General features: G+C 36.1%; 4 protein-coding genes across 6 annotated transcripts; 1 reads left to right on the forward strand and 3 right to left on the reverse strand.

Moving 5' to 3' along the window:
- Positions 1-8,800: 8,800 nt before the first annotated feature.
- Positions 8,801-30,594, reverse strand: LOC115630988 (rho guanine nucleotide exchange factor 7). Of its 3 annotated transcripts, XM_030527571.1 has the most exons (9): positions 30,285-30,587; positions 22,931-23,350; positions 22,675-22,875; positions 21,574-21,994; positions 21,260-21,508; positions 16,653-17,067; positions 15,953-16,189; positions 13,061-13,930; positions 8,801-9,811 (listed from the first exon to the last, which is right to left on the reverse strand). In XM_030527571.1, exons 2-9 carry the CDS (start codon positions 23,269-23,271, stop codon positions 9,621-9,623), a joined length of 2,925 nt encoding a protein of 974 aa, XP_030383431.1. In that variant the 5' UTR covers positions 23,272-23,350; positions 30,285-30,587; the 3' UTR covers positions 8,801-9,620. The 3 variants fall into 3 exon arrangements, with proteins under 3 accessions (XP_030383431.1, XP_030383432.1, XP_030383433.1); XM_030527572.1 differs by lacking the exon at positions 13,061-13,930 and having other exon boundaries at positions 30,285-30,583; XM_030527573.1 differs by lacking the exons at positions 8,801-9,811; positions 13,061-13,930; positions 15,953-16,189 and adding exons at positions 18,490-18,612; positions 18,679-21,169 and having other exon boundaries at positions 16,649-17,067; positions 30,285-30,594.
- Positions 30,595-31,181: 587 nt separating this feature from the next.
- Positions 31,182-32,635, forward strand: LOC115631165 (la protein homolog). Its single transcript, XM_030527854.1, has 2 exons — positions 31,182-32,340; positions 32,407-32,635. Exons 1-2 carry the CDS (start codon positions 31,306-31,308, stop codon positions 32,593-32,595), a joined length of 1,224 nt encoding a protein of 407 aa, XP_030383714.1. The 5' UTR covers positions 31,182-31,305; the 3' UTR covers positions 32,596-32,635.
- Positions 32,636-33,651: 1,016 nt separating this feature from the next.
- On the reverse strand, positions 33,652-46,425 carry LOC115630971 (protein spire). Its single transcript, XM_030527551.1, has 8 exons — positions 45,497-46,425; positions 42,487-42,560; positions 42,242-42,413; positions 39,278-39,441; positions 37,039-37,431; positions 36,779-36,985; positions 35,130-35,440; positions 33,652-35,061 (listed from the first exon to the last, which is right to left on the reverse strand). Exons 1-8 carry the CDS (start codon positions 45,873-45,875, stop codon positions 34,845-34,847), a joined length of 1,917 nt encoding a protein of 638 aa, XP_030383411.1. The 5' UTR covers positions 45,876-46,425; the 3' UTR covers positions 33,652-34,844.
- A 3,225-nt stretch (positions 46,426-49,650) lies between these two features.
- LOC115630972 (protein spire-like) lies at positions 49,651-108,843 on the reverse strand. The gene is made up of 10 exons (XM_030527552.1): positions 107,350-108,843; positions 87,135-87,175; positions 64,314-64,431; positions 62,725-62,834; positions 58,762-58,879; positions 58,001-58,080; positions 50,533-50,663; positions 50,325-50,436; positions 49,916-50,048; positions 49,651-49,860 (listed from the first exon to the last, which is right to left on the reverse strand). The coding sequence occupies exons 1-10, from the start codon at positions 108,074-108,076 to the stop codon at positions 49,769-49,771; spliced, it is 1,662 nt and encodes a 553-aa protein (XP_030383412.1). The 5' UTR covers positions 108,077-108,843; the 3' UTR covers positions 49,651-49,768.
- Positions 108,844-118,723: the final 9,880 nt, after the last annotated feature.

The raw sequence follows: 118,723 nt of genomic DNA on the forward strand, positions 1-118,723 counted from the left end.
GCGATTTATCGCGTAATCTAATCTACCAAGTGGTCAACGACTCGAGCTGGCCAGAAGTTCATTCTTGGTATTTCACGGAGATGATCTGATAATTTGACCATATTAATTTTGCGATATACATTACAATCAATCAAGCAACTAGATTAATAGGGAACACATTGTTATACCAATACTTAACTTTCGCAAACGCCGTTCGTATAATCACCCATATTCTAAGATAGTAGTAATTACTTACACAGCAAGAAAAATGTGAAAATTGTGATTGAAATTAAATATATTAATATTTTTTATTGATTTGTTAATATTTATGCCACTTTGAAAATAAGTCACCCATCAATGTGAACTCCAAAAGGACGTCCAGTTGTATTAAATGGAAATTGTTGTTATTATTAATTTGTTAGAATTTCTCTTAGTTAGCTTAAAGGTAACACTTGAAATGAATAAAACATGTGCTTGATATTTTAATTCCGGCTTAGGTCTGACTAACTGAACGACATTGCCTGTGTCTAGTCTAGAGAAGAAGATTGGCTTAGCAGCCGGGGTGTATGGGAGGGAGGGGGGTGGCATGAATAATGCCTTACTTTGCATATCACGAATTCTACACATTTACATATTCCACAGAAAACTTTTACCTTCCTTCGGTTTAACAATTCCACAGTCCAAATGCCAGGCATAATAATTCTTTTGTAAAGACAATTCCTACGTTTCACTGTCAAATTTTAGGAGCGTAACCAACTGCCCAGAAAAAGCTCGGGCATATAAAGAAACAAAGCCATCTGAACGCACTAGACTTGGCTTAGAGCGCGAACGCTCATAAAAAGACCATTTCCCAGGCAGTGGTGATAAAAATATAAATACTTCAACAACAACAACAATAACAACCGAGGAAAGATGGAGAAGCAAACAATGCAAACGCTTTACTAACTTAATTCTATGCCTGCACAATAATCAACAACAGCAACTTAATTACTTGATTAATAAGAGGCATTGTACTTGTGTCCATGTGTGTGTGTGTGTGTGTGTGTGTGTGTGTGTGTGAGCATGAAAATGAAAGTGCTTTTGGTCATGCGTTAAAGTTGATGTGGCTTTGGCTTTGGCATTAGCCGTAACTGCAACATTGCTTTTGCCTTATGGTAGTTGCTGTTGTTGCTTCTGCTTCTGCCTCTGCTTTTGCGCATGCGCGTGGCAAGTTGCCGTTGCACTTTAATTTTGTTGCTGCCTGCCTGCCTGCCAACAGAGCCGTTATGTTTAGCGTGCGAGCTTCGACTTCGCCTGCTTCTTCTTTATAACGATCTATAAAATGCCCATATAACTGAGCTCTTCAGTTGCAGTTGCAATGGCCCATGGTTGTTGCTACGATTATTGTTGTTGCCCGATTTTCCATTGTTTGCTTTTAATTTTTGACGTGCTGACGACTCCACGAGGCCTCAGCAAATCATTTCATACAGCTAGCGGGGCAAGCTAGAGATGGGCGAGTTAATGCAATCCATAAATCAAATCGTGCTTCTGAAATGTGTACTAATTAATTCCCCTAATCTGCAGAAGAATTAGAGCTTTGACTGTACACCAAAATGGTCCTCAAACTGCAATTATAAAGAGGTGTAGGTCTAGCATTTAATAGCCAATTATACTTAGTTCTGTTTTAACGCTGTCTTTTTTTACACGGTTTTGATTTAACACGGCTTGAAAATTAAAAATTTTATATATGGTTACACGATATTATTATCACGATTTCAAATAACACGGTTTTTACAAGACTTTTTCTGGAACTAAGCACGATTTAAAATAACATATGTTCAATGTATTTTTTTACAAGGTTTTTTTACACGACTTTTTCTGGAACCAATCTACCATGTAAAAGCAGAATTATGTGTATCTTAAAACTCTGTATAGTTATTTAAAAAGATTTGCAATTCTTTCCTCAGTAGCGATGTTTTCCAAACACACTTCACAATATGGCTGACAAGTCGAGAAATGTTAAAAATTTTCAGAGACGTTGAGTTTGTTGGATTGAGGGCTGTTCTTGATTCAGGCATTTTACGAAATCCCCTGCATAATCTTTGTACTCTGCGGCTCTTTGGTTTTCTCAATTTATATTAAATCGAATTCTGTAACAATTCTTTGGATTGTGCTTCAAAAGCTCGACCAAACGTCTGCAGGTCTTCTAATATTTCTTAGATATACGAGTATTTTATCCTTATAAGATAATAATTCTAAAACTATTACAAAAACATATTCGTGACTGCTGGCCCCTTATGGCCGTCTCCATTGGCTGTTGCAGTTACTGATGACTGATTGCTTTACATATTGTTCATGATAATGCATATAATTTCGCATCTTGCGCTGAAAGTTTAAAGTTTTGCCAAAGGCGTAGAAGGTGTCAACTGTACTTTCCTTGCACATTAATATCTAGTCCATAATAGAGAAACACACACACACCCATACACTCAGATTGTAATGTGTCACGGCGCATTTAAAGCGCTATTTAAAGCTACTTGTACTCGGTCTGTCTCAGTGTCTATCTCTGCCTCTGCCTATTCAAATGTAATTAAGGTCAACGCTGGACCACTGCCTCTAACCCATTAGCAAAGGGGCAGGCCAAGAAAGATAGATCTCTTGACAATTAACGAGTGTGTGGCTTGGCGCGCTCGGTGGTTTGTCTGCAGGGCACAAGTTCCGGCAAAATGTCAAGCGATATTAGCCAGCAAGATGGCCTATATACATACATACATACATATGTATATATCTACAAATAAGCTGCAAATAACAAATCTTGGCGCATCAATCACATCTCACATCAGACATCAGACATCGGGCATGAGACATCGGTGATGATTGCTTTTCTACTTCAATCAACGCGCGTCACATTTTGCATATCGAATGCTCTGAATAGCGAAATTGGGTTACGCGCATCGCATTGCAGACTGTGAAATTGAGAAATACATACACATACATACATATACTTACTATACCTACATATGTACGCGAGTATATAGATACATATCGATTACTGCTAATGTGCACACAAATGAAGAAGTAAAAATAAAACGGGTTAATACAGATAGTGCAGAATTTCTTCTTCTGTGCCGCTTCTACCACTCATTTATTTTTCTGTCTTCCTGGGCGAATAGCTATCTGCAGAAGCGAACATCTTATAAATTAATTAATTCATTTAACAATAAAATTAGCTTTAAACAGAGTAAAGGTTTAAGCTCTCCTGGAGTGGTCGATTAGTGGTTATGTCACTTACTAAGTCTGTTTGTTGTTGGACTCTTCTAAGAACGAAACTAAAATAAATCATGTGTATTTATGTTCTTGCTTTATTTATTGAATATGCCTAGAGAATTGCCAGAACTCACTAGAAGACTAGAATAAACTACTATAAATACATTCACGGGTCAAAATATTATTATAACGTAATTTATAATTATGTATATGTAAAACACAAATTATAAAACATAAATAAAACAAATATATATTTCAGCATATATCACATTCATACGAGTCATACGAGTAACTTTCAAAGAGGGCAAAAAAATAACATACATAAATTAATGCGTATTTACTTGCTTACTTGGCAGCAATATACTAATTAATATGTTAATCTTCTTATAATTAGTTTAATAAGAAAACATTTCTAATCACTTAAACATCACAACTTGAAAAAAATGCATTAAAAAAATCGCGTCTGAACACACACACACACACATTCTGGCGCCAAAACGATATCAATAAACGCACTTTGATATTTGTACATACTTGTATGTACAAACATGTACATATGTATGTAAATATTTACAACGCCTTCATTAAATTGATATTTGAATTAAGAATTATAATATTTACTTTAACGCGACGCGCTTAACAGTTTAAAGAAAACTAATCTGCCTATCATTGTCGCTGCACACACACGCACTCACGAATGCTCCCTTTTGAGACGAAAGTAAAAGGAAAGAAATAAAAAAGACAAATCAAATTAGATAAATGAGAGCAAATCAACATGGGTGTAGAATGGATAGCAATAGGGGTTTATACATATAAACGCAATCCCCTTGCTGAGATCCTTGCTACGCCCACTACGCGTGCAGGCGCGAGAGCTGATTTACAGTTATGGTTTTAGCTCTTTCCCTTCACTTTTGCTTTCTTAGAGAGAGAGCATTGTGTAAGAAGCTGCAGCAAGGCTTAGTTTTTCTTTACCTGTTGAATCGTCGCGCCATTTGTCGTTGCAATTGCCGATTAATATTAGAAAATGTTGTGTTTCAAGTTAAATTATTAGTTAAATAATGTGCTTATATGTACATACATGTATACATATGTATGTATGTATTTATGTGTAATGTGAATATGAGTTGTGAACATTAAAACGTGCAAAGTGTGTGCTTTATATTGGGTAATTGCGGCGTGATTTATCTGCTATACGCATTTTTTTGTTCTTTTTTTTAAGTGGTTGTGTAATGTGCAATTTTCAAATAAATGGAATCAAAATTTATATGCATGTGTAAGTACTTATTTATATATTTTAACACTTCCATTTTATACGCTTAAATTACTGTTTATTGCGTGCATTAACATATGTACATATGTACATAACATGAATGTATGTATTTGCATAATCTTATATACATACATATTTACATATGTTAGCGCTTGCTATCTCTTTCTTTAACATTTTAACAGTTGGGTTGAGATTCGCAGACAAAATGTCGCCTTAGGACAAAACAAAGAGGCACAAAATAAACAACTACGTTGTTGCCGCGAGTTTTGTAGCAGTTATCTTTTTTGCCGACAATTGTGCAGTGTGTGCCGCGAGTTTTGTAGCAGTTATCTTTTTTGTCGACAATTGTGTAGTGTGGAGAGAGTTGTATGAAGTTGTGTGGATGGTGTGAGAGAGCAGATAGATCAATTGTAGGAGCAAGACAAACTGCTCCTGAACATTTGTTAGATAAAATAAAACAAGGGAGCATGGAAGAAAAAATTATAATAATTAATAAATAAGTAGAGACGATGCCGATTGTTTGGTCTTTGCGAAATAAAAAAACCCACGTTTAAGATTTATAATCATAAATATAATATACATATGTATGTGGTGTGGTTGTTATTGTTTCTCATTTGGCTCAATTATCTTATGTACACATGCACACACATAGAAACCCCTCGACCCCTGTCCATTTCAAACCGCTTAGAAATGCTTAGTAGCCCTGATCGCCAAACAACAAGAGAATCACAAACCGTTAAGTGATTCCGAAATGCGCGTTTTTCTTCTATAGTGTCGTCTGGGTCATTATATCTATTCATTATAGTAGAGGTTCTATGCAGTCGTCATGTAGACTCAAGAGCTTTAAGCTTAACTCACAGCACATGGCCCCAGTTGAAGGGATTAAAGTATAATTTCTTCATGAATTGCGATTTTTGTATTTTTATCTCAATTCAACAGAGTGTTGCTAATAATAGTATCAAGTTCTTCCAAGTCATTTTCCGTTATAGATTCTGAAGAAGATGTTATTTGTAAAAATTCCATCCATAGCCTGTATTTCATTTCCTTTTCATTAATTTTGAAAGCACCCTATTAGTCATCGAAATAAAGTAATTGCAGAAAAGCTGAACGCCATTTAATGCAATTAATGTTCTTAAAGTGTATACGATGGAGATACTGAATAACAAATAGGCGAGTATTAATATTAATGCTGTAAGGTACGGGTCTGCATCTGCTTAGCCGCCAGGCCACTAATCATAATAATTAAATCAAATTAGAAATGTAACGAGCTGCGGTTTGTGTGCCACATCCACAGCCACAGCTGAAACATTTTACAAAGACATTAGAAATTATAATTTCATTTTCAAACAACGAGCTGGAAAAACAACTAACCGCACAAAACTTGAGCTGAGCTGGCACTTGTGGTGGCAGGCAATGTAAGTAAATGGGTTAACCGACACACACACACACACACACCACTGAGTGTAGACCTCTATTGAGGCTGTAAGACAGAACCTAACAAATTCAAAAAGTAAAGAAAAAGTTGAGCAACGCATTTTCAAATGTTTGGCCAAAACTGTCGTAGAATGTTGCTGGCCGTTAAGAGGGGCTTAGGTAATATGGAAGGCAAATGCTGTTGCTTCTAGCCAAGGCAGCTGCAGCGTTCAACAACCTGACTAAACGGGCCAAGTGGATGCCGCTGGGCAGCTAATCACGATAATGCTGGATGCTGCTGGAGCGCGGGCTTGCTGTTCATTTTCTTAGCCTCTCACACATTTTCCGCTGCGCTGATAAATTACCAACTAGAAATAATTGGTAATTATTAATAATTTAATAGTTTTAGGGGTAAAAAAAATTATGGTTAACAAAGATGTAGAGACGAAGAGCAACTCGCTAATGATTGTCTTTAGACTCAACCGAAGGCGAAGGTGCCACAATCCGAGGCCATTTAGCTAAGAGCTGTAATAAGTTTTGCTAATACACAACCACAACAACAACATAAATAGCAATAGCAGTAGACCAAACAAAGACAGGACTAGTCCTACGACTGTGGAATACTCTGTCAAATTGCTAGGTCTGAACATGTTCTTGAGCTAAGAAATATATAAATGGTTGCAAGTTAAGAAGCTTAAGCAAGAAATACTCAGAGAACTTACATATATGAAAAGGTTTTAACCGTTTAGGAGGCTTTCCAATCTTGAAATTGAAGTGATTTAGGGATAGGCCTTGCCCTAACAATGAACTCTATTAATACTTGTATATGCAGTAATATATGTATGTATACATTTATTAACAGCTCTCTATTTAATGCTAATTTTAAATAGATCTACAGTATCAGAAAAAAATACTTTTACATACACTTACATCGGATTCAGTAGCCTCTCTGATAATAATAAATATAATTATTTATCTATAAACATGTCTTTAACGAAAATTTTGATTGTCTCCCTTCAAATATATATGTATACTTTTTTAAAAGTTTTTTCTATTGTAAAATCGTAATTTCCAACTAATTCTTTCTATAGCAACTATATAATGCAATAGCTTACACCAACTTTATTCAGTGTCTTCGAAATGCTTGCACTTGTTTGTTCTTTACTCTAAGCCCTCAGCTCTTATAATGATCCAGAAGAAGTGTTCTGACTGTCAAACTATAATTGAAATTATATCTGATGTGACTTTTGTGGATTAAGTTACATGCAGTCCTGAAAAGCTGATGTTCCCTAGCGTCGGACCCTTTTAGTTGCAGTGTGGAAAATGGTGGCTTCCGTCAGCGTGCATCCGCTGAATGCAATTGTTTTTCTTGTAGTAGTTGTTGTTGTTTTTGCTGCTGATGTCGGACACTTTTAAAGCTAACAAATGCGAGATTTATATTGTCAGACAGAAGCGCGAGCAGAAAACAAACCAAGTTCATAGTTTTCTCGTCGTGGTCCCCCCCGTTTCACACCCGACATGTATGTGCATGTCCATGCTCAAGTCCAAGCGTGACAGCGTCGACATCAGGAAGTGGCACATTCCAAGAAAACTAACAGACGGATAGACATTCAGTCAGTCTGGCTGGTATTATTCCTTCTTTCTTCTCTCCTTGCCACTGTAACTTTGACATACTGAAATCATTTTCCAGCAACTGTGGCAACAACAACAACTGTTGCAACAACAACAACAACACAAGTTAGTAAGGCGTCCAGCGTTTGTCGCTCATTTGTCGCCGACTGCTTGATTGCAATCTCATTATGTTCACCATGTCGGCGGCACGCCAGAGCCAGTGCTTCAAGGCTTGACAACTAGATAAGTATATACTTTAATAAATATGTACATACATACATATATACATACGTATGAATGTATTGTAGTATGGGAGTGTGTATTTGGATTGTTTTTGCTGTTCTGTGAAGCAGAGCAGAAAAACTAGAGGCACTACAAACTATGCTGAAACATTGTCAAACGAGCAATTGCGGTTATAAATTGTTTTACACTTGTTTAAATAATTTAGAACTGATGTCAATCTTCATAAGCAGTTAATGTAAACCGTAAGCCTGTCTATTAATTTATAAGACTTGCTAAACCAAATGGGAATATAATAATTCTTTATTAAATTATAGCCAGCCGACTATAATATGGTGACGGACAGATGTCCACTATGCTTTCAGGAGCGGGTGAGAGACTCATCTGATGGCTATCCCAGCACAATGGATTATGATTTGGTGTTCAATGTAACTTAAAATATACATAACTCCCACCATATCGTGATTCTGGGAATCATTTGGAATTGGGGAATTTGTTGATGAAATATTTTTCAATAACGAATATGAAAAGCTTTTTATCTTAAACATCAAACGTATAGAATTAAAGGTAATGCAAATTTTAGTCAGTTACTTGCATTCACTTAGGACAACTACATATACATATTGTACATGCGAAATTTGTCTATTTTATTAAATTTATTAAAATGCAGTCAAATAATAATAAATACTTTGTTAAAAGTAGAATACAAATGAAATACTTGATTATTGTATAACTAACTGTCTGACTTGAGTCAAAAAGGAAGCTATGGGAAATAACTAATAGCGCGGGTGAGTGGGGGAAAGAACAATTTTGAAATACACTTGTACTCATATAAGGCATTGGACGGACATATATGCTGCCCAAGAATATATTTATATACATACTTTGTGGGGTCTGCCTGTGAAATTTTGCAAAACCTAATAGACTCTTGAACCTTTTAGGTACAGACTAGAAAAAGAGAGACTGAGGAGGGACTATAACGTGTTCTTCTATCAAATATTGCTGAAAGTTTTTAATTCAAATATTGAAAACAAGTGTGTGTTTGTCGTTTCAAATATGTATATTTTTGTAAACATAATGAAGTTTTTGTATATTTTATTTAAATGTATTACACAATAAATACAACTTGTTGAGCGTTGTTCCGTTTCACTTAATACATTTCTAAAATATTGGCACATTTAAGGATTTGTTTTATCAAATTTTCAATACTACTACTACTTACTTTTCTCCTAGCCGCCTAAAAGTGATCTTACAAATTGCCAGACTATGTGCGAAAATCAAGCTTTCGTTTGATAGCAGCTGCAGGTTTGTCGTTACGCCTAAATATTACAATTACAATAAATGTAAAGTTTATTAAATACTACATAGAGTCCTATATGTATGTGTAAAACGCCAAAGGGCGCACAACATTGTTTGTGACGTGTTACAGTGCTAATTGTTGCAAACGATTTGCCTAATCAATAAATAAATAAATTGCATTGCTAAAAATCTAAACTACATATTTCCAAGGTGCAGGTGCCAATCAGAATTTGCTTAACTAACGACATAAACTTACACTAAACAAACAATTGTACAAATGTTGGCGTATTGTCCGCATTGTCACACACAAAAATAAATATACATAACATTAGGGTTATTATGATTTATAAGCATAGTTGGCAAATTTTTGACCGGCCCTTGACAATTGTTGCGAAATGAAGACAAAAACTCACGATTCCTTACCAATGTAAAGCTACAAGCTGCGGCGGGTTGTTCTGTTGTTGTCGTTGTTGTTGTAATTGTTATTATAATTATTATATCTAATGGTTGCTTTTAGTTGCTAGGAGTTGGGGAATTGCTCATTCGCTAATCATTTGCATAGTCAGCATTTGGGCGTGTTGGCGCTGTTCACACTGCTGGCCTCCAAATGTTGCATCAGCAGTTGCTGCAAATCAGCTCGCAGGGCTCGCTCCTCGTTTATCTGCAGCTTGATCTGCGACATATCCTGCTGCATCTGACGTATGGCGGTCCAGAGTTGTCGCAATGTGGGCGTCATATCCTCGTTCTCGAGACCTGCGGCATTATGTTAAAATAAAATAAAAATTGAACAAAAGAAAATTGGTTGTTAGAATTTTAGTTGTGTGTGTGTGTGTGTAAATGTATATGTATGTGTGCGTGTAAATGAGGACTCTATAGTCCCTATTAAACACTATGGCAAATGGATAATAAGATTATGGGGCACAAGATCTTTGAAAAGAAAGTGCTTCTAAGTATTATTGACAACATAATGGAAAATTTGTGTGTATATACAAAATCTGTACTCTATATGAAGGAAGGAGATATGTAAAGTAAAAAAGTAAGAAGTGGCTAAGTAATAACTTTAGTTGCTGGTATATCTACTTGTATGTAATATCTGTAAAGTAAAATCTCTTAAGACCTAGATTAATTTTATTTAACTGCATTAGTTCACTTTTATAACTTCAGAAAGCCACTGAATTAGAAACGGAAAAAAATACTCCAGAGTGAAGATAGTTTAGAATTCTGATTTGAAAACCTTTTCGAGTTTTTTGACAATCAATGTAAAATGAAGTCAGTTTGAATCTCTGCAAATAAATAATTTTTCAAAATGTATTTTAAAAAAATATGAGAACAGAGTTCCAAACTAACTTCGCTATAATGTGTTCTTTTCCAATTAAAATTCAATAATTTTCATTTTCAAATTTTAATTTTACTTTTAAAAGTTTATTGTTTTTTATTTCGAAGTAAAACTGAAACTCCCCAATTTTGATTTAAATTCCTTTCAATTAACACTAACTACTTATATTAAAATGCCTTTTTTTATTGTAAATTTTAATTTTTTTTTGAAAATAGTTGAACTTCTTTCCAATTCTAATTTCATGTTCTGAATAATTCGGAATCACTTATCAATTTCGCTTTTGACAAGCGGAATCGGTTTAAAAAAGTTTCACACATTTTTGTTAGACAATAGGCTTCTCTTTTTACAAATTTTCTATTCCAAATAATATGCTATATAGTATCTAGTAAAATGTACTAATATTAAATTAATATATATGTATGTATATGTATGAGCTAAGACAACAAACAATAACACTAAGAAATCATATGTGTACTCCAATTTATTGTTATAAAATGTTCAAATATTAGAAAAAAGAAAAGTAATGCCACAGACACAATACACTTTTGCTCATCGATGTAAATGATTTTATTGAAATTTCGTTTCATTTTGATGAAATATCAGTAGAAATAAATTTAGTTAAATATAAAGTATATATAGATATATGTATTTGGTTAGACAACATTTCACAAAAACACTTACAACTTAATCGTAATAATGCACAACAAGTATGTAATTATGTATTTTGATTTTAGTTTCTAGTTGCTTTTATTATTGTTACGTATGCATTCTTTCAAAACACATATTGTATACGAGTATATGTTTACACTTAGCATACCAATAATTGGAACAACACTAACATTTAAAGCGTTCAACTCTTTGCATTTTGATTACACATTGCACAATCGTTTTTGATTTATGTATGTTCTTCACATGGGAAGTACAATTTAGACTATAAAGCCGATCCACTGGGCCTTTCAAACATCGAACGTCACACAGTTTCATCAATTATTTAGTTTAGTGCAAACAAACAGATATGATAGTTAGGCATAGATATATACTTGTATGTATATATGTATATCTGGCTATGGCTGTGGCAAATGATGAGGTACACAACAATGTAAAATTTGTCACAAATATATCCGTTATAGAGCAAATATAAGTAGTATACTAGTATATGGCATTAAATTGCATGCCTATAAAGCCGTGGACGGAAATTTAAAGCCTTCTGTGCGTTGCTTCTCTAGCTGTGAATGAAAAAACAACGAACTAAGCCCGCCAGTAACTGCATTTTAAAAGTACAAATCTGGCATATTTCCAAAACTCTAGCTAGTAGTTATCAAAATATTCCATTAACATATCTAAAACGCATCAAAACTTTATAGTCTACAGTTATATATTAGTTGTTAATACAGAGCATAAGTTGGCAAAGCTAAGACACCAATAGACAAACAGAGTCTCACAATTTTCAAAGTCAACTGGGCTAAGGCTAAAAGATTATGCAGCTCAAATAAAATAAATTATAAAAGATTCCATGACTGCCTACTTTGTTTTTAGAATCATCTTATATTCGAATCGCCGAATCACGTACATAAATTATTGTTGGGCAAGCACTGAGCGCTATAATTATAATGGTCCTATGTATTTGGTCTAAAATACAGGTATAGATTTATAAATTCTATATTTTAAGTTGTATTTTACTATTCCATATTTCTAGCATAAATATTTGTTCTTTGTTAATCAATAAACAAATAGAACCATTCCAATATTTAAGGGACATTTCTTGGCAAATCCTTGAAAGTGGTTTAATTTATTACAACTTCGAATAAATATTTGTTCTTTATTAATCAATAAACAAATAGAACCATTCCAATATTTAAGGGACATTTCTTGGCAAATCCTTGAAAGTGGTTTAATTTATTAGAACTTGGTTGAAAGTAAATTAAAAATGGAAACATAACTGGAACTTTATGGAACACTATAAAAGATTGTAAATGTCATTTCTGCTAAATATTGTTCATAGCTCAAGAGACACGATTTCAAATCGCACAAACACAGACAAATATTTCTAGTCTTTTTAAATGGGAATCAGTTTTAAGTTCATTCACGATAGACTGATGAAATGCTTAACTGCTTAATTATTACATTTTTCTCACTCACACATTTGTTGTGTGAAAAAAGAAAAGCCTACTTACAAAATTTGATTTAGAATTCATTCACTGGAAACTCATCATTGAGCAGTTAAGCAATTAATCATTCTTTCGTTCAACTTGCACATACTATATTAAATCTCATGCCCTGCTTAAACAAGCTTTTGAAATGCAATTTCATACAAAAGAGGACATTCGCATTCAAGGCGGGCGAGCAGCGCTGCGAAAGCAAAGCGAGAGAGCAGGCGGAGCGGGCATCCTGGCGAGCGGGTGTTTGTAGCGTCTGAGCTAAGCTGTACTGGCGCTTAATGCTTCGGTTCTGACTGAATTATTTAGCACACACGGAATTATGTACACATGTATTGCAGATGTATATACTAAGAAGATATATGTATGTGTGTGTTTGAATGCATTTTATGGCTGATATGGCAAGTATACGAGTATATCTATATATATGAACGCATGCTGCCCCCCACAAACGAACGTGAAGCACTCAAAGATTGTTGATTTTGCGCCACTGTTTCATGACAAAATTACCGCAACACCAGCTGCCCGATTGTCGCTTCGTGCCATCCGGATTAAGCTCGATGGCGGGAGCTCCATTGTTGGCCGCTCCGCCAGCAGCGGCGCCATTGCGAAGCAGCGCAGCCGTACATCCATGCTCGCCGCGTTCCACATCGCTGTCATCGGATCTCTCGCCACCGGCCGCCAGCTGGGGAGTGCTGCGCTGGAGGGTGCTGTTCCGCAAGGCGCCGCCACAGTTCATCAGATAACCGGCTCCGTAGCCCGCATAACGATGCGAAGTGGATGTCTCGAAGGAGCGGTTCAAACGACGATCATAGAGTCCGGGATGTCCTGGATTTGGCTTCACTATGGTCGTGGTGGGGCTGCCCGTGGGCGTAGCTGCCCGTTGATAGCCCTGCTGAGGCATCAGCTTGGGTGTCGGTTTGTTCTTGCGTGGCAAAAGCGGGGAGGTGCAAACATTATCATAGCCGGAGCCAAAGCCGCTCTTCAAGCGATTCAGGGACTTGCGTGTGGCCGTTGCGCGCTCCTCCGACAAGGCGCGCTGATACTCCTTGATGTTGCCAGCGGGCCCTCCCGACACCGAATACCGCTGACCGGCGGCATTGTGGGTGTTGAGCGAAGCCACCGAGCTCGAGTACAGATTGAAGTAATTGGGACTGGCCTCGCGCCAAATAAACGAGGAGTTCAGGCTACCAGCCGAGTTTTGGCGTCCAACAGCCGCTTGTTGCTGCTGCTGTTGTTGTTGTTGTTGCTGTTGCGTGAGGTAAGTAGTGCCGCCGGCATTTGCTATAAAAGGCAGCTGCGGATTGGAGGTCGAGAAGGTTTTGCTCGTTTTCAGTTTACCGCCACGTATGGGCAGACAAGGAGTCCAAGGTTGTAGCGCTATAGACGATAGACGTTCAAGAGTCGTAGGTTGGTAGTTTGTTGTTGTTGTTGGTTGGTTGGTTGGTTGTTTGATTGAAGTAGGCGTGAAAGACAAAGAGAGAAAATGAAGAAATTTGAAGAACGAAAAACGAAACGAGTACCAACAACAACAAGGACAGGCCTAAATTAAAACCCACAAAACAATAGCACAACAACATAAATATAAAACCAAAATTGGAAATTTGGTGGCAACGACAATTATGGACAACATTATGAAAAGCATGGATGTGATTGTGTGTGTTTTATGTGCATGTGACCAAAACCAAAGCAAGTGAGGGGGCAGAGAGAGAGAGAGAGAGAGAAAGACTTGTATGCGAAGCAGTCTCAAGTGATACTGGAAGGGGTCTACATAGCACTTGGATAAGAAAAAGATGAGTGAGTATACGAATTATGGACGAGTGCTTATTAGTTTCAAATTGTGGGTACTGATGGTTTTACAAATCAGATATGTGAGTTGTCGGAGCAACTAAATGGGAATTGTGTTTCCGATTTAGTGTGTCAGTAGAGCTGTTGTCTGTTGATACTGAGTGGTTCTAAGGGCTTACTTGACAGGAATAGAAAATAGAGAAATATATAGATCATAGTTTGTTTCAGTGTTCTTTGTAGAATTCATAGTTGAACAAATATTTTGTATTAAGCATTTACTACAGTGACGAAATGGACGGATTGTACAAGTATTTTGACACTTAAAGAGGTTTATAATGGCTTCAGCAATGCTAGCTGTCTTCAATTGTGTCAGATTATCTCAAATATTCTTCGTAATACCAGTAAAATCCGCCCTTTTTCGACTTTTTTGCAAATATATGATGATGATCATGTTAAAAAGCTTATATCAAAGATATTGCGAAGCAAATCAAAACTACTGAAACATTTAATAACAACATTTAACTGTTTTCTTAACAGTTTCAAATTAAAACATTAAGCTAACGTTTATACATTGATTATGAAGGCGCGTTTGATGCTTATGATATAAATAATAATAAATAAAAATAACACTTTTCGATGGTTTCTTGGATCTCCAGTTGATTTCGAAGTTCCATTTACATCAGTTTTATAAACTAATTAACTGAATTTTAAATAAAATGATAATGATTATGAACGATATCTTTATTAGAAAATCTCAAGGACTCGTTGTTGAACAAGTATTGTAGACTGGAACCCATTGTTTCAACCCAATTACTTCAGCTATTAACACAACTTGATGATCAAATTAAATGAATGGCCTTTAATTCCACAATAATGGTCAGTATGTTTTTAATAATTAATATATATTAGGGCTAAACAAACAGAGAATGTAAAGGAATTAACATTTTCATTATTAAAACATAGTTAGGTTTTTGTTTTTCTTTCTTGCTGAGCACCAACTAAAAATGTATAGACAATTGTTTTTAGCTTTTTTACAAAATTAGAAACTAATTCATAAAAAATAAAATATATTTAATGTTGCATTTTACCAATTTTATTTTACAAATTGTATTTGTTGTTAGCCTACAAATAATTTTGTATGTACAGTTAAACAATTTTGTTTCTTGCTTAAAATTAAATATTCATTTTTTCGTTTGTCAATTATTTCTAATTTGGCGCTAAAACAGTTTTGATTTAATTAGTGATTATAAATTGGTTTTTGAAATAATTTGAATTTGGAAAAGGTGTTGAATTTTTCTGAAATTTTGCATGTTTAGTGAAGCGACCGAAATTATTTGAAAATTATGAAACCAAACCAAATAAAAAGTAGTTCCTATGCCGGAGTATGTTTTTAGCAGCATTTAACATTTAATAATGTGTTGGTGGGGTTTACATATGTATGTGTATGTGTGTATTGTGTGTGTATGGTACATAAAAACGCATTTGGACCAACAATATGGTGTGCTTATTAGAAATCAAAAATAAATTCTCCAACACATTTCAAGCAACAGCAAACACAGAAATGTGTGTGTGGCAGTAATAGGGAACATTTCTAGAGATATGCCAAACACTTACCCGAGTGGATGGTATTCCTGGCACTGTTCTGATAGGCGGCACAGTACGCTTCGAACACACGTAACACTAGAGCATCTTCCTCGAATGTGGGCTGATTTTTCCGTCCGCTGCAATAACTCGCCAAAGTATTGGAACTGCTGCCCACACCACCTCCGCTGCTACCCGAACCACTCGAGGCATTTAACAATGTGGGTCGCAATGGCGGCGTGGGACGCAGACAGCTAATGGTCCAATTAGCTGTAAGCGAAACAGGTGTAAATTAATTATAATTCTTATTTAAAAACTGTTTTACAATTCATATTAAAGTATAAATTGTGCGGATCTGTGTTTTCTAATTGAACAAATTGACTTTAAATAAAAATATATATTTAAAAATTGAAGAACTAAATGCATAAGAAAAATGTCTACAAATTTGTTTGTTTAACAAATTTAACATGAACTTGATTTGCAAAGACATAAGACGATTGCTCACTTCAAGTCTGTAAGCTCTAGCTATTATGGGGTCTAAGGGCGAGGGGTTCATACAAGCAGACGTGCGAAAGGGAAACAAATATTATCTACAATTTCGCATATAAGTATTGAGTGTAATAACATACGGGCAGTTCAATTTTAGTTCCCTAAACAAACTGATACTAAGTAGACAAATATCCACTGGAATTTTAAGGGCAATTGCCCTATACATAACAGCTGATGGCCTTACCCTTTGTGCTTCCTTTCCTTGCGCTTGGCGCCCCCATTGCTGCCCCCAGAATTGCTGCCGGATTGCTTTCCATAGACGTTGCTGCCGTTCCCGCCACTGTTGCTGCTGTCTTGCTGCTTGGTGTCGGGACTAAACTTGATTTGTGGCTTGTTGCCCCCAGATGACTTGGTAGACTTGGTGGTTGTTGTGGATGCAGAAGATGTGGTGGAGGCTGAGTGTGCGTGTATTGACTGTAGCTGAGGTGATGATTGAACGACAGGCTCCGTTTGTGTTGTGACATCGAGGTAGCTGCATTCGCCGCTGCCGCTGCCGCTTGTTGTTGGCTGCTGGCGGATGGTGGCACTGGCGGCGGGATTTGCGTGTTGCTGCGGCTGCCGGGCGCCAACAACAGACTGTGGCTCGATGGCGGAGACATCTGCAAGAGAAACAAGGCCTGGATTTAGCATTAAAGTCTTTCAATGATTGAATGCGCAACTGGTTAGGCAAAATTATTAACTTTACTGAAATGTGTTGGCAGCTGTCAGCACTATGCAGACATTATCATCAACTATAATAATAACATCAACAACAACAACAATTGCAATAACTAAACAACGTACAGAGCAATAGTTTCAGATTTAATGTTTGCACGCAAAGCGCAGCGAGAAAAGCGCAGCAAGCAAATCGAATCGAATGCGTTTGTTTGTTTGAGTTTTCTTTTCTTTTTTCTTCTTTTTTTTTGTGTTTCTGAGCGTTAGATAAATGTTTTGTAATTCGTTCAGCTTCCAAATCAAATTTCAAAAAATACAACGCCAATCAAAATCAAAATTATGGATATTAGTGTGGGGCGCTTGCAATGGGCATGAATGGGGTATATGTTTGCATGAATAATTTTCAATAAAACGTTAATGTGTGCCATATGTATGTGCAGTGAATGGTCGATATAAACAAATAATTGTTTAAATGCATTACAGCTTTGATTGTAAAACGTAAATTGAGCCGAATAAAAAATGTACCAAATGCTTTTTACTTTTAGTTTGTATTTCCACAAAGTTTTTCAACGATCTTTCATATGTTCTCTGTTTTCTAACTACCTAAGATTTTACTAAAATAAAAACTATATAAGATCTTATATATAGATAAATAACACTGAAATATTGAAAACTTCTATGTGATTGCCAACTTGAGAATAAGAAATTCATTAAATGTCATGTGATATTGAGTTTTAAATTGTTTCCCAAACATATTTCAATTCCACAGGGGAAGTCGTTTTCTGAGTATTATACGACATCTATTCACATTGTTGTGGAATAAGAAACCAATATTGGAAATACATCTTTAAATTGTGTTTACAGGTGTTACAATAAGTTTCTTAGCGCCGAAAAAATTAACATAAAAATAAATTCTGGTAGGCGTATAAACAATTCTGACACCTTTTTTTAAATGAAAACAGTTCTACAAGCTTTTAAAACTTCTCAACGAATTTGCCCTTATTAGGAGAAAATGTTGCCTATTAATATTTTCTGTTTTAGTTTCCTAAATAAACACAATTTTCCTCTTCATGTTGCAATGTTCAGTTTACTGAGTGCTCTTTAAATATATCGAACGTAAATGTCTAAACATGTGCTTGAATGGTTGAATTGATATTAAAAGCATGTCTGAGTACAAGAATTAAGTACAATTAGAAAAAGTTTTTGGGCGTGCTGCATTTTCCAAATGGTTTCTCGGATGATAAATTAGAGAGAAATAATGAAATCGAACGTGAGCAAAACGAATTTACAAAACAATCAAGAACAGGAACACGTGCACAAACGCACGCCATGCACCTAGCCCCGCTCCAATATCTGCGGATCTTAGCCAGGGCTGCGTGCATGGCGTCTCACTTCGTTTCGCTTGCCTTCTTCAGTTGCCAGGGCAACGTTGCTAGCGCTGGCTATGCGCGCCGCACAAATCGGACAGTCAAGCGATGAGGAGTACGAGGGTTGGGCGGCAAAGACGCCACGTGCGGCAGCGGCAGCCGTAGCGACTGCCTCATGATTTCCAGCATTCTGGGAGATCAGTGCGTTGGCGCCTTCGCTGTCGCTGCACAAAGGACAATTCGATGAGGCGGTGGTCGTGGTCGTATCCGTATTGGTGGTGCCTGTGTCCGCCGAGACATTGTTGTAGAAATCGACGCAATTCTGGCAGATGGAACAGTAGATGGCTCCCTCGCTGAAGCCGCTAGCGCCCAGGGCACAAAAGCAACTAGAACACACCGAGCCATTGGAATCCTTGCTGCTGCTGGTGCGTCCCATGGACGGCAAACTCTTGTTGTACGCATAGGCAATGCCTCGCACCACTTCGGGCGGAAGTTTCTCTTTTTTCCACCAGTGTGCGTACATGCCGGAGCGAAACACAGCTCTAGGCTCAGTGTCTAGCTGATCTGCCGAGCTGGAGCTCAGAGGTAACTCGTTGTTGTTCTCACTTAATTCCGTACAGCGGGCCGTCTCGTCAACGGAGGCAGAGCTGAGGAAAATGTTTTTCGAATTGACTTGGAATTGTGCATTAGAGCTGACAACGGCAGTAGATGCAGCTTCAGTAGTAGTTGGCTTCCTATTGGTGGGCGTGACAGGTTCCTGCTCCTCATCGCTCCTATCATCCGGCGGCAAATCCTGCGTGGCTTCAGGCGTCAGAAACTTCTCACGAAACATGCCACACACATCGAACCTCTCCACATTATCTGGCACATCTAGGCTAGGCGACTCCAGAGGCTGTCCGCCAGTCAACTGAAAATTGGGCTCGGGATAGTAACACTCCGGATTGGGTGGATCTGGCGAGGCTATGGTGCAGCTGCCAGCCATGCCGCTATCGCTGGAGCGGGGACTGGGACACTGCGAGTTCTCACAGCAGCGACATTTGAGGTGCGTGCTTAGATCATCTCCATGGAACTGATTACGACGCAGCGGCATATGTTGCGAGGATGCTGGCGGCGGTTGCGATGCTGGAATGTCTTCTTCGGGTAGCCTGTTGGACATCTGCAGAAACTGATAGCTAATGCAACGACGTATGGAATCACGGGAGCGTTCGGCAGGCGGCTCACGCTTCCTCGAGCTGGCTTCTATGCAAAGTTCGGTGGTGGAGCTGCTGAGCACTTTTGAGTTTCTCGAGTCGTGCTTAACATTTCCCGTGCTGGGACTGTCACTTTTATGTGAGACACGCTTGTCTGAGTTCAGTGCATGCCTCTTGAAAGGGGAAACCTCACGTTGCAGGCGCAGCACAGGCGCTGTGGTTGGATTCTGATCCAGCACGTTCGCTTCATAGTTGTAGAGCAGCTCGGCTTGCAGTGTGTCGGGCGCTGTACGACAGGCTGCTGGTAAATCCATGGTACTTGAGTGCATCCCTTCCTCCTGGTTGTTCTGTGCTTGTCCGTCTTTTTGCTCCCCATCCAACTGCATGTCCACACTCTGATTTTGCGTGACCTTGCGTTCACGCCAGTTGGGCACATAGACCTCGGTATTCTCACAACGATTAAAGCGATTTCCCACAAATATGCATGGCATACTATGACGTTCCGTGGGTGAATCTAATGGCGCGACTGCTTCCTCTTTTGTATCGCGCTTTAAGCTGAGATCATCGGGCATGTTGGCTAAATTTTCACAAGCCGTGAAAGCGCCTCCCAGACGCGCGCCGTAAGCCGAGGAAGCATCAGAGCTTTGTTGCTGTAGCGATAACACAGGCTTTGTGGACTCACTGCTGCTGCCTAACAAAGATTCACACTCCAAATCCTCCTCCTGCTCCTCTTCCATGCAATTGGTTATGCTCGCCCCTCCAATTTCTAATGTTGCCGTCGAGGTGTGCACACTGGAGTTGCGTTGTGTGGATCTACGGGCTAGCGCGCGTAAAGCCGTCGAACCAATAACCAAGGACTCTTTCTTGAGCTCATTTTGTGCCTGCACTGCATCCGCATCCAAGCTTTCTGAATCGAGTTTGATTAAATTGATTGAAGAGCAATGTCTTTGGGCCGGGCCATGATCCACAAAAGTGCCCGTTGAGTTGTAAATGGAATCGTGTTTGTTTTGATAGAATTTAATGTACTCTAAGGGATCGGAATCACAGGAACCGCAGGCCTCCACATCTATATCTTCGTCATCGTCGAAGTCATCCTCTATACTTTCTGAGTCAGTGGGAAATTCAAAGGCATCCTGGCGCTCCAGCTCCGATTGTGCGGAGTCCGCATTGGCATTGAGATCCTTAAGAGCTTTGGAAGCCTTGTGGCAGCGCTTCTTGCGTAACGCAATCCGCTTGAGATCAATGCTCTGACGTGCCTGCGGATAGAGCAGCATCTTCACAATCGCTCCCCGCAACTTGCCGGCCTTCACAAGTCGAGCAAAATGTGCACTGAGGTTGGCGTAGGGCGCTGTTGGTGGGTAATTGCTAGGCGGCAGTGTTATGCGGTAGTTCCTCATGGTGGTGGAATTGGAGTTTGTTTCGGGTGTGGCATAATAGGCGCAGAGCGAGAAGCGCGTGCAATAGCCGCGCGAGTCCAAATGCTGATTTAGCTGCTCAATGGAACGCGATTTTCAAAGGGTGGGCAAACATTTGAAATAATAATATATATTTGATGCTAAAATAAAAATTTCTACACTTACATGCGCCGCATTCAGTTGATTGACACCGCCCAGCGAGGAGTTGCTTAGGTTGCTCAGTTGACGCTTGATGCCCATCGGCAGACTGGGATTGTTGGCTGTAAGTAACTCCACCCATTTGTTGGCCTCATTGGGCCCCTGACAAACGGCGACAATGCGCTCGATCAGTGGACTGCTGATCTCAAAGGCATTCTTTAGTGCATCCGTATCCTCCAGACGACTCACTATTATGCCCGTAAGCGGCAGCTTACCCTGGAAAGATCACACATTCATTATCCCTTATTTAATTTTCTCTATTTGCCTTGTAAGGGACTCACCTCGTATATAAAGGCACTCATGCGCTGACTAACACTCAGTATTAGCAACGTTTGTGGAAACAACACAAAGTAACGATCACGATGATCCGGACCCACAGCTACGCTGCCCATGTGAATGATGTCTCCGAGCGTGCTAAGCTCTTGGCCCTGCCAACCACGAACTGGCCCAGTAAGCACTTGCAACTCGAGCTCTTTCTGACGTCGCGTAGCCGAACAAGTGGCTGCTATATCCTTATAGACTGCCACGCTGCGTTGTGTATCGCCACGATCTGGATGACTACTCTCCATGTGCCTTTCCAGTTCTTGCAGCATCGCCGAATATTTGTCCAAACGGCGAAAGGGCTTAGAAAGGCCTGTGGTTAGGACAAGCAGCCCCGGCGTGGCAGCACCCTGTCGTTCCATATACTTCTCCAGCTCATCTCTGTGAATAGATAAGTGTTAGTGATGGTTCCACAAGCAGATTTTTAAAAGCAAACAAATTAAAAACTTTTTTGTGGCATCACTGCCTTGTATAGCATTAATTTGTTAGTTAGTTAGTGTCTTTACTAAATGGGTAACTACAGCCCCCTACTGCGATTAAGAAATCTAAGAAGGATCTAAGTTGATGCGTTCTGACGAATTTCACTTTCTATCTCTATTTTTCTTAGTCTGCAAGTCTCTTCTAATTTATTTATTTCTGCCAGTGTTTTCGATTCATTTATATAGTTCGTAATAGCTCTCTATCTTTCTTAGTCTGTAAGTCTCTCCTAATTTATTTAAATCTCTCAGTCTTTCCGATTCATTTATATAGTTCGTAATAGCTTTCTATCTTTCTTAGTCTATAAGTCTCTCCTAATTTATGTCTCTCCCAGCCTACATGGCTTTCCGATTCATTTATATAGTTCGTAATAGCTCTCTATCTTTCTTAGTCGTAAGTCTCTCCTCATTTATTTATCTCTTCCAGCCCTCATGTCTTTCCGATTCATTTATATAGTCGTAATAGCTTATTTTTTATAACAAGAGAAAATATTGTTGATCATCCTCTTTTGAATGCATGTCTTGAGTAGCAATTTAATTTGTGCTTGGGCGCATTTTTTTGAATTTTATATTTCGCTTACTCACTTATACTTATCCAATATGACTATGGCCTTCGGATGTGCCGCACAATATGCCTGATGGACCTTCTTCATAAGCGGCGCGCTTGTCAAAAAGAGCTTGCCTACGCGATCGTTGCAGTCCTCGATTTGTTGCAGCAGCTCCTCATGTGTCTTCACAATTTCCACAAAGTTGCACATCAGCTGCGCGTACTCATCCTGACTGAGTCTACAGAGCATATTTCAATTAGTATATCTTTATAAATCTGAAGTGTTGCACTTACATTTGTGTCTGTTGCATAGGCTCCAGAAAGTTTTCCAGCAGGCCCTGCAGTTCAGCGACATGCGCACGCTCCGAATCCAGCAAGTCCTTGAGCACCACCGAACGATATTCCTGTATCTCCTCCGGCGGTCTGATGGTCTCCACAATCGGCAGCTGCGACTTGTATTCATTCACATAGTTGCTGGGAAACCAGCCAGTCTTATCGTTGAGGGTGCCCTCCCACCAGCCGCCATCCTCGCGCTGTGTCACTGTGATGAGGTCGCCCTTCTTGAAGCACAACTCGTCGTTGTTGCTGCCCATGAAGGAGTACTCAGCCTGCACTACCAATGGTTGCTCCATCATGTCGCTGCTGTCCTTTTATCCGCTGCTCTAGCTGTTCCACAACTCACGGCCTTTCACAATTGCGTTCGATTTGCTTCAACTGCAAGTGGGTCAAGAAAGTGAGACAAGAACGCAGAGCGATGAGCATTGAACTTGAAAAATCAGCAATAGCGTGCAAAATCTGATGACAACAAAATATTATGTGAAAACTCGACATTGTACGATTTCAGGAGAGCACATGTCGTCTCTCTACTCTGTTGGGCACACTTTTCAGCTCTTAATATAGATTTTTCTTGCATTTTCTTTTTCCACCCGGCAGTTGCCACCCACACATTATTCCTTCAACACCGATAAAAATTCCATTGCTTTTTAGCGATCGCCAAAAAGTATTATGATCCAAACATTTAGGCAACATCTGTTTTCTAAGCTAAAATACTCTCGGTGCACGACATTTTTTCCTGCTAGCATTATTTCATGGGGTCTGTGGAAGTGCTGCCTGGACACGCTTCGTGGTCGTAAAATGGCGCTGGCTGTCGATGGCCAAGGTCAGCGAAAAGAAAATAATAACAGAAAGCCATTAAGGAATAAACACTATTTGGGGGAGAAGACAGCAAATAAATTTTAAAATTGTCCGATTACGAAATGTGCCGATAGAGACGTCAGATTTATGTACAAAACTATAAAAAATAACACATTTTTGTATCTACTTGTACATTTCTATAAGTTTTATGCTCTCAGCAGTTATAAATCAAGCACAACGGGCCGCGAGCAAATTTATGGGGCGATACAAATATAATACTCAAAAATCACTCAAGAGTTTTAAGAATTCGAAATCTTGTAAAACACCTCGTGTAGCAAATCACCATGAAACCAAAATCTTATTACAGTACTCGTATATTTCTCAATAGAAAAATGTGTTAAGCATTTTCTGAGAGGAATATGTGCAGAAAACTGAACATAAAATAGCTATTTTCAGTCTTCCCTTCCTTTTAATATATTGCGGTTTGTACAAAATGTTTTTATAATATCTCAGCCACAAAACGTCAATGAACTTTTAGGGTATATATCTTAATATAGCAACAGAAAAATTTAAATGCAACAATGGATACAGTTAAAAGGATGTTCTGCACTTAAAATGCAAAGAAGCTGTTTCTTTTTTAGTGGTTTTATGGATTCCAAATATAAGTGAAATCGAAAATGGTTTGCAATTCCGCAAATCCCTTGAGTTTTTACAAGAACTCTGGAAATCATGTATTCCCTCTCTACTGTTTGACTTTGAAGTAATCCTAGTATTTCAGTAGCCACTCAAGTATTATTTTACATGATACCCGTAAGATCGAATTCGAGAATGTGAATAGGTTTGATAGTTGAAGATGCACTGAAAATTGCTAAAAAGTTCAAATTTCTGAAACATAAACGCTATTCGATTGTCAAGAATCTATTATATTACATATTATTATTTTTTTAGAGCTAAGGGCGTACCTATTGTGTGCCATTCTAAAGGTATGTGGTTCTAGAATTATCGAAAGCAATGCAAATTAGAAACGTAGGCAGCATGTTCACATTACAGTTCGTATAAATGAATACATTGCGTATTTCTAAAAACTGGCTGGATAGTCGAGCACTCAAAGATATTTCTCATCACTTAATATTTTATAGAACTATAATATCTTAGAGCTATAATTTGTGGTATAGTTAAAGTTACTTTAAGAAGCACAAGTCACATTTTATGCTACTCGTAAACATTCTTTACTAATCGGTAGTGTAAACATGTCTATCTCAGCATCTTTTATCTTTTTAAGTATGTCTATGTCGGAGCATTAATCATACTTTTCCTGCAATGAATAAGCGCTAAAATATGAAAAACATGATTTTTTTGCCCACAAATTCTCATCCGAAAATAAGAATCTGACAAAAATATAAATTTTGACGTGTTTTTGCGCTTTATACTCGGGCTATACTTGTAGACGACTATATAGTATATATGTACAACTTTGTATTTAGGGACAGACTTGCCAAAGAACAAGTTCCATTACGCTGTCGAAGTGTGTTGACAATTTGGCAGACCAATAATTATTGTAAATATTCGTATTCCTGCAGTTGCTTTCTCGGAATTTTATTACACAAAAATTATAACAGTATATTTTAGAAATATTTGTATTCCCGCAGTTGGCTTACTAGGAATATAATTAAACAAAAACTTAATTTGCTAGGCAAGGTCACGTTTTGTTGCAAAATTTAGATGCTTTTATCATTTTCACATATATATTCCGTTTTTCAAAAGCACAAATACTATACTCATAAAAATTCCTTGGCTTTTTAGCCACAAAAACAAACACACATGCATCTATTCGTATATATGTACATATTTCTAAGTTATATGGCTATATATTATTTGTATAGCTCGGCGGATTATATACTTTTCCAACAAAAAATTGTCGTACGAAAATTTGCCGTTTTTCGCCGCTGCTCTCAAAAGATGCACCGCACGCGTTCATTGCTTTCACGAAACTGCGATGGCGATGGCGACGGCTTTGGGGACACAGAACAGACAAATGGCTGCCGGATTTTTGGCCGCCATAGCTATAGACGCTCCCTCAGTCGCTGACCAGTGGGGGCAGGCAAGGTGCTCAGCATTTTCTGTGAGAGCGCAGATTGCTTTATACTTAGTACCTACATATATTTATGAACGGATTCATCTCTCATATAGGTAGATGGAATCTTTAAAAAAATCGCATGACAAACGCCCGATTTAATTTCAAAAAATTCGATGAAGCACGCTCGTTCTTAAAAACTTTTAACTGCGGGGGTGTATGGATTGGAACGTTTTTATTTCTGCCAGAAATTCATTGAGAAATATTGTCACTAGCTCGTGCGTTTGTGGCATTTATTTGCCTTCAGATACCTAGATATATCAACATATACGAGTACATATGTTTTCTCAAAAAAGGTGTAAACATTTTATGACCAAGAAACATATATTTTCTGTTTTTATTGTTGTTGTTTGCAAAACGCTCTTTTTATGGGCTTAGTAATCGATTTAAAATACCTATATTGATAGAAAAGAATACACATGTAAAATATATTTGTGAGAGCTCTTTAAATAGTTCTCTGTTGCGAAAATGATTAGAAAAGAAATAGCCACAAAGTTCTGATTAAGAATGTCTTTCATGACAACTTTATTTAAAAGTTATAGAGGACTAACTTATTTAAATTAACAAATTTTGTACTTTACATGAAAGTGGAAGAGGAGTCCAGTTGTTACAGACTTGACTGTTTGTTTGTCTAACTGTCTGTCTGTATGAACGCTGTTATCTTAAAAAGTTTAAGGAGTACAGCAACCACACTTGGTATGCAGATTCTCCTAATCATAATAGAGGTCCATTTATATGTTAAAGAAATTTCGTTTTAATATTAAACAATTTATAACAAAATTCTATATTAAAGGTAAGCTAAACGGGAAGACAAATTATTACATAAGGCAAACTATATCGATTCAACACTGTATAACTACATAATTTCTACAAAACTACATTGTAATGTTCAAATTCAAATAAGTAGTTTCATAGAATACATGACTTTCACATTGATCTTCATCTATTACGTGGTATTTAACGAGTATGTAGTATGTGTGTGCAAACAGTGACATGTTTGCGGGCTTTGTTCCGATCTCATTTATCTAACTCACTAATTGTCACAACCCCAAAATGTAACCCTGAGATCGCTCAGCACAGCGAACACAATAATTTTCTGTAGGTGGTTCTTCATTCATTGTGTCGTTCAGCACTCGGAATAACGCTTGCTGAGGTCATGCCATGGCACTCATCACAAAAAAAAACCACACACACACCCATTAACAAAGCCAAAGTCGCAGCCATGCCACAGAAATTTTAATTAATTCATTAAACTTGCATATGTCGGCGCCGGCAACAGATGGAAAAGATTGAAGAACTGCAGCAGAAACGACACACACACAAATTATACACACATATGTGTTATAGAGAGAGCGCTATGTTTTAAGGTCTGTCATTCGAAATCTGTTTTTATGGCAAATGATGCTGTGCTTCCGGAAGTGCGCAATTTGACGAGAAAAACCGAAACGGAAAATCGGTTTTGCTTTTTCAAAATGCACGCCGTCTGTTTTGTGGCAAAGACGTCGGCGACTTTCGCGTTGGCGACAAAGCCACAAAATCAAATCAACTAAAAATGTAAACAAATGCACGCGAGGGTGCCACAGTGGGACAGTTTTCAACTTTCAGAGATGAAAAAGTAGTTGCACTTTTCTAGCCGATTTAGGCGAATATTTTTAATTTTGTTGAAAGACCTGTTGATATTTTTAGGATGGCTTTATATTTCCTCTCTCCTAACAGCAAGCAGCTGCAACTAAATGCATAGCGGTTTGGCGCCAGATTCGAACTTCACCAAGCGCCCTACCTTTCCAGGGCTCAAAAGCATGAATCAACGTGTCCATTACTTGTCAAATTTTATAATTTACGTGCTTATATTTAAGTGGACTAATCAAGGAGATGGATTTAACCCAACCTCATAGAAATAGTCAAATCGAAGTATCTAATCAAATACTTTAAAAAAAAGATAAAATGCATTATAAAAACAAGAAAATTTTATAACTGAAGCTAAACCACGAGTATTAAGAACATTCCATTTTCAAAATCAAGATTTAAAAGAATTAAAAGTTTTAAAAGCGGCTTTCATTTTTTTCATAATGAAACATAAAGGGAACGTCTTCTTTGAATCTATGAATTTCATCCTAAAGTGTGCATTTATACATCGTTTTTTGCACCACTGTGCAGCGTTTCCTCAAATGCAGTCTGAGAGGTGTATGTTAAAAGATGCGACGTTGTCGAAAAACTAACACTACAAAATGAAAAGTATACAAAAAATTTGTTTTGTTTGCAAAGAACAACAACAATAATGGCATGAAGCAGGGGAGCAAAGAAGAAGTGAGAAGGGAGAAGATAAACCAAATTTATGCAGTTCTATGGCGGTAATATCTTGTCATGGCCGGTGCGCAACGATTTGGGTTTCAATACTTGAGATGCATTTCGTGTGGCAGAAGATATATGGCTATAATATAATTTGATTGCATGACTATTTATAGCGACTGACATGTGCGAGTTGTCGAGTTGTAAGTGGAAGAAGTTGTTGTTGCTATCACTGTGATTGAAAGAGGTGGGCGGCCAACAGATGCTGTGATGCCGTGTTTGTGTGTTTATTGAGACACGCGCGCACTTCATAATTTAATATGATTGGCAGCCCAGTATATTGAGGGTTCTTTGAAGTTGTTTCTGTTGCTGTTGTTGCTTCTCTTGGTTCGTGTGGCATATGAAAATACATAGAATATTCAAATATTGGATTGCTAACAAATTGCGGCATATATCGTTTCACGAAATGAGGTCAACAGTGAAATGAAATGTGTTTTAGTTAGCCGTTGAGCGCATGACTTTGCGATGTGTTCGAGTTTGTTTTGTTTGCTTTTAGGGAAATATATATTGGTAATGCTAAATGGTTTCATTAAAACGCAAAAACATAAAGCAACGCAAAAATGTGCACAAAAAATAAACAACGATTAAAAATAAATAATATGGATAGCTGCCAAGCTGTTGAAATCATTAAAGAGTGATGCCGAAATCATGAAAATGGATTTTAAAGAATGCCTAAATATAGCAAATGGGAAATCCGTGAATTTTAATTACTAAATAAATTGAATTGCAAATATATGTACATATTTACTAAAAATTCGTAAAAATAAATTTTGAAGAATTTATTGTAATAAGTTCAAATATACTTCATCAATATTTAATTAAAATTGTTAAACAACGCAAGAACTTTCGACATTAACAATAGAATGGAGAAATTCATTTATTTATGTTCTAATATATATAAAAATATACCGATTTTAAAACTAATTTTTTATGATTAAAAAAATATTTGATTATTTCCGACAATACACATAAGTCAAGTAATTATTCGATATTTACAACAACGTAGAGGGAACTTTTTTAAAATGATAGCCTTTTTTGGTTTGTTAGACTGATCCTCTAGGACTTATAGAACCCAGATTTTAATTACATTCTGATAGTTTATGTGAATGATACAAACAAGCAAATCGGCATATAGTCTGATTATAAGTGTGAATATACGTGTGTGCACACAATTCTTTTTTGGCAATGATTCAAAATTGTTGGCGACATTGTGCTGGGGTTGGGGAAACGTGCCGGGCGCTTCGATGGGGGGTGACAAAGAGCAAAAAAAAAGGCCAGCTAGCAGGCAAACAAATACTTGCACCTAGACACACGTTTCGGGCAGAGTACATCCACTTGCAGTACATACTTACGTATATATGTACATGTATGTATATACTTAGTATTTACTCGTGGATATGTTTGAGAGTTTTTATGTCTGCCTGGCAGTGCGAAAGACTGGAACTTCGACAGAGACAGCTGCCTGTTATTGACCCTATGGATTATGCAGCATAAGTGCGGCACTTCAACCTTTACAACCTTTTGCCTTTGCCATTGCAATCGCCTCGGGCTGCAACTTCAAGTGGCGAGCACTGTAAGTGTACAAAGGAGACTCCTGCGCGGTTGCTGGCTATAAATTACAATTGCTGGTGCATGTTGCATGCATGCCCCGAGAGTAGAGAGCAGAAAAGCAGGCAAGAAATGTGTTGAAATTACTTCTTTTTCCATTGCACCAACAATACAAAACCACAGGGGAGGGATGAAGGTCGGCGGCATGCAGACACTGAAGCGCCAGCCGATGCCGATGTCGGTATCGCGTCTCCAACAACCGACTGCTCTATTTGTCATAGAATTTTCATTTGGAGCTGCAGTTGCGGGACGAAGTGTTGCATTACGTTTGGGTGACGCATCGAGAAGGGCGACATAGACGGCGGGTGCAGCGTTGGGGGGACTGCAATGCCACTGAACTTTGCCTAACTATGAACTCTTTCTGAGTCATCGTTGTCATCTTGTTCTGGGGCGCTGCCAGGCCGTCTGGCGCTATTAACTCACCTTCAACTCTGGCCACCGCGGCGTCGCGGTTTAGCAAACATTTGTTGCGCCTCTGCCTACTGCTTGCTGGTCGTTCGTTGTCGTTTTGGCTCGCAGAAATAGACGGATGAGTAATGTGGCGCTCCCGCTTCGACCGACCGCTGCTGCTGCTGCTCTACCTTGCTTATATATAGCGAGGCTGCATGCTAGCAATACGCAATCGTATATTTTTCGGTTATATTCGCTCGCACACACATAGAAGTATTAACAAAACACGCGACTTCACTAAATTTAACATAGAAACTGCCGTTTTGTACTCTGTTTTTCGCTGTTTTGCTTTTTTCTAGTGATGCAGCAACTATAAACATCGATCTATCGAACACATCGATAAGCAGGACCAGTGTAGCCTTATTTGTTAAATACATATTTTGAAGTGATGCCAATGCCGTTGCAACAGTGCTATGAATTGCGTTGATGCTGAACGAGTTATCATTTATCACATTTTATTCTTCTTTTTAACAGTCAGACAATTTTCTGCCACCCAATATCTTCCTTTTAGATTGTCTTCATATATTTAATATATCGAGGATAGTTTGGAAATGTTGTATGTTAGTGTAATAAATCAATAACTAGTGTTTTTTAATAAACTTACTTCTGTGCCAATTATCAAGTTTACCAAATAAAGGTTTTTGGTTAATTGAGTGATCAGGTTTTCTAATCTCAAGCTCTTTTATATTCCTTGGAATATATTACTTGTAAATTAACAAGGACGTAGTTAAACTACTAACCATACAATCTATGTTGTCATTTTCGACAGCACCTTGACAAATTCAAACTTAAGGCGCCATATTAGTGTTGGTCAACGTGCAGCGTAGTCGACTATCGAGTAATGTTGGTCACACCGATTGGGTCTCACTGTCCATCCGCGTGTATCGGCAAGCATTGCTCATCTCTCAACTACGCGCACACGTGTTTGACCACGGTCGCTTTTACTCTTAAAATCCAACGCTAATTGGACACCTTGAAGCATTATATTACGAAAATGGCCGCCGTTGCAGAAGCTGTAAATATCGACGCTCCAGCTGAGAAAAAGAGAAAGATCGAGGAACCCACTGTGCCGGAAGCGGAAGTAAAGGACAAGCCAGAGGCTGAAACCGGTAAAACAGATGCTGAAGCCGGTAAAAAAGATGCTGAAGCCGATGCGGCGCCCGCTGCAGGGGAGGACAAGGAGCCAGAGCTGGTTGGTGAAAAGAAGGAGCGCGCCATCATTCGACAGGTCGAGTATTACTTTGGCGACGCCAATCTCAATCGCGACAAGTTCTTGCGCGAGCAAATCTCGAAAAACGAGGACGGCTGGGTTCCGCTCACCGTGCTTGTCACTTTTAAGCGTTTGGCCGCACTCACCACAGACTTTGAGGAAATCATTAATGCGCTGGTCAAATCTGATGAGGGACTGCTGGAGATTAGCGATGACAAGCAGAGCTTGCGTCGCCATCCGGAGCGCCCCATTCCCGAACACAACGAGGAGCGACGCAAGGAGATACAAGAGCGCACAGCTTACGCCAAAGGCTTTCCGCTAGACTCGCAGATAGCAGACATTCTAGATTATTTTAGTGTCTACGAAAAGGTGTGCAACATCACCATGCGCAAGTATTTGGACAAGACGACCAAGTCGTACAAGTTCAAGGGCAGCATTTTTGTTACATTCGAGACCCTGGATCAGGCCAAGGCCTTCATGGCTAAGGACAAGGTTGTGTATAAGGAGCGCGAACTGTTGCGCAAATGGCAGAAGGAATATTTGCAGGAGAAACAGGAGGAGTATCAGCGCAAAAATGAGAAGCGCAAGAACAAGAAAGAATCGAAGCCAGAGCCCGAAATCGAACTGCCCAAGAATGCCATTGTTATGTTTTCGGGGGCTCTGGACACCACAACACGTGAAGAGCTGCGTGAGGTCTTTGGCAAGACAGAGGGCTTCGATGTCGCTTTTATCGAGTTCAACAAGGGCCAGACCGAGGGCGCTGTGCGTCTCACCGAGGCCGATTCAGCCGACAAGTTCATTGAAAAGGTTGAAAACAAGGTGAGTTACATAGCTAGTAAAAATGCAAGAGAGCCTTTTCTATTATATATCTCCTTCCAATTGCAGATCAAGCTAAACGACGATGTCTCACTGACGCTTCGCAAAGCCACCGAAGAGGAGGAAAAAGAGTTCCTGGATAAGGCCATTGAATTCATGAAGAAGCGTCGTGATTTCTCGCGAAATAAGAACAAGCGCTTTGGGCGCAAACGCGGAAACGACAACAATTATAAAAATAAAAAGGCACGTGGGGACTAGACTCACATTTCTACGCTTATACGAAGCATCAAAATCACAATTTTAAATGGTTGATTGATTCTAAAAGTGTACTGTGAAAGGCGAAAATTATCTAGCTTTGTGGGTTTTATCCACAGCACGTGGATATTTTCAATATATTAATATTACAAGATTTTCAATGTTCGCATAAGCCTAGTTATAATGGTCTTCCCAGAGTAGACTATGCAAAAAAGAAAAAGAAAACTAGATCTAGTAGTGTTAGCATTAGGCATTCAGATTTCATTATATGGCCATCGGAAGGCGCTGTAAATGGACATTCTTTTGTTTTAGTTTTGAAATAACCTTAAGCGTTGCGTGCTCTACGCCTACATATAGAGATACTTACCATGGCTAGTGCGCCTACGAGAGATAGATATGCATATTCGAGGAAAATATGTGTAAGTTTTTGTTTAAAATACATAACGAAACGAGAGGAACTCTATTTATTTTATATACTGAAGCAAACATTGTAAATTTTGTTTCAAATTGATATAAATTTAAAAATAAATAAATGTCTTAACTAAAAACAAAATGTTTTGGGCATTACTCTGACGTCGCAATTCAAATTTCCAAAAAAAGAACTTGGTGTTTAGAGGGGAATATATTATTTCAGCAGAAAATGGAGACGGTTTTGAATCGTAGTATTAATGTAGTGCTGTTCAGAATTATATTTATATGGAAAATTTGAAGAGATCTTTTGACGCATGGAGTATTATAAGCTTGAGAATAAAGTACATACACTGGTCGGCACAATTATTTTGAAGAGAAGAAAATCATACATCAAAGGAAAGTTTTTTCTATAGAAATAAACAATCATAACAAATTTAAAAATAATGTAAAGGAAATATTTTTTCAAGAGCTTTTAAAAATATAAATCAAGCAAATTTCCATAGATATTAACAAAAACAAAGCTTCATACTAAAGAAAACATAATAAGTTCATGGTAGATTAATATCTAGTATAAGGTTAGATATTTAGATTAAAGCTTGAGGGGGCATAGAAATCGCCACACAATAATAATAATAAAACAGAGAAGTGTTTATACTTTTAGTAGTTTTTATTTGATTTTTTATTGCTGTTCTGTGTTTCTGTGTAGCTTCGTTTTCATTGTGTTTTGTGTGTTTCTGTGTGTATGTGTTTCTTTTAGTTATATGAAAATCAGCTTAGAAATAATAAAAAAATTAAATTTAACTTCAATAATTACAATTAATAAATGCTTTACAAATAACAAATTTTCCAAATAGTTATTCCAAAACACTTGAACAATTCGCATACTTATAAATATTTATTTTGGATGCAATTAAGTTCAGTATTCAGTGTCGCGGAAGAAAACTTAATCGCATCCAAAATAATTTTACAATAATTGGATAGTTTGCGTTGAAATTAGAGTTAAGTGTAAATGCTATAAATAAATACCAACAGTGTAAGCCTAAACATAATTGATCAAGTAAGCAACAAAGTTTGTTTTAGTAGGGTTGTGCAAGAATTGCTTTAAGCTATGTTAGTTGTTATTCAAATTATCGTGAGTTGAATTGAACAAAACTTACATTCAACATTAAACGAAGACGAGGAATACAAAAAATAATGCAAGCACTATTATCTTCACAACAATTTGGTTTTAGATTGATTTTCAGAACAACCCAAAGAGAGAGAGGCTTTAAAAATGCAATTAAAATTTATATAAATACCGAACATGGAATGTTTTTCCAAACATAAACTATACTCGTATATAGATAGCTGGGGGTGTTTTGAATACGAGTATATAACGAATACTCTACATATATGGGTACATACTTGTAGTTCGTGTTTGCGTTCTCTGTGTGTGTGTGTGTACGTTTTAGTTGTTGTTCTGGGTGCTTGTCAGATACTTATTATAACATTTATACATAAATTAAACAAATTACAAACAACATAGCCTGCCATCGTATTTAATATTATATCGTATCCGTATTGGGTATGTGGTGGGGTGCGCTTAAGCTGTTTGTTTTTTTGTTTTTGTTTTTAGATAGAAGAAGAATTTACAGCGCTGCTTTTTCTCGGCTAATATCAATTTCGCGTACTTAATATCCTAGGTGTGTATAGTATATAGTATGTATAGGTATATATATATATATAGGTTTTGCTTTCAACACGATATACAACATTCCCTATGCTTTCTAATGTTTACAACAGTCATTCCAAAATATGTATAGATTTATTATTTTCATTCCTTTTCCATGGATAACGCCTATTTACTTCCAAACGGGCGTCAGATCCAATGTGAGATTCTGTAGCGTGCGATTGCGCGCCGAGGAGCGCTTCTGCTTCGCCGAGCTGGTAATTTCGTTAACCAGGCCCTGACAGTCCCGACAAACGGTCACCTCCTCCCCACGCATATTCTCCTTCTGCTCCCCAGCCAGTTGTTGGCTGCCCGAGGAGAAGAATGTAAAGCCGCGCGAAAAACGAGATCTGCAAACAATGAGGATATACAGAGTTTAGTTTTGTGGTAAAGAAATAGATTGAAGGCCGCCACTTACTTGCGCTCCAAGGTACTGCTATTGGAGAGCGGTCTGTGCGCCGGACTGTGCACCGGCAGACTACGCGGTCCCTCCATGCTGCGCGACATAATGTTGTAGTGCTTCGACTGATGCTGTTGCATGGCCGTGGGTCGCATCGGCGCCGTATATGAGGCAGACATCGATGTCTGATCGTGCAGAGCCTCAACTGCCTGGCCAGCAGCAGCAGCGGCTGCCGCAGCAGCGCCCGGTCCCATCGTGATGCCCGGCGTGCTCATATTTGATCTTTGGTGCTTCGGTGATGATGGTGCGCTGCCCACTGTACAGCGAGTCTGAAAGAATCCAAATATTTACGATAAGTACGATATGGAAATCGTAGCTTCGAAAGTTGCCTCTTTTACAGTTTCTATCCTTAATCAATAACTGTAACTAATATTACATGGAAAAGCTTTTAAAACTGTAAAAACTGAAACTCTTAAGACGTTCTGGGACATGGATTGCAATCATAACCGATAATTGAGACGCCGTTGCTTCAAACCTTTTCCAGATGCTTTAAAACACTTTGAAACTTTAAACGAATTTAGTTAAAGATTGAAATTCAGGAGTTTTTGAGCGCTGATTTGTAGTCACATTTTCAAAATTCATAATGGCACTATAAAGAACTGCGCACATACACTAATTGTTGAAATTTGATAGCAGAGTCAATGTGTTAATACAAGTATATTTCGAAATTTAAAGGTGCTTAGTTGAAAGGTTATAATCGTAAGCGATAATTGGAATTACTGTTACATTTAACAGAAAACCCTCCTTTAGATTTCGAATACAGAAAAGTTTCTAGAACTGAGATTGTTTATTGTCGGATTTTCACGGAACTCAAAAAAATGTTTTTGAAACTAAAATATGGTTTTACAAATTTAAAATGGAGGATCTTTTAAAAAAAAACCTTAAGTATAAAAAGTGTGTAAAACGAAGACAATTCCAAATCTTTTTTCGAAATACAGTTTGCATGTCTGAATTGTTTTATATTTCGACTCGAAAACTATATTTAAACGCACAAAGCAGCTAGTAGTAGAAAATTATTCACAAATTGTGCTTTAATTGATTGCCAAAGTTCTTTGAAATTTCGAATAGTTCTAGCTTTTGAAAATCCAGATATTTTATTTTATTTTGAATATCGCTTTTAAGTTTAAGTGAAATCCGAAATGAGGCAAAATTTTCCTTAAGTTTCGTTTTGGTTCACTGATTTGCATTCAAAGAAGAAATAAAGTATTGTTTAATTGCGAAAGTTCTTTAAAATTTTGACTAGTTCTATTTAATCTACTTTGAAAAAAAAGCTCTTACTTATTTCAATATCGCTTTTAAGTTTAAGTTAAGAAGAAAGAAGAAATAAAAATTGTTTAATTGCCCAAGTTCTTTAAAATTTCGAATCGTTCTAGCTTTTGAGAATTAAGACATTTTATTAAATCTACTTTGGAAATCAAGCTCTTACTTATTTCAATATCGCTTTCAAGTTAAAGTGAAATTCGAAACGATTCCAAATATTCGTAATAGGTTTCGGTTTGGTTCACTGATTTGCATTCAAAGAAGAATTCACATATTGTTTAATTGCCAAAGTTCTTTAATATTTCGAATAGTCGTCAAACAATTCAACTTCTAGCTTTTGAGCTCACCTTACGATCTGACTCGGAACGCAGCAGACGCTCAATCAGGGACTTGGGGAACTGATCGTCCATAATGTTGCCCGTCGATGATGAGTGTGGTTGGTGAGCGGCGTGGTGTGATGGCGATGGTGTGCTCGAGCTGGCCGGACTGGACAGCAGCGATGGTGATATGAGCACCAGGGGTACGTTGCGGAAATGTTCCGAGGGTATGCGCATCTGTAAATCGATATTAGTACGGTTGCCAACTCATTTTTTGGATTCTCACTCACCTTTGTGTAGCATTTGGCGCACACAGTACGCTGGCATAGCTTGCATTGTATGCCCCAGGGGCCAAAGAATGAGAAACGTGTGCGCAGGCACAGAAAGCAGACCTTACGCTTTTCAACATCCTCCTTGACGCACACGTCCACGGGCAAACCCTCCAGCTCGGCCTTGGTCATGACGGAACGTATGTGGACGATCTCCTCTAGGGTGACCGAGAGTCGATCATCACCACGTTCCATCCAGGTTTGTTTGTCCAGAAACGATTTATTCCATGGTCCAAGCGAGGATGCTGAATCGCTTTGTGAGTCCGTTTGCTCATTATTGTTGCCCAAAGGACTTTTGCTGCGCTTCTGTGGCTGCTGCTGCTGCTGGCTATGGTTGTTGCTGATATGAAGCTGCTGTCGAATAAAAACAAATGCGATTGTTCAGAAAAACTCTTTTAGGAGCTACTCTAGAGAAGGTACATTTAGATATAACTATAAAATCGCGTTTTCAGTCGAGGCATAGCTTTATTCTACCTGAGTATATAGTACTAGGGTCCTGTATTTTACAAACATTTAAAATATTATAAATTTTATAACACACACACATATACCCTTCTTTTCGCTATGAGTAACTAAAAAAGAGTAAAATTATAAGCATAGTTTGGATAGTATTATTTTAATGATTTGTTGTTCTTTTTTATAATTTTTTTAATCTTTATTGAGTCAGAGCTTCTCTGTAAACGATATTTGAGGGTTTTTTTTTTGTGGCAGCAAAACACATTAGGTTTTAGCGATTTGTCATTATCGATTGTCGATTTGCCTCTGCCGACCGCTTGTGCTGACTGTTTTAATAAAAAATGATCTCATTTCTTTTTTAATACATCTTTGTTCATCTTGTTAAATTTTATGGTAGCATTGGATTTGTTTAATCATGCATTCTGTCATGATGGTGAAGAATAAAATATTCTGATTTTAGTATTTTTGGTAAAAAAAAGTCTCTGCTTACTGGGATGAATTTTGCCATTTTATATATTTCCGCAAAGGTCACGACAAAATTCTGACTATATAGTAGTGTAAAAATCGAAAAATCTAAAACATTATATTTATTTGATTTTTGTTTTGTGATTTTGATTGACATTTTTACTTATCCGAATCATAAATCACAGGTGAATTCAGTAATGCTCGATCACAAATCGCCCATTGATTTACAGGAAATCTGTCCCATGATAGGTCAACATACAGTTGGCCATGAGTAAAACATTCCTTTCGTAGGTCGATCTCTACTAATTCGAAGGTTTGGACTAGGGACTTGTAAATACATTGTTAACACGAAAACTGTTTTTACTGGAAATTAAATGGGTCGATCAAATGAGATCATCGATAATCTCGGTGTATGAGCTAGTTGACCAGCTGCTGGGTCGTTGAAAATGGTTACTATACCTAAATTGTTCTGCAATTCCTTAATAAGCAGCCTCAGCGTTTATTTTGCTTGCTCGGAGGGCTTAAATTTCTTAAAAGCTAATTGGAATTCCAACTTGTAGAGTCAGAAGGGTTTAGTGAATTTCAAAATTCCTGTGGATAATGGACTATGTCTTCGATATTATTCACAGTGTCGCTCGATTTGTAATTTTTTATAATTTATTTTGAATAATATTCCCCATCATCATGTTTCGATGATGATTCTGAAATAACAGCATGCTGTTCAGGAATTTTTCAGCTAATTTTTTTAGACCTTGAACTACATTATTGGCGTTTTAGTAAGCATCCCTATATTTTTTGCAAATATAATACACCTAATTCTTTTTTTACACGGTAGATTGGTTCCAGAAAAAGTCGTGTAAACAACAAAACGTGTAAAAAAAGTTATTTTGGTCGTGCTAAATGGAATAAAATCATGCAGCCATAAATACAATTTTTAATTCTCAAGTCGTGTTAAATCAAAACCGTGTAAAAACAGAATTAGATGTATAGCCTATGTTAACCGGGGATAGTGTAGCTTCTCAACAGTGACAGTGAAAATGATAGAATCCTTTAAATCGGTCTAGTAATTTCAGAGCGATTTCAATTCAAATAAACAAACAAACAATCAAATCTTTGCTCTTTATAATATTAGCATATAGTAGATAGTATGTGTATCTAAAAAGTCGTATTTCAGCCTCAATATGAATGCATTTATCGTATGCAAAAATCGTTTATGTTCAGTTTTAAAGCTGCACTTTAGTTAACCTACTTTCCTGTTCGCATGTTTTGTTTGTCTTACCTTCTCCGTAGCGCTGACATCATCGCTGTTGTTCTGACCCTGTCGCGATTCAGGACGTGTAGGCGGCATCGAGTGCGTCTCATCCAAGTTGCTCTGACAACCGACAATCGTGTGACGTCTCAGGGATGCGCGACGCGATTCGCATTGAGTGGCCAGGTCGTAAGCTACGAACAAAACAGAACAGAGCGGAGAAATGGAGAAATTATTGAGTGCTTCGTCATTGGGATATTGCGACATCTACATTTACGTATATGAGCTGTACATATATACATTTGTATGTATGTACGAGTATTATATATAGTATATGTGAACAACCGACGCATTCAAGATTTTGTTTAAAGCTAAATGTCAGTAACAGTTGTGGGTGGCAGCGGCATTAGGAGGCTTTCGATTCAAGTATATATTGAATGCGACGAGCAAGCAGGCAAGCAGTAGCGATATGCAAATGTTTATATAGGCATGTATATATGTACGTATGTGTGTGTGGGTTCTTTGAATGTAAATCTATATGCACAATGAAGTCATTTTGCAGTTGATATAAACGGTTTCTGAATTGCATGTCTAATGAAGAAAGCAACACAATGAAGCATTGAAACAATTTTAAGCAATTTTCTGAGCGCATATTTACATTCCAGGGCGTTATCGAAGAATCTGTGATATTCATCCTGCGTATAGTCGCTATGTTGTTGCTGTGGTTCTTGTTGTTGTTGTTGTTGCTGTGGCTTCTTCAATTGTGCTGGCGGCGGCGGCGGCGGCTCCACCACTGTTAGCCGCATACAAATATTTTTGTTGCATATTTTCAGGCGGCATTTATTTATGTATTTATATTTGTTTATCGCATTTTGTTCATTTTGTGCATTTTTTGAATTATTTGTTTTTAAGCGTAATGGTTTGCATTTAAGAATTGAAAATACAATATATTTTTTTGATTAGCTCAACAACCAAAGAGTATTAGAGAGAAAGCAAAACATTTTGTATTATTGCTTAGTTTCTTGCATGCAGCACCAAAAATATAAACAAAATTGTATATTAAGTAAATAATTTATTCTTAAAACTTGCAGTTTTTCTTTTGTGTTGTTTAACAAAAGGTTCGAGATTGTTTTTTTTAGTTTATGGTTGGTTGTGTAGTGTTGTGTTTGCTTTGCTTGTGTTGTTGTGTGCTTTCATAACCGGCGCCCCAAAAATTGTCGCCCACAATTTTGGCCAACACCATCCAACATTCACAGTTTTTGCTCAAAAGTCTTGGACTTTTTCGTTTTTTTGTTCATAGTGCGTTTTTTTTTTTGGCAATATAATACAATTGAATTTGTGGCGTTACTTGCACAAAATCATCATTAATTAATTAGCTTGTGGTATCAAAAATAAGGCACAGTAAACAATTAAATACCTTGATTTTTGTGATTGTTGCGAAAAAGGTAAGAAATAAAAATTAAAAAATTAAAATTAATCAACTAAAACCGTTCGAAGTTAGAGAGAATTTAAATAAATGTGGTTAAGACTTAATAAAAAGTAAAGGCCGCATGTTCAATAAATTGCACAAAGTATGGAAGATAAGGAACTGAAGAGGAAGCATAACAGAAGCTTATAGATATAAAAAAATAAATTAATTTAAAGCATAAATATAAGTATACAAATAAGCGTATTTAATTGGAGAAAATTTACTAATAGAACTAAGGAATTCCAAAGAAAAAGAAAGAGTTATACAAATATTTGAAAAATGACATTTTAAAAATGGTACCGTTCATAAATACTTAATTACAATCTTTTTCGATGTTTACTAGCGTTTCTGCCACAGCTGGTATATTCGAAATAACTTTGTCGTTAATTTCTTAGCCCATTTTGCATTTAATAGGCCTCTGAAAGTATTGGACTCGGACAATCGTAAACAATTGCTATTACTTCTCAAAATATAAGCTTTTTCGGCATGTTAGCTATTTGAAGAAAATAATAAAAACAGAACGCTTTCAAATGTTGTACACATTTGTCAAAATGAATCAGAATTTCGACTTCTGCCGTATACACAAGCTTTCAAGTAACTCTAGTGAAGAAAAATAATCGAAAATGGACACAAATGTCGAAAAAAATTAGTTTCAACAAAGATGAAGAAATGCAGAAAGCTTGTCCATTTTTTTAAGAAAGTCCTTCTTTTTTTTCATTCATATTTAAAGACGATATGTATTAAGGTAATATTTGAGATTTGTAGTTGCAAAATATCGAAATAGCAAAATATGTATATTTAATGGAAAACTCTAACAATGCTAGCATTCTTAGGAAAAAATAATTTCTTAACAGTTTCAACAAACAATAGAAAGTGTTAGAATTAAGAGTTAATTCTTTTAAATTAAGAAAAAAAAAGGTGGATTCTCTCTCAAGTTTTGTTCAAGTATTTATATAAAAAATTGTATTGTCAACCGAAATGATTATGATTATTGATCTGATTAATCTGTGTTTAAATCAATACCTGAATTCGAAGTTAATTGTTGCAAAATAATATATATATATATAAATAAAATAAAATAAAAAAATAATATAAAATAAAAATAAAATATATTTATGAATTATATTGAAAGAAAAAGAAAAATTAAAGTAATTAACTTAATAACTCTCCCTTATCTCAGATACTACATTAATAAAGTAAATTTCATTTATAAATTGCAAATTAAAAAATTGAAGCTATAGAGGAAATTTTAGCTTTCAACGTTCAAAGTCTGCTGACTGAAGACTTCAACAATCGTGGCTGTAAACAACCTTAGTTGCGACTTTAAACTAACATTAAAGATATGTGTAATATAATAATAATAAACTAAATCCAACAGTAAAACCACTTTTCAAACAAAACAAGAAAAACAGAAAAATTAAGTTGGCAAAAGTAGCTTCAGTGCGTGTTAAGTTCTATACTTTGTGCAGCTTCGTACCGAGTGGCTAGTTGGCGATAGGAAATGATGTCAATATGTCAATACTTACTTGTGCGTCTGGGTCGCGTGGCAGATGCCGGACCATCTGCTCTCACTGTGCTGCCCAGTATATAGCCGCCAATGGGATATGGCGGCATTTTGAGCTGTGAACAGCGATGTGGTTCGACGTAATGCGTGGATGCGCTGCTGGTGCTGCTTTCATCATAGATGTGTTCGTCGTCCTGCAAATGCCAGATGAGATGATAATAAAAATGTAGCTGCCACTGTGGTGCAACTTGTGGCTGCGACGCTTACCTGCAACTTTGAGAAATCCACTTTGATGAGACGTTGCTTGGAGCGGGACAGCGTGGTTGTCGTTGTTGGAAGCACTGCAAATATATGAGCAGTCACAAAACTTGGTTAGTCAGTCGGTGGGCGAAAGTGAGCGCGCTCTGGGAAATGGGTTACACCTACTACTATATACTCGCAGTACGTCTGCTGCAAAGATTGTTGCATGGCGGCATGCTTGATTGGATTATGTAAGGCAGCAGGCTGCAGACTAGTCGAGTCAGCCCGTTTCGCAATTAGGCGACAATTCTCAGCACACAGCACACTGCCTGCCACAAGTGACAAGACTTTGGTTTAATGACCCCATGTCGCCCTACAAGTACTATATGTGTATGAATATAAGCGTCAAGCTTTTTTTTTTAGCGCTTCGCTTCAGCTGCAACGTGACGCACTTAATGGTTCTACTTCAGAGGTGTGAGGAGGCAGTCGGGACTTGTTGTGGGCTAAGAAATGGAGTTGCTTATGTTGTGTGACTTGTTTTTTTTTTGTAATGGCAATGGTTTCGTAATGTGCCTGGGAAATGGGCATGAAAGACTTACAACCTAAGGGGTTAAGTTGGTCATAAACTGAGCATTAAAGTTGTTGCTGCATTATAGGAAAACAAGCATTCGTACAAATGTTGTGGATGCAGCTTTAACGAGCCTTTGACTTGATTGTTTGTTTGCGTTCATTTGAAGGAAAGTGTTGTGGACTGCTCTTCAAGGAAATGTCGTTAGTGAGAAAATTAGCATTTTATGAATCACTATTATACGAGTTATGTATAAGTTTTTTAGGAAAACCTAATGGAAAGTTGGTCAGAGAGAATTGAAGTCGGGGTCACCAATTATTTGAATTAGTTTTAAAAACATGCATCTAGCTATAAAGGCAAGGTGCTGCTTTAATTTGTTCTGAGCAGGAAATGTTATTATTATTTTTTTTTTATATTAATAAAAATATGCATACAGAGAAAGAAACTCATTTCGTATAAGGTGGAAATATATTTGTATTTTCCTTGCTTTTATCAAACCACTCTTTTATCAAATTAAGCAATTAGATATTTCAATATTTACTTGAACGCAATTACTAGTTCTATGGCTTTTATATTGTATATTTTTTAGTGTTTACTCATAAACTGTTTATCCTTTTAAAACTTAAAGCCAATTTGAATTTTCAGCGCGTTTTCACTCCACAAATATGAACATAAGTATATCTACAATGTATCTACAATGTATCTACATTTAATGCAGCAGCACTTGAGTTCATGCTGTTGAACTTTGACTTTCTCTCTGCGCCTTTGAGCTATGTTGTTTGGCAGCAAGTTTTCAACTTGAGGTGGCTAGCTAATAGCTTTTTGCTATAATGACTTGAAAATCATGCTGCAATTACCACTTCCGTACACCACCCATCAACCTGATGGCTTAGAGCGTAAAAACCAGCCAAACCAATGCAGCATAACTCACAGGCTGCTCCTTGCCCGACCAAGACTAGCCAGCAAGCTTAACTAACGCTTTGCCTTAAGGCTTGTTGTTGTTGCCGTTGGCCAAACCGAAAGTAAATGAACGCAGAATGCAGCAGCTATTGAAACCAGGTCAGAACAGCGGAGCAGCAGCCTCACTGGCTGGCAAAGGCAAACATTTTCCATACACCTCAACTTTGTGAATTTGCCTGCGGCGCATACAATTACTTCGATTACACTGAGAAAAACGAGTGAATAAATGTGAAGCCTAAAGTGCAGATTAATGTTTGGGAATACTAAGAATTCATTAAGAATGCAGCTTGGCAAGGCGAGTCATTGTTTATAAAAACACTTTCCACAATTGTGAATTAAAAATAATATGGTAACAGTTTTTAATTTAAATTATCAGGCGTAGAATTTGCATTTTACAAGCAATATATATTTCCAAAATCGACCAAATTATATGTTTTCCAATTCTCAATCAGTTCTTCATTAAAATAACAAATTTTTCAACACTCTTTACAGCAAGCCCTGTAGCTGAGTGCTCATCAAGCATTTAAATTCTTTCACATCATTGAAGTTTTGATCAAAAGTTCTAATTTCTATACGTCATTGATGATTGTTGTTTTTGAAAATTTATTGATGTCTACCACTTGCTAACTTTTAATCAGATTTAAGAAGTCTTTTTTGCATAAATAAATAGTTTTCCACGCTCTTAACAGCTTGTCTTTTTGCTGAGTTTCCATTAAGGTTTGAAAAACATCTGATATGTGTTTATCGCTCGATTTCACCAATTTCTGTAATAAAATATTTAATTTGTGGCTAATGCAACGAAATTGAAGGGGAATCACTTTTGAAATTTAAATAGTCACAAAAATTTAGTGGATACGAAAATCAGTTAATTACAGCTTGAATTGAATGCATATTTTCATAAATTTGAATAATCTCATATTTTTTGAATACTTTTAAAGCAATATCAGAATAAAAACATAAGAATCAATAAAAAACTGTATTGGAATTTCTCTGAATTCAACTGCATTCTAATTGCTGTTTTCATAAATTTTAATACTCTCATATTTTTGGAATAATTTTTAAGCAATATAAGAATAAAATAAAAATATAATAATTAATTGGAATTTTTGTGAATTCAAATGCATTCTAATTGATATTGAATTTTGTATATTTCATAGGTCTATTTTAAATAAGTAAGTAAGTATATTTGTAAGTATTCCAATCTTTATGTTTACTTTTTAACGTTTAATAAATTGTCTTTTGATTCTCAATTTCATTTAATTTTAAGAGCTGTTCGATTTCAAAAACTTTCAGCTTATTTGAGGCACATTCTTAATCTCAAAGACTAGGTAGTCCCTGCTTTCTCTGAGTGCATGCTGGATTACAAGAACCGTAAACCGGCAATGGGTGGGTTCATGTTGCCTTGCCGTACAGCCGCCACCCAACGTCCGGTTGCCATAGCCTCGTTTCTGGGCTAATGCACGATATTATGCCTTTGGCTACAACTACTATACTATGTACGGGTACTACCTTTTGGTTTAACCGCCTGCCTGGGCTTGGGTGTTGGCGGATTAGTCGCACTCCCAGTCGAGGCGGCGGCGACGCGGGGCGCTGCACGTGGCGTCGGTTGTGGCTGTGCATGTGACTGGGTCGTTGGCTCCCCCTCCTCGGTGGCAATCAGAGCATCGGCACTGGCATCCGCTCCACAATAGAGTGAAGCATCGCTGGCAACATCCACAATGTCCGATTCGCGCACAATGTGATGCGATTTGAAAACTGAGGCGGCTGTCACGCTTTTCTTGCGCGCCGTTGTTGTTGTTGATACTGCAGTTGTTGTTGTTGTTGTTGTTGCTGCTGCTAATGTTGTTGTTGTCACATTTGGCGCTGTCGTTTGTTGTTTGGCATCCATTTGGGTTTAAATAGAAATTTGTGTGCGTTTTAGGGGAAATTGATTGGCAAAAGTTGTATTTTCTATTATTCAGTTTTCAGTTTTCAGTTTCTTGGCACCACATGATGATGTATTTAGTTGTTGTAACTGTTGTTGTATTTGTTGTGTTCCACTTCCACGCCACTTGGCTGTTGTTTGTTGTAATTCACTTTTTGTTGTTGTTGTTGCTGTTGCTGCTGCTCGTTTTATTCACGTCATATTGCGCACGGTTGCATTTGTTTTATCGATCCGTTTCAACGCACGAGGAAAAATGGTGCACGGCATAACTTGGGGGTGTTTGATAATGTGTGTGTGTGTGTGTGTGTGTGTGTGTGTGTGTGTGTGTGGAAGTGGGTGTGTGTGTGCTTTTGGGGTTGGCCATATAAATGTCAGACTGCCTGAATGATTGACGGGCTGACTTGCAACTGAGACCTGAGGATATTACTGTTTCTGTTCGAATTTGTGGAAGCAACAAGGCCAAGCCTTCTTTTTTTAATAATTTATGTTTAAGGCCTCAAAATGTTTGCACGTGCGCTGTCATCGAACCCTTAATAACTATTAATCAACAGCCAAAAATTTTCACATTTTCCACACTGGTCACATTTTCATTTCAGTTTCTTTGTTCGAAGAGTCCTGCAGGCTGCCGCGCCACGCGTCGCTGCTGTCAACAAATTAGCACCACACGTTGAGGCAACCACCGCCGCCGCTTTTCATGCAGAGTAGCTGAACACCGCTCTGTCTGCCACACACGCTCGACTGACAGTTAGCTTGTGTTTCTGTACACATGACACTGCCACACACATGGTCGCCAGTGTTCCAACTTCCATTTTGTTTCGCGCATGCGTCGCTGAGTGAGTGAGTGAGTGAGAGAGCGAGAGAGGGAGTTGGTAGAGAGTCAGAGCTTCACATGCTTCGCGCTGCTAATTGTTTTTGTTTGTTGCCATTGTTTCTGTTGCTTTTTTGACGTCATTCTTAGATGAGGCATTGATGACGTACATATCTACTCATATCTATGTATGACCGTCCCTCCTCACCACATGTGCGTGCCACAGCAACAACAACAAGAAAGGGAGTTTCGATTGCATGAAGAGTTGGTTTGTTGTTGTTCGTTTGATTGTTTGCAACTAATTGAAAAAGTTCTTAAGTGCAGTGAAAAATGCCCGGAGAGTGTCTGAAATGTAGGTTACTAGGTTGGCCGTATATTACAATTATTTGTTCGCGATTTTTGCCAAATTTCGCATGAAATGCGCTTACTTTGGACAAATTTGGTGAAATATATTTAAGAGATTATTTAGATTTTTAAACACATTTTTTTGCATGTTCCAGATTAAATACATTTTTATATATTTGTTGAAATTCATAGGTTTTATGGGATTGATGAATTTTTATAATATTTTATAGCTTTTACATAATTTATTAACGAGTTTTATTTTTTGTTTTTCATAAAAAAAATGTATTTATAATTTATTAAGCCAGCTACCAGTACGACAGCTTAAGCTAGTTGAAATTTATACGAGTTTTATAGCAAGATTTTATAGTCGGTTTATAGATTTTCCACATTTAACAACTTTTATGAAATAATATTGGCAAAACAATGTTGAAACAGCTGGTATATGTATGAAGTAATGTTGTACATTTCAACTTCTTACAGAACCAGTAATAAAAAACTTTTATATTAACCAATTGTTTCAATTCAATTGTCCTTCAAGTTTAGTTATAGAACTACGTTTTTAATACGTCAAAAGTAAAATGTTCCTTTTGTATTTATACTGAGTAAGATAACATTACAAGTATTATAAATTCCAAGTTGTGCTTAAGTATGTGCTCTTTTACTAAATTCTAGGGCCCCATACATTAAACTCCTTGAAATAATTTCAATTTCGTTAGTATTATGGAAAAATGTTTAGACAATTGTAATGACGTTGCGCATACGCAGACTGTTACGGAAAGGCAATCAACAATAAATTGCAGCATGCTTGCAGGCGTTTCATAAAAACTCAACTTTAATGCTCAGCACACGTTGGTATGCTATACTTTTTTACGACTTTCTTGGCATCCATAAAACCCGGCTAGATTATGATTCCTAATGCATATTTCGACTGCAATCAAATAAGTTTACATATTTCTGCAGCTGAAGCTGGGGAAAAAGCTTCCCAGGGCCTACAAAAATATGTGTATATAGAAGAAGAAAAGCAGTTCGGCACGAGAGTTGCATGCAAACCACAACCACAAAAATCGATGGCGCTGAATGCACGACAACAATGAAGCACGTCAGGCAGGCAGGCAGGCAAGAAAATAACAACAAATAAAGAGCCAAACAAACATAGCGCCGGCAACGTTGGCAACGTCATCATCATCATCATCACCAGTTGTGGCTGTTGTTGTCAACGGCAGCGGCGTCTTCGTGCGGGCTGCTGATGGTCCGCCTGTCTGTCTGGCTGCCTGCTTCTGTCTCTGCCTCTGTGTCTCTGTTTATGCGCCTGCCTTGTCTGCTTGTTCGGTGGTTTGTTTGTTTGCCAGCCCGCCAGCCAACCAACCTAACTCAGTAAGGTGCACCACACTATGCGGTTTTTTCTCTCTTTATCTTTGTGTGTCACAATTTTGCACGCTTCCTTCAACAGTTCGGATTGGAAAATGTTGCCGTTTTTGATCAATGTTGGCATGCGCGCCAGCAATGGCAATTGGCGAGGCAAACACTAACAAAGCAGACAGCATAAGAGATAGATAAATGGCCAGACAGACAGACGGACACTCAGGCAGGTGGACAGTGGGGCAGCAGACAGTGGACTGGGACAGAGAGTGTGGTGAGTGCAGTGAAAATTTTCGCAAGATAACATGTTTGGCTTGTCTTTACATTTTTAAATACTGCTGACAATATAAATTTATTGAACGGCTACATTTGATATTGATCTGGTATGAAGAAATTATGGAAAATGTTGGCTATTGTTATTCAATTTATTTATTGTTTGCAGAGATTACTTGTATTTCAGTCACATTTCCATGAAAATATTTCCGGCTTTATTGAAATTTTTCTAAAGTATATGATAAGTCAGTAACTAAAAAGCGCGCTAATGTAAGTAATTTAAATATTTTTCTTCGGCTCTGGGAAATTATTTGTAAAACATTTTTGTCTTGGCATGTTTACACAAGAATTTTTGAAACAGCTGTTTTAGTCGCAACAGTGTAAAACAGTTATGTACACACTTATGTACAAATGATCAATCAGGCCTAAATCCAAGCAGTGCAGGCATAAAGAGTTGGCAAGCAGTTGATTTTGGACATTAGTTACCAATCGTTATTATTATTGTTATTATCAATTGTTAAACTCAATGCATTTGTTAAGTTCACATAAAAGATTTATTAGAAATTTTTAATTTTCTGCTAATACTTATTTGTGACACATTTTACCTCATTCTAGATACACTTTTTACTATAAGTATTTAGAATAGAAGTTGCTTTTGTAGTATTAAAAGCTCAGAAGTTTATAGATTGGAATATTTCTGTGCAGTCCCATTTGTGTTTAGTGTTAGCGGACATTATGCAAATGAATTATTTTGAACGGCAGCTATAAACCTATTAAATATTACTCGTCTTTCAGAGTTAAGCTGTAACTATTCTGCTCAAGTCTACTAACATAGGTGTAATTGGTGTTGTTTTGCTTGCAAATTTTTTGCCTACCTGTATTGTCGAAATAGGCTCTAATTCCTGTTAGTTAAGGAATATACAAAACAATACAATAGGAAAGATTTCTTTGGGATTTCTGGACGGGGAGAGAGTTTTTTTAATTTCCATTTCATAATTTTTTAATTAAATGAACATAGCCGGACCAAAATATTTGATTTTCTTCAAATTTAAATTCAGTTTGTTTTGTCAAATCAGGCAGATTTCTCTAAAGATTTGCGGCAACAGCTCATAACATTTAGCTTGCTTAAAAAATGGAGCTTTCCTCTAAATGATTTCCATATGCCTGAAATGTAGGCTGTTTGGGGGACCCATGGATTTCTTAAATGCCTATTACTTACAGCGATCCTTAAGTCTGGGCTGGGGCGGGGGCGTGATTTGCTTCAGTTCCTTGCCCTTACGTATCGACTCCATGAGCTGTTCACGTGGGGAGGGAGTGGCCTTCAATGGCGGACCTAATTGGCGTTCCGAGGCCTGTTCGAAACAAGAAACGAGAAGTCGAATAGACAATCATCAAATAAAATGCATTACAAGCTGTTCAATTTATTTGGTGAAAAGTGCAATTACATTACAAGAAACGGAACACAAAAAGATGAAGAGAAGATACAGAAATAATACATAGAAACCACAACAAACAATTTGGCCAAACAGAAAGTACATTTGTACACAAACAGTACTGTGTCGGGTATACACACACAGCTAGTTGTTAAGTGCGAGTATGTGGGTCTACGACACAAACAAGTTACACACCTTCTTCAATGGCGGCCGTGACCTGATGAACTCCAAGATCAGAGCGTGGGCATCTTTCTTGACGCGCGGCGGAATATCTCCATTCACCATCACCTTGCGCAATTGGTATTTTCTGTTTGCGATTGAGAAAAAAAGGAGAACACGAGTGGGGGAGAAAATACTCGTTAGGCAAATGACTTTGCGGTTTTGGGCTCACACTTTCACTTACTTGGAGCGTATGTCCTCCATGAGTATCTCGTAGGGTGTCAGTTCGTATTCGATGGGTGTGCGCTCATAATTGCTTTTCTTCAAGCGCACGCCGCGCCGCAGCTCATCGATAACTTGCACCCAGAAGCGTGCCTGAAATTAAAATACAACAATATAACTTATTAGCAATTGAGATCGAAATGAAGACTTCATAGATATGTGAGTATAGATAGATAGATAGATAGATAGATAGATAGATAGATAGATAGATAGATAGATAGATAGATAGATGGATGGATAAATAGATAGATAGATAGATACATAGATAGATAGATATAGATATGTAAGTAAGAGAAATGGATAGATACATAGATAAATAAATAGATAGATAGATATAGATATGTAAGTATGTGAACTAGTTGGGAAAACTTTTAACAGAAATGGATAGATACATAGATAAATAAATAAATAGATAGATACATAGATAGATAGATAGATAGATAGATAGATAGATAGATAGATAGATAGATAGATAGATAGATAGATAGATAGATAGATAGATAGATAGATAGATAGATTGATAGATAGATAGATATAGATATGTAAGTATTATAACTAGCAGGGAAAACTTTTAACAGAAATGATTCTGATTCTTGATTCCAAAACAAATAAAACATTCTTAAGAAAAGAAAGCACAACTGCAGTATAAATATTGAATCGAAACTTAAATTTTAAACAAATATGAAGCCATGTAAGTTGTCACTTAATAAAAGGCTTAATAATTGCTTAAACAAAAAGCAACTCAATTGATAAAAGCTATCATAGAAATATTTATTATTAAATTGTATTTAAATATATATTTGAAAAGTTTCAATAATCAGAAAATTGGTTTTAATATAGTATATTAATGCTAATATTTTCTATTCATATATTTTTGTTGTTATTGAAAATGATTTTCAATGGCGAAAATAAGTTCCGAGAACATGCGATTCGGCTTGGCCCTCACATACTTGCAATGTTCTCCACAGCTCCAGTTCGTGCTTTTGCATTAGCAAAGAGGCGGAAAAAAACATGGTGAGAAATAGAGAAAGAAGACAGGTGTGTGGAGTGAAGCGAATAAAAACAACAGAGTTAGTGGCTGATTGGCGGAAACGCTGCTGCTGGCGCTCACTTCAATCATAATTTCTAATACGTTTTCCCATTGAAAAGCAGAAACAGCCGATTGCCGACAGGCGGCCACTTTTCACTTTTCAACGCTGCTGCTGCTGTCGTTACGAATATTTTAATTTAATTAATAATAATTTTGTATGTATGTATGTATATCTGATGCTGTCAGTATTGTTGTTGTTGTTGTTGCTGTTGATGTTGCCTGCCTGCTGAGCGGCATTTCACTCATCACTTAAAACCAATCGGCAAATTATTACGAGTCCACATGCACTTATAACTGTTGCTGCTGCTGTTGTTGTTGTTGTTGTTGTTGCATATGTTGGTAATGCTTTTGTTGTTGTTGTTGCTGGTGTTGCAATCAAATGCATAAAACGAAGACAATCAACTTAAGAGCTGGTCCATGACATGTTAACTGTGCGTATGAGTAATGTGATGTGATGGGATATACATATGCGGCAGGAAGCGACAGTTTGCACAGTGGAACCTGATTATAACGGTACTTTCATTGTACTATTACTTCTTTATAAGCGTAAAATTCAACTTCAAACATTTTAATAAGCAATAATTTTGTATTCTTTTATTTGAATCAAAAGTAACATCGTTTTAAAAAATTTATTTAAATGCGATCAATTTTGTTTTTAAATGGTTAATTTTTTTTGTTGGTTCATTTATCTCTTCGTTATTCCTAATGAAGTCGTGACTAGCAAAACAATTCATAAGTGGTAGGAAGAAATAAAACTCGAGCGACTTCAAACTCAGAATAATAAAGAATTGGCAAATAGAATCGAAAATAGAGCTGCCCCCATTTCCATAAAATTTCTGGTTTGACTTGATTTTGTATTGCTTTTAACTGCAAGTATTAATTGTTCGTTATTTCAATTAAATGTTTACGAAGATTGAACAATTTAAGGAACAGAACTTTTGATTGAACTTATCGTTCAATTTGAATTTTAAAGTACGCCTAAACTATTCGTATGTTTGTTGAAACTAATATAAAATATACGCCACATGTTTGAACCAATGGTTTCTAATATTTTAACTTGTGTTTATTTTTTATTCTCTCTTTTAATTTAATGTATTTTTATACCCTTTATTAAATGGGTAACCCCAAATTTTATCTTGAAAATGTCGTCTTACTTGATTAATTATTAAAAAAAAAAATTATTTTGCTCTCCATAGAAAACTTTTCAAAAAGCTGGAAATAAAACTTAAATACGAGTCTCCTACTGTCCCATCTACTATCAACCACGAACCCATCTACGAATCCACAGTCAAAGAAACGAGCTTGGAATAATAAGAACGGCAAGAATACCCTTTCAAAACTGCACTCTGATCAGGCAATGTAGGAAGACGATATTAGTGGGAGATATTAAGTGTTGGCTTAGTATCGCAAATTAAAAATCACTGCTCTACTGTCTTACTTACTTAATGAAATGGAACGTAAATTATTTGCTAGCCATTGCAGGTACTTATATTTATTATATTTCTTATGGTATTGGGTTTTAATGCGAGCTAACTTAGTTACTAGTACTTTAATTTATAAGATAAACAATAAACAAATAAACAAATAAATAAATAACTACAAACATAATTACAAATATGTTCCATTAATGTTGCTGAACATTTCTTCCCTTGACAATTTTTATGTTATCTTCGGCGATGAACAATTTCGATGCTTAAGTATTAAAAAGTCTGTTTTCGCTATCAATTGGCAGCAAATATTCCCAAATTTATTGCCCAAAATCAATTAGGAATTATTCTTGTTGTAAAAACCTCCTAAGTTAGTTTTGACTGTAAAAATCTATGCTATACCTATACTCTATATTCACGTACGACTTGAACTTTCTGCGGCAGTGAAGCGCAACGCATTGTTGTTGGCATCGATGCGCCATTTTCACTTTTCATGCCTTAGTTATGCGGTTTTCCTGTTCCTGTCAACAGCGTCGATTTGCAGCAATAAGTTTTTGGAAGACAACTCATTAAACATGCAGAAAAACAACAACATCGACAATTGTTTTGTTGTTGCTGTTGTTTTAACTAATTTGAACAACATTCGCCGTGTAGCCGTATGTGTGGGGGTGGAAGGCACCGTTGACATGGCACATGTTTTGACACAATCGCACAATCAAAGCTACACACCACATACCGCCATGCGGCAGACAACAACATGCAACAAGAAAAACAATAATAATAACAATAGCAACAACAACAGCCGACAAATGTTGCTATTCAACGGCCACGCTTCAATTAATGTTGCTGGAGGGGCAGCAGACAGAGCCCCATAGAGCACACAGCAACCACAACAACCATAACAACAGCCACATGTTGGCCCACCTTCGGCCATGTTGCAGCTTCCGGAAGCACATGCAACAAAAATTCGCTGCCGCGGTTGTCGCTTTGGTTGCATGATATATCGCACACACATGTGCGTACAACACTTTGCGAAATTGTTTTTGTGTTTTGCACATTTTTTTGGGCTTTTTGCTGACATGGTCTTTTGTTGGGGGCATCACGATCAGCCATCAACCATCCTCATCATCATCATCATCATCATTAACAACAACAATGTGGGTTCATCTTTGCAGGCAACAAAGCGAATCTAAGAGCCGTCTAATTTATGGAATTTTACTTTAAAGCCGGAAAAGTAACGCCACTTATGTACGAGTATATTAGGTACGCCTGGTTTATCTCTTCAAGGGCTAACGATCTAGTTGACATTAGTTAGGCAATAAATCTGATATCAGCTACACTAACTATCTGCGAATAAGAAGCGATTGTTAATAAAATAACTTCGTAGCTACACAAAAGTCTAAGTTGAACAAGAAGATCCTATTTTTGAGCAAATATTTTCATTTTAATAATTTAATTTATATATGTATTGGACATAGATTGATTTATAAATCTAGATCAAGAACAGAGCCGATAATACTATGAGAAAACAAACAAATATAAGTATAAGAAATAGCAAAATAATGTCAACAATGTGAATACTTTTATATGGAGAAGAAAATATTGATATTTTAAAAAGTATTAAAGCAATACAGGCCCATATTCCACAACTAAAAAATCACATCTTTAAAGCTGCAGATAATGAAAGTATTAAATTTGAAAGTTGGAAATAAAACTATGGTTCGATATGCAAGAAGTTTGAATACAAAATTTTAAATTTGAAAGTTGGAAATAAAGCTATGAATACAAAATAATTAACATTTGCGAGCATATCAGAAACTCAGAAGAATTCTATTCAACAAAATATTACAGAATTCGCCTTTACTTTTCAAAGTCTTCTTTCTTCTTGTATAATAGCACCAATTCGAGTGTAAATTATTTGTATACCTGGGGATATTTTTCCAGGTTGTCAAATCATTATGATACAAGTTTATTTTTCTAGTTCTAGGAACCTATTCTAACAATTTGAAACTGCTTATGCTTTTGCAATTCACAGTCTTAAGAAAGAGATCTTTGTTAATATATCGTTATTATAAATAGATCGTTATATGAATGCTTTGATATTATCAAAATACAATTGAATTCAACCACAATAAATAGTTGAAAAACTACTATAATGCTTAAAACTGGCAGCTGGATAACTAATATACCTAATTCTGTTTTTACACGGTAGATTGGTTCCAGAAACAATCGTGTAAAAGAAGACATTGCTCGTATGCAAAAAAAAAGTGATTCTAAAGAAATATATTTGAAATTTTTCATTTTTCAACCGTGTTATATCAAAATCGTGTTAAAAAAAGACCGTGTAAAAACAGAATTAGGTGTATAGTGTTATTATATTAGGCTTCAATTTTTTAGATCGCATTGGAATCGATTGTGGCCATAATTTGGACATCAACAGTCTCTTCTGAAGTTAAGATTAACATTCTGAGCCTCTCTTTTTTGCACCACCTCAGAACTAGCGCTTGGGCGTTCTTAGAAGCGCACCTGCACTAAATAGATTCAATCAGACACCTGCACCCTCTTTGGGGGAGGGGCGCCTTAAACGAACCATGCTATGCCCCGCTAGCCAGGTTTCCAAACCGCAGCCACTTCCAGTTAAATGCAACAAAGCATGAAGAGGCGCAAAAAGCAAAACAAAGAATTTCAACAATTCAAATAGCAATGTTTTTTTTATGCCAAACGCAAAACAAACAAAAAATGGAGCAAAAGCAAACTGTATTGGATTGAAACCGTTTCTTTCGTCTGCCTCTATCGTGCGGGTCGTTGTTCCGCTCTGCACTTCAAAAGAGGGGGTAGCGGGCCCAGAGACTAGGCAGTGACATTCTGAAGGCTGTTGGCTTCTCAGAAAACGATAAAGTGCTGACTATTCATAAAAAAAAATCAGTTAACTAGAAATAAAAACAATTCGACTACCGAAAATACGAAGAAAAATCAGCTGAGTATAAACAAAAAAAAGACAACAATACCTAAAGCGTACGCTTCGTTCATAAAATTCGTAAACTTCTATATAGACCTTATCAACTGATAGGCAGAAAACTGTCTGCCTAGATAAGAGCATTTTTAATCAAGCCCTACAATAAAGCATTGCAAGCGACTGTCAACAAAGTATGTACAGTAAGAGCTCTCTAAGAGCAGAAAGATTGGAGAACTATGGGGGTTACTTTAATTTTCTTTTCAAGTTGCTTCAAGTATGCTTCCCGACGTAAATTTTTTTCAATCGCAAAGCGTCATATTTTATGAAGGGAGGCACAGTACTTCATCATCACTTGCATGCCTCATTAATTGGGTAACAACGCGAATTTCCACACATCTGCCCGGTACTATAAATATTTATGATATATTTATTTAATTATATTGTACATATGAAGAGCAGGGCTTGAATTGGATTGCGCACGCAAGCCTTTGCTTCTTCTTCTTGTTTTTTGTGTTTTATGGCTTTTTATCAGCGTGCAAATTTTTTTTGAGGGGTGTACGAAACCGAGCCCAAGGTTATGAGGAAGGCAGGGCGGTACAGAAACTTATTTGCGCTACAGATGAAGATTTTATTTAGCTTTAATTTCAATTAGAAAACCAGGCGTTTATACTAAAGATAATAGGGACTGAAGTAAACTATGCTATTGAGGTGTACAGAAACTTATTTGCGCTACAGATGAAGATTTTATTTAGCTTTAATTTCAATTAGAAAACCAGGCGTTTATACTAAAGATAATAGGGACTGAAGTAAACTATGCTATTGAGGTGTTTAGGGCCAGCATTTTGATGTTGGGTGGAATTTTAGGCAACTGGTAATAGCAATCTATAGGCATGGGATTCTTAAAAAGGAGTTGAAAGGGATAAGTCCTGTTAGATAGAGTTTTAAATTGTAAAGAGATGTTAATGCATTTCAGCGTTATGTAATCCCATTTTAGACTTCCTGAGCTGAGTTAAATTTAAAGAAAAAACTGGCATTTTTTCCGATATGTGATTATGTGATGGACTCTGAAGTTAATGCAGCGCACCCATGAAAATCAGTTGGCATTATTTCGATTCAGTTCACATTTTTTATGCTCTTTTTTTTGTTGTTTTTGTTTTAACAAATGTGGCTTGCGTGTTCGACTAATTTGCGTGTGTATCTCAATGAATTCACAAACATATCCAAGTTCCTTTGCCGGCCTCGACATTTCAGAGAAGGTCGTCGCTCACGCATACACTAAGCGTTAACTATTTCGCACACTAAAAGCTGTAACACATAATAGAAAAAGTTGCCATAGGCCGACGACGAGTCCAACTCATTAGGATGATGACCCAATACCAAAAATATCTAGCAAGACAGAGAGATACTTGTATATAAACGTGCTTGGGGGAAATCGGAAACAGGCGCCTGCCAATTATTGAAATTAAAAGACTAATTTAATTTGGACTTAGTTTTCGCGCCCATTTTTAGTTTGATTATCGCAGATGTGTGTAATTTCTTGAACGCGTAGCGGAAAAGCCGAAAAATTGAGGCGCGTGATCTTTATGATCGTAATTATGATGATGATGATGGCTGTCTCATGGACTGTATATTCAAAGAGGTGTGCCAAGACAGAGCAAGTAGCGACGAATGTTGGTGTTATTGTTGTGAATTGCGACAGGCAATTGGTTCGTTGGTTATTCGGTTATTTGGTTATTTGGCTGGTCGGGCGGCTAAGAGAGTGGCTGTGTGTAGGCCACTTTAAAGTCCATTAGCGGTTTTTCGTTAGGTGTCTATGTGTTTCCTATAATTTGTGTTAGACTCGTAGTGTTGGCGTCTAGTCTGTTATGTTTTTGTTACGCTCGAGTTATGCTCGCAGCCACCAATTGCATAATAATAATCGCTGGCAAATATGTAAGTTTTTATAAAGAAAACTTACCCAGTCGTTGAAGCCCAGCTTCGCCAGTTCTTGCTGTGTGGCTTGAGATGATTCTGATGCTTTGATTAGTTTCTCAGCGCCTGTGGAATAATAAATGGAAAATAAATATCAGTGAGTGTATTTAATGTTGCTAATCAACTAATCAGATCTTAAGTGGATTAACTTTAATGGATAAGCATAGTTTTTGCAAAGAAAAAGAGATTATTAAATTAATTTCATTTAAAACTCTATCTAACTAATTGAAAGAGTGAAGATAAGAAACATAAAAGAAATATATATAAAATACATAATATTTGTTTATTGCTGCTTCTTTTAAGCGCCAGAAGAGGTCCTTCTGGGAGTTGACTTTAATTTTAAATTCTTTAAATTTGTTTTTCATTTGATGAATAGCTAATGGCATCTTAATTGAATTAAATTTTATGGTTAAGCTGGGATAAGCATAGTTTTTGCAAAGAAAAAGAGATTATTAAATTATTTTAATTTAAAACTATCGAACTAATTAAAAGAGTGAAGATAAGAAACATAAAAGAAATATATATAAAATACATAATATTTGTTTATCGCTGCTTCTTTTAAGCGCCAGAAGAGGTCCTTCTGGGAGTTGACTTTAATTTAAAATTCTTTAAATTTGTTTTTCATTTGATGATTAGCTGCCAGATTCGATCTGAATATAATTACTTGAAAAAAAAAAAAACAATGTACTTATGTTGACCTTATTTTGTGAAGTGGCAGTACGTCATGTAATAAATCTTGGCTCTTACCATTGTTTAAAACTTGTTGCAGAAATATACGCAATTCAATTGTTTCCGTTACCAAAGCACGGCAAACGGCTTTGTAATGAGTCTCTGGTTGCGTGGGTTTAATGTGATTGGTGCAGGTCTGAAATTAATAAACAAAAAAGCATAAATTTATATTACAGTAGTGATGCTCTGCCAGTAGACTGTTATGTGTACGAGTATATTTTGCTTAAGTCACGAATATGTTAATTTAAAAGCAAATATCGATTGCTTCGATCTGCCAAGCTAAGTTAGCGATAGAGAGGATCGCTCATCCGTGAGAGATTGTAGAGCAAGCGTCATTTGTAGACGTACATAATAAATTAATATAGTATAGGGATTTTATAAAATTAATTGCTAAAGCTAAAACACTGCAAATATCATCTTAACAGTATTTAAAGAACGCATGTTTTGTATTCAAGTGATTTTTTTTATAATAAACTATTACCTTACTAATTCAAGCCACAGATTGTATAAAGCACTCGTAATTTTCATTTAAAATGATATTCACAAAGAAGCTCCTGAACATATCTGAGCCAGTTTTAATCAAGTTTGAGCTCTTCACTTTTCTTTAATCTCCAAGTTAAATCATATTAATAGGTGCTATTAAAAGTAGATTGTCGTTCTTACAAAGTTCTCACCGAAGAGAAAACCTCTTTAAATATACGTAGCATATAACTAAATAATCTCTATATATTGAAAAAACAGTTTATCCTGACTGACTGATTGGCAATCAAGGCACAGCCCAAACGGTAAGAGCTAGGAAACTGAAATTTGAACACAAGTTTCCTTTCACAGTGAAAGTAAGCACTAGTTTTGGAAAATTCGAGCTCCAAAGGGGGAAAAACGGGCTCCAACGTTTGTATTGTATTTATTTATTTATTCATTTTAACGTTTTTAACTATTCTTGAATAATATAATTATTCTTGAATCACAAAATTTGATATATATATACAAGTATATGTATAGCCCGGTTTGTATTGTATATTAAGTAAGGCATATGCAGAATTCCTTTTATGGTTTTCATACGTTATTTCTTCAACTTTCCAACTGATGCATAATATAGCTTGCTATGCAATTGGAAAGTTGTAGTATGTTGGTTCATTTGAAATAAAGAAATGCGATCTGGTCTATTTAGAGTCGATTTGATATTCACAGTCGACTCGCACTTTTATGCACAGTCTTTCTAAATATTGTTATGACTATATCAAATAATTGTTAAAAAGAAATTCCTGTTTGCGCTTCAGCACAATTAGGCCGGCAATTGGAGTTTTTCCTGGACCTTGCATAAACAATAAAATTAACAATTGGCTGCATTTACTGCTTGCAACATGCAAATTTGCCATATTAGTTATAGATACGAGTACGGTTTTCCACATTTTGCATATTTTGGCGTAAATGTGTTAGAAAAATCAAGCAAGTGGAAAAAATTGCACGCCACAGCTGGTGCTGGTGCTGTTGTTGTTGATGTTGCTGTTGCTGCTGATTTCCTGCTTGTTGTTTCTTCTGATGTTATTGTTGTTGTTGTTGCTCAATGTTGCCTGACAGTAATGTGTCAATTCTATAAAGTGGCTCATTAGACTCTGTCCATGCCCCCAACCCCTGCCCGCCCACTGAAGCGCAGCGGCGGCAGCTCCAATCAACATTCGTGTGCTGTTTATCACACGCTTCAATGCTAAATTGCCAAACGATCGTGGCAAGAACCACAGCAACAACAACAACAGCAACACCAACAACTAGAAAGATGCTCGATGAAGATGCACTTTGCTGCTGCTGCTGCTGCTGCCACAAATTCCTACAACGCATTTGGCTGTGAAATCAAGTGCAACGGGCGCCGCAAAACACGAATCGCGCAGATGATTTCCTATTACGAAATCGCGTAACTTTATGGTTATGGTTATTTAATATGTAGCTATGGCTAAAGCCATAAGATACCAGCGCCAATTCGAGATTGTTGTTGGTAATTTAGAACCTGCACAGAGACAGACAGACAGTCAGACAGACATGCAGACAGAATGAAATTGTAACTGAGCGCTCGCTGCTGTGGTTTGGCGGTTTGGTGGTATGGTTATATGGTGGCTTAGTTAGATCTGGCCCGGCCGCAAGAAAGTTATACAAATCGTTGCTGCCAAGTGTTGTCTATATGCATAACTTGTGCTTGACTGAGCGAGTAGCGTCAAGTCAACATGCTGCGCATCTACAGTGGTTCAACACTAAAGAATTGGTTTACAATTTCAAAGATGGAGACAAAAAAAATTCTTGAAACTTAAAATTCTTTAAAAACTAATGTCAGAGTGGCAAGATTCTAACGAGCTAATAAAGGGCATGACAGTTAAAATTAGTTTTGCCATATTATGGTTTCAATTGTAAATTAAAACATATAGTATATGTTTTGCATAAATACTTATGATAGGTTGCTCTAAAGTCCATCGATTGAATTTTCTAAGAATTTGAAAGCATCTACAGTGGTTCAACACTAGAGAGTGAATTGGATCACAATTTCAAAGATGGGGATGATTTGTAAAAAAACTAAGAAGCATTCTTGAAACTTTAAATCCGTTAATAACTAATTTCAGAGTGGCAAGATTCTAACGAGCTGATAAAAGAAGGACAGTTAAAAATACTATTACTAGATTATCGTTTAAATTCTTAAAATTCTTGTAAATCATTTAATAATAATCTCAGAGCCGCAAGAATCCAACAAGCTAATAAGGGCACTACAGTTAATAATACAATTACTACATTAACGTTTCCATTGTAAATTCAAATTGATAGTATATGCTTGGAATAAAACAATTCAAGATCAAACTATTTGATTAAATATGATTTCCTTTCGTTCTCTAAGAATTTGTAAACACTTAAGCTTTAGACGAACCTAAGCAATTATTTAATTGATTAATTGATTTCAAAGATGAATGTGATTTGTGAAAATAGTAGAGTTCTTGAAATTCTTTAATAATAATCGCAGAGCCGCAAAAATCTAACAAGCTAATATATTAAATTAAATATGATTTCTTTTCCTTTTCTAAGAATTTGTAAATACTTGAGCTTTTGAGGAACCTAATCAATTAATTAATTGCAGCTTAATTTTTGCCACCTTTTCGCCATCAATTAAGCACTGTGGATTGTCGTCTTGTCATCGACATCGTCATCGTCGTCGTTGTTGCCATCGTATGTTTGTGCCACATGTTGCAGCAATGCTAACTGTAAGTGCTGCAGCAACGTGCGTGTTGGCAGGCAAAGCTGCAAACTAGTTTTCGCACACGACACACACACACACAAGCAGAGTCAATAGCACTATATACTCGTATACCTGAACGAATATATGTATTTATATAAGTATAGTAGCATTGCGCGATATATGCCAAATGCCAAGCTAAACAAACAGAAAATGGAGCAGTACAGCAAAGCTGGTCAAAAGGTTTGGCGCCAATTGCTTAGCTCCCAAGACATGGCGCACCCTAAGACTAGACAACTCGAATACTCAAACACTCCCCACCCTCCGGCCACCCATCCCTCCCTCCATCCAGTCTCCTGCCCATTCCCAGCGCTAAAGTTCAAAGCAACAGCAGCAACAAGAGTCAAACTTAATTTGATTTAATTTGCATTTGCTGGAGCATTAGATACAATTTTGGCACATCATGGCAATAGTATCGGCGCCACTAAAATAAATATCATGCCTAAGAGCCATTGACATAAACAACAACAACAAAAGCAACAACAACAGCAGCTTAAGATTTACCTATAGCTATAGTTATAGCTCCAGGTGCAGCCGCAAAAAAGGAAAAAAATACAAATACTCGTAGAAACAAAAACAAAATCGTGGCCTCTATTGGCGCCACTGGCAATTTATCAGTTGCCTGCCAAAATGTCAAAGTTTGTAATTCGTTGGATGGAAAAAATAAAAATAAAAATAAAAAAACTAAACAAAACTCTGACTAGACTTACCTCGATAATGTGCTCTAATTCTTTGGTATCGTTGCGTTCCTCCTCCGCTTCATCGTCCCAGCGTTTATCGCCCTCGTCAATGCCCTCGTCAATGCAGTCATCGTCGTTCTCTAAAAGTGTAAAACAATAAATTATTTAAATGCGATGATTTGTTTTAATCAGCAATGCCGTCTCATTTCATAATAATGTGAAAAAAAGTAAGTCACAACATTGAACCGCATCATGTGATTCATAATACACAGAAGGCCGCGTTCTTTTTTATTTTAATGCACACGGCCCTTGACAACTATTTATGGAAGCTGCAGGCTTGAGTAATGGCAGTTGTGGGTTGAGTTGCAAATACGGGCTCATTGGCAATTTAAGTTGACTAATGACGGATATGCTAATTGTTTGTACAATTGTACAATGTGACATTCAAAGGAAAGTGACTCTCTTTTATAAAAGCTTTTCCCAAATAATTGAAGTGTTCCTTTCTTAAAAGCTGCGTGATAACGTTCTGGAATGAAGGCCCTCAAGAGGGAAGGCAAATAACTCATCAATCAGTTGCTATCCAATTCCTAATTTATGTTGAATTGACAAAATCCCAATCGTTACTCTTTTTTAGTAAATAACTTTAGTATTTTATGATAGTAAACTTTACATATATATGCAAAGCAAAATATTATTTAAGAAATCGAAAATTAAAGCCCTAAGTTCTTCAATTGAGCTGTAAGCTGTGTTCTTTTGTAGTCTGGCAACCCTTTTTCCAATGCAAATTTTTCAAAAACTGTGAATTTAGTTTATTTTTTACTCTTTCTTGGAGTACACAATTTAAGTTTGAAATTTATCGGATAAAAATTTCCGATTTTTCAGGCAAACGTTGGAGCCCGTTTTTCCTCAATTTGAGATTGAGTTTCAAAAACCGCCACTTAGAGTTCAAGTAGACGCTTCATTAGTCCAAACTCTTTATTGCAGATAATTTTCGCTTGTACTTTCAACTCAAAAATTTTACTTATGATTTGCCTAATTCTAAGAATTTGTAAACACTTGAGCTTTTGACGAACCTAATCAATTAATTAATTGATTTCAAAGATATGATTTGTGAAAATAGTAAAAAGAGTTCTTGAAAATCATTTAATAATAATCTCAGAGCCGCAAGAATCTAACAAGCTAATGAGGGCATGATATTTGTTGAATTTGTTTTCTGATTTTGCATTTGAATGTAAAAACAATTCTGATAGGCAATACTTTTCCAAATACCATAAAATCTTCTCCTTACCTCGATCTATATAGTATTCAACATGTAAAACGGTAAAATGTTTTTGTATTCAAACATTCGAGAAACCTTACTAATAAGTTTATAGTTTCTTTTCATGCAATCAATTTACTTGGATTAATTTCTACATCTATTAGGAATGATTAACTAACTAACCCATATGTCTAATTCAATTGCTGAAGTTTATTTTAAATAAACTTATAAACAAATTTTGTAGAATATAAGAATTGACTATTTAACACCATCATCTTTTTGATAACCAAAGCCAATTATCACCTTTCTACATGATTGATATTTATTTTTAGGTGATAACTTAATATTCAATGTTACTTACCATCTGCCATCATGAAGTCAAATAGATCTACAAGTTCCTGCGAGATCAGGCATTGTTCGTCGGCTGGTAAATTATAATCCAATGCGGCATAGACCGTCACGGCCAATTCGCTCATAACCTGAAAAATGACAGAAATAAAGATGAAGATTATTTAATAATTGTGTATAGTATGGAAATGCAAATAAAATTCCGTGACAAGTGTAAGGGTTAAGCTGTTAATACACTTTTAGGGGAAGGGGGGCAAGGGAGGAGTTGCTTTGAGAGACTTGGTTCGCTTGGTTGTCAGTTCATTAAACTGACACTCTAATTGCAGTTGAAGCTGAAGTTGACTTTTCGTAGAAGCGTCAACAAAAACACTAAAAACGCGCGCAAATAAACACTAATTGTTGTTGTAGTAGTTGTTGTTGTTGATGCTGCTGCTACTGCCAGTTTTGTGACTTTTCTTCTCTTGTTGTTGTTGTGGTTGTTGTTGTGGCACTTGGGTGTTACAGTTGAAGTCGAAGTTCGAGTTCAGGTGCAACAACAACAACAGTAACAGTTACAGTCACAGTCAGAGTCACAGCCACACGCCAAACGCTGAAGTGCAACACACAGGCGGCACGTCGCCTCGTTCACTTTCACTTTGCACAGCAGCAACAACAACAATGACAACAACAATGACAACAACAATAACAACAACAATGACAGCAACAAAACACTTGCAGATGCTATTTTATTTTGATTTATTTTGTATTTTTTGAAAAGTGTTAAAAAATAAAACTGAAGAAGCCGTTAAATAATAATTTTCAGCTGCTGTTGCGTTATTTTTAGCTGCCAGTGAACCCAAAAGCCAAACAACAATAACAACAACATCAGCAGAAAATGCGACCATAAAGCCAAAGTCGTGGGACTAACTCCCTGACTCGTTGACCGCCCACACGTGTCTGCGTCTGCGCAACATCGCCAGTGTTGTCTTTGGCTTTAGCCGATTATTATATAGCCATCGGCGACGGCCACCATCAGACCGTCAACCATTAACCAGCAGCATCATCTTCATCATCATCATAATGGTCTTCTTCTTCTACGTCATTGTCGTGTGTCTCTGGCTGGGCGTTTGTTTAATTTCATTTTTATTATGGAAATTAAATTATAAAGCGTTGTGACAGCTGCGCGTTCGATTCGTTGCATTCAGGTGGATTTTAGTTAAATTTTCTTATTTTTTTTTTGTCAAGTGGTCCCCCCCTTTCCCGACCTGTGACAAATGGCAGCAAAACGTTTTTGCCCCATTCAGTGTACTCGTATGTGGCAGGCAGCCGGGGCTTGGGAAACAGCCATGGGCGCTGTTCAATGGTTCGCGTTGCATGGCATTTGGTTGCATCATTCAAAAGAACGCGCCGCATAATTAATGTGAAAAATATGTGAAGCGACTAGAAAAAATTGCCTACAAGGTATACGATAAAAAAAAAGGCTTGGAGGGAGCACCGTGTGAAGTTTCTCAGACAATTAGCAATTGAAGTTGCAGTTGCGGTTGCCAGGCGGCCAAGAACTGCTCAGAAAAAGAAGAATATTTACAACAAGCCCTTCATCAGCAAAAACTATAATACCCAACTGGCTGATAAGAAAAATTGTTTATAGCATAGCAAGTTACAGCAGTTCTTGTTGTTGTTGTTGTGATTTGCGCCAGCAGGGGAACTCCAATTGGTGATTAGAAGTGATTGTGGTTTTTATTTTATTTATTATTATACAGGCTGGCTCTGCGACTTATTTACTTCGCTTGTGTCTTATTTTAGAATCTAAGCATTTGATTTGTCAGCTTATGCATTAATTAGTCATAGTATTTAATTTTAATCATAAAATATGGATTTCTCATTAAGTTGATTGGGTTTGGGTGTGAAATGAAAAATTAAATAAAGGCAATAAATAAATAAAATAAAGCGTAAGAAATGAAAAATTAAATAAAGGCAATGAATAAATAAAATAAAGTGTAAGAAATGAAAAATTAAATAAAGGCAATGAATAAATAAAATAAAGCGTAAGAAATGAAAAATCAATCCATTTCCTGTTCTCGAATAGTTGTTAATTGGTTTCCGCAGAAATCGAGCGACCTCCCTTTTACAATAAAGGCAAATCATTTTTAACATTTATCGAAAATGAGCCTTGTGGATGAGAGGAAGTTTTAGCTTATAAGTAATGTTTTTTTTTCATTACGTGTTCATTAAAGTTTCATTTTTTCAACAACTTCATAAGTTAGTAATACAAGTATTAGCATAGGTTTTCGAAAAATGAAATGTATATTACTTGAAATAAATTCTAGAGTGCCCATTAGGGACTATTAGAGTAAGAACCAATATGTATATATTAACTAGGGTTTATTATAGTATTATAAGCAGATATATTTAATTGGCCTAAGTAAACAAAAAAAGGAAGTTTTAGTTTCACATTTCTACCAGGGAATTAACAAATCGACTCGGTGGTGGAAAGATCCAATGCTTACCTATCGTAAAAGAAACAACAATGCTTAAGCGCATTATGTTTGACCAACCAACAAATTCGATTGTTATAGTAACTGTAGATATCACTATGCATATACTGATTTAAATAATTTATTTGCTTTCTAAGATGGCATGGCATGAGATTCGATTACTGCCTGATAAAGCTCTCAATAAACACATTAAAATTGGCTTACTTTTATAAAACAATTCAGGAGATTTTAACTTCAATTGCTATTCAAAAGTTTGTTTGAGCTCATCTTTTCGTATCTTTAAAACCTGCTTAGAGTAACTAATCGAGCGAGGCCAAGAACTTTAAATTGAACCCAACTTACCCTTTTACTTAACGCGTTGTTACAACATTTCTACTTGGCCATATAAATACCTTTCTGTTTGCACATATTTGGCGTATCATCATCAACTCAACTAACTTATTTGCCCAACTCACTGCTGCTGAAAAATATCAAAGTTGAAGCCAAATACGCCAAACATGCAACACCGCCATTATAAGACACATTTGGGCTAACTGGGCCCTCCTCCTTGCCACCTGCCCAGCACATGGGAAACAAAAAGTTCCCTACTCCCCTACTCCTTTCCCCGCTGGAAGTCGTTACCTAAAGTGCACTCTACGCCTTGCTCTTTTGGCCAACTTCGTCGCCGTCGTCGCCGTCGTCTTCGCCATTTGGTGCGCTTGTCAATCTTGTCAGTTTAACCTTTGGTTTGACCTCCACGCTTTGTGTGGAAACTGTTTTGGCGATTCTTGGGCTGCTTGCCTGCTTGCTGTTACATTTTGTTTTCCAGTTGCCTTTTAGTTTGCAAATTTATTTTCTGCGAGCGCTCCAAATGAAAACAAAAATTAAACCGAACACATTTCTGCTGATTCAGTGGCAGTGACAGCTAAAGCCACAAGGGGCAGAGGCAGAGCCAAAGGGAACTGCGAGGCTCAAGGCGAAAACAATGACGACTTCCACGACATTTTGGGCGCAGCTCAGGCGCAACTAATAGGTTTGCTACTCCTTCTGGGGAACTATACTCGGATCGGAAGTAAGTGGGTGTAATACGTTCATAGTAGAGTGACGTTTTAATGGTTTTTAGCTAGGCTGGCTTACGAGTATTCATGATTTGAGGGCTCTACTTTGTAATGCATGGCTAGGCTGTGGGAAAGTGCAAAACCCATTTATATACTCAGTATGTAGCATCATGCAAGAAACGTTAAAGGTAAATTGTATGCTGGGTTGAAAATGCAGACAAAAGACTAAGAATATTTGGCAGAGGCTTTATGATTGTTTTTAAAGAAATTGTGGAATTTATTCGCCATATTGTTTCAAGAAAAAGAAATAATACAAAGTCTGCTTAAAAAAAAAGGATACATTTTGAAGAGTAAGAATATTTGGCAGAGGCTCTATGATTGTTTTTAAAGGAATTTATTCGCCAAATTGTTTCAAGAAAGAGAAATAATACAAGGTCTGTTTAAAAGAAAGGGTCAACTTTGAATTCCTTTGAGAATGCATGTATTTATTCATCAATCTCCTCAGATATAATGCTCCCTGCGACTTTTTCCTATTCCCAAAACTGAAGAGACCAATAAAAGGAAAGCGTTTTGACACAATTGAGGAGATAAAATCAAAATCGGGAAACGAGCTGATGGCCATGCCGAAAAGCGCATTTCAGAAGAGAATTGGAGAATTAAAAAAAGCGCTGGGTTGCTGAATAAATAAATACTTTTTAAAAAAAATGCACCGTTTCTTTTAAACAGACTTTGAATATTGATTAAAAGTAAATAATAATTAAAACACTATTGGCCTGGTTAGGACAAGGATAGAGATTCTTTGAAAAAGCAATGTAGTAGGTTAGCAGTCTGGTTAGGCTTCAGCCAGAGAAAGTAAACAATAAACAATTGTCCAGGTTTAAGGCTAAGGCTAACTATTGGCATATTATTCTTTACAAAAAGCTAACGCGGTAATACGCTTGACCTTCCCCACCATCCATAACTCAGTTCATAGGTCTTTGTGCGCACTCGCCAGCTTTCGAGCCATGTAGCCAGCCAGCTGGCTAGCTGGCCAGCTCGAATAGATTACAAAAGCCATGCGACTGAAGCTCGGCTCCCCAAATTACCTGCCATTAAGCCCCGCTACCTACACGCCAATCATAGCCACCAACGAACCAGTCAACTAACCAACCAACCAACTCATTCATGGTTGCTAGTCAATGAAACACGCAAAAATGTGAAATTATTGTCTTTTTTCCTCAGTTTTTTTTTTTCGTTTTTTGCAAGCGGCGCAAGTCGTGTGAATGTCTGATTGCTATGTACGCGATCTCATAATCATTTTAGACTTATAAGTACAAACATACCTATACTTATATACTGGATCTATATATATATATATATATATATATATATATATATATATATATATATATATATATATATATATATATATATATATATATATATATATATATATATATATATATATATATATATAGAAAATTAACCCAGTTCGCACGTCTATGCCGAAACAAACACAAAAGTTTACAATAGCAAACAAGCCCATAACAATACGGGTGGTGTGGGGCGGCAAAGGAAAAGCAACTGCCAACTGAAAACTGACAACGAAACTCCAAGTACGTTTGAAGATTGACAGGTTGGGCTGTCGGTCGAACGCTTAGGGCGTTGGGTGCTACATGGGTGACAGGCAAAGGCAGGGCGCTAACACCAGCAACAACAATAACAACAACAAAATAAACCTGCGGGCATGGCATGCCAGATAATCATGTCAGCTAATTGCAAGCAAGAAGGCGGGGAATGGGGACCCAAGACCCAAGACAAAATGTGCAAATATTATTTCAAGGCACATGCAGCCAAAGAAAGATACTATATGTGGTGTACGAGTAGGTATATACAGCAACGCACTCATTCATATTCACACACATTCACTTTCCCCGCTCTAAACTATGCTGACAGGTGAGACGACCTGATAAGCTCAGCATTCTCCTCTGCTGCACAGTATATGCTCGCTAGAACTTTCTCAAATCTTCCAATCTTCCCAAAGGGTCACTTTGGTGAGCTGGCAATGATACTTGTAGCTTCTCTCTTTACAAGGATTTCTCAATGAATCAGTTAACAAAAAAAGCAAATGCTTTGTAAGTGATGAAAAAAACCGAAGAATCTGTTTAGGACTTCAAAAATAAAGAGATAAACAGTGGCGAGTCTAAGGCAAAAGAACAAGAATCCATCGGCCTCTAAGCTGGAAGAATCTGTTCAGGACCTAAAGAATAAAACCCAAGCGGTGGCAAGTCTTAGGCAACGGGATATTCCATACCTCTTTGATCTTCAAGCGAACTTTGATCTTTAATGACTTCAGGAATAGATTGTCAAGCAGCTGAAATTCTTAGGGAGAAACTGAAAGAATGAAGAGCCAAATAATAGCGAGTCTTAGGCAGAAAAAAAAGTCCAAGAATCCATCGGCCTCTAAACTGGAAGAATCTGTTCAAGACTAAAAGAATGAAGAGATAAGCAGTGGCTAGTCTTAGGTAGAAGAACATTACAAGAATCTTTTGGCCTTCAAACTGAAAGAATCTGTTTAGGACTTCAAGAATAAAGAGATAAGCAGTCGCGAGTCTTAGGCAGAAGAACAGTCCAAGAATTCTTCGGTCTTTAAACCAATATCTCTGCATGACTTCAGGAATGAAGTGACAAGCAGTGGCGAGTCTTACGCAGAAAAAAGAAGAATCTGTTCAGGACTTCAAGAATGAAGAGATAAGTGAGTCTTAGGTAGAAGAATAGTCCAAGAATTCTTCGGTCTTTAAACCAATATCTCTGCATGATTTGAGCAATTAAGTGACAAGCAGTGGTGTGTCTTACGCAGAAAAAATATGAATCTGTTCAGAACTTTAAGAATAAAGATATAAGCAGTGGCGAGTCTTAGGCAGAAGAACAGTCCAACAATTCTTCGGTCTTTAACCAAAATCTCTGCATGACTTCAGGAATGAAGTGACAAGCAGTGGACTGTTCAGGACTTTAAGAATAAAGATATAAGCAGTGGCGAGTCTTAGGTATTTTCAGGAATGAAGTGACAAGCAGTGGCGAGTCTTCCGCAGAGTTGTGTTTGTGTAATTAATGTATGTTTTATCGAGGGCTTACTGTGTGTGAAACTATAGGCAGAACGAAATTATGATATGACATGCTGTGCAGCCCAGCGGCTGTGCGAGTTTATGTGCAGACTCATATGTACATATGTATGTATATGCGTGTGTGTGTGCTCGAGTATCTTGTGGGCAACTGAAATGCATATTTCTTTTGTATATTTGTAGGTATGTGCATATGTATGTATGTATGTTTGTGTGCGCAGCGCCATCATCAAATGCAAGCCAACGTATACGTATTTGGGTCAAACTTGCATACTCATTGAGAGTTGGCGTTGTTGCTGTTGTTGCTGTTGTTGTTGTTGTTATTGTGATCCAAAGCGGGCAAAATAAATGTCTAAAATTGTATAACCTGCTTTAGCCGGCAACATTGCAACTGCATCTCAGCTCCACATATACATATAGACATGCTTAGTTGGTCGACTTGGCTTGGCTTGGCTTGTATATCTTTTGGCATGAGCAATAAATTTTGCCAGCTATTTTCCTTTTCCATTTTTTGCTTTGATCTTGCCACGTTAAATGTAAAGTGGTTAATGGCTCTGAGCTCAGTGGGCCGGCTGGCTAGACTTGACCAAACCTTCAACTGACTGGCTGGCTGGCTGTGCGGCATAAAATTGCATTGTAATTTACAAAATATTTGAGCGAAATATGTAAGTTTGGCCAGGCCAGGCCAGACGAGCCGGAGAGGAGTAAAAAGCACAAAAGGAAACCATTTACAACTCGTAAGCTTCTTTGTCTTTCAATATCTCGGACTCTAGTATGTATGTCTCTCTATTTGGTTGTAGCTGTTGTTGTTGTTGTTGTTGTTGTTTAGCTCCCCAGAGATTTTAATCGTTGTCGCTACGTTGTCAACTTTTGTGCTGCTTTACATTGGCGTCGCATTTTTGTCCTCAGTTTTCTCATTGTCGTTGCTGTTGCCACGGCTATGGCTATGGCTACGACTACGGCTACATTGATCACGACTGACCAGATAGCTCCACTCCACCACCATCACCACCACCACCAGTACACACTACTGGAGTTGCCACTGCTGTTCATTGCACTGACTCCATGAGCCCATACACCAAAAGCCACAAGAAAAATGTTTGCTACTTGTATGCTGGCTGGCTAGCTGGCTGGCTGACTAGTCGGATAGGTGGATTGTTCGGTTTGTCGGGATGTCTCGAGCGCTGTTTGCAGTCAGTTTGGTTTTTATGTTGTATTTATACATGGCATTTTTTCTATGGAAACAATTGCATAAAATGTGAATCCTGATAGCACACAAAACAGAAACAACAAAGCGCCAAGTTGCTTGGGGAGTTCATTGTATGCTGTTCAGCAGCTGACTGGGAAATCATCAGTAAGGCAAGCGAATGAGCAAAGACGGCACCTGTATAGATTGGTTCCTCAACCTCTACTGCAATATTGTAGAAAAAGTTGAGTTCTAGATTTAATTTTAAGTGGGATTTCCAGTGGCATTTCAATCATATGAAAGATATGGGACTTAAGAAAAGATCTGGGCCATGAGACAACATTATGGAACTTTCAAAAGAACTTTAAAAAAGCAAGAAACTAAAACGTTTATTAGATAGCGATCTAAAAGAAGTGCTTAAAATGATAGCAAACCCCAATGAGGTAATATTTTCGAACATCCATAAGATATAAATACTTAAATAGTAAGATTTACTCATTTGTGCCACGATTTAACGCATTAAATACATTTAAAAAATAGCGGAAAATTGAAAAAGAAGCCAACGGTATTGAAAACCCCCAATTATTGGGCGCGTTCAGCAGGTCGTAGCTATTTGCGATTTGTGCTCGATCGTTACTGATTTCACCTGCTGATCGCTGATTCGATTTCTGATTCGGATAAGTAAAAATGTCAATCGAAGTCACAAAACAAAATTGGGAAAAATATTATGATTACTTGATTTACACAATTTTGACACTTCATAGACAGAATTTTGTCGAGACCTTTGCGCAAATATATAAAATGGTAAAATGCACCAGCAAGCTGTGACTTTTTACAAAAAATACTAAAATCGATACAATCGATAATCAAAAATGACAAATCGCTCCGACCATTGACAAGTCGATAAGAATAAGAAAATCAAAAAATCTGTAACAATGAACGCCAACTTACTAGATATAGAAAATCAAGAAATAACATTGTATTTAAAGCACTTTTTTCGAATAATACGAAAACAGCAGAAAACGGAAAGTTTTCCGCAAAGCCATTCATATTTGAGAAGTGCATAGAAAGGCGTACGCTTCAAAAATACTGCAGACTAATGCTGCAATCATTAATTGTATTACTTTAAGTTCAAACAACAATTTTATGGTTAATTTTCGTATTAGAAAAAGTGAGTTATCGTGCCGCATAGGCTTGGCTTATTATTGTTGGTATTCATGATTAAATTTATTATAAAATTCGTATTTTATTTATGGCAATATTATTTTGCAATCGACAATTTTATTGGGCCCGGCCCACATTTGATTGCTATTGATTGAATGATTAATTTCATGCTTCAATTAAATAATTTGCATACACAATGCAGTTCCTGTAAGTTCAAGATCACAGGGCAGTGGTATAGTAAAGCCTTTCATTATTATTATATTATAGACAACGCACGAACATCACAGATTACTCATAAATGTGCAGATAGCCATCAAGCATAGTCGAAAAAAAAAAAAAAAAATTGGGGGGAAAGAAATACTTATAACCCAACCTCAATTGATAATAATCGGCAAACAAGTTTCAGAGAACTCATAGCACTCACTTGGTCAAATATAATCCCTAGCATTGCGCTCGCCCAGGCGGCTATAACGGCGCTTTATAAATACAACTAACAACAACAACAACAACAACAACAGCAACAACAAGCAGAAACTACAACAGGCAACTCATTGAACTGTAAATGCTGCTGCAAAACTCTAATTGTACACGCCTCTAGAACATGACTCAAATAAAAATAGCCACGAGCAAGTGACTAGAAGAAGAAGAAGAAAAACAACAACTATCAATATTTGGGCATCTACAAAGCGATCAGCAAGCCAATGGCCAACGAAAGGCGCTGGTCAACGGCGATGGCGACGATGATATTGCAAAAAAAAAAAACTGAAAAATGAAAAATAAAAATAACAGACAACAAAATGTATAAGCGTTTAATTGGGTAATTGGCTCAAGTACCGTATTACCAGACAGAAATTGAAATACATTTTGGAGAGTGCTGTGCTTGGCTTTGCTTTGCTTTGCTTGCTTGGGAACAACATGCTCTTGTGCGCCGAAAACTAATACCCAAAACAACAACAACAACAACAATAAAATTGCAAGTGTGTAAGCCCAGCTTATGAATTGCTGTTTGGGTCAGCGTCGGGCGAACGCTTAATAGAATAGAATGGAACATACGGAAGACTCGTGACTGCCACCAACCAGTTACCAGTTCCCATGACAGCACCAAGTGCAATAGCACCTAAGCTGGATGCGGACGACGGACGACGGACGGCGGACTGCGACTGCACCATCCAAGGAACAGAACAGAGCGGACAGTGTGGCGTGGTCAGCACATTGTTGTGAGGAATGATTTGATTTAGGAAATACAAAATCTTGCTTTTCTATTGAAATGTAATATTTAAATTCAAAGTGAAAACATTACTGAATTCAGAAAAAGATATTGTATTTCAATAAATTATTTTATACACGCTTACGAAAATTTATTTGATCTGTTACTTTTTCTCGTAACTTTTTAAAAAACCAACTAAGTTCCAAACTGCCAAAAGGAGTTCTTGTTATCGGGTAAAAAGCTTTTGATATGCTTAAGAAAACTTCTCAGGAATACTCTTAAGTATTTCCGAAAGTGGAAATATGACACAAATACATGAAGTGGAAACTGGCATACTTTTGGAGTTCACTATTCTCGGGGCACAAAAGTGATTTTTTACTGGTACCTTTTGGTGCCCTTTCCGGGTACTTTAGTTTCTGTTGCTTAAAAAAAATATATATATTAATATTAAAACTTGCTGCAAAATATTTATAAAGCAGACAGTTTAATTTAACGAAGGTTATAAAAATTTTGAAAGAGAAAAGTAACGTATTTCGAAAACGAACGGAGATTTCACTTTTTTAATTAAAAATACATTTTTAATTAGAAAATTGTCCCAAAATGATATTTTGCGGCTCACAAAAATGATAGAAAGTACTTTTTTATAATAAAATTTCACTAAAGATTTCAGATCACAATTTTGGAAAAGAATTTCCGGATTGGAAAGCGACCATAAGTTATTCTATACATAAATCACAATTTTCTATACAAAAATGTATAATAATAAATAAATAAACAATAAATTTATAATGAAATAATTTTAAAACATTTTAAGAATATCTATAGATTGTGAATGCATGCCAACAACATATCTATCTGTAAAAATCCATACTATATATTCCGCTTGATAGTATATAATAAGTAAGTATAAAATTTATTAAATAATTGAAATAACCACTTCAATGAAAATAGCAACTAAAAGAAAAGTTTTACATTTTATTTTTCCTTCAGAGCATCAATTCCAGATGTTTCGGGTAAACACATTTCTTGACTTCCTAATTACTTTATTCACCAACTTTTATGTTTAGGAAGCGAATGTCTGTCCTGCCTAATAATGGGCAGGAAGATCTCCACCCACGTGCCAATTATCATCAATCGTCTGTGACGTAAGGCTGGCTGGCTTAGAGTTTGTTTATTTTGCAATTGTTTATAGATTTTTCATTTCCTTCTTAAGGTTTTGCCCACCTACCTGGCTAATTTATCACACTGTACGAAGGCAAAAAGCTGGAGGCAGGAAGAAAGGCAGGAAAGCAGGCGCAGTAAGCCAGCAAGCAGCTGGTGTGCGGCTTTAGATCCACAAAAAAAAAAAATGAAAGAAAGAAAATACTATATAGAAAAAGTAACTGTTACTCGGAATAGACAGCATAGAGCCAGAGCCAGAACCACAACTCGTTTGCGTCTTCTTTCTATTTTGCTGAAAATATGCAATAATACAGAAACTAAAGCCGCGGGCAGGCAACCAAAATGAAAAAGACTGGTTCGTTCTGGAGGCGGCCAGTGTGGGGCCTTAAAGTGGCAAGCAATTGAGCAAGTGTGTCTGTATGTGTGTGTCTGTATATGTGTGTGTGTGTGTTGTGCAGCACATTCAACTTGGGCCGTCTTGGAGGCTGCTGGACCAGCCCATTCAAGTGATGTTTTAATGAGTCCTTTATCACGTCTATGTGGCATGGGGGGCTATAAGAATTATGGCTTCATTGTGTGTGCAACATTTTCTTCTACAAGTATTCCCATGATGGTTCCCATGCGCTCGCAAACTACTTGGCTGTCAGCTATCAGCTCTCTGCATTATTCTAATTTCAAGTGCGTCTCGTCGACAGTATTCAGAAGTATTCACATTATTGATTACATTTCGGAAACTACTGACTGTTTATTTGCCTAACGGTCGTCGAGCAGAGAAGCGAAGGGCGGTCGGTTGCTCTCTCAAATATCAATATTTGACATGCATTCTATGTAAATTTTCCAATATTTGTTTAGGCCAAAAGCAAGGGGGAAGACGAGCCAGACTTTTCGGAAGAGCGATCGGTCGGTCAATGAACGCTGTGCCACACACAAAGGCACACACACACACACACACACAAATAAGTGGAAGGTGGGGGCAAGTCACGGCGCATGCAATTACAACGGGCATAAATAAAATTGGTAAGTTTGGCTTCAGAGTATGACTATAAAGGCGAAGAAGAAGCAGCAGCATAGAATCAAGACCATGCACGCACGACAATGGCAGTCAGCGATGCATGAAGTTGCCTGTCGATCCTCCCCCTCCCCCTCCCCCTCCCCATCCCCATCCCCCAGCTTCGATCCGCCGACAACGTTTAGTTGATCGACACTTTTATGTTGACGTCGTGCGCGTCATCGTTGTCGTCTTGGCCGTCGTCGTCTTGGCAGTTCTAGTGCCAGGCCAAGCTCGATTGATTGATTCCATAGAACAATGCGCAGTTGCGCCTGCGCCCTGGCTTTGCCTTCTGCCTCGCCGTTTAAGTTAAGTGTGCAGCACTACAATAGAACCAACAACAACATAAACAACAACAACAAAAGACGAATAAGACACCGCTATACAATGGCATGAGAACAGCAGCACGGTGGAAACTTTTATACCTTCAATATTACCACGAGTATTAGAAGTGATTTTCATGAGAAACTTGCTCTCTTCTCTCAAGAAATGCCATTCAAAAAAATGCATCTAAAGGTTTTTGGGAGTCCACAGCTTTTGTGAGACTCAATGAGAGAGAAGATTGATGTTTTCTTACTTACTTTTCACAATTCAAGAGTGAGGCTCTAACCAATAATCCATTCTTTGAATACATATGTTTTATAAATTACTCAATAGAAAAACATCGTGTATTATTAATGCTGGCAAAATAAGTAGTCGTTTATGACATCTCGGAATTTCTAGCAAAAGGCTCTTTTAACCCAACACAATTCGACTACGAGTATTTGGAGAAAAGCTTAGACATGCCATAATTTTAATTTTAAACTTCCTACAATAAATTGCTAGATTATGTGGATGTATTCAGATTTTGTTGTTTTAATAAGAAGACTAGCTATAGTGTAAACTTAAAAGCCAAAAAAATAGTAAAATTGATTAAAATTAGATTTATTATCTAGAGTTTCTTAAGTTCAATAATAAGACGACAAGTAAAAAAAAATAAATAATTAAAAGATGAAATTTCTAATAAGATTAAATTCGGAACAAACTAGATTTAAATCTAACAACGCTTTCGACTCTTTGGGGTATTTTTGTTTGCCAATCGCTCAGATTTATTGAACAAATATAATCAGGGAAACATAGTATGTTATAGTGATTTGATTTAAAGTCTTTTTTTTTCAATTTACCATTAAATTCTCTAATATATTTAGGCAATTATTATTTGTTCCCAACCTGAAGGCCTTTGTTGCTCTGGCTATACATATATGTATCAAATTTTGTGATTCAGGATTAATTCTAAGTTACAAATGTTAAAATAAAAATAAATAAAAAAAATATTTTTTGTTGTTGTTAAATATATGAAATATATAGCAAAGAAATTAATTATCCCTTTATAAGTTAATACGCCAGAAATATGACCGTTTTTTGAAAAGGAATTATGTTCGATTTTCTCCAAATAGCTAAAAAAACTTTTGTTGTTAAATATATTTAAAATATAGCAAAGAACTTATCTTTAATAAGTTGATACCTTTTTTGAACAGAAATTGTGTACGATTCTCTACAAATAGCTGAAAAAAACTGAAAAGTGGAGCCAAGATCTTTAAACCAGGAGCGTTGTTTGCCTCCAAAAGTATATCAAGTGTTTATAAATTTCATACTGGAAATTTTGTAAAGATGAGAAGCTTTACTTAAGCAGAGAAATAAGTTGGGTGAAAGAAACGCAATTGGATTTAATCTAATATATATATTAGTGGCACTCTAAGATATGTATATTTAATATATCAAAGAATATATTAGTTAGATAAATGGGTGGTTTTAGAAGATCTCTTGGATAAGAGCTAAATAAGTTAATATTTTATAAAATTCGTTATAAGCAGAGATACAAGATGTTTTACTTCAGCTACAAAAAAAAAAAAACTGTTTATTGAAAATAGGCCCGATTTTAACTGCAGTTTATTGAATATATATTATGTGTATTTGCATTTGTAAAATCTAGAAAATATACTCTTTAAAGAGGCAAAACTTTAATAGCAGCAGTCTTACAAGAAAATCAATTTCATCTTTCCCTTTGAGAGACTGTGAATTGCAATTTGTGTGGGAACTGCTAGAAATAAATGGACCCAAAGAAAATTGATTCAATATGAACATTTGTCTGATATGGAAACAAAATTTATCAGCATAGAAAGTGAATTATATATGTCAGAAAGTGTTCCTTGGTATCACTTTCTTAACACTCACACAAACAGCTCACTTGTGGGCTCTCATTTGAATTCAGAGAAAGTATAGCACTTATTAGTTCGAAGATCTACAAAAATATTCTAAACGATTTCTCATGATGGTTGGCCTATTGTTGAATTCCATTAGTCGCCCAGTTTTGCATATCTTGGAAAAACAGTCGTTCAATGGCAGAGAAAAATATATTATTTATGCATTAACAATAAGAATGCATTATACAAGTATGTAGAAATTCAAGCAGCCTGCTGGGGATGGGAGTCGACAACTCTTTCGTGTTGCTTTTAGGCCCATGGTGGTGGTAACCTGGCCAACTAGTCATGTTCCGCTTATAATATCAAGGTGTGTGTGTATATATATGTATATATTTGTGTGTAAATGCGTAGCAATCGCACTGAGCATGGCACTCGATGGGGCTGGCTGGCTGCATAAAACAAATGCGGTGAGGCACTCAACCAAGTCGCCTGCGTCCACCAAGTGGAGCTATTGTTTCGGAACTAGAGCTGAGGCTGAAGCTGAAGCTGCGACTGAGACTGCAAACGCCACTTGCAGCTACTATTGTGGCAGCTATTGTTTTTGTTGTAGCATAAGGTACCGACGAACCCATAAAACTGAGGCAACAAATGGAACAGGTACGCCAGCTGTTCACGCTCTAAAAAAAAGAAGTGCTCTGCCTTTTCTATTTTTTCGCCAGAACTATATAACTTTCGGTTAACTTTAGCTCTCGACAAAATAAAAAGTGTTTCATTTCATGCCATTACTAAGACGAGTACCTGCACGCTTATTTATTTACTTGATACTTGATAAGACTGCTTGCTAATATTTGTTTTAAGTTTCTGTTTTGCCAACTAATGCACAAAAGTTGAACTTTGCTTTTGGACTTGTATGCCTCAATTGTGTGTGTGTGTGTGTGTGTGTGGCTACTTAATTGAACAAATAGGAGAACGACAAACATTAAATGCTTCATTTCAAAACAAAATGCCGTTTGTTAATTTTTTATTAATATGCCCACTTTAATTGCCATATGGCGCTTTGTTTATGCTGCCATATGTAAATACTTTCAAATGGCTCATTAAGAATGGCAAATAATGAGAATTTCGTAATTTGCTTACTCAGTGAGCCGCCGTCATCGCCATTCGTCGTCATCTCATTGTTGCCGCAGCTAATTGACATTGGCTGGTGTCATGCATTACTCAATTACTTAAGACCCTACATACCGAGCGAGTGCGCCTTGTAATGGTCTGATACATGATAGCAACAATTTAGACGATTTGGGCCATGGCTTCTTCTCTTTTTTTTTACCTCAAAGCTTATCTATGCCTTTGGCACAACGCTGAGACGACGACTTATAGCCCTGACAGTTGGTTTTATGAACATGAATGATTTAGTTGGGAAAGGGCATCGGGTAAATATTTGCACGGGCTCTTGATAAGTTGCTTAGACGCAAGGGAGAATCTTTACAAAAGAAGATATGAGAGTTTTAACTCAAACAGCACGTGCTTTGTTAGTGGCTTGCCGAAGAATTGGGTCAAAAGTATAAATACTTTTAGAACTATGCAGAAGTAGTTTGAAGCTGAACATTTTTAGCCTCTAAATGATGACAAAATTCAGACATTTTGGAATTAAAATAAATACGTTTCTTTCATTTAGTTGGCTTCTCAAAACTCAACTGTTGGGTGTGGTTAAATAAATGATTTTTAAACATATCCAAATCAACATTTATATATCATTTTTTGAAGAACTTGTGAATAATATGTATATCCTTTAAGATATAATATTAATGTGGGGAAATATTCTTATTTTCTTTGAACAGAAGCGAAAACTTAATATTGCAACATTTTCTTTGTACTTAAGTTTTCAATTAATTTCTAAATTTCAAATTTTCCTTTAAATAGTAGATGATCCATTGGAACCGCTTTTGAAAAGAATTTAAACTATTATGACAAGCTTTTGGAACAATTTAAAAACAATATTTTGTATTAATTCTCTTTATATTTAAACTTTTACCTTCTTACTTAAAGAAGTGCTACTTTCAAAAAGCATATGTCGGTTGTGCCTTTAAAGTTTGTTTAAATATCTTCAAAGCGTCATATGAAATGTATACATTTTATAAATTTATAAACATTTTACATCCGCATTTAAATCTAAGCTACAGCGTAGATTAAAGCCTCTTTTTCACAATATTTTTCAACCTGAACTTAACTCCTTTATCTTTCAGAGAATACGTTTTCCAAAAACATATGCTAAAATAAACATTTTTTTAAAATTTTGTCTTTTGTTTTGAAATCAATAATAAAGTAATCCTACACACCAGACCTGTGCCAAAATTACCCCAAATACCTACTTTTCTGCGCTGGCTGCATTTTCGTGACGCCTCCTCTAAAATTTTGAATTCAATTTTAAACAAAACTGTCAAAAATTGTGCAAACTAATCCCATTTTGGTGAGTGGACCCCAAAATGTCAAATGCCTAGCCTCAACAAATGTCAAATTGTCAGATCGCTGGTCGTCATAAGTTTTTCTTCCCAACACACCCATAACAAAACCATAAACCAATTACAAAACTCCCCCACTATGGCTGCTGTCTGCTGTCTCTTGCCAGCCATGGCTTTATGCGATTTGATTGTAAAAACTAAACTCCCTCAAAATTCGAACTACAAATAACGACGCATGCAAAGGTCCCACCAAATGCCATTTATGGCAATGCAAGCGTAGCGAGTTGTTGTTTTATTTGATTTGAATTTTGAATTTCGAGCGCTAACCAAGCCCTTTTTTGTCGTCGTGTTGTCAGACATTTGAAGGTTTACGCATGCACTGAAGTGTAGTGAGGCGCGCAATTGAGCAAATGTGTAAAAAAAGTCATCAGGGGATTTATATTTATAATTGTTGTAGAAATTTCTGACTGAGTCATAGCTTTAATACATTTGTGAAAACCACACAAAATATACCCGAGCTCTAATCAAACTTTGGCACGCAATCACACAAACAAAGCAAAACAACACCCACAATGGGGAAAAAGGGAATTGCAGGAAACGCAGATATCTGTACGACCTTAACTATGGTCTAACCGCAGCACTTCCTATTGAACAGCCGGCTGTCTGCTGTTACTTCCACGGCCGTTTCTACAGTTAGTGTTGGCATTAGACGAAAAGTTTATAACTCTGATAAAAAGGGGAAGTAGGCAACTTTTGAGTAACATTTTGGAAAAATGAGAGACTTTTATTCTTTAACTTTAAACCATTGCCTGAAACAGCACTGTACTGCTCTATAATTGTTATTGAAATTTGAAAGTATGGATACTATTTTATTGAAGCAGAGTTTGTTAATAATTAGTTTGACTTATATGTAAATAAATAGTTAGATAAGGAATACGAGCTATCAATTTTACAAATCATACAAATTGCTTTATTGAAAATAAAGTGTCTACTATATGAGTATGAAGAAAACGTTAGGGAGGATTAAAATAAAGTCAATTCAAAACAGTTTGATTCCACATGAAAATGAAACATCAGATCTGATTGTTAAGTAAGATGGTGTTAATAGGGCGCTACCTCTAATATATCTCGCATCTTAATTCACCTCTTTAAGTGCATTTAAGATGAATTGAATCTATATTTTAAGTATATATTGCTCTTATTCCTAATCTCTTTTAATATAAAAATTTTTCATAATCAATGAAAGCAATAATTTCGAACAAACTTTTCTATGTCATCAAATGAAGCAAGTAATATGAATATTTGTATTTTTTTTGGGAAATAAATAAGTCAAATTTTCATTTCTCTCGAATTTCACCAACTAACGACATTTATTTATTTATATTGTTTTTCTTGCAGTTTTCGACTTATCATTATAGACTCGGTCTTTCGGTTTGAGGGATAACATATCGATGTTACCAACAAATCTGACAAATCTAACTCCAAAATTCTTGTGGAGAATTGCAAAAGTCGGTCGTATGATTTTGATTTTGATGTGAATGCTTGAAAGCGTCGATTATTTGTGTTTTAAAGATAATTTAAGGCATTTACTTGTAAGTGGCCTTTAATGTTAAATTAGTTAATGCTAGTATTTATTTTAAAATATAAGTGTTCGGGCATTTCATGCCTTAAATTTAAAAAAATTGGATTAAGTCAGAAAATATTTGAATTCTAGATTTAAGTTATTTGAATTAACTAACTAACTAATTAACTAATTGTAAGCGCGCTCATAAATGTATTAATTAATTGCTTCGTTTAAGAAGCGCAACAAGCGACTCAATTCCATTACTTTTGAGCTGATTAGAAAAGAAATGGTGGTCTTTGCTTAGTTTACTATAACTAGGCTTCACTGTTTTTATAATCGGCAGTGGAACAGGCTGTTAAATCTGTTGACTGCCAGTCAGTCAGTTAGTCAGCTAGTCAGTCATTCAAGCGTTCAAACACACAGGCAGACACATGCTACCAATAGTCAGTCAGTTATTAGCCGGAAAAGCTGGAGATGATGGCGACCACGAGCGGCTTTTAAATCTGTTACCGCTGTTACTGCTGATGTGGTTGTTGTTTTTGTTGTTGTTGTTGTTATTGTTGATGAAGACTTTTGCGGTAACTAGACTGCCAGTAATTTGTATTATAAACATATCTCTTTTCTATCTGCCGATGCCGATCTGCCCGTCCAGCTACGCTCCTCTCTCCCCATCCTCCTCCCAATCTTTTTTGCATAATATCCAATGATGATGATGATGATGTTGCTGATGAAGTTGAAGATCATGCTGGGGCCCGTTCAGTAAGTGCAGCTAATAGTCATATGATATGTTATAAGTTCCGCATCGCCATGGCCTGCCGCAGTCCTTAAGCTCTCTTGTCATTTGCATGATTGCACAACGGACCGCGAAAATACACGGCCTTATGGCGCATGTTTCAAGACAAAATGTGACTCTCTGTCGCCCAAGCAAAGGTCAAACATGTTTAAAATGTCATTTTGCAGCCATGCAATTGTTTTTCCACTCAATATCAGTTGTTGTTGTAGGTGTAGTTGTTATTGTTGGGTGTTGCTAAACAAACGCGAATTGGCGTTGCAGTCTTCTGTTTTTTACATTTTTAAATGAGTTTAATTTTATTTTTTTGGGGCACGCCGACCTTCGCCGTGAAAACAAAGGCAACCACACGGTGTTTGCAATATATTATATGCTAATTATATCATATATTTCAATTTGCTTGTAAATTGAGCCCCCCAGGCATCATCACGAGAATAACAAGCGCGGTTTAGAGCTTGACATGCGACATTTTTACGAGTAGTGGGGCTGATGGGTGGAAGTGGAGGTGGATCCCCCGATTATCTTGCATTTCGTGCACTGAGAATTGAGCACCGCATGGGCAGATCTATAACAACACACACACACACAAGTAACTAGTAAATAAATATGTTCTATGACAGCTCGTAAAAACCACGGAAACTAAATACTTTTCTCAAAACAGGAAATGGCTCTTCTGGGCAGCCTCTTCGAATTGTGCCTTTGTCGGGTAGTGAAGAAAGAAGAAAAACCAATTTAAAAGTCAAATTTAAGCATCGGGGCAAAAGAAAAATGCCAAAGTTACATGTCTCAGCATAAAATAACAAAATGAGGCAAGACATTGTGATGGCAGTGGAGGAAGTACTCTAAAAGGGGGAACAGAGAGTTTAGACAACGACTACAAGAAATGTGTGAAAGTGTTGTTGGCTGAGTAGTCAACAATTTTACAGCAATTTCAACAGATGTTCAACACACGCGCGTCTCTATTACCCTTCCCTGCCCCTTCCCCTACCTCCCCCTCCCTGCCACCCACTATCTCTCCCACCACTCTGGTTGCACTCTTCAAGCCCAAGCCCGAAAGTGAAGCTGAAGAATGCATTTCAACTATGCACGCGCTTTGTTCCCACAAAATCGAAAACTTTAAAGTTAAAGCTAAAGCCAAAGGAAATGCGCAGAATTCACATCATCATCATCATGATTATGGTGATGATGATGGTAGGTGTTAAGTAGTGATGGCCAAGAAATATCTAACTGCTCTCAAAATACTGCCATACTTAATAGGTCTAGTTTTGTTTTTAAAAGAAATAAGTTTACAGATATGGCATTACTTGTGTTAATATATTGGTATTATTTGTATATCGGAATGAGGAAAGAATCAGTTAAAACAAATTTAATAACATATATTTTGAATCGAATCTTGTTATAAACATTTTTATGATTATCATCAAATCAAATTTTCTTCCCGAAAAGTAGAAATTAAATAACATCTATCTTGAGTCTAAACTTGTCATAAACATTTTTATGATTTAATGATCTTTCTTCTCGAAACGTAGAAATTTAATAACATCTATCTTGAGTTGAAACTTGTGATAAACATTTATATGATTTGATGATTTTACTTCCCGAAAAGTATAAATTTAATAACATATATTTTGAGTTCAAAATTGTTATAAATATTTATATGACTTGATGATTTTTCTTCGCGAAAGGTAGAAATTTATTCTTTTATTTTTTTAAAAAGTTTTCTAAAGAGAGAAAGTCGATATTTTATATTTATTTAACTTTTTCACAGTTTTGCGAAATCAGTTTTTCTAAGCGACCTCTTCAATGATCATAAGCACTAACCCGATGTGTTTTGGAAAAACAGTTCTAAGTATAATAGGGGTTATGGAAAAATTTGTGATAGAGGGTAGAGCTGCTTCAGATAAACACAAATAGAAAGATTAACTGCTTAGGGCTCAGGGGCGCCTTTCGAGAGCCTAGTGTAGGCAGGGGTATAAGCAGACGGACTTAGCAGCTATGTCGAATCATCAAGACCATATATATATACTTTGTTGTATATGTACATTCGTACTTAACTAGTATTTCCTTTTAAATTTTTAAATTTTTAAATTTTTCCTCAAATTTAGGCTCAACTTCCGATTGTCGAACGTATTACAGTTAGCTTTAGCTAACTGAATATTTTTTAATTTTAAGCTTAATAAATTATTGATTAATAAATATGGTAAATAAAAGTGGGCGTGCTGTTGATCGTGATTTTTCGTGCGTGATTCTTTAAGCCCCTTTGGATCAGCAGTTACCACCTCTAGTGCGAAGGTAAGGAGGCTGCTTGTTGGCTACAACCTGAATTGGTAATTAAAACTATGCGCAACTGCAACAGCTGGTGTTGTTGTTGCTATTGTTGTTGTTGTTATTGTTGCTGCTGCTGCATTAACACCCTCTCTATACAAAGCAGCATGATAAACATGGAAGCGCAAGTTTCTCTCCAGCCAGCCAGCCAGCCAGCCAGCCAGGCACCCAGGCAGCGCATGCTTTTTAATGTATCTTTTAGTTAGCTGCTGCAACAAACAACATTTTCAATTAAGTGTTGCTGCTGATGTTGCAGTTGTTGTTGGGATGGGCGTGTGTGAGAAATGTTGCTGCTACTTGGATATGTTATACTATATGTATGTATGGAGGTCGCTTGTTCTCTCTGCTTAGCATAAGCAATTCTATTGTCTTGCAATGTGGAATGTGTTACCAACTGCCACAACATTATGGCCAGTTAGCTGACGGTTCTTGTAATTATAAAAGAAGGAAAATAAGTACGAGCTAGGGCCTATTAGAAATATGGGTGTTGCTGGCTGGCTGGCTGGCTGGCTGGTGGCTGTGTGGGTAGTCATTAACAGTTCTTGGGAATGCAAGATGGAAATCAGGTGAAAATATGAAATTAACTCTTATGATGCAGAACTCGATTCCCATGTTCTTGAGTGAAGAAAAAATGCATAATTTAAGTTGCTTTCTTAATAACTATAAGAAGAATTTAAGGTCAAGTTTGCACTGCGAAAACAAAGCAAAAGAAAATTAATTAAAAATAGAGTATTCGACAAAAAAAAACTAGCTAACTTTAATTTTATTTTAAGCACCATACAATCCCTCAGAGTTCGAATTCTTTTCCCACACTCCCACATGCAAGTCTATTTATTGCTCACATAAGTGGGGGGGCGCCTCACTATTTACCATAAATCACAAAAATTTAATTAAAACTTAAGCCGGAACCAAAACACATGCTAAGCGCAAATGAACTCATTTACACAGATTTTTACGAGCCATAATTCTAATCTGTAATCGGTGAGCTGCGAGCTCCGAGCACTTAAGACCCGATCCGGACCGGACTCTAAAATTTAAAGCGCTCCCAAAGACAACGCGCGTGCGCAATTATTTCAAAGTTTACGAGGCAATAAAACGAGTGAAAAATAAATAAATAATAAAAAATAAAACTTACCTTTCTATGTGAGACCAAGAGCGGTGTGTGATTGTCAAAGGCTGTTGGGAATAGAAAGAAAACAACAGAAATTCAATTAAAATCCATTATTACGTAATAAATTGAAAAGGTTATAAAAATCAGCACTTATTGCATTTACATTTACATTTACATTCATTTATACAGGCTATGTCGGATACAGTTACACAAATAATTAATAAAACGTTAAATTGTGCAATTAAGCAAATGATCAGCTCTAATCGCCACCTTTCCCATTCCAATTGCCTTTTAAAATATGCAAACAGTTGAATCGCTCTCTGACTTACAATTTCTTTCTTAACATTTCATGTTGTCTGCACTTCCGCACTTGATGGCCAAGCCCAAGCGAAAAATTGTAACAAAAATCACAGCATAGTGCGGGTATCGTACTTGTATAAATAAAAACTTGAAACGGGTTCAGCAATCATAAACTTGTTATGCAGACGGACAGGCGGACATTGTGGGCCGAGGGGTTGGCCGATTAGGGGCTGGGGGGAAATTGGAATTGGCAGCATTGTGGCAAGACCAACCACGGTTCAACGGAAAACTGTCAGCGAAATGTAAGTTATATCTCAATATACTTGTATATACTACTCGCATGTACATTTATATATATTTATTTATGCGATCGAGTGTGCATGTGAGCTTATTAAGCGCAATGCATTTGTTGGCATTTTGTTTAACAATTAAATGCAATTTTGAAAAGTTGCACAAATATAGGCGGCTACAAATATAAATAGCTATAAAAAATGGTTAAATTGTTGACACAGCGGCGCACAGTTTTTTACACTAAGCAGCAAAAAAGTAAAGTCTAACCAAATTGAATTGAAAACTAAATATTAACACATAAAGCAATTGGTAATTATTTACACTGATGGGAGAATAGGAGGGGCTGAGGATTTGAGGAATTTATTTTGCAGCTTGCAATAAGCCAGACAAAATTTCCACTGATTCAAGTCATCATTTAAAGGGATACAATAATAATGGATATTGATGAAATTCTTAGAAGCGGTACTTATAGTGCAGATGGTATATGTAAGGCAGATCTAAGGCTACATAAATACGATTTGTGTCCAACTCACTCACTCGATATTAGTGATTTTTCCATAACTCCCGTAATTCGTGAAATTTTGTAAGCAACTTTCCCATAACTACCGTAATTCCAGAAGATCCCTTTAAAGAACTTTTTCCCATTTAAAACAGATATGTGATTTTCCCATAACTCCCGTAATTCCTGGAGATTTTTTTAAATAACTTTTTCCCCATTTAAAGCAGATATTTGATTTTCCCATAACTCCCGTAATTCCTGGAGATTTTTTAAAGAACCTTTTTTCCCCACTTAAAGCAGATATTTGATTTTCCCATAGCTCCCGTAATTCCTGGAGATTTTTTAAAGAAGTTTTTTACCCATTTAAAGCAGATATTTGATTTTCCCCTAACTCCCGTAATTCCTGGAGATTTTTTAAAGAAGTTTTTTACCCATTTAAAGCAGATATTTGATTTTCCCCTAACTCCCGTAATTCCTGGAGATTTTTTAAAGAAATTGTTTTACCCATTTAAAGCAGATATTTGATTTTCCCCTAACTCCCGTAATTCCTGGAAATTTTTTAAATAACTTTTTTACCCATTTAAAGCAGTTATTTGATTTTCCCATAACTCCCGTAATTCCTGGAGATTTTTTAAATAACTTTTTTACCCATTTAAAGCAGTTATTTGATTTTCCCATAACTCCCGTAATTCCTGGAAATTTTTAAACAACTTTTTTCCCATTTAAAACAGATTTGTGATTATCCCATAACTCCCGTAATTTTTGGAGATTTATTAAAGACCTAGAATTTCCCCATTTAAAGCAGATATTTGATTTTCCCATAACTCCCGTTATTCCTTGAGATTTAAGAAAAAAAAACTTTTTTTCCCCATTCAGATATTTGCTTTGGCCTGCACCTCAATAAAAACGACCTCAAATTTGTAGCTTAGTGTGATAGATTGATAGACAGTGGCTATTATAGCTATATGGGTGGTGCATGCCGGCCGGCTGACCGGCTTGTGATTACAGGGCGTGTAGAGTGCGACAAAACTTGGACAGGTTGGCCGGCTCTCGACGCTTTTGTGGCTCGCCAATTTCATTTGAAATTTATTAAGCGTGACTGACATTTGGCGGCGCTTTGTAATTACTACGCCCCAGCATTCCACACGCATTACACTATACTATACATAAGTATAAATAGTATAAAACAAAGAAGCAATAAAATTATTCATACTGCTCTCGGCATTGTGTTTGTGCCCTTTGGTTGTTCCGCTTAAAGCTTTGAACCCGTACAAATTTGGTTGTAGTTTTTGGCCTTTTTGGAGCAGGTACTCAGCAACACACACACACACACACATAGTTTAATGGCCCAGCTGAGGAGCGCTGTTTTGCACTTTTGAAGCGGTTGGCGGTTTGGGCTAAGAAGAGCCTGAGGTAAGCCAACAGCATGATATCATTATGACTTGTACATCACTTTCGCAGGAAATGAAGAAATAAGTCAAAAAAAAAACCATAATCTAAGCAGACAGGTCAGCTTGTTCCTCAGCTGGACATGTTTTCATACATCGTCCATTCAAAAGAATTTTAAAGAATAGTCTCTGTCTCTGCCGTCTCGAGCATGCCGCGAATTTATAATTAAATAATAAATTTTCAGCGGCCGCAACGGTTCCACATCATAATTAATTGACATTTAGCAAAGAATTTCAAACGAAAGGAAGATCTTTATATTCTTTCCGCTCTTGTGTCTTGCCAATTGTCAAAATTTGCGCGCATTTAAATTTATTAATGCTTGATTTATGGGCCTGGGAACATGTGTTGAATTTGATTGCTTGGAATTCGAACGTTACAAATTTTGACAGTTCAAAGATACATTCATTCAAATGGCTTGGAGATAGCGAAGCACTTGTGGCCTCGCGGCCATCTGTGAGCTAAAAGTAGCAGATTAGTGATGAATTAACAATAAGCTTGACAGGCCATAAAGAATGAAAACCGTTAGGGGAATTAGTCTGGTTGACAGCCATGGATTAGATGGATTAGCGTAAGGCAACGACAATAGAAATGCTGACAACTCTTATCTATCTATAGGTTTGGCTCGTTTCTAACTTACATATGTACTCGTACTATATATAATGTTTATGATATTGCATTATAAAAACATAAAACCCTGCCCCAACAAATTGTTAATCATGGTTACCCTGAAAAAAGAGCGAACCCCTAAGATCACTCATAAAATTTTGCAAAATAAATATTCGTATTGCCTTTGATCCAATAAGCTAGCTGCGTAGTTGAATGTTCAATTGTTTGCATTTCTTTTGACGTTTTAACGTCAAGCTGTTTATATTGTTTGTGTTTTTATTTGATTAAGCTTTTAAGCTGAACTGTAGCGAATTTGTGCTTATCTGCTATATATATACTATATAAGGCGATTCTTCCTTGTAACGCCGCCGGTAAAGAGATGGATAGGATGCTGAAATTTATTTAAATTATTAAAAATTCTCACAGCAAGCTAATCCATGCGCCTTTTTGTGAAACCAGGGAGGCGCCTATCCATTCATTAGAATCGATAATTATTTTCTATGTAATCCTAAAGCAAACATTACAACTAAAATTGATTAAAATTGCGTATTGAAGTCAAAGGTATCTGGATACCAATTTCAACATATTTTGTTTCCGATGTATAAACAAATTAATTTTCCTTTTATACTTCCATCACTAATATAGCCAAGATTTTACGTCCATGGTTTAAATATCGGGTTGTTTGTGAGCCGTTTTGCTTTAAAATTGAATATATACATATAATAGCAGTATATTTTTTGAAGATGCTAAATAACTGTTTGCAATTTAGTTTTTAAAAATGATTTCAAGTATAAATATGTTGAACGGTTCGCTTTATAAGATCCATAAAAGAAATCCAATTGTGGATCACTCTTTCGAGCCATTTTTTATTCCAAAACTGCAAACGAGGCTGACCAGAGATGAGTTTGTACTAATATTTTTAGTACTGTGTTAATTTTAAAATTTATTGAGAATATATTTCAAAATTTCTTTTGTTTAAATTCCTATAATAACATAATAAATTTGTTTCTAATGATTTTCACTTTATTTTGGATTGTGGATCACTTTTCCGAGCAATTTTGTTTTCCAAAACCGCAAACGAGTCTCGCTTCTCACCAAAGATGAGTTTGTACTAATATTTTTAGTACTGTGATAATTTTAAAATTTATTATTCTCAATAAATATTTCAAAATTTCTTTTATAACAAATTTGTTTCAAATAATTTCCACTATATTTTCTTTTTCTTTTATTTTTTTTATTTCATTAATATTTCTTTGAGTTTTTTTTAATTTCTCGCTAATATTTTTTCTTATACACATTTATATTTAGTTCAGTGGGTTAAGGTTGTGTTTTCCCAGAGAAATGATTTATTTATGAATCGAACAAAAACAAAGTCATCGCCTCTGAGTCATTGTTGCAAGCCTAATGGCTATTAATAGGCCTTTTTTCATTCACTTCACATGTCAAAGTTTTCTTTTTCAATATTTAAGCTTTTGCTTTCTTTCATAACATGGACTTTGCATTGCTTTAAAAAAGCGCAACACATAAAAACAAATTAGCAAATTGCATGATAAGATTAGATTAAAAATTGTACCCAAAAGTTGTGTAAATGAAAAGCTTTCATATATAATATCTAAGTGTTCCAGTTCTTTGTTGAGTTGCAATCGAATTGAAATACTCTAGAGCTGGATTTGTTTGCATTTACCAAATCAATCAATTTAATTATAACTGATAATAGCGAAGTGCATGTTTTTGTCTGACTTTCGTAAAATTCCTCCACCCCTTCGCCCGCGATTGCAATTTTAGTTCAGTGCTGAATAGAAAAGCATAAACATTTTCATGTCTATCTCGCACTTTTTACTCATTTTCTTAATAAAGTTTTGCTTTGTTGTTGCACTGACTCTATAAGCCACAACAACAATGCTGCTGTTGACCAAGTGGCCTCCAAGTGGCAATTTACTTTCTAATGTCATGAAAGTCATTGGCAAAAGCAAACTCTTTTCCATTTATTTCAGCCAACTATTTTATTTTATTTTGCAGTTAATTTTTTTACCCACGCTGCAGTCAAAGAAATTGATAAATAATACGCTATCTGTCTATGCTATATACCTCTATATATCGTCATATGTATACTCGTAGTGTGTTTGCTTTGATTAATTAAGCAAAAGTGTTTGCTCAACAAAAACTAATGGAGAAACAAAACGAAAATAAGGTGTTAAATCGCTGAAAGCTACAAATTGTTGGCTCCACCAAACTCAGCGGTTTTCATAAATAATAATAATAATATGAATAATACTAGTATTACACACTTTTCTGTTTTGTTTCTAACCGCCCCGTGGAAGAAAAAAAAAGCAGCAAAGGCCGATAAGTTTTTTAGCCGTCGAGCGAAACAAGTCAGCGGGGCTTTGCCATTTTCAGCTTTTCTGACTCTTAAATGGTTTATAGGCATGTAATTAACTGTAATTTGCGTTGCGAGCGAGCAAAGCATTTTATCAAAGTCCTCCCAGGCGGGTGATTCTCGGCGTGACAATGACCTTTGCCGTTTTGTGATTTAGTTACAACAAATGGCGGATTTCTTTCAATTAAAAACTAATTAATAATCTTTTTTTGATTTATTATACGCTGCGGACAGACGCCAATCAAAAAGTCATATTTAATCGTGTTAATTATGGACGGCTTTTAATGTAATTAAACTAATTAAGGCAAGAACTGTTGAAATGGAACTCTGACTGCAATGTGGAAAAGCTAATTGACACAGTTTTTTCCAAATCCACCACTCCTTCTTTCGTTCTATTTTCAATGACTGTATATAACGATGTCTGATTCCTAGTTACTCAGATTAGATTAGATTGGATTGGTTTTAGCCATTGACGCAAGTGCCTCTTACTAGTAGAGTGTGGCAATTAATACGAGTATATCTTCTTTTCAATGGATTTTATGCCAAGGGCAATGCCTTACTCTTTAATTAATCATTTAAATGGATTTTTGTTTAAAGTTCTCCGCGTTTAGTCAAATGTTGATACTTTCAGGAACAGATTTAGCTCTACAATAGAATGAAAATGATTAGAATTTTGAAAAAAATCCAAGTTCTACGACTGACCATCTATAAAGACAGATAACCGCTCAGTTACAAGTACTTTCTTCAAATGAAAATATAGAATGAATATTTTTGTTAAATGAGTTTATTTTATTCAAAACAATTACCTTTCGACATAATACAAATTGTTTGCAAAAAGAAATGCAAAGCAATATGAATGAACTAGAGTTTTTAGTCGGCCGTCATGTTTTTGAATGGATTGGATGTCATTAAAGCTCTTTCCTTAATCGGAAAATGCAATTTTCCAAAAAGTCTGGCGAATATGAGAAATGATTGATGGCTAAAATGGGATTTGTTGTCAAAAACTCGAAGACAAGGTTCCCTATATTGGGGTCTAATATATATGCGGGCTAAATATGATTTACCAAACGCTTTAAAGCACCAAAACAAAATATGGCAATAAACCTTTGGGTAGATGAAATGATTTTCCAATAAATAATTCCGTACGAATCGTAGAAACAAATCAACATTGTCTTCATTTTTAGCTTCTTACTTGTAGAACGACCCTCTTAGGCTCATCTGGTTGCTTTCAATCGGCACTTTGATGCTTGGATACAGGATGGTATTAAAAACTACACTTCTTATTATCAGTATCCATAATGTATAAGAAGTTTTGGCCCGTTTTTGACTCTTTAATGATGGCATCTTTCGAATGTCGAAATTTTGACTGGATATCGGAAAAAAATGTGCTTAACTAAAGCAGTCAATAAGGAATGTTTTAAAAAAGTTATGTGTTCTTTGGCATTCCTCTTATATTAGACAAGTCTAGTAATATTCTAAAGCAATAATATTAAAAAGCAATGAATAGCTTTAAAAATGTATAGTAAGCATTATAAATTTTTAAGCAATTTATTTTCACAATTAGGAAATTTGTTTCGACTTTAGAAGTTTTAATTTTCAGCGTTAAGGTCGTTCTAAATATAAAAATGGAGTAAAGTGTACCTATTTTGAATTCATTGATAACACACTACAGCCCACGTTGATTGCATTAACTATAGAGATAACACAGTAAGAACTCGACAGATAGCGCGTAGGAATTAAGCTGTTTATTCCAAAATAAAGGCGAGAATTACTTTCTATTTAGATTTCTTTGCCTAAAAGGTATCTGTGTTGTGTGTTTATATTAGATATAATGAGCAGATAGTTTCGCTTGAAAACGTCATGCTGTTGCTTATATCAATACCATGGGAACTATATTTTGATATTCTAAAGCTAAACGTCAAACAAAAAACTAAACAAACACATTTATCTTTATGACTCAATACCGAACTTCTTAGGATATTATGGTATTATGTATTCACATTTAAGGTCAAAGCTGCCGCACAGTTATGCCACTTTGCATCATAAAAGGTGTCACACGCCACATGTGCCGCACAATTTCATAACAAAAGTCATCTACCAAAGAAATTTTCCGATTCATTTCTTTATACGAGTAAGCCACAATTCCCTGCCCACGAAATCTTTGGCTTTGTTCAAAACCGTTTACAATCAAATGCAATCTTATGTGAGTTTCATTTAGGCAGGCGGCTCTATTCTTTACTATAGATGGCTGTTATGTAAGTTTGGAAATGATAAAGTTTTTGGTAGGCTAGAGTGGGGTGGGGGATTATGGTCAGCCATTTATGTTGACTACAAAAAGCCGCCAGTGGCAGACAACAACAAAAAGCCAGGGCCCAGCCCCATTTGGTAGAAATACTTTAAATGTCACTTTTGCTTTCGTCTTTTGTGTGCTGTTGGCAGCGAAAAGAAAAATATAAATGTTTATGGCAGCCGACTCCAAATTAAAATAGACAAATAGACAACAAATTAATAAAATATGCAGACTATGGAAATTTGCAAGCAAATTAAAATATTTCGAGAAGCCGCCACAAAGCGCACAAATGGCCAAAAGCGACTACCAAGACTTTGTAAGCGCATAGCCGGCAACTTGAGCAGGTTGGGAAAAAAGCAACAACAATAAACGGCAAAATAAACGCAGTAGTTGTTGTTGTTTGTTATTTTTTTCACTCGACGTGCGCGCTTTTGAGAAATGTGAAAGATGAAAGCGTAAATGCTGATTAAAGATTGTTTCTGTTTTATATACTATATTTATGCAAAGTGAAAGACCCCGCTACTCAGCCAGCCAGCCAGCCAGTCAGCCAGTCAGTCAGAGAGTCAGTCAGGGAGTCAGGCGGCCAAGCATTTAACTGCAGCTTTTGATAACAGATACGATGCCGCCGACGACGACGACACCCGCTTGCCAGCCAGTCAGGCAGGCAGCCATACCCACACTATAATTTCACAGTCATTCAAACATTTCACTCTCCCCCCCCCTCTAAGTAGAAAGCGAGAGTTTCAATTACACTTGCCAGCCCACAGCCAAGCCATGGCGCATGCGCAGCCGCCAGAGGAGTCGGAGTCGGTGCCGGTGCCGGAGCCGGAGCCACCCAACCAACTTGTCGTGTTGGAATTGTGTCAAAATAGCCATAAAAATCAGCGCACTTGCCTGGCTTGATATATGGTCGTTGTTCATGTAGATTGACAACTGACTACACATACTATATACATATATATGCATACATATATATGAATAAATAAATGTGTGTGTGTGTCTGATTGTAGAGCATATAGATTTATATACTCGCATTCATTGATAAGATACGAACTGAGGCAATTACTTGTCGATTTTTACGGACACTGTCGGCAAAAATATTACAGGGCGACAAATAACAGCTGATGCGAAATATAATGTGAAAAAATTACAATTCATTTCAACATTTTATTTTAATATTGAGTTTCTTGAAATGTTGAAATGTTTCGACAAGTTAGAGTAGCGCTATAAATGCCATAATTAAGTAGCCTAACATTTGTATATTAATGGAAATTTGTGCGACAAAACGAAATACTAACTCATAACTTATAATATTAATAATTTTAATATAATGTGAAAAAACTACAATTAATTTCAACATTTTATTTAAATGTTGAGTTTCTTAAAGTCAGTTCATAGTCACGATGTTTCGACAAGTTACAGTAGAGTTGAAGTTGCTATAATTAAATAGCTTAAATTTTTATATTAGTGAAAATTTGTGTGGCAAAACGAAATATTAACTAACTGATAACTAATAATATTAAACATAATATTGATAATATAATGTGGAAAAATTGCACATTACTTAACCATTTTATTTAAATGTTAAGTGTCTTGAAATGTTGAAATGTGTCGAAAAGTTAGAGTAGCGCTATAAATGCCATAATTAAATAGCTCAACATTTGTTTATTAATGGAACTAACTGATAACTAATAATATTAATAATGTAATGTGGAAAAAATGAACATCACTTAAACAATTTATTTTAATGTTAAGTGTCTTAAATGAAATGTTTCGACAAGTTAGAGTAGCGCTATAAATGCCATAATTAAGTACCTTAGCATTTGTATATTAATGGAAATTTACGAAACGAAATACTAACTAACTCATAACTAATAATATTAACGGTTTTTTAACTGCTATTTGTAATTAGTTTTCATTTTAGAACTAATCAGCTGGTGCCAAATATTAAAAAACATTCCTGAAAATAATTAAATAACTTATTTGATAACAATAGTTGCTTCATATTGCAATTCTAAAAAGTGAAGTGAAAAACGCAGCTTTGAAGATCTTGTGTGTGCGAATCGTTTGGGAAAGCATATGAAAAGTCTAAGCCAACAAAAGCTGTTTCCAAAAATACTTCAAAAAAATGTCCACATTTTCAATATCAAGCCATTTTAAATTGTTCTTCCAAAAATTTTAACAAAACATCTATTGCAGTTTCACAGAATTTAGTTTAATTTCTTATGTTATGTGAGACAGATTAAGATTAAGATTAGTACTGTATTACTACATTTTTTAATACAAATTTCTGTTTTTGTTTCCTTTTTTTTTATGTTATGTTATAAGTTTTCTTTGTTATACATACAAAATGGCAGTATCATTTGCTATTAAAATAAAAATAAATAAATAAATAAATAAAAAAAATAAATAAATACTATATTCATGCAGCTATACTTACAATCTTATGCTAAATTTGTATACAAGTTATTTGGACGCCTGCCTTCAACATACTTAGAGAGAAAAGATATTCTGTCTCTTTAAAATGTAAAATCTAATTGTTTTCTCATTGCGTGACTCATATAGTCAAAGCTCATTAGAAACCAAAATAAACAGAATTAAATACGTATATTTAGCCGCCTAATAACGTGCTTTATCAGCCAATTTATAATCTTAGATTACACGTGTTGTTAAAACTCAAACGCCATTTCTTAAGTGGTCGCTTTTGTCTGCAAGTTTTCCTTTAAAAAATGTCGAACTATTTTAACAAAGGAAAAAAAAAAGAAAAATGCTAAAAGTATTTGATTTGTTTCCCACCCTGTATTTGATTGCCTTAAGCGATTTAATTGGATTAATTGACTAAGCAGTGCATTGCATCAAAATGTATTTATAATTTATGGCGCGAACTAATATTTATTTCTTTTTTTTTTATAACTAGACAAACGTAAGTGTAAATGCCACTGCGTGTGAAATGTCAATGCCTGTACATATGTGTGGCAGTGTTTGAACCTTGATATCTTGCCTATATAGCAATCATATAGTAGGTATGTTTGTAAAGCAAAACTGGCGTTCAGGGCCGCCTGCAGTTAACCAGTTAACTACAATACTCGTAGACGAGTATGCATGGATATTGTATAAGTATAACAAAACACTTGTCGTAAATCCATTAATAGTTATATTGTCACTTGGCGACACTCAAAAGACCCCACACACACACACACTCATACACTGACGCATGCAACAAGTGCCATCTAAATTAAACTTGAGCTGAAAGAAGCAGAAAAAAAGCGGCTGAGAAATCCCCCAAACAAATATCAAGCGCCCATTATTACACATTTGGATTATCATATGATTTATGTGCCACACGCACTTTCAAAATCACTTCAGAAAATATCTATATATATATGTACACATGTACGTGCAGATGTGTGCGTCTTTTTTAACGACTTGCCTTGCATTTGAAAGCCAAATATTTTTGGTAACACACACGCAGACTCTTATAAGCCGAACAGTTTCAAAATGCAAGCGCTCTCTTTCACAATCAGCTGACGACAAATATATAAGCATATACATATATATAGGCGGCACACACCTCTACAAAATGCAAACTGCACAGGTGGACAAGTTTGGACCCCAAACCAAAAAATGCCGCTGGGTCACTATTTTCCGACGACGCGGCGACCAAAATTTGGTTCAGGTTCAGTTTTGAGCGCACGCCGGCCGTCCATGCGTCTGTTACGCTTATGTCATTAACTGTCATTATAAAAAACTTATTATATTTAATTACATTTGTTATTGTTGTTGTTGCGTTTTTGGGTCTCTGGCAAGTGTGACAGCTTAAAATATTACAACAAAACTATAATAAATACAGGCTATGTGGGCTTTATTGCTGACCCGACCCAACCTCCTAATCTGATACGAAGCGTCTGCTAACTAACTAACTAACTAACTAAGTGTGTCTGCGTGTGTGGGCTTACAAATTCCAAGAAATGTTGCAAATTGTGTAAAACAAGAGAATATTTACGACCGAACTTATGAAATTAATGCCCAAGACCTATACGATTTTTATTTATAATTAACATAATCAGAGCCGTATTGAGAGGCCAACAGTTGATTCAAATAAAATTGATAAGACTATACTTATTTGTAATACAGAACCCAAATAGTGTTAGATTGTCAGATGACATATGAATGCTGTCAAGATTAAGAGTTGATTAATAAATCAAAAAGTAAACAAATACAGAAGGAAGCATGACAAAAACTATTGAACCTAAATTTATGTAAAATACTTTAACGCTTTTGTTTAATGTGCTAAAGAGATGGCAAAGTTTGAAATTTAATTTAAATAATTCCGAAAATAATTGTATAATTAAAAGAAGAAAATGATAGGTAATACTACTAGCATATTCTTTAGAAATAAAATGAAAGTCCATTTTATTTAACAAAACAGAAATATTATTAGTTGAAGATCTTTTTTTCTTAAATTTGTTTAATGTGCTAAGGAGATGGCAAAATTTCTAAATTTAATTTAAATAATTGTAGAATTAGAAGAATAAAGTGTTAGTTAATAAAATAAAGTAAAAGATCATTTTATTTAACAAAACCGAAATATTATTAGTTGAAGATCTGATTTTCTTAAATTTGTTTAATGTGCTAAGGAGATGGCAAAGTTTTAAATTTAATTTAAATAATTCAGAAAATAATTGTAGAACTAAAACAAGAAAATGTTATTTAAAACTACTAGCATATTCTCTAAAAATAAAATGAAAAATCATTTTATTTAACAAAACAGAAATATTATTAGATGAGGATCTGGCTTTCTTAAACTTGTTTAATGTGCTAAAAAGATGGCAAATTTTTAAATTATGTCATTAAAGAATTCAGAAAATAATGTTTTAATTCTAAAACAAGAAAATGTTCCCAATAATTTAGAATATATAATCATAGCATAATTGTAATTTTCCACTTTGTTCTTTTCTTCCAATTTAAAAATTCCTTTTTAAATTCTTGTAAACACAGTTTTTGCTATTTAGTTAATATACATCGCTACCATAAATAATTCAGAACATAATTGTAGAATTAAAACATAAAATGTTAGTTAAGACTGCTAGCATATTCTGTCCCCAACAATTAAGAATATATAATCATAGCATAATTGTAATTTTCCACATTATTCTTTTCTTCCAATTTAAAAATTCCTTGTTAAATTCTTGTACAGTTTTTGCTATTTAGTTGATAGACATCTCTTCCCAGCTCTCCAACTTCACAATTAAACTTTAAAACTAATGCAATTTTGGCTTCAGTCTTTAACAACTCAACTTGTTATAAACTATATATATTTATGTGCACATCATCCCACAAAAAAAAAAAAAAAAAAAAAAAAATGGGGGGACACATAATAACAAGTGAACCAATTTGGAGCCCTGTAGCTAGTTAGTTTCGTTATAATTTGTTTTGTTGTGTGTTTACATTTCTGGTTTTGGAACATTTTTGTAATTTTTTTGATACAATTATTTAAACATTAAAGCACTTGAGTGACCAGTCGACGGCGGGCATAGAGTGCAGCAAATTTGTTTTTGTTTTCTGTAATTTCTATTACAGAGTGAAAACACGAAAGCCACAGACATGAAACTGAAATATCATCACCCATCAGAGAGCAGCAGCCCGACAAAACTGATAGATAGCCCGATAGACAGGCAGACAGACAGACAGACAACGTCAACAATAATTTTCTAACAACAAACACAAATAATGAGTAAGGGTTTTTTTTACATTTTCTTCTTGAATGCGTGCACAGAAATTTAGAAAAAAATGAAGAAATAATGTAACCTGCTTTCTTCTTTTGTACATAGCCAGCCAAAAAGATTTCAAAGGTGAAACTCTAAACTTGTGGTAATGCCAAGCAATTTGTTAGAATGTTTGGGCACTTTTTCTTGCGATACAAATTGTAAAACGGAAGCCGCCCATTAGGGAAGAGCGTTGTGGAAAATCGGAAACTGACGAGGCACAGCTGGGAGCCGGTGGAGCAACAGCTCAACAGCTGTGAGAGAACCTACGACAACAAATCCCAGGCCCGTGGTGTGGGTGGAGATTTTCCATATTCCATATTCCCCACCATTGGCCATTGCGCATGGCTATTGACCTTCAAGCGACAGATTTCCAGGGGATAGAGCGAGACAGCTTTGCCATAAAACTTTCACTGCCTGTTACCAGGCGCTTGGCTATATACTTGTATACATATATATCTACTTGTAGAGTAGGAAAAGTTGCGAGCGCTTCTCACTGGATTTCCTGGGAGCCGGTTGCAAAACGTAATGGCGAGTTTGTGTGTTGACAGCATTGAGCGCGCAAATGTCAGTTAACTTGGCCAGAACGGCACCTACCGCCACCATGGCCGATGTGAGGCAATGAACGACGCCTACGCCCTCGAACTGCGCGCCTAATCGAGGCGCCAGCGTGCGCGGCGACTTTTGCGGCAAACCAACGCCGCCGTCAACGCCGGCAGCAACGGCCCCACCAGATTGCCAATGCCAGTGCAGTGGGACGGGCGCCATCCCATCATCCCACGCCACACATTTCATGGCACAGTTGTTATGTCTTTTCTGGCACCAGACCATGTCGATGGCGATGGTGCTGGTGCTGGTGATGTCGTCGTCTCAGGTCACACAATCAATGATTTGCTGCGCTCGGCGATGCGGTTGTCAGAAGTTCATAGCAGTTGATAGACGCACACAACTTCCACTGCAACCGAGCCAATCAGCAGCAGTAAAAGCATACTGCCACACAGATACATATACTTGTAGCTGCTAGATGTATCTATGGATATTGCAGTCATAAATCAACGAAATTCGGCTGCGGCAAAACATCAAAGCCAGGTGCAATGGATCCCGTAAATTCCACGCAGATTTTCACACTTTAATGCCATTAAAGCCATCAAAAATTTAACCAAGGAAATAGGTGGATAGAACGATATAGTAATACTAACTCAACTTGGCTTTGGAATACACTACACGAAGAGAATTTATTTAAAAATCATATGTATAGTATGCATAATTTATGGTGGTTTTTAATACACTTTTTGCATCTGAATTTGTCAAGTCTTGTTTGGAAATTAGAGCAGAATTCGAAACTTATTGATATTTTTTTAGTAATTCCTATCAGTTTACTTGTATGCAACAGTATATTGAAGAGTCTATCGCATAAATAGAATATATATAGAGTTTCCTAAAAAGAACGGTTTTTTTTGTTAATATCGAACTTTATGATCTTTTGCTTAGAACATTGAAATCAAAGCAAATTTATTACGTATAACAAATGTTTTTTTTATCAAATCGATGCTGGGAACCTCTTAACTTACTAATTCCACGATTCTTTAGTCCCTTTTAATCACCCAAGCAGAATGAGGAATTCTTATCAAATATGAAATATGAAACAGTATATTAAAATGTATATCCCATAGAAACTTATGTGGTATAATTATATACTAAACATAGATATAAATCCATATATATAGTGTTTCCTAAAAAGAAAGTATTTTTTTTAAAATCGAATTTTATGTTCATTTGCTTAGAACATTGAAAAGCAAAGCAAGTTTATTACGTATAACAAATGTTTTTTTTTATCAAATCGATGCTGGGAACTTCTTAACTTACTAATTCCACCATTCCTTAGACAATATTTCTGTACAAATTAAATAATTTTACACCCAATTGTTGACTTATGAATGAAATGCCTATAAGTTTTGAATGAAGCCCGATCTTTCAAAAGAAACTGCACAGCCAATTTGCAGTCTCTTGTTCTTTTAATTACCCAAAGAGAACTGTTCACACAAGCAAACTATTGCCACGAACAAAGAAGAACACGAAGCCAGACTTAAATGTCTCGCAAACATAACCAAAAAACGTACACACCCTTTTAACCTTTTCGGACGCACAGGTTGCCCACAAAAGGTGCTAAAAGTAGAAGTTGCCGATGGTAAATAAACGAACTAACAGTGGTTTGTGTTGTCGTAATAACTTGTTTGCCCAAACTAATTGCCACTGCTGCTGGCGGGGCCAGACACAGTCGATCAGACATGGATCAAGGCAAAACGTAACTCTAAAGCTGTTTAAGGTTCTGCCTTCGCCGGCGAGTCTCCATCTAATGAGTTGGGGTTTTCGTTTGGTAAATTAGTGGCAATTAAAGTGTTACAAGGTGTTTGACTTGAAAGAAAGTTAAGATCCGACCCGGTGTGGTCTTCCATTGCTGCCGGCAAGCTTGTCTACACAAAATGTTTTTGATATAACTTGTTTATTATTTGCGGCTGCTGTTGGCAAAAAAAAAAAAACCAAGAGCTGTGCATCTGATAAACGAAACGTGCTCTCAACTACACTGATAAATGTGATAACTGTGTATGAAAGTTGAATAATTATCAAAGAGTGTCTTCAGTGCACTAGAAAGAATAGAATACTGAGCTAGATGTGAACATTACCCGTAGAGTGTTCCTCATGAGTCTGCCAATGTGTTATTATTTGTTTCAGAAAAGCGAAGATTGTGATTAGAAGAAGAATATTCTATTAAACACTACTAAAAACATGGAATACATTTGAAAATCAACAACTAAAGATTATGAATGATGTTTGAAACATAGTCTCCACTACACTGATGGATTATTTTGGTTTTATGAAGAATTGGGTCCACAATTGTTAACTTTCAGATTGTTAACCTTCACAATTAGGCAGTTGATGGGAAATATGTATGCTAAAGAGATCGGTATAAATCATTATTCTCCAACCATTATCAATCAAAGAATCCCAGTAAATACACGAAAAAATTATAAATATTATAAACTCAAAATATCGAATCTACTATGAACATAATTAGCACATATTGCAAGGCATTTTTAATTTGTTTAAACTATGAATTATTTGCCAAAGGTCAGAGAGTAGAACTACGAATACTAGTAGATCCAAATGCAGCTGCATCTTATGCTTACTTATTAACTTAATAAAATAGACCTTCATTTTATTTCTTATACATAATCGTTCAACGAAGGAATTTAACTTGGTCAAGAACATTTATGGAACTTCGATTAGCCTTGCTTTCTCAGCAAAATTCTACATTATTTTTCAGTCTACAGCATTTGTTGATATTAATGGCACACTTAGTGATATCAATCGAAACTAACGTTCATTAGCGAGCTTCAGAAGATGAAAACAAATTCCATTAAATGCTGTGGGAATGATACAATCATTGATTTGAAATTAATTAAAATATCTTTAAATACAATATTCCATCTGCACAAACTTCTATTTTAGGTTTGTGCCCTTTTAGAAGTTGGCTTCCAGCCCATATACATTTCCATTTCCATTAATTAACCATAAGAGAGCCAACTAATTGCCCATACATACACAAATACATACAGATATATACAAGTATGTATATGGATATCAAGTTGCATTCTTCTCGTCTCAGAAAGTTGCACAGACGCTGCTGCACCATATAAAGATCTACATTCTTGTGTTCTTTTAAGCTCTTTTTAATGCGCTGCCTGAGGCCCAAACAAGGCATTTTAATAAATCATAGCATCACTATGATGCATATGTAATAAAAATAAAAAAAAAGGAGGCTGGAGAATGTTGTTGCTAATACCCAACGCGATGCTGACAATTCTGGCCAAAAGTCATGACTCAGATGCATCCGCGGCTTAGGGCCCGAGGCAAGAGCTAATCGATGCCACCCGTGAGAATCGCGCACCACACCCAGAACAAAAGATGTCGAGACAGCACACACGCTTTCCAATTAACGTGGCTTATCTACACAAACCCATAGATTATAGCCCCAACCTGTATTTTGACAACTGGCCCAATGATTGAACAATTAGCAGACAACACCGATGCACCACACGCAGCCACAGACCGGGCAACTGGAATTCTTGACCATCGTGTGCAGCAAATGAAGAAACAAAAGCTAAAAAGATCTAAAGATCGAGCGACCCTCATCAATTACAACTATAGAGCCTAGCTATGAAAAAAAAAAACAAAAAACACAAGACACAGAGACACAAAAGAAAGTGAAAAATAGAGTTGCTAGCCTGAGCGGTTTTCGTTATTTTTTTAACACTTCTCCAGACCTCATCGCCATGGGATACTCCTCGATCGCAGTTGCAGTTTACACTTTCCCAAGCGACACGCACACGCAATCGAAGAAAAACCTCTAATCAAAGCTGGCGATGCGATACGAGACGATGCATAACTTAGAGTGGAGGTCATCATTAAAACGTCCGCGACCGGCCCAAAGAAGCTGATTCGAGCTGGAGCTGGAGCTGGAGTTGAGGCTAGCGTGTGTGGGTTGGTTTTTTGTTTGGAAAGCGGCTCTGTGTCGAGCAAGGGCTGGCATCCATCAGAGACCACCAATTCCAAATTCAAGATGAATGGCATACGGAAACGCATGCCACCACACAAAATGTACTCTACACACAGAAATGAAAGAAGCTAACTGTTGCTTATTAAGTGAAAATGAAAGCGTTTGCCGAAAAAGTAGAAATACTCGTAAAACTAAATAAAACTAAATAAAACTAAATAAAACATCTAAAGCGCAGCACCACCAACCACAATAGCAACAACAACAGCAACAACAACAGCAACAGGTCATTCATACCGGTTTTCCGGGGTCCGCTCATTTTCATAGCAAACGGCACTAGACATTTTTTGAATGCCTGCCTGTCCCATGAAATTTTCACTTTGCCATCGTCGTCTGTCCACATTTCTTCTATGTCTCCCCATAATTTGTACTAACCTCGGCCAACGACGCTTCCGCAACATGGGCTAAAGAATTCTAAAGAAGCTTTCACGAACTACTAACAGCCGGCGTTACGATATTATCTCCCACATGATATAATATGTAATATCAATATCAACAATATATAATAATATCAATTAAAAAAAGAAAACTCTTTACTGACTGCATGTAATGTATATTGTTTATTAGCATGATGCTATCAATTGCATTTCCAAAGTTCACAAAGAATGCTTAATTGCAGTTACTTATGGATAAGTTTAATTCGGAGGAACTTCTTTGATTCTTTGGCGGTTTTAAGAGACTAGGACTAGTATGTACATTTATGTATGATTAAACTATTGTGTTTATTTTTGTTTTTTATTGAACATAATATGTTGATGATTTTAAGGTATTTACTTATTTATTTATCAATTATTTCATTAATTAATTCATTCATTTATCTATTAATTAATTTATTTATTAATGTATTAATTTATTTATTTATTAATTTATCTATTTATTTATTTATTTATTTATTTATCTATTTTTTATTTATCTATTTATTTATTTATCTATTTTTTATTTATCTATTTATTTATTTATCTATTTATTTATTTATCTATTTATTTATTTATCTATATATTTATTTATCTATTAATTAATTAATTTATTTATTTATCTATATATTTATTTATCTATTAATTTATTTATTTATTTATCTATTTATTTATTTATGTATTTATTTATTTATTTATATTTATGTCAACAAACATTGAATGTCGACAATGGATAACAATATGCATATAAAAAGTATAAAAAGAATCTTATAAGCTAGGAAAGCCTAAGTAGGAATGTTATGAAGCAAGGTATAGACTTGTTTTATAAATAAACTAATTTTCACTTTCTTTGCTCTACATTAATTTTCTTCTATCAAATATTCTTAAATATATTTGTCTAGATTTTCCGTTTTTAGCACATAAATTGCATATTCCTTAATTAAATATTCCCTAAGTACGAGTAAAACGATTATCAATTATATTAATTTTCGAAAATTGCCTAAATACGAGGAAAACGATTCTCAATTATGTATATACATTTTTTTTTAAATCTCTCTGTAGCCATCTCAGGCTTCTAGCCCATGTAATTCCGATATATTCCATTAAAATGGAATCAAAAACATGGCTTAATATTTGTACATTTATGTTTTACAACAATATTTTAAAAATTTTAGGCTAACTTCAGCAAGTTTCTTGAGGGTGAAGCACAAAACATCAAATACGTTATATGCTTCAAATATAGTATAAAGCAATACGTAGACCTATTACCTATTCGGCCATTTAGGGTACTATTTACTAATATTATTTTAAAGTTAAGCAATGCCTATGTAAAAGGTATAAATCATTCCTTCTATAGTTCTACCATCAAACAATTTCTTTTCCAAATAATATTCATTTGAGTCTTAATATAAAACTGGAATAATTGTGGAAACAAATTCACATAGAATTTAATTACTTCTTCACTTCAGGCCCCAAAAATAATAATAATATAATAATAATAATGAAAATAAATAGAGTATGCATATGCACATATACGTATATACACATAAAATGTTTAAAAAATAGAACAATCTTGATTATTAATAAATTAAATAATTGCGATTTCGAAATCGTATAATGCTTTTGGGACTCACCTCGTCCGATACCGCTGCTGTCGCCACTGCTGCTGGCGCTGTCGTCGTGTTGCTTCAGCTCCTGCACCTTGTTTCTCTTTCCCTGCTCCTCTTTGGAGTTGGGGCTGGCGCCGTTAGAGAAGTGGACGCTGCCATCGCGATGCACGAGGAGCTCAAAATGTTCCGGCAGCTCAAAGTCGCCGCTGTCCGCTCGGGTGGCCACCTTGTAGTAGAGGCTGGTGAATTGATAGATGAGCGCCCAGGCCTGATCCTCGGATAGGGGCGCCTTGAAGGAGTCGACAATGTTCTTGATGGTTACACACTGTTCAGCACAGGCGCATTGATAGAAGACTTCCTGCACTCGTTCGCTGTTCAATTGTAGGCAGTTGATGTTGTTGTTGTTGTTGCTGTTACTCGTGCCGTTGCAGTTATTGTTGTTGTTGTGATGGTGGTGGTGGTTGCCGTTGCCGAGCAACATTTGCTCGGCAGCTGGGGCCTGATGTTGAACATCGCCATTGGCGCTGTCGGGTGAAGTGGAGAGAAAGCCCTCCTCCCCGCTGTCCACCACTGACGTCGTCTGCTGCTGACGTTTGCTATTGACCTTGGGCGTAGCCATGGCCTTGGTTGCAACACCCACTCCCACTCCTACTCCTACTCCTACTCCCAGTCCGCCGCCTGCGTCATGCGGCTTTTTGCTGCTCGCCACCAGCTTGTCATCATTCAGACTATCTGTGTGATGCTCCGTCATATTGTTGTTGGTTTAGTTGTTTTTGTTGCTGCTGTTGCTGTTGTTGCTACTTCTGTTGCACTTGGCAGCACACGAGCTGGTGATTGCGTTTCCTCATATATGTATGTATAAAACTACTCAAAATTTGTACGCGAATTTTGTTTAATGTCTTCAATTATTGCCGTTTCTCTTGCTGTTGTTGTTGTTGTTGTTATGGTTTTTAATACGTTTGTAGTTGTTGTTTTTATTGTTGTTGGGCGGCGGTCAGGCGAAGAAAACGATTCAAAAACATGTAGCAAACAAATTGATTTTTACATAAATACAATGAAACGGAATATTTAAATATTGTTGTCGTAATGTTATTTACTTTAACACTAAACACAAAACATTGAAGATTTGATTTGAACTTTTGAACATATGTATTTGATTTCCTTTTTTTTAATTACTGCTGCCACTCAGTAGACACGTTTTGCACGTTTTTTTTTCTTTTTTGATTTTATGCACTTGCCGTTATGTTTTCGTGTTGCTGTGGAACTTGTTATTGCTATTCTTTATGCATTTATTATTTTTATTCATTTGCTTTTTGCACTTCACAACACTCGAGGAGGTGCGCTTCGTGATTTGATTGAATTATCACGTGGCTGTTAAATAAATTCACGCGCTTCCTATCTAATTAGACAATATTTTGCTAGAACTCGAGTTTAAATTAAACGCTAGTTCTTCACATTACTCGCTTTTATTTGTGCTTGTCTTTTATTTTGAAGCAAGGCCGTTCGCGCAACTTGCCGCTTAGACGTCAAACTGTTGACTGAGGAGTGAGCGCTTGGAAAATCGAATCGAATCGTGCGCGCAGCACACGTTAGACTGAACGAAACTTGACGAAAGCAGAGCCGCAACCGCTGGTCGCTCAGCTGTTCGGCTTTGCGCTCTCCCTCTCTCTCAGTTCGCGTCTTTATGGTGGCTCTTTGCTTTTTTATTTTGATTCCGGTTTTTCGTTGTGTTTGTGATAAACATTTTGTGCTTTTATTTAAAACTTTAACTGTTAATATATTGTTGTTGCTGCGATTGCCGAATAATTTTGTGCACTATGCGTATGTAAAATGACCAGGGCTGGATAAAATACTGCAAATAATAAATTTAATTTATGAATGAAAACGTTTTACAGAGGACTAAGAACTGCTTATTTATTTAAAAGTCAACAAATAGAAGAAAACAACAAATAGCTGTTAATATCGATAGCTGAAAAGTGCCGAAAAGTAGGAAACAGCTATGGTTTCAAAATTATAATTCGGTTGCCTCATTTTTTAATACTTTTTCTTAAGTTTCTTTTTTTTTTGTTGTTTTTATTTTTTGAGGAGTAAGCGATTAATAGAGAAGAAATAACTTTATTTAATTGAGTTTAAGCAATGAATTGATATTCATATAATTATATAGAACAATTTTTAAACATTTTTTATTTCACTCCAAAAGGATTTATTTAAAGTTTAAACTACGCCAAAAGTTCTTGAATATCAAATGTTTGGATAGGAATCAATAATATTGCAATTTCGAATAAAAATTCTCAATAATAAATACTTACAACAACCTAATTTAAGATCAACTTTCTAAATTTGTTTGAATAGGCACAAGTTTTTGATCAAACTACGCCAAAAGTTCTTGAATAACAATTCAGTTAATAGGAGTCGAAAATATTGAAATTTAGAATAAAAATTTTCAATAATAAATACTTACAACAACCTTATTTAAGATTTACTTTCTAAATTTATTAGAAAAGGCACATGTTTTTGAACAAATGAAATGTTTGACGGAAATTTTTGTTAATGTATAAAATTTTTTTTACCACTAAGTACTGGCAGTCTTATTTGTACATACTATGAATAATTTCATTCAACATTGTACGCCAGCCCTGGCGTTGGCAAAAACTCAAGTACCGTGTTTTATTTGTTTATGTGAAGATTTTATATGCGTGCTGAACTTCAACTTTAGTCTCTGATCGTACATATAGTACATCCATACATACACATGTAAATATGTTTTTGTTAGTGTTTGGGGCTATTATGTTAAGGTCAAGACGAAGTGGCGGCAGTCGCGTCAAGTGAGTTGGCCATCTGCCGCTGCTGCTGGTCAGAAGCACAGCAAAAAGCCATTGATATCACTTCTGGGTCTATCTGGGTCTACCTGGGTCTGGTGCACGGCCATAAAGCTGCGGCCACTGTTCAACCCACTGACGATAGGCAGGGTACTTAAATGTGAACACCACCTGGGCTCGACGGAAATTGTTTGTCATAAAATCTCGCGGTAATTAGATCTGTAGTAATGGACTTCTAAGTATATAGTATAGCAACTAAAGCCTTGCTATGTATTACATATGTATGTATATACTTGTACATGGGTACTACATTAAAATTAAATTTAATAGTACTAGGTTAGCTTTAAATTAAATGGGCATAAGAATTAAACATTAGTTCGGAGTCTCTTTGCACAAATTAGTGATAAATACTTAGTACTAGGGTGAGTGACACGACTAAAGTAGTCGAAGGGGAAGCTATCTTATGTTATGACAAAATTGAAAAGAAATGTAAAATATTCTAAAATGTGCAAATACCGTTTTCAAAATAATGCGAACTAGCCAAATAAAATCTATTTAGTTAAATGAGATTCAGTAGAACATACATACGTTCTATTATATAAGACACTTTGTCATCGACTATTTGAAAAACATTTTGACTTGCTTAAGAGCTATTAAGTCGATATAGAATTAAAGTCAGCTTAACATAACCTTACACTTTTAAGTAAGCCCGAATTTTTTTGCTAACAAGTCAGAGCTCAATTTTTGATTTTCAGTTTACTTTTGCGAAACAAAGCAAGAACATAACTTTTCCAATTCCATTCGATTAAAAGGCGATAAATAGTTGATTTGCAGATTTATTTTTCATTTTCATTAGTATCATGGAAATTAAAATTGACTGTTTTTTGACTGGCTGGCCAACATTTGAAAAAAGCCACGATTCTGTCTTATAAATATTAAAATTGCAATAAATGCTAAAACTAATTATAAATAAAAGAAGATTCATTGCTAAATTTATAAAAATCTTGTCCGTGATGAGATTATAGTATATTTAAAAATATTTTAGTAGTTAATGCACATTTAATTAATTTGTATATTTCTTTAAAAAAACTATCATTTCCACAATTTTTTTTTTTAATGAACTATAAATTTTCTATTAAATTAAACTATTAATTAACAATCAATTAAGAATTATTTCTTTATGTTGAATGCTATAAAATTTTTAAGTAAGCGATGTAGCTCTTTAAATAACAGGTTGCAGGAAATAAACTTTTGGAATTCATAAATAAATTTAGTTTCTTATGCAGCTTAGAGTTTAAAGCAATGCCCATAATTGCTATTAATAGCTTACTTGTATAAAATGTAATTTTAATTTAATTTAATTTGATTTGTAATCTATATTCTAGCGTTACAAGCAATTGGTTACTTTTAAGTTAGTCACAATTATATTAGAGTGTAACAATCTAATTCGTTATTGTTTGCAAATATCATTTTTAAAATACTTATTATATAATTCTAAGTACATTTCAAAGATATTGCACAATTGTAAAATGCATTAGTTGGCATATTTTAGCCAGAAAAAGCATTCTATTGCTTAACATTGGCTGGCTAATCCTTGACCTTAGACTTTCTTGTCTATTTCTTTAATGGCTCTTTCATGCTTTGAAGTCGATTATTGCATAAAGTTGTTAAGCTTCATTCAATTAACGAGCATGGCCATAAAATTTCACCATTTCAAGGTCCTGCCCGACAACGACTTCGACATTCAAACCCAGCCAGAGACAGACGGCACGCAACGAGCCATTCAAAAGGAGGGACAGACAGAGGCTGGCCAAAAGTTTTACGAGTTATTAAGCCATAAGTACATGTGTGCACCCGCTGACCAAGTTATGATATATGAGCCGTAAATTGAAACTTTATATCAATGGGATTGTTGCGGCTGCTGTTGTGAATGTTGCAGTAGTCTAAAGATTTGCATGCGATATTACAGCATCTTGGCAGATGTAACTTTTAATGAGTTTTTGTGCGTTAAAAAATTTCACCGTACGCGCTTTATTAATTGGCCACAATTGCAGAAATTCCGCCGCCGATGAGAGACCCGTCGTCTACCCACGTAATCAACACCAATAGCCATAAAAAGTGTGTCCTCAGCTAGCCAGGCAGCCAGCCAGGCAACCAGCCAGGCAGGCAGCTGCGACTGATGTCATCAGAAGCCGCAGAAACTTCAGACACTTGGCCAGATGTTGTTGTCGCCAATGTTTAATGGTGGTTGTCGTTGTTGTTGTCGTTGTTAAGTGTGTAGCAATTGTTGAGGCAATCGCTAATGAATTAATTAACGCATAAATTGTTTTATTTAGTGTTTATTTTCTATACACAAAATATTTGCCAACAAATTTCAGTCCAATTAGCCAAGCGACGAACTCTAAACAAGCAGCTTTGCTCACAGCTCGAGTCTCGCAACTCGAAGCATGAATCATTCACAAATCGCAGACAGAGGCAGCAGCGGGTGTTGTTGTGGAGTGCAACCAAGCGTTGCATATTTGTTGAGTTGCATGTGTCGCACAGGCCGCTTGGCACTTGGCCCGTTTCGCTTTTGGACTTTAACTTGCTTTGAATCACGCCCCCGGTTCTATTCATCAATGAATGGATGCCAGCAATGGGTTGTCCAGAAAGTAATGTTTGTTCTGAAACAAATTAATCAAATCAGGGTGAACTTCAACTAAAATGTTGAACGAAGCAGTAGTTTCGTATATAATTTAGTTTTTATGCACTCATCCATGCGTGCATTTTTGGGGACATTATACAAGTATGCTATATAAGCTATTGTCTGGGCCATGTACTTGTATGCACTCTATTTTCCATTAATCTGAGTCCTATTTTATTTATTTCCAATTAAAATAAATCCAATATTTGGTCAAACCTTTGGGAAACTGAGATAAAGTGTGTTAACTTTAAATATATATCGAATTAAATGAGAAAGCTATAAATTTGAAACAATTTGCAGTACCTTTTAGCGACAAAATTCTGGATTTTTTGAAATAAATAAAATAGTTAATTAAATTTTAAATAGTGTTAGAGACCTTTTTACATATCAAACATACTACGTGTACATAGATACTGGGCCAGAAATGTAAGCCCATTACACAATGGAACTTATTCCTTACCTGTATTCATTATTGTGTATTCTTAATTGTTCAAATGATTAATATTTATATCAGAGTTTAAAAGAAAACGTTCTTGGGAAATCAAATTGCTTTACAAATTGCTACATTAAGAAACTAAATTGCCGATTTCGGATATAAAACGACTTATGTTCCATTTACGAAAGCTTTCTTCTTCAAATATTGCCAAAAAATATATTTCCTTAAAAAACCATATTCTCTAAAAACTGATCTTATTTTCTCAGAATAAGGTATTCTTAGCATAGGGAAAAAATATTCTTAAAAATATACATTTTTACATCAAACTAATAACTTTTGTTAAATATATTATAAATAAAGAAACGCATTTTCATTTCTAAAAGCAGGACACATTCGTAAAATTAATTTAAAAACAAGAAAGTCTCTAAATTGTTCAAATTAGGAAACAAATATTTTTGGAATTCATTTTTAAAAAAAAGTTGTTAAGAAATTCTTCAATCTTTTATCATATTTCAATTGAAATGATTAATTATTTAAAATAAAAAGTTTATACAAATAATAAGCAATCATAGCTCTTCATATATTGTTATCCAATGAATGCAGCTGTTGGGCTGGAAAATCCCAAGCCACCAATTGGGATTCTCAGGGACTAAATGGGCTTAAATTGGTGTGATATTGCTTGAATATGCTGCAGCTTAGTTTTACAATGCTTCTACCTATATTATGGATTAGTACAGCTTTAAAGAAATTGGGAAATCCTACGCCAGGTCCAAGATCACAAGGGCTTGCACGAAAACTATTTTTTACCTTTAATGCAAAGGAATTTACATTGAATCTTTATCTATAGATCTAAGTATTTAATCAACTCCTTAGAAGTACGTAAGTTCTTTAAATTGTGTTTTTTTTTAAAAGGAAAAAATTAGGCCACCATATTCTTGTCAAAATATTCCACATATTTTTTTTTAATGTGGAACTATAATATAAAAATATTAGCACTTAATCATTGCTAAATGAAATCATAGTTCTTTGAGTAGATAAAATAAACGAGTAGGAGGTTAAAGTTTTGCCCGCATGACATTTAAATACCCTACATCTAAACTTTTCCTCGCTACAGCCATACAACTTAAAACTAGTATACCCTTTAACCCTTTGGGTACAGGGTATAAAAACGCTGTTGTACTAATTATTTAATTGACAATTACAATGATATAGTTTACCAATGTTGATAAGACTTTAACATATGGAGAGGCATTTTAAAAAACTAATGAATACCAAATTTTATGAGGATATCGTAAAAAGCAAACAAATTTGTTGTACTAAATATAATTTGTTGACCGATCTTTCCTATGGCAGCTATACGATGTAGTGCATCGATTTTGAAGAAACTCCAGGATGTCATTTTGGAATTATAATATACAAAACTTGAAACTTGATTGATGGACCAAACTGATAAAAGAATGAGGCTATAAGTAGCTTGTGATCTCTGTCCCATCATATACAGTGAAAACTCCCTTAACGGACACCTCTTTTATCCGGACACTTTTTCTAAAATATTCGATTGGTGTATAAAGTATTTAAGTATCCCCTTAAGCGGCAACTCGCCGGCCAAGAAAGTTTTCACTGTACTCTTAAGTACCTAAACCATAAGTACTCTTCCAGTGCAGGGTATAGAGACCTAATGTGTTTCAGATATAGATGGCTAATAATGTGTATTTTATATCGGACATTTGTTTCCGGACAACCCATTTTTATGGATATCTGTGCATGTAGTATTTAATTGTTTGTCTGCCAGAGCGGAAGTAAGCATCCGTTTTGGCTTTGGCTGCAACTAAATGCCAGCATTTTTTAAAATGCCTATAATAAAGTGCGCTTCACTCTAATTGAAGTTGCAGCGAATGTGTGTCAGCCGTAAGCCGAGCTTGCTGCAATTTATTACCAACAACAACAATAACAATAACAAAACTTTGCATAGCCAAATTTGTCTAAAAATGTTGCGTATACGTAGTACTATGACTGTGACCGGCATATGATTGCAGCATTTTGAGGATGCAACGCTTCGTTGCGCTTGACACTTGCACAAAAATTGCATCAAAATTGCAAGGAAGTTGCCGGCAGCACCACCAGCAACAACAACAACAACAACAAAGAGTGCCACTGCAACAGTTGCTGCTGCAATTGTTTGCTGCTAAAGAAGAAATGAAGAATATTATGTCTGTTTGTTGTTGTTATTGTTGTTGATGTTATTATTATTATTGCAGCTTGCCGTTCATTAAAGAAAACCAAACAAACCAGCAGTCGTCGTCGTCATCATCAGCGCTGTCGTCAGTTAGTCACTCGCTCAGTCATTCAATCATTCGGCCAAGCAGACAGTCGCACAGTGCGACCAAGGCGGGGGAAAGTGTGAGTAAAGTATTTTTAAATATATTACAAACTTTTTCGAAAAAAGATAACTTAAATAAAAAAACTTTCTGGCTACAATTCGCATTCCATTTGTAATCGTATATTGTTATTTTTTGGGAACTTTTGCACAGAGAGGACGACGGCAAATACTTTTTGGGGAGGGTTAAATAGGAGGAGCTGTTGTTAGGCTCAAAATATTTTGTACTGCCCTTTTAATCATTTCATCGATTTAAGGTTAAAGAAATGGTTTGCAGATATAATGTTCTTTCTCTGAAACATGTTCTCTTTACTCCCCTGAATAGTTTGGTTTGGTTGTTATATCTGCTTCTAAGTTGCAAATAATTCTTGCTTCTCTGATCCTGACAAATTTTGAATAATTAAAAAAATCTATAAAAATGTCTCATTTCTCGAATTGACGTACAATTTCTAATTCTTTCCTACAATTTATTAAATAATTCTAATATTCCAACATCTACCCTAGAAGACCATCTTTTGTATATCGTATGTTATTATTTTTTGGGAATATTGTCTTACTGCGACTATAATAGGTCCCTACTATATTATTGATGATATTAAAATCGTATGACTATTCTTTTTCTGAAAAATACTAAAATGTAAGACTAGTTAAACAATAGTTGTCTCCATCTGGACACCCAAAAGACCACCAGGGTATCTCCAGATCAATCAACGCGTTCCCAGATTGATTATTTCATGATTTGTGTTTCCTTTCTAGGCCCCTATTTCGAATTGAAGCACTACCTAGTAACGTAGGTGCTGTGTTTTTTAGAATTCATAGAAAGCTGAACTCTTTTCTGCTCAACTCTCTATTCAACTGACAAGCCTTTACCGTAGACAGCGATATATTGCTACCACATAAACCAAAGAACGCGTCCTATAAAAGGACTCGCAAAACAAAAATAATATTGGGAGCCATCTGCTGCCAACAAACGAGGCTTGTTGGTTCTACAAAAATGTCAAGTATCTGAAGCTCACTTAAATTCTGCAAGACATGCCTCCAAAATAACATTTGGAAGCATCAGGATATTGGTCGAGATACGATCAAACCTCTCCGAATCGAGTAGTCAGACTAGGCGAGCCATTATCCTGTGACTTCTCCAACATGGTCCTGCGCAAGCTGACTCAGCTGTCATTTCTGCGATCAAAAAAGAAGTAGATCCAGACCCAAAAGGAGAGCTGCAGGAAGAGCATGGACAGCGATTTTATTTATGGCTATAACTTTCTTCAACATTAACAAATCATGATTAATCTTGGCAAACGAACACACAATCACTGATTGGGTGTGACTACCAAATTTTAGTTCAAAATTCCAAGAATTACGGGAGTTATAGAAAATCGTGAATAGCCGGGCAGTGGGGGGAGCATCGGAAAAAATGAACAAACTCGTTCTTTCTCGGGTTTAGAGGAATGTGAATACCAAATATGGGTATTCTAGCTCTTATACTTTCTGAGATCCTTGCGTTCATACAGACGGACATGGCTATATCGACTCGTCTCGTTACCCTGATCAAGAATATATACATTTTGTTGGGTCTGCCACGCCTCCTTCTGCCTCCTCCTATATGGCTGACACAAAGCGACGAGGCTTTCCTAGTAATGTTTACTAGGCAAATATGGCCAAAATTTTGTAAAATATTCAAAGTTTGGTGACACTGTGCGTTGTGGGGTCCACGTGTGGAACACATTGCAGTAATGTGTGCATTATTTCTTTTCTTTTTATTGTTATTGTTGCCGTTTCTCCTGTCTTCCCTCTTCATTTTTCTTCAACATAATATTGCGCTCTGGGCCAGTTGTCTGTCCGTCTGTCCGTCCGTCTGTCTGTCTGTTTGTCTCTCCAACTTCACTTATCAAGTACAATTGTGTAATATTCTGGCGGCCACTGTTGCTCTAAAAACGTGATGCAATTAGGTGTTTGAGATTTCACGGATAAACTTTGGATGCATTTGTGTGTGTGTGTGTGTGTGTGTGTGTGTGTGTGTGTGTGTGTGTGTGTGTGTGTGTGTGTGTGCAACAACAACAAGAACAAGTTCTAAAACAACAACAACAACAGCTAGAATAACAAAACAAAAAAGTGTGAAAAGGGCTCAGATTTACGATCATTGTACGTGTTCTCGTACTTAAGACGGTAATCAATTTTTTTCGCCATGTCCATATCTTTATTGTTATTATTTTTATTCTTGTGCCAGGCTCGCACTAATTGTGAGAACTTTGTGTTTTGCAGCTTTTAGCTCTTGGTTCTGAGAGGCTCAGTTCAGTTCGGTTCGGTTCTGTTCTGTTCTCTTCGGTGCTCGGAGTTCGGTTCACTTGAGGTGAGTTCCATTCGCGGTGGCCTGAGAAAGTTAGGAACACTAATGATGTGTAGCAGCTAATTTCCGCTTAGGCATTATTTTTCCACTCTATGTGGAGTACTTGTACATGGAAATTGTAATTATTATAAACAAACACACATGTGAGAACATATGTATGCATGTGGGTTTCGAGTAATTTCGCATTAAGCGAAATGCCTGTGCGAACAATCTTTGTGATGCGTTCCTATTAGAGAACATTTATAAAATGCTTGAAGATCAGAAAGATAGCAATCAGTGCTCGGCTTTAGCTACGACGGCAGTCCGAAGTGTTTCCTTGCGGACCGTTAAGTCGACCTTAGTTAGATTTTAAGATTATTATTATTTTGTGTTTTGGCCAAAATTTCAGCCATGTCGATTTATAGTTCTTGTTTAAAAACGCACAAATCCATGAATTACACTTTAAAATACTTCAGCACCATTCTTACTTGTCACACCTAATCCCAAGTGACTTATTTTTAGGCCTTATTCTCAAATTTGCACAGAGGGGATGAGGGCGAAGACTTTTTGGAGGGGTTCTAAAAAGTTCTTTCTCTGGAACATTTTCTCTCTACTCCTCTGAATTGTTTGGTTGTTATATCTGCTTCCAAGTTGCAAATAATTCTTGCAAATAATTCTCGTAAGGTCTGCGAAATAAGTCACCTTATCAACATATTTTTTTTTAATTAAAACAAAAATCTTCAATATTTTAAAATGA

This window comes from Scaptodrosophila lebanonensis, unplaced genomic scaffold (assembly GCF_003285725.1).
Source record: "Scaptodrosophila lebanonensis strain 11010-0011.00,11010-0021.00 unplaced genomic scaffold, SlebRS2 tig00001412-arrow-pilon, whole genome shotgun sequence".
Classification (NCBI taxonomy): domain Eukaryota; kingdom Metazoa; phylum Arthropoda; class Insecta; order Diptera; family Drosophilidae; genus Scaptodrosophila; species Scaptodrosophila lebanonensis.

Coding starts and splice junctions, on each gene's coding strand:
- LOC115630988 (XM_030527573.1), bottom strand. CDS start 23,271: ATGATGGAGCAACCATTGGTAGTGCAGGCTGAGTACTCCTTCATGGGC. Junction 22,876..22,930: donor CCTATGCAACAGACACAAAT/GTAAGTGCAACA, acceptor TATGCTCTGTAG/ACTCAGTCAGGATGAGTACG. Junction 21,170..21,259: donor ATCAACTGAATGCGGCGCAT/GTAAGTGTAGAA, acceptor TCCATTGAGCAG/CTAAATCAGCATTTGGACTC.
- LOC115630971 (XM_030527551.1), bottom strand. CDS start 45,875: ATGGATGCCAAACAACAAACGACAGCGCCAAATGTGACAACAACAACA. Junction 42,414..42,486: donor TGGATTTCTCAAAGTTGCAG/GTAAGCGTCGCA, acceptor TGGCATTTGCAG/GACGACGAACACATCTATGA. Junction 35,062..35,129: donor AGCAGTACCTTGGAGCGCAA/GTAAGTGGCGGC, acceptor CATTGTTTGCAG/ATCTCGTTTTTCGCGCGGCT.
- LOC115631165 (XM_030527854.1), top strand. CDS start 31,306: ATGGCCGCCGTTGCAGAAGCTGTAAATATCGACGCTCCAGCTGAGAAA. Junction 32,341..32,406: donor TTGAAAAGGTTGAAAACAAG/GTGAGTTACATA, acceptor TTCCAATTGCAG/ATCAAGCTAAACGACGATGT.
- LOC115630972 (XM_030527552.1), bottom strand. CDS start 108,076: ATGACGGAGCATCACACAGATAGTCTGAATGATGACAAGCTGGTGGCG. Junction 64,432..87,134: donor TCTTGGTCTCACATAGAAAG/GTAAGTTTTATT, acceptor GTCATTTTTCAG/GTTATGAGCGAATTGGCCGT. Junction 50,049..50,324: donor CACGGCCGCCATTGAAGAAG/GTGTGTAACTTG, acceptor TGTTTCGAACAG/GCCTCGGAACGCCAATTAGG.